The sequence below is a fragment of the Terrapene carolina genome, unplaced genomic scaffold (genome assembly GCF_002925995.2).
Source record: "Terrapene carolina triunguis isolate 2854851 unplaced genomic scaffold, T_m_triunguis-2.0 Scaffold62, whole genome shotgun sequence".
NCBI lineage: Eukaryota > Metazoa > Chordata > Testudines > Emydidae > Terrapene > Terrapene triunguis.
In genome coordinates this window covers 18,258,251-18,402,429 of record NW_020664413.1, presented here as the reverse complement: position 1 = coordinate 18,402,429, position 144,179 = coordinate 18,258,251, and the positions used below count along the sequence as shown (strand labels likewise).

The 144,179-nt window shown below is 41.4% G+C and overlaps 1 protein-coding gene across 1 annotated transcript; it reads right to left on the bottom strand.

Moving 5' to 3' along the window:
- Positions 1-27,718: 27,718 nt before the first annotated feature.
- SPOPL (speckle type BTB/POZ protein like) lies at positions 27,719-92,707 on the bottom strand. Its single transcript, XM_026647441.2, has 11 exons — positions 92,543-92,707; positions 59,034-59,170; positions 58,723-58,844; positions 58,300-58,451; positions 50,218-50,345; positions 40,210-40,387; positions 40,053-40,108; positions 37,127-37,249; positions 32,869-33,011; positions 32,714-32,767; positions 27,719-31,272 (listed from the first exon to the last, which is right to left on the bottom strand). Exons 2-11 carry the CDS (start codon positions 59,109-59,111, stop codon positions 31,128-31,130), a joined length of 1,179 nt encoding a protein of 392 aa, XP_026503226.1. The 5' UTR covers positions 59,112-59,170; positions 92,543-92,707; the 3' UTR covers positions 27,719-31,127.
- Positions 92,708-144,179: the final 51,472 nt, after the last annotated feature.

The window sequence follows — 144,179 nt, the reverse complement described above, 5'->3', positions numbered from 1 at the left end:
AAGCATATGCGTAACTGGCCATTACTTTTCTCCACAATGACTAGGGAGCTTACAAAAAATTGAGGCGCCAACAGAATGGGTATCACTTGCATTGCTTCTATCCTTGCAAGCTCAGCCTTGAGTTTATCATGGAGTGCAAATGGTACCTTCCTACATGGATGGATAGCTGGAGGGACCTGCTTGTTTATCTAGATTGTATGTTCACCCTGCAAGCAACCCAACCCTTGAAACAGGTCATGATACTCCTGAAAGAGTGCCTCATAGCCAGGTTCAATATGATCTTGAAGTGAGAGCACTCATTCTACCAGATCAAGTTTCTCACATGCAGCCAAGCCTAAAATTGGTGTCCCCTCTTTTGGCACTACAATGAGCAGGAGCCAGTATATGGTGTTTTTATGGTTGATGCTAGGAATGCACCTCCCCTTCCCTAGTATATTTGTTCCAGAATAACCAGTTACTTTTATTTTTTGTGGGACCCAAATTTTACTCTCTCTCAATCTTGTTCAGACAGAATATTAACCTGAGCTCCTGTGTCCCATTTCAGGGGAATAATTGTTCCATTCACTGTGATAGGCAGTGTCCAGTCCCTCTCAACAGGCTTGCTAGATCCCAGTAAATCTATGAAAAACTCCTAACCTGATTGTCTTTAACTTAATACATCTGACTTGTCTGCATTTGGGATCTGCAGCATTTTGCAAAGTGATTATTTCCCTCACATTTATGACAGTTTCCCAAAGAAAATACACTGTTTGAGGCAATGCTGTGATCCACACCTTCCACGTGACTGACTGTACCCAGTCTTCCCCCTAGCAGTGGTTTTCATAGCGAGTAGTTTCACTCTTTGATTTGACCTATTCTGGCTATATCCTTTTGTACTAAGTACATGGATAAACCCACCTGGTGAATTCAGCTCTTTGGCTTGTGCTTTCACGCATTCTGCTGCCCTGCATATTTGGAGAGCTTTTTCTAAAGTTAAGTCTCCTTCGCGGAGCAGTCTCTCTCTTAACACATTGTCTTTAAAGCCACAAATGATTCTCTCTCTGACCACAGACTCTGTCATCTCACCTAAGTCACAGGTTTTAATGAATTTCCTTAATTCTGTGACATATTGCTCTATGGTGTTATCAGTTTTTTGCATGCATGTAAAAAATTTGTCTCTCTCAAAGGTTTCATTCCTTTTTGGCATGCAATGTTCAACTGTAGGCAGTATTTTACTTAACTTCATGCCTTCACCTTCTTCAAATTTAAAGTTGTTAATGCTTCCTCCCCACCAACGTGCAAAAAGACTGATTTCATTTTATCAATTTTCTCCTCTGCCCCTATGGCTGCTCAATATGATTAAAATCTCTGTCTAAATTTTTTCCAGTTCTCTGCAACTTTGCCTGACAATTGCAGACTGGGTGGAGGTTGCAACACATCCATTTTTGGCTTTTTTCTCCTTCTTAAGCTAGTCAAGCTATTACTGTGCTCACCAAATACATGCAAAAGCCTCTGTGCCTGGTGCTCCATATGCTTTTCCGGTAACTCCCTTTGTCTCTGCTTTCAGATGTTAATTTCAAAATGACTGCAGTTTGCTTCTCATTCAACACTTCTGATACCATGTAACGATCTTGGGGTTCATTAGATAAGCCAGTGAATGAGAAAGGAATAAAACTTTAATAAAAAAACAAACTGGAGAGCGTTTCTGGTGAACTGCTGCACACAGCCATGCTGTGTTCCCAACCCCAGCCTGCATCTCCAAATTCCCACACTCACAACACAGTCCCTTATGAGGGAGCATCTCCAAATCTGTCATAAATATATCTCTACAGTCTCATGGAAAAATGGATTTAATTTTTATTTTCTTTTATTTCTGAGTTTGAGCAAAATCATTTCATCCATTTTTGAGTACTGAGAGTGTCTCTTTGCCTCCACACTTTCTCTCTCTCGCTCTTTTTTTTTTTAAAGGAACTTAATTTTGAACAGCTTTACACCTGAAACAGTTGGGAGTAGAAAGCTGAAATTTGATATGTGCCTCATCTAGGAGAGGGCCTACATTCCTACAAAGCTGGCTTTGATTTGAATAACTTGGGACCATCTGGAAAATTGTCTGTACGGTCCATTTTAAGCCAATACAACTTGTGCTCCTAAATCCCATAGCACAGGTTGGTTTCTTTTAAGCGGTATTTGAAAAATATGCAATTAAGGAAGGCCAGACTGTGCATGCATGCTCTGCTAGTGTTGTGGTCTAGTGAGGAGTGTACTGAAGACACAAATTTGTTAGAAAAGGTAAATAGAAACGGATGAAAAATATTGCAAGATGCTACACTTGTGTATTTAAGATTATAGGACAAAATGCATATTATATTGTATTTGTCATCAGATGTTTGGCTGTGCGTGTGTTCTCTCCGCATGCTGTACTGACTCAGGCCAGATAGCCCATACAGCAGGCTCCGATCGAACTGCCCAAGAAATCCACAGATTCAGTTTTCAGTGAAGGAACTTGGTCAGGTTTATTGCCAACGAAGCACGGTGCAAATGCCCCAGTTCAATGGTTACAGGTACACTAACATGTATGCCCGTGACAATGGACCAGCTCAGTGAATGGCGGGACTTTCCATTCTCATTGCCTCCGAGATACATCTTTATACACAGACACAAACAAATTATGTATTACCCCGACATATCAGGGTGCCACCCATTACCTTGTACATATTGGTTTGATCCAAACATCTCTATCCATCATGCTGTCATCCTGACCTTATCTTTAGGATGGGTCAGTGTGTTCCTGTTACGTTTGGGGAATGTGCTGGTATCAAGGTTTTCTGGTACCACCTTTCTAGAATGTGTTTGCGTATATATTCTTATGCCTAGCACTACTTAGGAATATGCGTTTCTGCAATATCAGCCCTGTTCTTGCCGGAATCTGTGAGCAGGGCCTGCCTCTTGCTCACAATTTAACTTTACTTTATATAAGCAAGTTTTGACCATTACTTTAGCCCAGGCCTCAGGCCTCATATCAGGTCTCTAATACAAGGCCTTATGTTTCAGGCCCTTATCTTACTACAGTATTATTTGATAAATACGATTGTGTAATTAGTCTTAATGCATACACACTTAACTGTGGCATTCCTGACTTGAGTGTTTAACTCCTGCAACCATTCCCTGAATACAAGATTTTTAAAATTTTATTTTAATGAACACAGTATCAATTCAGTGTTAGACACATGAAAGTTTTAGGATTTCATTTTAAACTACTCTTTCTTTTTGACATTATGTATTCAGTAAACTATGGGAATAGAATCCTCTTCCCCTTGAAATTCTTTTAAAATGTAAATATCAGAGTGTGAGGATGCCAACATCATCTCACACATGATACACAATTTGGTAAAAGAGTCTATTGTAAACCACAAGATGCTCAGATTAGCCAAATTATCCTGTTCTTCACTCCTGAAAAATCTAGATTGCTGCTAACTTCAAGGGCTTGCTATTGACTGTCCTATAGGGTGATAGCTCTAGCCTCAAAGAAAGTTCTTTTCATCTGGTTTTAAGATTAAGGGGGCAGGGGGAAGTGGCCTCGAAAGTGAAGAAATTGGATATTGCAGGAATCCTGTTTCAACCATAGCTTTTGGGACATGCAGAAAGTAAAAGTGCCATCAGATTAAAATGGAGCGCTAGGCAGTCTAGATTGATAAAGTCAGCAAAGCTGGTTGATGCTGTCAGGAAATTCAGGGAGTCCTCTCTGCTGGAGGAAGAGAATGGGGAGAAAAGATATTTGGTACCTAATGCTGTAAAGCACCTTTAAAAGCATACAGCCCATTATTAAAATACAAGTACTGAATCATCTTGCCAAAAGTAGATTAATTGGAGCATCCAGTTTAGGAAAGAACTCAGAGCTTATTTCACATCCACTTTTATTCCCACTTGCATTAAGTTCCTTATGCTGCACCATCTCATTTGAATTTTTTGAATTGGTTTTATATAGTATCATTTACTGATGTACTATCTTTAATTACATAACACATATACACTCTCCAACTGCATTGTTAATGAAAGTGTTTTTAATTAAATGGCTCTCTATAATATTCAGTCATTAATTCCACATGCTCAGGATGTTCAGATTCTATTCTTATGGTCTGGGAAAAGTTTTTTACTTTAGGTGAGGGATAATTCTGAAGTGATAGTTTTAAAATTGAAGTTGAAAATCATTATGAGTATTGAAATTACCCTCTCAGCAGCTGGCACTGCAGTTCCTTTCTATCATGCATTATTAATTCTTCAGCTCAAATACTTCTGCTCTTCCATGTGTAATAGGGTGGCTTGTCCCTTACAGGCTAGGAGGCCTGGGGCCAGCCAACCCTGGTTACTAAAGAGGCACACCTGAGCAGGAATCACCTGATTCCCCTTAGAACAGCAGGAAGAAGCCAGGCTGCTGGCCTTCCAACCAAAGAGAGAGATTGTTTTCAGGGAGAACAGAATATAGATATTGCTGGGAGTAAGTAGGCTCCAGCATAAAAACCTGGAAGTTGGGGAGTGAGACAAGCAGGGAAGTCCTGGAAGTGACCTGATAAGGAGGTAAATGGATGGGCTTGAGAACTGTATTTTGAATGTTTTGTTAATTTAATGATGCATGTCTATTCCACAGCAAATACCGTGATCATGTTCGTAATCTTTTAAGAAAATGAATGCTTGGACAATCCATGTGCGATGACATCCCTGATTGTATCATTGGCAGGGACTGAATCAAGGACCTCTGGATATAATAGCATGAACAGGGCAGGGGAAACTGGTATGTGGAATAGTGTGACAGGATGGGACTCACCTCTGTGGCACCTCCTGCTGGCTGTCCTGGGGATTAGCTCTGTTCGCCAGTGTGCCCTCTTCTGGTGGTGCCTCGCCACGGTCACTTCTGCTCCTGGACCCATGTCGCTCCAAGGACCATGACATCCTCTTCAGGACATAGCCGTCCAGCTGCGTCACACTTCGTTCTCCCCCCTTCTGGGGGAAAGGCAGTCCTCTGTCCAGCCACTTCCTCTGTCACGAGTGGGGGAGGGGGAGACCCAAGCCTACCCACTACTCTGGATCCTGGCCCAGGGACCCTGTAGATGGCAGCCACGTGCTGTGTCCCCTCCAACCCCTCAGTCTACTTCCCTGGGCCCCTTCCCCGCAGCCCCAGCTCCTTCTTCACCCTTGTCTCGGGGCCTTAGCATGCCAGTAGTCAGCTGGGAGCTCACGATCCTGCCCAGCACTGCTCTGTCCAAGGTGCTAGCTTTCTTCCGCCTCCAAGGCAGCCAGGCCTCCCTCCTCAAGCTCCAGGGAGCCACTGAAGCTGCTCTGTTCTGCAGCCCTTCTTATATGGGCCAGCCTGGCCCTGATTGGCTGCCTCCTGTGCAGCCTCCCAGGGGCTCTATTAACCCCTTATGGGCCAGTGTGGGGCAGATGCCCCATCACAAATAGCAATGGCAGTCTGGTTCTGCTGTGTAATTATGAAAGTCCCTTTATAATATTACCACAGTATGTCAATTTTTTGGCTGTGAGAAACAGGCTGAGCAAACACTGAGATAAGAAAACAATATTGTTTAATAAATTCAGCCATCTGAAAAAGATACTGTTCAGAAAGATCAGAGGCCTCAAATGCTTTTAATACGGATTTCATCAGAGAAAAGAAATAACTCTTGTTTTTCATACAACAAACCTAATTACAATATATGCCCATACTCCAAGCATTTAATGTCTACATAAAACATTGCACCATAATGAAAATAATTGAAAGTATGACTTTCATCACTATTTAATTAGCATTTGGTGCTAGCTCATTATTTCGGTACAATTAATTTGACATCTTGCTGTATATCCTGCACAGATTTCATTCCAGAGGGCTGTTTTATTGGTCGGACATAAGTAAAACCAGACATATGCACCTTCCCTGAGGCTTCTGGAGGATACACTATGAAATATGGATAATATGATTGACATTTTAATCTACTCCAGAATATTGAAAGCATTATATATTGAAGACTAACATAAGCGGGTATATTTGTTTAATACATTTTTGAAATAAAGGAAATATTTTTACTAAAAACATTCTCGGAGAAGAAATTGCACCATTATCCCTGATTTTACACTGACGGTACCGGTGGGTTTATACATACTGTTATAACTCAGTGAAGTACAAGCAGCAAAGATTTGGTAGTCATCCCAAATATTAAATTTAAATATTCCTTTTCAACTAGCAGTTTTAAGATGACTGCCAAAAAACCTGATGACTCCTCCATGCCAGAAAGTAATGGAGAAAGGCATTTTTGAAAGTTATCACAGGACAATAAAACATCACTAATTCAAAGTAATGATTGGGAGACTCTGTGAGATAGTGAACAAGTGAATGGCAATGATAATCCATCGCAAAATGTATTTTCCTCATTTTGTCAGTTGTAGTTTAGTTTTAATGATTATAGTATTTTATTACTATTGGTGCTTTCTACATATATAGAAAACCATTCCTTACTCAGAAGAGTTTGCATTCTGATGGTAAACATGGCATTACAACAGCAAGGAAGAGACGGAAATGTAGTTAGTGAGGAGTTATGTCAGTTTGATGAAAGAAACTTGGAAAATGCATCCTTCAAGTTTTCACATGCTAAGTAAAGAGGGGCACATTCGGTAGTAGGTGGATGATTTCTCAGGAAAATCCAGAGGGCTGCACATAATTAGAGCCCTACCAAATTCACATCCATGAAAAATGCGTCATGGACCATGAAATCTGATCTTGTGTGCTTTTCCCCCTATACTGTACAGATTTCACAGGGGAGACCAGCATTTCTCAAATTGTGGGTCCTGACCCAGAGGGATTTGCAGGGGGATCACAAGGTTATTTTAGGGGGGAGGTCATTGTAGTGCCACCCTTACTTCTGTGCTGAGCAGCTGGAGAGCGGCGGCTGTTGGCCGGGCGCCCAACTCTGAAGGCAGCACAATGCCAGCAGCAGTGCAGAAGTAAGGGTGGCAATACCATACCATGCCATCATTACTTCTGCGCTGCTCCTGGCAGCAGCAGCTCTGCCTTCAGAGCTGGGCTCCCGGCCAACAACCGCTGCTCTCTGGTCGCCCAGCTTTGAAGGCCGCGTTGCCAGCAGTAACAGCAAAGAAATAAGGGTAGCAGTACCGCAACTTCCCCTACAATAACCTTGTGACCACTCCCCCACAACTCTTTTTTTGGGTCATGAACCCTACAATTACAACACTGTGAAATTTCAGATTCAAATATCTGAAATCATGAAATTTATGATTTTTAAAATCCTATGACCGTGAAATTGACCAAAATGGATACGAATTTGGTAGGGCCCTACACATAATGTTCTGAAGTCAGTAGCTACAAATCTACTTTCTGAGATAATACTGAGGTAGTACCCCAGCAATATAAAGGACATTACCAGTGGAAGTGTTGCCTTTTAGATTGGAGATAAAACTGAGGTCCTGAACGTTTGCAGTAATTAGAGATTCCACGGCACTTTTCTCAGCACTATGAATGTATTATTCCCAGCAAAGAAAATACCTACTTGGGTAATTACATTTTGTTCAAAATCCATCAGCTCCTCATCATACAGTTTAAAGCAGATATATTATTCTTCAGTCCGTATCCTAAATTGTTGTGTAGCACAGCCTTGTGCTGTTAAGCTGCTATAAGCCCATTGGGGCACAGACCATCCTTTTGATCTGTGTTTATACGGTGCCTACCACAATGGGTCCTGGTCCGTGACTGGTGCCCCTACGTGCTACTGTAATACAAATAAACAATAAATGTTCCACTCAACTGGCGCCTGCATTTCATTGGTGGGGATGTACACTGAAGGCACACCAAGTACTATAGCTTGCAATGAGTTTTTTAAATTATCCACCATTAAACCTAAGAGTATCTCAACAGGCCCTTTCCTTCCATCACACCTTTGTTGATGTTGTCTGGGTTAGTCCATGTATTGCACGCTCTCTTTTAAAGTTCGTGCAGCAGTGCTGCTTTTTTAAATGGTTAAATAAAACTTGAGTTTAAAAATATACCCTCACAGGGTAATTTCATGCTCTATTTAAAATATACAAGTGTTCAGTGGAGTGTTCTATTTACAGCCCCCACAAAAACACCACAAATAAATTTGATTATAGCAAGCATGAAGTCAGGTAGCGGTAGCACAGTTGTCAGCACTGCAATTCCCAGTTGCAACATATGCAGAGTAATGGCACAGGATATCCATAATTCTATTTACATTCCTCTTACTGGTAGTTCTTGTCAAGTTCTGAACCAGGGGGTCCAATACTGGGTAGTGAAATATTGCTGCCTCCTCTGCAGTCTTACTAGCAAACACTTTTTTTTGCAGGGAATGGGTGTGGCAAGTGTTGTGCTAAATATAATATTCTGAATTCATGAAGGTGGCATTCAATGGCAGGCATTCCTCTTCAGAAAACACCTCCATCTTGCCTTGTATCTTCCAAAAATGTCTGACCACCATTCTACAGCTAAAATACCAAGTATTAAAAAATTTCAACGTTCTGTATTAAATACTTTTCACCTTTCTTCTGTAGATGTGAAAGCACTTCGCAAGCACTAATAAGGGCCCAACACGACTCTGAAGTACACTACTGCTTGTGCTACAGCAGTGGCCAAAGGTCCCCCCCGGTCCATCAGCATTAGGATCCCTTTGTGCTAGGAGTCAGATGAGCACATGAAAAGACACTGTCCTTATCACTGAAAGGTCATCCTATAAAAGAGTAGGAGCAACATAGGGAGGGTGTGGAGGGAAGAAGTACAAATTAACTATATACAGTTTTATATACAAGTAAACATAAAACATATGTATTTTTCAATATACACATATGCCACAGTTTTCAAGTGACCAGTGATTTTGGGTACTCAACCCGGGAAACCCTGAAGTGACCTGATTATCAGAAATTGCTGGGCAACTGCCATCTGAAAGCACTCCTAAAAGCAGTCTCAAACGGAGTATCCAAAAAATGGAGGCACCTAACATCACTAGACATTTTTTAAAGATTTGTCCATACACTTTGGTAAACATTAGTAGAGTCAATAATTCTTATGTGACTTAGGTGTTATGAATGGCACTCCAACAGATGTAACCTGGAGGTTTAAGATCTGTTTTTTCTTTACTTTGTACATATTCACTTTTTCATAAAAGAAATCCCCTCTGCCTGACTGATTCTTGGAAATTTCCTCACTTCTAAAGATACTTTGAATCATGTATTATTGCAATATTTAAGGAATGAAAATCTCTTCTGTTTCTTTAATTATGTTAAGTGAAGTCCAATAGCTATATGGATGGAATCTATAGCTTTCAAAAGTGACAGAAAATTTATAAGGTTTAAATTAAATTCATGTATCGCAGTACATCTAAAGAAAAAACTAAATGTATTGTGCTAGCTCTCCTTAAAATAGCATCTCTTGTTTTTCATTGATTGAAATAAGCATCTTACTTAAAGGCCTATGGCCACTGTCATTTTTAACATTACAGACTCCTGTGTATATTTTTTCAAATCCCATTCCAGGGATCCAAAGGGCTGGATTTACATTACAACAAAATAGTATTCCTGTGTCAGAACCAAAGAGAAATTGCTCTTCCTAACCAGAACTCACCACTAAATACATTCTTCTGATCCTCCTAAGGCTCCAATCCAAACCCAGAGAAGATAAACACCTATACACATATTCTCTCATATCACATTTATGTGCGCAATTACTATTCAGTTGTCCCATTCAGTGATTTAAATTTGCCAAGGCACAATGGAAGCTGTTTGTACAATGTGCTAAAGAAAATGACAAACTTGGGACTATGTTGTCGGTGTCTACTCTCTACCCTTTGGCTTTTTTTGCCCTCAGAAGAAATATATACACAGCCACATGCAAATTAACATCAGAATTAAAACAGCCCAAGGACAGAGTAGGCCTGTTACTCAATGAGGGGGGAAAGACAATAACAGAAAATGTGGAAATGGCAGAGGTGCTTAATAACTTCTTTGTTTCGGTTTTCACCAAAATGGTTGGTGGCGATTGGATGTCTAAAGTAGTGAATGTCAGTGAAAATGAGGTAGGATCAGAGTCTAAAATAGGGAAAGAACAAGTAAAAAATTATTCAGACAAGTTAGATATCTTCAAATCACCAGGGCCTGATGAAATGCATTCTAGAATACTCAAGGAACTGACTCATGAGATCTCTGAGCCATTAGCTATTACCTTTGAAAAGTCATGGAAGACGGGAGACATTCTAGAAGACTGGAAAAGGGAAAATATAGTGCCCATCTATAAAAAGGGAAATAAGGACAATCCAGAGAATTACAGACCAGTCAGCTTAACATCTGTACCCGGAAAGATAATGGAGCAAATAATGAAGCAATCAATTTGAAAACATCTAGAAGATAATAAGGTGATAAGTAACAGTCAGCATTGATTTGTCAAGAACAAATCGTGTCAAACTAACCGGATAGCTTTCTTTGACAGGGTAACAAGCCTTGTGGATGGAGGGAAGCTGTAGATGTGGTATATCTTGACTTTAGTAAGGCTTTTGATACCGTCTCGCATGACCTCATAAACAAACTAGGGAAATACAACCTAGATGGAGCTACCATAAGGTGGATGCATAACTGGTTGGAAAATCGTTCCCAGAGAGTAGTTATCAGCGGTTCACAGTCATACTGGAAGGGCATAACGAGTGGGGTCCTGCAGGGATTGGTTCTGTTCAATATCTTCATCAATGATTTAGATAATGGCATTCAGAGTACACTTATAAAGTTTGTGGATGATATTAAGCTGGGAGGGGTTGCAAGTGCTTTGGAGGATAGGATTAAAATTTAAAATGATCTGGACAAACTGGAGAAATGGTCTGAAGTATATAGGATGAAATTCAATAAGGATAAATGGAAAGTACTCCACTTAGGAAGGAACAATCAGTTGCACACATACAAAATGGGAAATGACTGCCTAGGAAGGAGTACTGTGGAAAGGGATCTGGGGTCATAGTGGATCACAAGCTAAATATGAGTCAACAGTGTAACACTATTTCAAAAAAAGCAAACATCATTCTGTGATGTATTAGCAGGAGTATTGTAAGCATGACACGAGAAGTAATTCTTCTACTCTACTCCGCGCTGATTAGGCCTCAACTGGAGTATTGCGTCCAGTTCTGGGCGCCACATTTCAGGAAAGATGTGGACGAATTGGAGAAAGTCCAGAGAAGAGCAACAAAAATGATTAAAGGTCTAGAAAACATGACCTGTGGGGGAAGATTGAAAACACTGGGTTTGTTTAGTCTGGAGAAGAGAAGACTGAGAGGGGACATGATAACAGTTTTCAAGTACATAAAAAGTTGTTACAAGGAGGAGGGAGAAAAATTACTGTTCTTAACCTCTGAGGATAGGACAAGAAGCAATGGGCTTAAATTGCAGCAACTGCGGTTTAGGTTGGACATTGGGAAAAGCTTCCTAACTCTCAGAGTGGTTAAGCACTGGAATAAATTTCCTAGGGAGGTTGTGGAATCTCCATCATTGAGGATTTTAAGAGCAGATTGGACAAACACCTGTCAAGGATGATCTAGATAATTCTTAGTCCTGCCTTGAGTGCAGGGGACTGGACTAGATGACCTTTCAAAGTCCTTTCCAGTTCTATGATTCTGTCTCTCAACTCTATTACACAGCCATAGGAATATCTATTTATTCAATTCTTGCTTTGCATACGGCATAATTCAGAGACATTAACTCAATATCGGCACACAAGCCAACAGTAGGCTCAACTAGAACTTTAATGATTTTTTACACAAATAATCTTTTCCTCCTGGTGCACACCAGAATGGTTTATCTTACAGCTTTTTTAAATTGTAAGCCAGTGTTTTACTATTGGTGAAAGGTGCCAATATGACAGTTCTGGAGACTGAAGTCCATTCTTCTACTCAATAGGCACAGCACAAAAGCTGCAGAAATACAAATTTCCCCCTTATCTTATTAGAGTGTCAGTTAAGCCCCCTATCCCCCTGAAGAGTGAAAAGTTGATTCAGTCTCCGTGACCATTCATAGTTTGGCTTGTAAGATGCCAACAAGGATGCTAACCAGTGCCAATTGTGATGATTCTTCTGTGGCAGGTATACTGTATATGACTAGATAATCGATGTATTTCACATAGACCAATGCCCTGACTTCAAATGGCATTGAATGTTAAGTTAATGAGCTGCCGCAGATCTGAACAAGTTATTTTTATTCTTTAATGAGTCAATTGAGAGAGAAAAATCAGTTGTAATCAGGAAAAGTTTGCTTTTCTCTCTGTTAAATTCCACTAAAAAAGAATTATATTTTAAAAATAAACTTCAGTGCACTAAGATTTACCTCTTTATACACTTTTATGAAGCAGCACCAGGAGGAAGAGATTAGTGAGAACTTTGCAAACAAGTAAAGGGGGAAGGTCACCGTTTTGCTGATAGCACCAACTTATATCCTAAAAGGACTCAGAATGCAGAGATAATTATTTTTCCTCTAATTTACACAATACAGGCAACTGGCTTGGACTCACACTTGGTCTTCTCCCCAGTGGGCTGTCTTAAACAGCTGATTGATACACCAGTTTTCACAGCACTACCTTTAAAATTCTTAAGAAGCATTCCATGACATTTAAGCTAGCTCCAATTCCTAAATGGAACAGTCATAAGGATGCATCAATATTACCTCTTCATTTCTTTCCTAAACACCCAAAATATAACCTAACGGTCAGTGCAAAATGGACAGTGGTCTAGAACTGTAATATTAAGCTTCGTATTTCATGGATAACTTAGCTGGAGGCTCTGCTTTTATTTCTCACAGTAACTCGGCCATTCAGGACTACAAAGAATGTATTTACCCCAACCACATTTTAAATGGCTTTTAACCAGGGCCGGCTCCAGACACCAGGCACCCAAGCTGGTGCTTGGGGCGGCACCTGGAGGGGGGCGGCGGCGCAGCGCTCCGGCCCCCGGGGAGAGCGGGGCCACAGCAGGGCTCGCCGCCCTCCCCCCGGCACTCTGGCCGCCCTCCCCCCCGGCGCCCTGGCCGCCGGGGGGGAGAGCCGAGTCCCCGCCGGGGCTCGCTGCCCTCCCCCCAGGGCTCCGGCCGCCCCCCCCGGGGCGGCAAAAAAGCCAGAGCCGGCCCTGCTTTTAACACCAAAAGTTTCCGAAGTATAGGCTACAAAATCTGAGAGAAGGATGGATTAGCAGAGGGAATCCTAGAAAGAACAAGTTGTTCAATATCAGGACTGTGGTTTCTAAAAATGCAAGTCACTCAAAGGGAGAGCTACAATAATGGAAGATGAGTAAATATTACCAAAGATTTTCTTTGAGTTCCCTCAGGCTGTGATTTTCAAAGTACCGTAAGGAATTAGGCACTTTGTTTCTATTGTCTTTCCATGGAATATGGACAGGTAACTCCTTTAGTCTACTTTGAAAATCCCAACAGCACATTCTTAAGTACATTTGATTTATTCACCTTCACACCCTCTTTTCTCTCCCCAAACATCCATATGAATAAATATTCCCGCAGCATAGTCTTCGGTATTTAAAAATGCACAAAGCATTCATGGAAGTAGTTGTACACTCACCCATTCAGAGCACTGAAACTATAGCATGTGACTTAATTGACCAACCAAATGGCCAACAGAACTGTAATGCGAACCACTTGCAGAGATAAATTAGCTGAAAAATTAACAAAAATTGAAAATTAATGAATAAATTGAAATCTGCTGGTAGAAATTCCAGGAGCAGAGGCGCTAAAGTTGGATACATGATTCTTTCACAAGTCTTTGTGATTTTTGCAAATTTCCTGAGCTCTCATAATGGTGGTCACAGACTCTCAACCTCCTGCCCATTCCCACATCACCTTTCAGCAGTAGAGCCTCTTCCAGTCCACTCACCTCCTCCACTGCAGCTAAAAGATCAGTCATCTCTACTTCAGTCTGGGGGCCAGATCCTTGGCTATGCAGAGGTGCACACACCAAGGGATGGGAGTTAGATGCAAAGGAGATAAATATTTTACCTAGGTACTTATGTGATCCTCATTACCATAGTATCAAAGTGCCTCACGATCTTTAGTGTATATCTCCTCATAACACCCCCTGAGGTAGGGGATTACTATTATCCCCATTTTACAGATGGGAACTGAGACACAGTGACTTGCCCAAAGTCACGCAGGAAGTCTGTGGTGGAGCAGGAAATTGAACCCAGGTGTCAGCAACTGGGACATGGGGGTCTGACGAAGATGTTGGAGATGGGGTCAGGAACCAGCAGTCCTAAGGGTCAAAGCCAGAGTCAGGAATTGAGAAAGGGAGCATGCCCAGAAGCAGGAACAAGGCTGAGCACAAGTCAGACACAGGAGTGATCACAGGGGCAGGCATAAGCATTGAGCAGCCAGGGACCTGCTGCTGGGCTTAAAAGCACCCCTGCTGACTTCCTTCAGCCACACAGGTGGGTTACCGATCAGGTGGTTCTGCTGTAGCTCATCTGTATTCATTAGTCTGTCTGGAGACTGAGCTAGTTAGTCCCATGATAACCAACAGGCCTTCATTCCTTACACCAGGTCTCCCAAGTCCCAGGGCAACATCCAATCCACTGGACCATTCTTCCTCTCACATCAAGCTCACTTTTGCACTACCCAGATGCTGGGCCAGCTACAGGCAGAACCTACTCTTCAGGTACAAGAACAGCCTGTTTCACCAGCCCCGAACAAACCCAGGTGACTGACAGGGAATACTGGAGCTGCAGTTATGCTCCCTATGCAGGCAGCAGGAAAGGTGAAGCAAAGGAGCCCATCTCTGTGCCACTGGAGAAGCGCCTCTGCACTGCAGTGATCCTCCCAAGACTACCTATGACAGCTTTACAGCCAGACCCTGTTGATGGTGTGGCACAACCCCTAAGAATCTGGGCCAATGTCATCAAGTTTAGATATTCTACACTCTGACTTCCCTGCCCTATTTTTACTAGGATTACTGGTCTTTTTGCACCCTTTTCCTCCTGGGTTGTGCCAGAGATTCTTTATTGCTATATATAGATTCCGTAAGCAATAAGGATTCCCTTTACAACTTCCTGACATTCTGTAGTTTCCCAGCTTATTGTTGACTTCTGAAAAAGTGATAAAAATAAGAACGATCCATTTGCTGCACTGATATATGGCATCTTGTTAGCCATGTTTTTGTCCTGTGTTCATGTCAGAGCACTGTAAATATTAGCTAAGACCACCTGGTAGGTTTTTGGCTTTCCCATCGTTTAACTTCCTAGTGAGATGGGATCTCCAGCCAGCAACTCCCGGTGTCTGGGCACTGTGAAAGAGTACAAACATTTCTGGGGAAAATACAGTTACCTACCTTTCGTAACTGTTGTTCTTTGAGATGTGTTGCTCATGTCCATTCCAATTCGGTGCGTGTGTGCTGCGTGCACAGTAGCTGGAAGATTTCTCCCCCAGCAGTACCTGTTGGGTCGGCTCAGGCGCCCCCTGGAGTTGCGCCTCCATGGCGCCATATATAGGGCCCCGCCAACCCCCCGCCACTTCCGTTCCTTCTTGCTGGCATTGCTCTGACAGAGGGGTAAGGAGGTGGGTCTTGGAATGGACATGAGCAAGACATCTCGAAGAACAACAGTTACGAAAGGCAGGTAACCGTTTTTTCTTCTTTGAGTGCTTGCTCATGTCGATTCCAATTAGGTGACTCCCAAGCAGGAACTCTGAGGCGGGGTCAGAGCTCATGGGTTCGCTAATTGGAGCTCCGCTCTGCCGAAGGTTGCGTTGTCTCTAGCCTGCTGGGTAATGGCGTAAGGTGAGGTAAAAGTGTGGATTGAGGACCACGTCGCAGCCCAGCAAATTTCCTGGGTCAGAACTTGGGCCAAGAAAGCCACTGAAGATGCCTGCGCCAGCATGGAGTGCCCTGTCAGCGCAGGAGCAGGTATTTTCGCCAGATCGTAGTGTGTCTGGACATGCTCTCAGCTCCCTGATGTTGATGTGAAGTGAGAACTCTGCTTGGGACCAGAGGCCCTGAGTCCTGTACTCCCCCAGATGCGCTCCCCATCCCATCACTGATGTGTCCCTTGACTGACCCCTTGTCGGGGCAGGAGTCAATGGTGCCGGGCTAAGTGGTGCCGCACTTACATGGCCCAACGCTTATGAGTCCTTCCGTTCCAGTCTCAGTGTGAGTGAGTGCCCTCTGTCTGGCTTCTTCTTGTGGGGCACTGGGAGTGGTGCTGCACACTGCCATGCATGGAGCACCTGTGCAGGGAGCTCTGTCGGTACTGAGTGTCTGAATCTGAGTCCTTTCTCAGTGCCTAAGTTTCTTGTGTCGATGCTGAAGCACTGCACACCAATGTTGAAGTGCTAGGCGTCGGTTCAGCCAATCTTGGCTCTGAGTGGGGATGGAGGGCAGCCTCTATCAGAAGGATCTTCAACCGTTGGGTCTCTTTGTTTTTGAATCCTGGGACAGAAACCCCTACAGATCTTGCAATGGTCCTTCTGATGCAATTCCCCCAGGCACTTCAAGCAGGAAGTGTGAGGGTCGTTCCTGGGCATAGGCTTATTACAAGCTGTGCAGGGCTTAAACCCCAGGGACCGAGGCATGCCCCGGGACTGGGGTGGGAGGAGGGAAACAGGGGATACCCCCAGAACAATTCCCTACTGGAATTCTAACTATATAATGACTTAACTAACAACAACTAACTAATTTAAGTATTTACAGAAAAACAGTCTGAAGACTACTAGGGAGAAGGCTTGCTGCGGCAAGAGAAACAAGCGTTCCGGCTAACCATCATAGGTGGTAAGAAGGAACTGAAGTGGCGGCAGATTGGCAGGGCCCTAGATATGGCGCTATTAAGGCACAACTCCAGGGGGCACCTGAGCTGACAGGTACTGCTAGGGGAAAATCCTTCCGGCTACTGTGCATGCAGCACGCACACACCTAATTGGAATCGACATGAGCAAGCACTCGAAAAAGATGTACATATTTAGTATTCCACCCCGCTCACCCTGATCTTTCACAACTGCTGCCTGAAGCCCTCTTTTGTCACCCTTAGCTGAATCCTGCTATTCCCTCCTGCCCCCCATCCCCAAGGCAACAACATTCTGGTACTGAGGTGGTCTGGAAAAGACTGACAGACTTGCCAAGTCGAGAGCTGAATCAGAGTGAATGTCACTTCCTCAGACTTTGGTGTGACGTTTCCATGTTTAATTGAATTGCATTGCCTTTTTTGCAAACTTTCATCTTGTGTTGTTCATTATCTCCTCTTGGCATTTTTCCTGCATTATTGGAATGAAGTATCTCCCTGAAACATTGAATCTGTTTCAGTGGACCATTCTGCCAAGTATTAAGTTTTGTTTTTAAAAGTTGAATTTCCTGTCTATTACTCAGTCCCAGCTTTAATGTTGCCTTCCTGTTCTTTTTTGCTACAGGCTTTAACAGATTGTGGTTTTTTGAGTTCAGTTCAGCTGCAAGTAGACGTGTGTCCATATCAGAAAAGGCTCTCTTGCTGGCCATAGCAGTAGAGATGACAAGGTTGAGTAGACACACTAAACCAAACTACATCACTAGATCTAGTGGGAATTTCTTAACTATTTTTTAATAGGAAAATTCAGATTTGTCAAAAGGAAAACTTTTTTGTAGGAAGTTACCAGTTTCAACAAAAACTTTTGCTAAGAAAGGTTTCCCAGGTCCAAGATAGACTGGTCCAAACCATATGGAGAGAGTGCTATCCCACCTGGTTATTCTAGGGGGCATGTAAGACCCAAGCGCTGCCTCATTCAGACCAGGGACTTGAACTTGGATCTTCCATATCCAGGGTAAGAGTCCTAAACACGATAGAATTGGCTATTCTGGGGTGGCGGGGGGTGTCTCAACATCTCCTGTTGGACCCACTGCACTTAAATATTCACTGGAGCAGGGACACGAACCAAGATCCCCCATATCCCAGGTGAGTGCCCTAACCACCGGGCTGTTGGGAATTCTGGGATCTGTCTGGCTCTGATTTTTCACAAAAAATTTCATACGGTCTTGGTTTTGTCCTGATGCAGGACAGGAAAATCATTTCCGCCCAGCTGTACTACTCACCCCTAAAAGGTGGCCCTTCAGAGTCACAGTTGAGGCACGCTGTCAGAGCCAACATAAAGAAGCTTGCACTCATATGGACTTTGTATCTTATGTGGACAGTTTTCTTCCGAATCTTGAACAAACAGTATTTTTTACACTAAATTTGGCCTCCCTTTGTGGGTGCACTAAACGGCCAAGTTGGTAGAGAGAGCCCTTCCCCTCCGCCCAAACAAAGCAAAGGGCAGTACATAAGAGACAATAGACGCTTTACAGACCAAAAAAACCCAAACACACAAATGGGTCCATGTCCTGGGCTATGCGCAATCTATTTCCTAGGGAAAAATAGGTTAAACTCATTCTAATCAAATGACTAGATTCCTGTTCATTTGAAAATATACTGCTGCAGTGCATTTAAAGTGTTTTGATCTCCCAAGAAAATACTTGGCTTGTCCTCACAACAAATCTGCATTTTTCAGAAATACTGGAGCCTGAATATGCAAATGATAAGAATGTATTAATTATCATTAGTCATTCCTTCACAAAGACTAGAAGTAATTGGAGAAATAATTTGAGAAAATTGAAGTACGTGACAGAACGCATTAAGATTCATCAAGTTTCAATTCTCTTGTTCTTTCAGCTTGTCAAAAGATGTCTGCTACTCCAGCATTACTGGGTTAAACATTTCATTCCCTCTCCTCCCCCCCACAAAACTGGTGTACCATTTAGCTCTCCTTATAATTTGCTTTGAAATTAACTAGATCTGGCATGGTACATTTTCTATTTAATGGGCAATATTACAAACAAGATTAACAGAAAGGCTTGTAAAGCATTGTTTTTAAGAAACTTAATTAGGTGTGATTCTCACTATTAGAGAGCTTAGAGGGACAAGGTGAGTGATATCTTTATTGGTGAGTGAGACAAGCTTTCAAGCTCTCTCTCACCAACAGAAGTTGGTCCAATAAAAGATATTGCCTCACCCACTTTGCCTCTCTAATATCCTGGGACCGATGCTGCTACAAACACTGCATATTAGTTATCAAGTTTGCTAGATGAAGTATCCTGTATTGTCACAATTGACTTGGAAGGTGCCATCATATAAATATGCCAGATATACAATTGGAATGAATTTACCCATAAGGTCCAAAACAAAGCATTTATGTTGCTCTATATCTACACACCCTGCACCAATTCACCTTAAATAGAGAAGTCTGTGAATATGCAACACCTTCCAAATATCATTTACTCAAACATCTAAGGAGAATTTGGATAACATCACGTCAATATTTAAAATTACAGTAAAAAAAAATTAGTTTAGAAGCCTATCCCTGAATATAATTAAAACAGTTCTGATAACTTCTCAATATAGGACTTCAAAATCAGCACCACCAATTAAAGCTGCCCCTTAGGTCAGCAAATATTACACACCACCACCTAAATGGAACCCAAGGACATAATCCTTGAAGCAGCTCATTTGGCAATTTAAACTATTCCAAGTATCATTAATGGTCTTTTAGAGCTGTGGTCTCAGCCTTTTGCCTGAATTGGCAGGGGCTGTAATCTGCAAAGGCAGCATACTTATTTCCTGGTATGGGATCCGACTGTCTTATTAAATAATGATTAAGGATTGGTGACTGATCTGATGGGAGTCTCATCCATTAGTCCTCCTATAGTGTAAGGGTAGAGGTGATGTTATGAAAGTTTTTCTATAGTAGAGAACTTGCAGGAGGGGAGAGTAGAATTTTTAGATCTAGTCTATACTATCCCTTCACAGCAGTTCAGACCAGTAATACTTGTTCATGTTGAGGCTAGAATTTAATTTTGTACTTTCATTCCAATTCTCTTAGTTACACATGCTTGTACCACCCAAAGCTCTCCCCACACTTTTCTGGCATTTGTATCTTCTCCCTATCCTCCCATGATAGCTTAACCAAGCTCTACACACATTTATGTACAGATCACTGGCTGCAGCCAAGAAACACACAACTCAAGAGCAGTTATGGCAGCCAGGCACCGCTGAAGTGTAGACACACCCTGGTCATGTTCCCTCTTTCTCCCAGCTGTGGACCCTTATGCCAGTTGTAGGCAAAGGAATAAGAGGAGCCACAACTCCAGGCATATGCCACTGGAAGAGGCCCCCTACACTTGGGTGATCCTGGTTGGCTATCCTGGTTTTATGGACCACTATGTGCCAGCATAATGCATAGCAGGCCAAAGGCAGGAGAGAATTGAGCCTCAGTATTTTCCATCTTTCCTCACAGGTTATTTCCTTCAGGCTTTTATTTTGTGTCTGAAGACATACAGACAACATAGCAGCATGAGATTAGCAACATTTACTGTGCATCTTACTTTCTACAATGCATTGCATGGTGTGTCTAGAAACATCACTCGGGTCTTAATTTGGTAGGGGTAGGGTGTAGTGGCACAATGCTGCTACAGACTAGTTCTTGTTGCCTGCTGTGGGCGGGCACTTAAACTGCATGCTTCAGTAGCAGGTAATTTGTTTTTGAATTTCAAGGCCCGATAAATATAACTGAACTCGGTTGGAAAATTATGTGCACCTAATACATACAAATTAACCTTAAACCTTTCAGAGTTACCATTTTAAAAGTCAAAATGATTTACTAGGGAAAAAGGTCAAAATATCCTGGCTCCCAATAACTTTTATTTGTCAAGGCAGTTTGGCATCTTAAACATACCAGTCTTTGCAAATACTTCTAAAATGTGCTTTTAGCTGTTAATAGTAATCAGTTAGCTACAGTGAGTGATACGGTATGGCAAAACATTTAGCAATGAAGTTACAGAATATTCATATATGTAAATACACACAAGGAAAGAACTTCAAGTTCCAGGCCACAGGGTGCTGCACTGGGACACGGGGTGCTACTCCGGGACACGGGGTGCTACTCCCAGCTCTGCCACTGACTTACTATGTGACCTTGGGAAAGCTTTTAGATAGATCAGGATAAAAGATTTTACATGGAAACTTGCACGGTATCTGCCTATCCTATCGCGGTCTAGACAGAACTATCAACTATGTTTTTGTAAGCCTAAAAATTATTCAACAATTGAAATTTAAAAATAACTGAACAATGATGTCATGGCAGAGAGCAAAATAACCGATAATTTTAAACTCATCTTACACTATAGTTACTCTTTGAAGAATGACTAAAAATTGTATAGGCCCATATTCTCCAGAGTTACATACACCTCTACCCCGATATAATGCTGTCCTTGGGAGCCAAAAAATCTCACCGCGTTATAGGTGAAATCGAACTTGCTTTGATCTGCCGGAGTGCGCAGCCCCACCTCCCCGGAGCACTGCTTTACCGTGTTATATCCGAATTTATGTTATATTGGGTCACGTTATATCGGGGTAGAGGTGTATTTGCTTAACTTTATGAACTGTGAGTAGTCATTAACTTCCCTGGGACTGCTCTCGGTGCATAAAGTTAAGCATGTGCATATATCAAGGAGTAGCCGTGTTAGTCTGTATCCACAAAAAACAACAAGGAGTCCGGTGGCACCCTAAAGACTAACAGATTTATTTGGGCATAAGCTTTCGTACTGACTCAAAACCAAAAAGCCTTTCTACTATTTCTATAAAGTCATGCCAAACAGAAATTCTGCAGTCTTGTTTTTCCCTCCCAGGAGTTCCAAATTGCAAAGTAGCTTGTCTGTCATTTATAATATTGAAACAATGAAAAATTCAGTGGCACATTGTGCACTGGGTTGTCAACCCTCCAGGATTGTCCTGGAGTCTCCAGGAATTAAAGATTAATTATGTCATGTGAGGAAACCTCCAGAGTATGTCCAACCAAAACTGGCAGGCCTAATTGTACATAACTGAAAACATGGCTTCACATAAAACTGTCAATGTAAAATATTGGATTGAAATAACTTGTTTGCCTGTAGTTGCAATGCCATCTCCTCTTTTCCAGAACACTCATGAATATTGTCAGCAGAATCTGTCTTTTGTGGTAGCAGTAGAAAAGGAAGTCCCTTGCATCACAGAGCTGAAGTGCTTTATTCCATTTCTGTGCTTGTATTTCTTCCAGCTTTCTCTAACAGAAGAATGAATCTTCAAAATAGATGATGCAACAATAAAATAAGCTACTCAAGGTAGACAGTGGAAAACTACGAGAGAGCCTACAGCAAGATAAGCAGTCTAAGAAATCTGGTACAATTTGAGCAATCATAATTTTAAATGCAAAGTCATTTCTGTATGATGCACATAGTCAGTTTTATCTTTAATACAATCTGTTAAAAATAAACTCATCCAGTAATATTTGTATTGGAATTTAATTGTCCAATAACCTTGTGACATGCACTGCAAACAACTCCATCATTTGTAATGGAAGTTCAGACTGACAGAAAACCTCATTATAGTGACCATAATACAATAGCATTCAACATCCCTGTGGTGGGAAGAACATCTCAACAGCCCAACACTGTGGCATTTAATTTCAAAAGGGGGAACTATGCAAAAATGAGGGGGTTAGTTAAACAGAAGTTAAAAGGTACAGTGACTAAAGTGAAATCCCTGCAAGCTGCATGGGCGCTTTTTAAAGACACCATAATAGAGGCCCAACTTCAATGTATACCCCAAATTAAGAAACACAGTAAAAGAACTAAAAAACAGCCACTGTGGCTTAACCACCATGTAAAAGAAGCAGTGAGAGATAAAAAGACTTCTTTTAAAAAGTGGAAGTCAAATCCTAGTGAGGCAAATAGAAAGGAGCATAAACGCTGCCAAATTAAGTGCAAGAATGTAATAAGAAAAGCCAAAGAGGAGTTTGAAGAATGGCTAGCCAAAAACTCCAAAGGTAATAAAATGTTTTTTAAGTACATCAGAAGCAGGAAGCCTGCTAAACAACCAGTGGGGCCCCTTGATGATCGAGATACAAAAGGAGCGCTTAAAGACGATAAAGTCATTGCGGAGAAACTAAATGAATTCTTTGCTTCAGTCTTCACAGCTGAGGATGTTAGGGAGATTCCCAAACCTGAGCTGGCTTTTGTAGGTGACAAATCTGAGGAACTGTCACGGATTGAAGTGTCACGAGAGGAGGTTTTGGAATTAATTGATAAACTTAACATTAACAAGTCACCGGGACCAGATGGCATTCACCCAAGAGTTCTGAAAGAACTCAAATGTGAAGTTGAGGAACTGTTAACTAAGGCCTGGTCTACACTAACCCCCCAAGTCGAAGTAAGGTACGCAACTTCAGCTACGTGAATAACGTAGCTGAAGTCGACATACCTTACTTCGAACTTACCGCGGTTCAGACGCGGTCCACACGCGGCAGGCAGGCTCCCCCGTCGACTCCGCGGTACTCCTCTCGTTGAGCTGGAGTACCGCAGTCGACGGCGAGCACTTCCTGGTTCGATTTATCGCGTCCAGACCAGACGCGATAAATCGAACCAGGAAGTTCGATTTCCAGCCGCCGAACTAGCGGCTAAGTATAGACCAGCCCTAAGGTTTGTAACCTGTCCTTTAAATCGGCTTCTGTACCCAATGACTGGAAGTTAGCTAATGTAACGCCAATATTTAAAAAGGGCTCTAGAGGTGATCCTGGCAATTACAGACTGGAAAGTCTAACGTCTGTACCGGGCAAATTAGTCGAAACAATAGTTAAGAATAAAATTGTCCGACACATAGAAAAACAAACTGTTGAGCAATAGTCAACGTGGTTTCTGTAAAGGGAAATCGTGTCTTACTAATCTATTAGAATTCTTTGAAGGGTCAACAAACATGTGGACAAGGGGGATCCAGTGGACATAGTGTACTTAGATTTCCAGAAACCTTTGACAAGGTCCCTCACCAAAGGCTCTTACGTAAATAAAGCTGCCATGGGATAAAAGGGAAGGTCCTTTCATGGATTGAGAACTGGTTAAAAGACAGGGAACAAAGGGTAGGAATTAATGGTAAATTCTCAGAATGGAGAGGGGTAACTAGTGGTGTTCCCCAAGGGTCAATCCTCGGACCGATCCTATTCAACTTATTCATAAATGATCTGGAGAAAGGGGTAAACAGTGAGGTGGCAAAGTTTGCAGATGATACTAAACTGCTAAAGATAGTTAAGTCCAAAGCAGACTGTGAAGAACTTCAAAAAGATCTCACAAAACTAAGTGATTGGGCAACAAAATGGCAAATGAAATTTAATGTGGATAAATGTAAAGTAATGCACATTGGAAAAAATAACCCCAACTATACATACAATATGATGGGGGCTAATTTAGCTACAACAAGTCAGGAAAAAGATCTTGGAGTCATCGTGGATAGTTCTCTGAAAATGTCCACGCAGTGTGCAGAGGCGGTCAATCATTAAAAAGGGGATAGAGAATATAAGACTGAGAAAATATTATTGCCCTTATATAAATCGATGGTACGCCCTCATCTCGAATACTGCGTAGATGTGGTTTCATCTCAAAAAAGATATACTGGCACTAGAAAAGGTTCAGAAAAGGGCAACTAAAATGATTAAGGGTTTGGAACAGGTCCCATATCAGGAGAGATTAAAGAGGCTAGGACTCTTCAGCTTGGAAAAGAGGAGACTAAGGGGGGATATGATAGAGGTATATAAAATCGTGAGTGATGTGGAGAAAGTGGATAAGGAAAAGTTATTTACTTATTCCCATAATACAAGAACTAGGGGTCATCAAATGAAATTAATAGGCAGCAGGTTTAAAACAAATAAAAGGAAGTTCTTCTTCACGCAGCGCACAGTCAACTTGTGGAACTCCTTACCTGAGGAGGTTGTGAAGGCTAGGACTATAACAGAGTTTAAAAGAGAACTGGATAAATTCATGGTGGTTAAGTCCATTAATGGCTATTAGCCAGGACGGGTAAGGAATGGTGTCCCTAGCCTCTGTCTGTCAGAGGGTGGAGATGGATGGCAGGAGAGAGATCACTTGATCATTGCCTGTTAGGTTCACTCCCTCTGGGGCACCTGGCACTGGCCACTGTCGGTAGACAGGATACTGGGCTAGATGGACCTTTGGTCTGACCCGGTACGGCCTTTATGTTCTTATGTTCTCAAAATTAAATGTTTTCAATAAAGAGCATAACTGAGTGCATTGTATACTTGGTTTAAAATAAAGGCTACAAGAAGTTACATTACGATCTAAAAACAAATCAACATTTTAGATAGTTAAATTAAGCTTTTAAAACCAGTGTATGTTATCTTGACTATTAAATAACTACAAGAGCAAGTAAAATTCAAGGGAGTAGCACCAAGATATACATTGTATGAACTGGCACTTCCCTCATCTAACCAATTGTCTAGACTGTTGCACGCTTGGCATTCTGTGTAGTAGGGAAAATGCCTTTTATTTCCATGACTTATCCGACCAGCACCATCAAGATTTGCTACTCAATTTTCTCTCTTAAAATATAAAGTTGAAATATACATGTTGAAACAAGTAAACTATCCTCCAAAAGTTGCTGAAGACAATAAATGTTGCTAATGAGACTTGAGCTGAGATAAGATCCTGTTATATTTTTACTGTAGAATATTTATGATCTAAAGTATTCGGTGAGGAAAAGCTTTCGTACATGCCCATCAGTTTCCCAATATGAAAACAGGAAGCAACTCACTAGACTTTAGCACAGGAAGAAAACAATTTTGTCTCAATGCTAAATTTAAATCTAGTAAGCCGCACAAAGCAAGGAATTATTGTGAGATGACAAAGTAAATGCCTCATCTCCACAGAAGGAAAGATGACTTATAAGGTGCTCCTTGATAAAAATACAGTATGTCTCAAGCAGGCAGAGTTGGAGGACTTAACCAGAAGAAAGAGTTTTCTTTAACATCAACTAAAATGTAGTGCCTAGTTAAAGAATTATTTTGTAATGACCGCAATATAAGCTAAATTTCATAGTAGGTTTGTTTTCTGTGCTAGATCAATAAGGGTTGCTTTAAACTTAACTGGGTGGGGACATAGTTATTAACTGTTGGCATGGACCTCAGAAAGAAGTAAGTTAATTGAGTTCACTAGGCTGACTATGAAGTGAGGTAACTGCTTAAGATCCTAGCCATAGGCAAAGGGAGTGAAAAGGGCCGTCGGTGCTGACCAGTGTCAGGAAAACAGTTGAAGTTTAAGTTGCCTGGGCATTGCTGCGCAGGTATTCCCTTTTCTTACAGTCAAGATTATCTTGTGGTCCCTATTAATTGATGTAGTAACTTACCTTGATAGTGTCCATTTCTGAAAATCTTTCTTAAAGTTTTAGGTTTTCCTCCAAATCCAATGTGATTTATTTTCTTTAAATCAGCAATGCAAACAGTTCTATGCATTTTTGCAAATATTTTAAAAAAAATCAGGATACAAAATATCTACAATACATTAAATAAGTGAGCTATCAATACAGGTCAAAGCCAAACATTTTCTTGAAACAAATGTTTATAATGTCACCAGCACATCTATACCTCATATACCTATGTCCACTCATTTTCTTGGGCTTTCAGTGAGTCTTGTATGATCCTTTTAAGGTCTTGGTTCTGTGGGAATGTGGTGGAAATGGAAGACACACAAGGATATTTTATATTGCCTTCACTACCCCCTCATTTTTATACCAAAGGATTTTAGCTTGGATACCTCCCCCAGTGATCACCACTTTGGTGGTATTGCATGGGGAGAAGTTGGTCTCTCAGGTATGCAGGTCTCAAAATATTTAGAGTTTTATAGGTCAAAACATTTAAACGTCAGCCGGAGGACTAACCAAAAGCCAGTGAAGATTGTGGAACAAGGTTGCGATATGCTCTCTACTGGAAGAGCCACCACTTATGGGGGCAACAACATTCTACACCATTTTAAATTTCTGAATTGTCTTATGTATATTTGTGTATTAATATACTCTTCTCTCAAGAGAAGAGGCATAGGTAACTACAGTGAGTTCAAATCCAAAAGAAAATACAAGTTGCACAGAAGAAGTCTGTATAAGTAACAACTTTATTGTAACTTGATGTGCTGAAATGCAAAAAATATTTTCAGCAACAAGATACAAAAAGTATTTCACCATTAACATCATGATAAAAATGCTGGATGGTTTGATGCAAGTGTTCACATATCTGAATTCTCTTAATCATTTCCACCTCAAAACAGGTCTACATCATTTCATTTCTAAAATAGGACGCATTTATTTTAAGCCTTCTTTTTGAAGCCTCAAAACCCAGGATTAGCTAGGTTACAGAGAGTGATGAAGCCTACCAATGCAAACTCTTAAAAAAATGAATTCCCTTTCCAAACTAAGTCCATTTATTGCAAACAAAAGCCAAGTTGTGAGACTAATTAAGATAGAATATAAACTACACACCTACCATGAGATCAATGCCAGTTAAGAAAAAAGTTAATAGTCAATTTTAGTGTCAATTAAAATTAAGAATATTTAATTCGGGTAAAGTGTAGATTTTAACGTTAGTTCTGATAGCTATTAGTTCTAGCTCAGTTTGCACTCTGGTATCTTCTATAACAACAGTCTTGTTCTATGAGGGTAAGCAGTACATAGGCCTTACGCTGTCTCTACACATAGTGGTGAGTTTCACTCTAAATATTATTTAAATCACTATGAGAATCAAATACTTGAAGTGTAAGACCCAAATCACCCCAGATAACTTAAACCTTCCTTTGTGTTTGCAATTTCCACATTTAAGAAATCACAGAACAAAAAAATCAGACTGTAATCATACAACCAGTATTATTTTTTTGCAGGAGACCATTATCTAATACACAAGTCTGTAAACCTTGCTAAAAGTTATAGTATTTATTATCCAGACAGTAATCTGAATTTAAGAACCAAATAAGAACCAAGCAAAACATGGTGGAGTTCAAATCAGTATTCCATAACTTGTATCTACCTCAACTCTAATTATTTTTGTACCAAACAGCATTCTCCTTAAGAACTTGTAAAATACCTTTTTTAAAGATTTAATATCCTATTAATCTTGTATTCATTGCAAAGGTATCCTAGAAAAGGCACTCTGTGTTCATACTTCAGAATGCAGTAAATGGACTATAAAACAAGGATTTTTTTTAAACTTCATCCATTCAAAACACCTCCCCAGAAAAAGTCCAAATGGAAAAATGATGTAATCAGCTCTACCATCATTCCAACAGTGAACTGAGTGCTTATTTTTAGAAAGTCGTTTAAAAAAAAAAAAAAAGACTACCACACAAAATCGCAGATATACACACACACACACAAAACATGCAGGGTTCTCCCTAGAAAAGTTTGAAAGTGGTAGCTATTGTCTATTTAAGAGAGTAGTGTTAGAAAGCCAAAACAAGATACCATCACACTTTGTGCTCCAAATCCTTTAAACGTACTAAATACATTTTCAGGATTTCTGTACGTTGGCCCAAAAAACGGTACTTTTATACTAGAGTTTTACATCTGTTGGACTTAAAACTGGTCACTGTGTTTTTAAAAGACACACTCTTGAGATGTGGGGAATAAAAACAAGGGGCTGAATCTAAAGGAGAAAGTTGTTCTTACCAGCTATTTATTTGGGTCCAGTGAGAACACTGCATGTGGTTCAACCAAGAATGAGGTGAATAATTAGTGCACACTTAAGAATACAGCAATTGTTTTACCTTTTTCTTAAGAGCTGACAAAACTTAAAATTATACATAAATTAAACCAAATATAAGCAGATCAATTGTCATGATTTTCCATTACTGTAATGTATGGTGTGCTCTGCCTTACTGGAAAAATGGACATTTCCACAAATGTAGATATTCTTACAGCACAGTGTTTGACATTTTTTGGTACAAAGTGTGCTATTATGCTTTTAAAAAAATCTTCAGAACAAAATCCTTAAGCTTCGCATTAGATAGCTGTATGTTGTAATTTAGAACAAGCTGAACTGGACAATCATAATTACAGTATTAAATATTCAAGTCACTTTGTATATTAGAGCTGCAAGTTTCAACAGCAAGCTTGTTCATGATGAGTACGAATATATTAGTTCTAAATTTGTGATACACACTGCAACAAAAATGTCACTATTTTGGAGGGAACAAGGATCCTTATAAACCCTATCATGAAGAATGCTTACAAAATCTTAATTTAGGTAAATATTTAAAGAAAAATTGATAAATGATAAATTGCTCCATAAATAGAGTCCGTAAGATGCCCCCTGTACCGTTCAGACACTTGTCTAAGAATGCTTCTGATTTTATATTTAAGCCACATAAAGATTTAGTTCAAACACAGTGTGTGCAAGCATTTGGAGGTTTGTTTTTTTAAAAACTGGACTGGGCACTTATTTCTGGTTGGTCTATGCTAAAGGTTTACTTGGTAACAAAATATAAAAGCATATATACTTTACCCTCCTAAAACGTATTAGGATTAATTCAGAGAAATCTTAAAGAAATTAGGAAGGAGATATCTTTTCAGAAGGTAAATCTTAAATTTCATTTTTCATGTAAGTCTACAGGCAAACTGAAGTCTTTATCTTAATAATATGTTTATAAATTACAGTGGGATCTCCTCCCATTTCCCACTGTTAAATGCAATCTTGCCAAACAACAAATATAGCATATTATTACCCTTACAGTAAATTCAATGTTATAACTCAGGAAACATTTAGAATGTGCACTACTGCAGCTTTCCCCCCCCAGTTGTAAACAAAGCTATCAAACACTGAAAATGTTGGTATTAAAGCTAAGGTTCATATAATAAAGAACTGGCCCATGATAAGCAGTTTACAAATGTTTCATCCTTTTCACATTATGCAGAATTTCAATACCATCCACAATGCTAGTACAATAACTGAAATGCTAGAAAAAGCAAGTCTATGCTTGCAAATACTATCTGACATTTCAGGGACCTATTCTTCCTACTATCTGTTACTTCCACTGGTGTGAATGGAAATTGTGCACACATGTTGAGTGGAGAACAGACCCTCTTTCCAAAGTTTTGTTTTGTCATTCACATGCCTTTCTCAAAAATGTGAAAATATTCAACAACATAGAACATGAGAGTTTACAATATTCACGTTCAATTAAGTCTTCAAAGACATGCTTTTCTTGTTCATAATAACAAAACTAAATCCCATGTGGCTGTGGGCATCTTAAAATGTATTTAAAAAGTTACGCCACAATTACCTGTACCTCATTAATTCATCAAAAGCAAAATATATATGTACCACACAACATACAAAAGTTACGCATTAAAAGTGCATATTCAGAATCCATTTGGCCCATTTCTTAAATTTACATTTGGTCATTCTATGCATCCTTTACTTTTCTATGTAACCATACATGTGGGATATAAATAATTTTTTTTCAAATACAATACTATTCTCTCTTCACAGAAAAATCTTTACCTCTCACCCTATTCTCCATTAAATGTAAACTAGCGATGGACCATAAAGAAACACAGGCAAAAGGTTTATTATGTGTTTCTTTTTAAACGCTTATTGGACAGCTTTGACATACACACAATAGGCATTACAAACTATATTGAAAATACATTTTTGGGCCAAACCATTGCATATTTGCCCCCACAATGAAAAATAAATTATGTTCAAAGCAGTATATTGCCATTAACAGCCTGTTGGCATCCTCTGTAAGTAAACTGGTTCTCCCTATGCATTGTACTTGGACTGGGGGCACGTTATGTGCCTTCAGTTCAAGTGCTTTTAATGAGAGTCTAGTTGAAACCTTCCAGTTAGCACAGAACCAAACTATAATCTTCATTTTTTTTTTAAATAATGGAAGATCCCTTTCAAAGGTTAATCTTCAGTTATCAACTTTACTGCATTATGGAGCTAGTGCAATCCTGCATAGCCTAGTCAAAAAGACAAGGCACGATAAAAAAAAAATAAATCAAGATACATTAGACTATATGGACTAGAGAGTCATTGAAGATAATTTAAGGCCTTTCAGTGAATTAGAGAGTAATCAGTCTAATTTAAAGCTGAGGATTAAACCATAAATTATCCAACTGAAAAGCAAACAATAGGCTTTTTCAGCTTCTGTTCTGTGGACAAGGATAACAAAAATTCTTGTTATGGTTTGTGAAAACACCTCTGGACATGGAGGAGTAGAGTCATTTCAGTTTCTCTAAAGTTCATGGAAGATTTCATGACTGCTTTAGCCGTTTGCGTGGAATGCCAAACTGTGGACACTGTGCAGATGCTAACGCTCGAAAGGCCTCTGCCACTAAGTGAGGATGAGAGTGGATCATGGACTTCCAGCCTGCTGTTTCCATTATGTCTGTTGCTTGGCTGAAAACAAAAGGTTTAAGAATAATCTCAGTTAAAATGTATTATGTCCATATAATGCTGAATCCTATAAAAGCGGAATCAGGAAAATACTTAGAATGATTTGACATGTGGAATACTGTAATTGACTATAGTTGTATGTTATTGGTAACCAACACTGTATTCGCTTATACTTCAGTGAAATTACAGATTAACTGGAAGAAATATCTTTAGCATTGTTCTGCAATTGGAATTTTTCCCAGAATGAAATGATCTATGCCATGCCTTCAGCCAAGACTATACACCAATTGTGTGGTAATATTTAAGAAGAGTATCATATTCTGTATGCCAGTTATAATTCTTCACTACTGAGCTCACTGACACTGTGGCAGTACACGCTGCATCCTGAGGGACATATGGATATAAAAACCTTTTGTTGCAGGCAAGTAAAGGAAAGGTACCCTTAGAAACTGTTCAGAAGGTCCAGCTCCCCTGTGCACGCTTTGGGAGAAGGCAAGAATTGACAGGCCAGGTCAACTCCCTCCTCAAGACCCACTTCAGTTACAATACTTACAGGAAAGCAGGCAACCATAGAGAGCTAGGTTGTACAGCAGCAGAGGATAGCTGATTTTTATATCTTTGTTTTTAAAGTTACCTTTCTAAATGATTTGGAACAGTCAAACTATGTACCAGCTAACCTAGTTAACTGTGTGATCTTATCGATCTAGGTTCTTATACGGATGCCCAGCACTGGAAATATGTTTGTCACCTTATTTCTCCCTCCCCCTCCTGCTTATCTCACATATTTGTTGCCTCTTCTTTCATATTAGAATGAGAACTCTTTATGTCTGCCTGTGTATTTGCAGAGTGCCTAATACAAGAGAGTCCTGATCCTGGCTGGGGCCTTTGTACACTGTCATAATACAAAATAGCAGCCCCCCTCCCCCCTCCTAGGGCCTCTTACTTTGCTGCAGCCTCCATGGGCACAAAGAGAAACTTGGCAGGCCTATATATAAAGGGAGGAAAAGATGCGTTTGCACAGTTTGCTGCTGCTCTCTCATTGCTCCCCACAGCAGCAAACTGAACCGAAGTGAGTGAGTAAAAGCTAATGTTGGCTGCTGTTGTCATCTTCTGGCAGAGGACAGACTAGCCTCACCTCTTTTCCTTTGTGGAAGGGAAAGTAAAGTGGGGGAAGAACTGTGGGGAAGTATCTCCCAGAAAGCAAGGCTGCTATTGCAGCAGCTTTACTTCACTTGCAATCAGCAATTATCTCAATCATGTGAGAATGAATGTGGCATTGATGTTTACAAAGGACGCCCTCCACTGCTGAACAGACTATAGCGGGTTCGTCTTTACTCCCCTGGCAGTCAAAGCAGAGTCTGGCTCTCTTGTACTAGTGGGTAATTTGGGATGTACTCCTGTGTAGGAAAAGGTAACTTTAAACTCTGTGAATCATTTTACTTACTTGCTATTCCAGTTTTTCCCATCTTTACACCCAAGTTGTCTAAGAACACTGCACCTATGACAGGGGAAGTTATACAAAAACATTTAGAAGGAAGGGATATTTAAGTACAGATATTTAAGGCATTATTTCATGTGTAATAAAGGAACATTACTTGCCTGTTAATAAAATCTATTGCTTGTGCTTTCAACTGTTCTGCGCTGTGCAAATCTGCGAGGATAAGAATGTCAGCAACGTTTTCTACTGAGAGGTTACTACAGAGTGCCTCCTCACACATGACCTTCAGCCGTTCCAGTGCATACTAATGAAAGAAAAAACTATACTAATCATTCTTCACACTTATTCTTTCTGCTGTAATCTGTAAAGTATAACAAATCTAAAAAACAATTTGCCCCAATCCTGTGAAGTGCTTAGCACCATTCCTGATGATTGACTAGTGTCCCTCACAGGAGAAAGAACAGGAGTTCTTGTGGCACCTTAGAGGCGAACAAATTTATTTGAGCATAAGCTTTCGTGGGCTACAGCCCACTTCATCGGATGCATAGGCTGGAACAGACAGTAGGAAGTTATTTACACATACAGAGAACATGAAAAGGTGGAAGTACCCATACCAACTGTAAGAGGCTAATTAATTAAGAGAAGCTATTATCAGCAGGGGAGAAAAACTTTTGAAGTGATAATCAAGATGGCCCATTTCGGACAGTTGACACAAAGGTGTGAGGATACTTTAACATGGGGAAATAGATTAAATTAGTGTAATGACCGAGCCATTCCCAGTCTCTGTTCAAACCTAAGTTAATGGTATCTAGTTTGCATATTAATTCAAGTTCAGCAGCTTCTCGTTGGAGTCTGTTTTTGAAGCTTTTCTGTTGCAAAATTGCCACCTTAACGTCTGTCACTGAGTGATTAGAGAGGTTGAAGTGTTCTCCTACTGGTTTTTGAATGTTATGATTCCTTATGTCAGATTTGTGTCCGTTTATTCTTTTGCGTAGAGACTGTCCGGTTTGGCCAATGTACATGGCAGAGGGGCATTGCTGGCACATGATGGTATATATCACATCGGTAGATGTGCAGGTGAACGAGCTCCTGATGGCGTGGCTGATGTGATTAGGTCCTATGCTGGTGTCACTTGAAGAGATATGTGGACAGAGTTGGCAGCGGGGTTTGTTGCAAGGATAGGTTTCTGGGTTAGTGTTTTTGTTGTATGGTGTGTGGTTGCTAGTGAGTATTTGCTTCAGGTTGGGGGGCGGTCTGTAAGCGAGGACAGGTCTGTCTCCCAAGATCTGTGAGAGTGAGGGATCATCTTTCAGGATAGGTTGTAGATCTTTGATGATGCGCTGGAGAGGTTTTAGTTGGGGCTGAAAGCGACGGCTAGCGGCGTTCTGTTATTTTCTTTGTTGGACCTGTCCTGTAGTGGCTGACTTCTGGGTACTCTTCTGGCTCTGTCAATCTGTTTTTTCACTTCAGCAGGTGGGTACTGTAGTTTTAAGAATGCTTGATAGAGATCTTGTAGGTGTTTGTCTCTGTCTGAGGGATTGGAACAAATGCGGTTGTATCTTAGCGCTTGGCTGTAGGCAATGGATCGTGTACATTGGCCAAACCGGACAGTCTCTACGCAAAAGAATAAATGGACACAAATCTGACATCAGGAATCATAACATTCAAAAACCAGTAGGAGAACACTTCAACCTCTCTAATCACTCACTGACATACGTTAAGGTGGCAATTTTGCAACAGAAACGCTTCAAAAACATTCTTTTTGCTGATACAGACTAACACGGCTGCTACTCTGAAACCTCACAGGAGAATTATTAACTGCTAACTTAAAATTCATTTACTCCATCCTTCCCACTGTACTAACATGAAGAAAAGCTGAAGAGAAGCCATAAATATTATTATTATTATTTAAATATTAAGATTATAGGAACTGGAATATCAGATCAGACCACTGGCTCAATAATCCAGTAAAATATTTGACAGTGTCCAGTCCCAGAAATTTCAGATTAAAGTGCAAGAAACCTCAGAGGAAAATTATGTAAAATTCCACTGGAGGGGAAGGTTCTTCCTAATCCCTGCCAGTGATTTGCTTATTCCCTAGAGAGAACATCCATAATTGCATTATTAGACATATACATCTTTTAAACTCCTCCTAACCTCTTACCTCAATGGTATACTGTGGCAATGAGTTCCAAAGATATACATGAGTCCAAAAAAAGCCCTGGTCAGTTATAAATTTGTTGTATTTCATTAAATGTTCAATAATTCTTGTACAAAGTAAAGGGCGAATAAGGAGTACCTAATTTCCCTATCGAAAGCTTTCTTTTTTGTATACCTTTATAATAACCCCAACCATTTCTTTCAGGGAGAAATTGTTATAGGTACTATGCAAATAAAGTATCATAATCTGCCCTTAACTTGAGTCGCATAATACAGAATTTTTTCCATGCCTCACATCATTTAGTTTTCCCATTTCTGTACCTCTCACATATCTGCTATATTCTTGAGATAGGGTGACCAGAACTGAACCCAGCAATCTAGGTAAAGGTATGCTATTGATATGTAAAGGAATCATTTTGTGTATTCTCTTTGGTATTGTATACATCTTAACAGTTTAATTTTTGACCACTGCTGCACACTGAGCAGGTGTTCATTAAGCTGTACATAACACCGCCCAGATCTTTTTTCTGTATAGTTACTTACTTTAGAATCCATCATTTGTATAAGTAATTCCAAAGTCTCCATGACAAATTTAGAAACAATCGCTGCACAAAATATTGACGCTGCCACATGTATTTGTTACTTTTTATTTGCATTTTATTTATATTAATATTTATCTGCACAAGACAAAGGAAAACTCCACTGCTTTATTTCTTAGCCAAATCTTTCTATTCTCAGACCACATTATTTTTATTTTAGATGTATTGTTGTACTGTTCTCTAGGGTGCTTCTATTTGGATTATATAAATAAAAGCCAGTTATGATAAAGCCATCCCTAGCAGACAAGATAGAAGTTTAATAGAGTTGCTTTTGTAACATTGCAGAACTATTTTTTCAGACTATTATTTTTCATTCATGAGAAAGGCAGAGCAAGCAGCCTTTGGCAGTTTCTAGTTATTACATTCTCTGTATTTAGCAATCATGCCTTCGATAAAAGTCTTCATTCATACAGAAACACGACTTTTCCAGTTCTCTCCACTCTTGAGTGCCTTTAACATCTGTCTCAAACTCAATGAGATCTTGAAGATGAGGCACTGTCAGAGAGAGGTATGAGAAGAGACCTAAACTACTACATCATCAAAGCCTGGATAGCACTAATCCAATAGTTCAGAAGGAATTTAAGAATTAAGTTTTTGACAAATTTAGCCAAGTCAGTGCTGTATGTATGTTAAAGAAGGTCCTAGGGTTAATCATGGGAGCCACAAACCTTACTTCAGTACTAGGAAAATTACTTCAAGATATAATTTCAGGTTAGTATAATATAATAAACAAACCAGTACAGCTTCCATATAAGAAAAAAATCTGCTTCTCTAACCTAGTAGGAGTCTTTATGCAAAGTCAACCAAACAGTTGGTGAAGGACCTGGTAACAGAGCTACATTATTGGGTATGACAACAGATAAAATGTAAAGAAGTCTAAGGTAATGCACCTTGAAAGGAACAAAGCGAACAGTTCACATATGGCTGGCTTTTAAATTAGCTATACCCACTTAGAAGAAAACAACTAAGACTTCATAGTGGACAGCTAGATGACATTTCAGCTCAATGTGCAACAGCAGTGGAAAGAGCAAAGAAGATATTACATTCGTACAGTATTTTTAAAAGATTTTGGAATAGTATGTTAAAATATGAAATGGTATGCCAACACCTTGAATACTGTGTTGTTGTTGAAGTCCCCCATTTCAAGAAGGGCAGAACAGAAGAAGGAACATTTCAGAGGAACAGTGAAAATAAAGGCTTAAAGGGTAAATATTTAAAGGCAAGAATTAAGTACAAGGACAGATTAGAATTATTTAGGGTAATAAGACAGAAAGATGACAAAGTTAAGGAAGTAGTAATGGTTTAGAGAAGGCGGTCATTAAAGCCCTGTTATTTATCCTGGCTCATAATACAAAGATCAAGGACACACTTTTGTCAATACTGATTTTCTAAGGATATTTAATGCTCCCCCAATTTCTTGGGAAAAATCTTGGTAGTACATACTCCTAGCAGCTATGGAAGGTTTTATATATTTCTAATCTTCCCACCATTCAAAAATCTGTCTCCCTCCAAGCCAATCTATTTCTTATATCTGTTGGTGCATCTGTTTATTTTTCTTAGACATCAATTGTGGTAGTATTTAAACAACTCAAAATATACATGTTTAGAACAGGGATTTCTAAAATAACAATTCTGAGGACTTTAAGAGCTAATTACTTACTTTGTCTGCAGCTGCCAACAAGTTGTCAGCCATTTTGTCAAGGTTTGGTGCTTTCCCTGTGTAAATGAATCTCATCATTTCTTTAAAAACCTCAGGGTCTACATCATTTATTTCTACACGATTCTGTTGAATAAAAACAAAAAAAGGAAAACCATAACATCTATAAATTTTGGAGTAAAAATTTAAGATCACCTGGTTTGCGTATTACAAGTTTTTATTTCATATCCATCATATAGAACCTTACAAGGTTATGTTGGCACTTCTAGATTCAACTATAGACCTATAGTCAAGCTCCTCTTTTGCCAGCAGCTTTATCAGTTAGTCAGACGGACATCATAGAACCTTTTAGATGTGGCTGGATTTGTATGGAATCTGCAGTGCAAAAGTATATACAGAGAATCCTAAATATGGTCTATGGAGTTTTTAAAAATACATCCTGGCCTGGATTTAAATCCATCAACATTCCTTTGAACAGCAGAGATTACAAGTATTGGAGAGAGCAAAAAGTTGGCCAGCAGCAAAGAGGAGAGTGAGCCTTAATTTGTTCCGTTTAATAGGGCCAATTTGTTCTGAAAGTGATTTTTAAAGGAGGCCTGGCAAAGATTGTATTTGTACCTCACCTGAATCCCACAGTTTAGGGCCTTCCATTAAGAAACGCCTGGCCCTGGTCTTTGCAAGTTAGAACCTGAATTTCATCAGCATCCCTAAATACAGCTGTTGCAGTAGCATAGGGTATTGAGACACAGGCTGTAAAAAGACAAGGACCAGGATCTTGAAATGGATACAGAAGTGGAAAGGCCATTATGCATTTTGAAGCAGCTGTAGTTTTTAGTACAGGGTCCTCCTCACATGTGGGATTCACTTACAAGAGGAAACATCATTGTACCCTGCAGGACTCCAGGTGAGAACCTTCAGTGAAAGTGAGAACTGCCCATTAAAAATCCTTTGGGATCTAACCAAGAGCAAAGCATGAATCCACATTAATGAAATTCCACCTACTGCTGCTGCACCATGCAAGCTCTTAGCAGCACACTGTTAAGAACAGAGTTAATATATACACATATATGTTTGAGCTGTGCATAGCCCTATAATCACAGACTCATGTTCACCAAGGCTCAATGGGACAAAATTCTTTTGCAAGCCACCCTAATATTGCCACAGAATGCAACTCGTATCTTCATAAAATGCACTTCATATTCCATTTCTCACTCCCCAAACACACCTAATGATCGTTTAGTTGAAAATCCTCATGAACATTAAAATTAGTCAGTGATATTCAACTATGGTTTTATTTTTATTTTTTTGCTAGGTTCTGCAGGTGATCCAGATCCAGGGGCTTTCACTTTGTTATCCAGGTGGCCTGCCTCAAAATCTTACTTCCCATGTATGCTAAGGAAGAAGGAAGCTTGCAACCAACTACACCAGCTCGGTTTCTGAACTCCACAGGCTTGAGCTGCTGTGGTGTTCGCCAGACAGTCCAGCTGCCCAGCCTACATTTATGGTTCCCTATGCTCCTTGGCTGCAAGCTGGAGTCTATCTTGCTGCTGCCTAGCTACATGGAACAGGCTAGAGAGCATGCCTTGTAATCCAACTAACACCCTCCCATGGTGAAAACTGGAGAGCTGCAGGAAGTCCCAACAGAGAGACAGAAAAAAAGCCTTTCAGGCACCTGAATGCAGCAAAATGTGGAATTCCATGTCATCTTGGAAAGATACAAAATTTTGGGCCATGAAATCATTGAGTTCATAGGTCACTAATTGTGATGAAGGGTAGTCTGCAAACCCAGGAAGAAAATACTGCATCGTTTTATGCTTTGTTCATATTTTCAATGTTATAAAGGCTAGAAAGAGAACCAAGGGCTGAAATCCATGGCAAGTTCTATAGCTGCAGAACTATGGAATACACAGGGTCAGGTCTAGAACAATTCAGATGAGTGTCATCTCCAGATCTAATAGGGACTAGAAGGGCTCCAAGATGATGTTACAGCTAAGGTACAACTGGAATAGTTTAGCCATTATCTACATGATCACCGTGCCCAAGGAGGAGAGATTAAGAGATTTTGGGATAACTAGCATGTGATTGTTTCTTGAGAATGTATGTCCTTCCTAGATTTTCAAAATTTGTTAGGTTGCCCTCTCTCTCTTAAGGAGGTGATGACATTCACGCAGTAGCCCCAACCACTGAGAGCTAGCTTTCACTAACCAAGAGGAGAACGGGTCCAGTTTGCATGAAGTGGCACTGATTTACCTCAATGCTTTTAGAACCGGTGCTTGCAAAGCTAGTCCAAACCCAGTCAGAGCAAGCAGTACAGTTACCTATTCTGCACTAGCTCCCCAATTCTATGGTACTGGAGAAATTGCTAGAATTTGAAGTATTCTTTTCCACTATATAGGTAGATGGCTCCTCACTACAGGAGATATAAGGAGCACGAAGCAGTCTGGACTGATTAAACTACTATCCCTGTAGACCAGTTGTATGCGTGAAGTGTTTGTGGAATCTGTGGTTGAAGAGAAGGATCTCAGTCTCTCTCAAGGCTTCACTGCGAAGTTAATTTGAGTTACAACTCTAACTCTAACTCTAGTCATGTACACATAAAATCCCTTAACTTATGAGCCAGCCAACTCTAGAACCAGGGGATATGCCCCAAAAGTCTTAGGGTCACACAAAGATGAGTGCAGCACCAGCATGGACAGAGCCACTCAAGTGTAATTTCGTAATGTGGCTCAAGATAGCTTGAGTTACTGACATAGGGTGGTGTCAATTCAATGATACCTTGAGATATTAATCTGATTGACATAACTTTTCCATGTTAAGCACTCACTTTTATCTTTATCAATCCATGAAGTACAATTGAGTTTTCTATAAGTTTTTCCTTTTCTTTGGAATCAGAACGAGAGTAGCACCTTAAACTTTCAGTCACGCTTACCTTTTTGCTTTCCTCCATTTCATGTTCAAACATTGCATTAAAAACTGGTGAACGAGCTGTAGCAAAAGAATTAAGCATTAAATACAGTTAAATAGCCGGATTTTAACATTTTTATTTAATAAAACAAAAATGTTACAATACAAAAGTAAAAAAGTACCTGCAAGGACAGACTTATGAGCTTTGAATTCTTGTCCTCCTACATAAAAACTGCAATCTGTAAATCTTGTGGTTTCCCAGAGATTCCCTAAATCTTCTGCTAGTCGACATTCAGGTACCTTCAAAGTGTTTGTATTAGACTGTCCTGATATATTTACTGAGTCTTGGACCACGCTTACCTAACAGAAAATCACAGTAAGACAGAAACTCCTTCATAACCAAATCATTAAATTATAGCACCTACACTAGAACTTGAGTAATTCTTAGACAAAGCAAAAATATGTTTGGTGCTTCTGTCTCTCACCCACAACCCTAAACCAGTCAAAATGCAATGGTGGGAAAGACTACATTTCAGAGTGTCTAGGTTTTATGAAACAATACTAGAGCCAAAGAAACAACCCTTTTAAGAAGTGTAAGAGAAATAAGCTTTTTCTTTTCAATGATACAAACATTGGTTCATTTAGCATAGTTATCTGACCAAGACAAAAATCAAGAGCATGATGCTACAAACAGCATGATAAAAAGGCCAGAGATTAAATCAAAGGCAGGCACTATGCTTGGGAGAGAAATGGAATCTCTAATTAAAAATTATTGCTATTTCAGAAACAAATCAACAAAATATAAGATGCTTCACACACCTGAGAAACAGAACACATTCGTAAACCAACAACACTTAAAGGCTCTCCCTTTAGTGAATCCAAACTGATTATGTGAGCAGGGAAAAAGCAGAGTTTCATAAAAGTGATCGTGGGTAGTTCTTATCAGTAAATTACCCCAATTAGTCAAAATGAACTTATACAACTTTATTTAAAATGGTAGACTGATAAAGCAAATGAACTAGGTACCAGTAAAATAAAGCCCCTTCATTATTCACTTTGCCTTTGCCCCGCTGGGGCACAAATTAAATGTGGACACTTTCCTCTTAAAGAGTTTAAAAGTGGTTCTTCTAGAAAAAAATGAGTCTATAATGTAGCATCGAAGCACCATGTAAACTCAAATGTTTGTGTCTAAGATATGAAATTTGGTTTTCAATTAAATTAAACCAAGAAGATTGTGAAAGATGTGCATTTGAAGTGGTTCTTGACTTTTCTCCCTGTATTTTGCTGGTTTTTGTCGTCTTTGGGAAGGAATGGGAAGATGGTAGTGGAGTTCTTCTGATGTGTTTTCAGGGTATGTCTACACTGCAACTAAAAACCTGCGGCTGGCCCATGTCAGCTGACTCAGGCTCGCAGGGATCAAGCTATAGGGGCTGTTTAATTCCAGAGCAGACACTTGGGGTCGGCCTGCAGCCCAGGCTCTAAGGACCCTGTGAGGTGGGAGAGTCCTAGAACACAGGCTGCGGCCCAAGCCCCAACGTCTACACCACAATGAAACAGTCCCTTAGCCCAAGCCTGAGCCAGCGGGCATGAACCAGCCACAAGTTTTTAACTGAAGTGTAGACATACCTTGAGTCTGCTCACAGACTGAACACCATCTTTTTGCTCTATGGTGATGGGGAACAAATGAGAAACAGCTCAGCAGGGGGTCTGATCTGGTGACAAATGCCTGGAAATTAAGCTCCCTAAAAGAGAGTAGAGAGTGAGCCAAAGCAGTGCTGAGAAACACTGGACTGGTGCCAGTCCCTGAGATCTCCTTGACACAGTTTAAGAAGGCAGCACGCTGGTCCCTGGTATCAAAAAGGTTGAGAAACATTGAGCTAAAGGATCTTGATCAGTGATTCTCCAAACTACCAAACTAAGCTATAGAAATTTAGAAGTGGAATAGATAAGGTGAGAGCACTCAACTGACTGCTCTGTTTGGATCTCTAGAGCCATAGAATATGGTTCAAAGGCAGATGGATGTGGCCAAGCCCCATGGACATGTCTGAGTTGAACAATCTAAACTTCATCTGAGCAGTCCAAATGTCAGATAAGGAAAGGAAGGATGGTCCAGTGGTTAAAACACTAATGTAGAACTTGGGTTCAATTCCCTACTTCGTCACAGATTTCATGTGTGACTTTGGGCAATTCCCCGAGGCCTGGGTCTATATTACAAAAATGCTGCCAGTTTAGTTGTCAGGCTACAGTGCGGGGGGGGGCACACCTCACACACCCTAACTGATAGGGTTATTCTGGCCACCCTCACTGTAGATGCAACTATACTAGCAGAAGTGTGTTTCTGTTGGCATAGCTAATGTCATTCAGGAAGGTGATGTGGCTATGCTAGCAGAACTCTTTCTGCTGGCTTACACTGTATCTACACAAGGGGGTTCTGTCCATACAGGCATGCCAGCCATGGCGCTGTAGGTATTCAAGACCTAAGCATGTCCTTCTGCTTCATTTCCCCCTCTGTAAAATGGGGTACAATAGTACTTTCCTATCTCACAGGGATGTTGAGATGATAAAAACATTAAAGATGGTGATACTCTGATATTAGGATAAGAAAGGCCATACAAGTACCTAGGTGATATAGATCACGATCCAGAAAAAGTCTATGATGTTAGCTTAAGTTAACAGGATATTATATAATTTTTTCATCTACACGATTTTAACATGTTAGGCTACACATTTTATTACAGTAAGGGATAATGAATTAGCTACTTAAATATTACATACTGACTCCAAAAGCTAAATTTCATAATCTCTGCTATAGCCATAATGATTAGTATCAGTTTTTGGATGCCTGTTACACAGGCATTTTTTCTATGGCTGTTTTAAAACAACCCTGAACTATGTTTCTTTCCCCACCCCCATATAAATCCCTATTATCACGAGTTTATGACTCAACCATTAAAAACTTCTCAGGGCAGAAATTTTCCACACACACATTTTCCTAGTGAAAACACAGCACATGGAGCTTTAGTAGTACTGAAAAGACCACCAATGGCAACATGCAACAAAGTGGAGGGCCATAGCTAATCTGCACATAAATGGTGCAATCTGGTAACAGTCCACATAATCCCAAGCAGTCTTTCATCCATTTCCTAGCCTTTCTCCCTTTCACCGACAATCACACCATCCCCACTACGCGACTCATTTCTTATGTGAGGTTTATCTTGGTCTTCTCCCACTCTTCCATCCTCCAGTCCCCTTTTCCTTAGTCCCTTCTTTATGAGTCTATAAGAATGGAGAAAGTTTAAGGCCAGAAGGTATCATCATGATCATCTAGTCTGACCTCCTGCACATTGAGGCCACAGAACTCACCCACCCATTCCTGTCACAGACCCATAACCTCTGACTGAATTACTGAAATCCTCAAATCATGATTTAAAAAGACTTCAAGTTACAGAGATTCAACCATTTTACACTACAGTAGAACCTCAGAGTTTTGAACATGTAGGGAATGGAGGCTGTTCATAACTCTGAAATGTTCATAACTCTGAACAAAACGTTATGGTTGTTCTTTCAAAAGTTTCCAACTGAACACCTACTTAATAGAAGCTTTGAAACTATTATGCAGAAGAAATATCTTAATTTAAATGAAACAAGCACAGAAACAGTTTCCTTATCTTGTCAAATCTTTTTTTATTAAACTTCCCCCCCCCCCTTTTTTTTTTTTTTAAAGTGGTTTACTTTTAAACACAGTACTATACTGCATTTGCGTGTGTGTGTGTGTGTGTGTGTGTTGGGGGGGCGGGGAGCAGCTCTGTTGCTGTCTGATTGCGTACTTCCAGTTCCAAATGAGGTGTGTGGTTGACCGGTCAGTTCGGTAACTGGTGTTTGTAATGCTGAGGTTCTACTGTAGTTTAAACCTGCAAGTGATCCATTTCCTATGCTACAGAGCAGTGTTTCTCAAACTTTTTGTGCTGGCGACCCCCTTTGGACTCAAAAAATTGTGCCACCTCCATCCCACACTAACACTTGAAAAAATTGCAACCCCCTACCCTAAATATCATTAAGTAAATTATGAATAATACTCAGGACTGGCATGAGAGGGTGGCAAGCAGGTCAACTGCCCAGGCCAAAGCAGGCCCTCCGAAGCTAAGTTACATGCCTCAGCCCCGGGCTGCAGGGCTTGGGCTTGGGCCCCGGCTCAGGCTTTGACTTGAGCCTCACCGTCTGGGGCTGAAGCATGTGACTTAGTTTCAAGGGGCCCCCTGTGGTGTGGATCCCTGCTTGCCACCCCCTAATGCCAGCCCTGCACTTGTGACCCCTTAAACCCATCCTGTGACCCCCCCCAGGTTGAGAAACAATGCTGTAGAGGAAGGCAAAAATAACCCTAGGATCTCTGCCAATCTTGTAACATGGGAGACCAGAATTACACACATATTCCAGATGAGGTGTTACCAGTGCCTTGTATAATGGTACTAACACTTCTCTCTCTCTACTGGAAGTACCTCGGCGGATGCATCCTAAGATTGCATTAGGATTTTTCACGGCTGCATCGCATTGGTGGCTCAGTTATCCTGTAATCAACCAATATACCTAGGTATTTCTCCTTTCTGCCGCTTCCAACTGATAAATCCCCAGTTTATAGTAAAAATTCTTGTTGTTAGTGTCTAAGTGCATGACTTTGCACTATTCAATCTCATCCCATTTCTATCACTCCACTTTTCAAGGTCATCCAGATCTTCCTGTATGATATTCCGGTCCTCCTCCATTTTGGCAATACCTCCCAACTTTATTATTAGCAACCATAAATTTATATGAATTAAACTTTTTTTTTTTTTTTTTAAATGCCACTGAAGGTAGAATTTCCTATTTAAATTTTACAAAACTGGCATAGGCAAAAAACAAAATACTGAAAATATCCTGAACAGAATATTTTCTATTTCTGGTAGAATATCCTGTAATATTGAAAATTAAGGCCATAATCCTGTAAACGCTTCAAAAGGTACATAAAATTACTCACAGGAATAATCCCATTGACTTCAGTGGGCCTACGCTGGTTTACAATTAAGAATACACAAATATTTGCATTTTTATTGAACTCAATGATAAAATCTGTGTCATTTCAAAACAAAGTTGCTCCAGTGTTAACAATGAAAAGTTATTTAGACTTTCAATATGTAAACAAAGTCACTATGACCTTTTTTAGATGTACAAGCCAGGATTTTATTTATTTAGTTGTTTTAAGATTCTCTCTCTCCTAAACCTGTATTTAGGCACCCCAGACTAAGATTTTCAAAAGCACCTACATGACTCACTGGCACAAGTCCCACTGTCTTCAAACTACAATCCTGATAGAGGAGTGTGGCCCAATGAAGCAATTCAGTTTCTTGACTTGCGAGAGTCAATGTGTCAGAGGATGGTGTTGGTTGCACATATAGCACAGGCTATTTGTTTTGTTTGAGTTTTTGCTGTTCTCACAGTAGGATGTTAATGGGGCCCTGGACTTGCCTCTTTCACAAGAGAGTCACAATTAAAATTCTAAACTTCTCAGGAGAAAGGAAATCTATACAAAATAAAAAATTCTATAAATAATAAAGAAATAAATACATCTACATTAGTACTTTAAGAGTATAAAATGGGAAAAAAGTAAAGAACTAGCAACATGTAAATAAAAAAGGTTAAACTTAAAAAATAAATTGAAATTGAAAATTGATTAAAAATCATGCTCTTCATCCATCCTGCTACTTGTCAGTGGTGACTCAGCTTGTTAAGCAGCTGAGCATAACTCCGCTTGGTTGTTTGGCACTCCAGTCTTTGCTGTCACTGAAATCATAACCATATCACCATATCCTGCTGGTCACAGGAACACTAGGCAGCATATTACAAAAGACAGTCCTGTGTGCAGCACTCTAAATTAAATCTGAGGCAGACTGAGTAATTCCCCTTCAGCCTGCATGGAAGGAAGAAGTGTGTGACGTTCTCCCTCCCTGACTTGGAGTTCTGGAACCCTGTGCAGTGATTCCCCCTGAAAACCAGGGCTAGGTGTATCTACTCATTTTTTTTCCAAACTGTGCATACAGTAGATTCACTTACAGTAACTCCTCACTTAAAGTCATCCCGGTTAACGTTGTTTCGTTGCTGATCAATTAGGGAACATGCTCATTTAAAGGTGTGCAATGCTCCCTTGTAACATCGTTTGGCAGCTGCCTGCTTTGTCCACTGCTTGCAGGATTCTCTGGAAGAACAGCCCCTCCTCATGGGGATTAGAACCAGGGGGGCTGGCAGTCCCCTCCCCCCCCAATCAGCTCCCCTAAATTCCCTGTAAGGTATATGGCTCAGCAACTGCCCAGCAGCAGTTCAGCTGTCCCTCCCCCACTGCCGTGCTGCTCCTGCCCTGCCCTCTGCCTTGGAGCTGCTGCCAGGAGCTTCCTGCTTGCTGGGATAGGGGTGGAGGTAAGAGAGGTGCTGATGTCAGGATGTCCCCCTGCTCCTGCCCCCCCGCTCCGTAACCCCTCTCCACAAAGCAGAGGAGGGGGACAAGGCTCAGGGACAGAAAGGAATGAGCTTGCTGGAAGCTGTTGCTTCCTGTCTGAACTGGCTAATCTGCTTAAAAGGGCAACATACTTGAAGTGCGGTCAGCGTACTTAAAGGGGCAATGCATGTCTCTCTCTCTCTCACTCATGCATTCTCCCCCCCCCGCCCCCAGCACTTTGGAAAGTCAGCACCTGTGCAGTCGTGCATGTGCTGTCAGGAGGAGGGAGTGGTGTGCTCTAGCTGGATAGCATTGGCTCATCTTCATGTTCAGTTTTTGCAGGGAAATGTTTGCAGCTACTGCCCTGCATCTATTGTGTTTCCTCCCTCCTGCTTCAGTCCATGCTGCCTTGTAGAGTGTGAGGCTACATTAACAACAGCATATTAACCCTTGAGAGCTCAGCTGAGTGCTAGTTCATCATTTAGCAGCAAGGCATTTCCTGGGAAATATTCCACCCTCTGACTCCACCACTCAACCAAGCTTCACAATCATTCATTGCTGTGTACAATATTTAAAACTGTTTAAAATTGTTTAAAACTTATACTGCATATGTATATAATGTCTTTTGTCTGGCAAAAAAAATTTCCCCGGAACCTAACCCCCACTATTTATATTAATTCTTATGGGGAAACTGGATTCGCTTAACATCGTTTTGCATAAAGTCGCATTTTTCAGGAACACAACTACAACGTTAAGTGACAAAGAGTCCTGTGGCATCTTATAGACTAACAGACGTATTGGAGCATAAGCTTTCGTGGGTGAATACCAACTTTGTCGGATGCATGGGTATTCACCCACGAAAGCTTATGCTCCAATACGTCTGTTAGTCTATAAGGTACCACAGGACTCTGTCACTTTTTACAGATCCAGACTAACATGGCTACCCCTCTGATACTTAACGTTAAGTGAGGAGTTACTGTATTAGTAACCTCTTTGTTGCCAGCAAAAAAGTTGTCATTATCCAGGAGTTTGTTAATAAGAAGCAGACAGGTTTGTGGGGTCCAGGGAAGGAAGTGCTGGGAACATGTCTTCTCTGGCTGCAGATGTGTAAAGGGAAATCATGCTTCACCAAAGCCATGTTGACACTTCCCCAACGTATTATGTTTATCTAGGTGTCTGATAATTCTGTTCTTTACTATAGTTCCAACCAATTTGCCAGATACTGAAGTTATGTTTACTGTCCTGTAATTGCCAGGATCGCCTCTAGAGCCTTTTAAAAAAAAAAAAAAAAAAAAAAAATTACATTAGCTATCATCCAGTAATTTGGTACAGAGGCTGATTTAAGCGATAGGTTACATACCACACTTAGCAGTTCTGAAGTTTCATACTTGAGCTCCTTCAGAACTCTTGTGGGAATACCTTGTGACTTAATAACTGTTTAATTTATCAATTTGTTCCAAAATCCATTCTATTGACATCTCAAACTGGGACAGTTCCTCAGATTTGTCACCTCTCCCTGTGCGGTGGGAGGGGAGGTTGTGGGAGGCAGCAACAGGGGAGCATGAGGGCCCATTGAGCTATGCAATATTCTTGTCCCTATGAGCTTGAGTGGAGGCTGTGGGGAGGGCAACAGTGGGGAGAGAAACCATGCAGCTCTGCAGGCCCCAAAACACCCTTGTCTTCCTGAGGAAAGCCTAAGGACCTGCACTGCAGCCTCCCTCCCCAATGCTGCTCTGCCCACAGCCTCCCCACCCAGCCACAGCACCAAGACTCCAGCAGGGGATGCGGGCTACCCAGCCCCTTACTTCCCGTATGGTCACCAGGCAGGTGTGCGGGGCTGCAGCCAGGGAAGGAAGCACTGGGATGTGCCAAGCACTTCTTTCCTTGACTGCAGCCCTGCTAATCTACCTGCGGCCAGGGGCTTCCTTCCCAAAAAAGGAACCGTCTCCAGGCCTGTGTATAAGTGATGTAAAAACAGGGATTCAGAATTAAAGTTGAAAAAAAATTGTCATTTGTAGGTGGGTTCCTTTGTCATAGTGCCTCAAAACAGTATAAAGTCTTTCACATAGCAGCCTAAAATAGTTGAATAGTGGAATAAGTGCAGTTTAAGCAGGATTTCAACCTTAATTACATAGCCTTTGCTTGAGTGTTAAGCCAGAAGTTATTTTAACAAATTTATTGTAAACTACTAAATATGATGCTTCTTTCTGCCTTTAGAGGCAGAATATCTCTAACACTTAATATTAGCCAATGATATTTTGAAAATACGGAGAATTTTAATAGGGAAGAAATATTTGTTTTGAGATTAAATAATATGTTTGAATTTATTGTTAGGAATACCTATTTCTTAATAGAACTCTTAATAGAACAGATAAGTCTCCTATGTTCAAAATTATATATGTATTTTATCTTTAAAATTATGTAGTGCAAGTCATTTTCAAATATAAACGCTATCAGATAAAGCTAGTTCAGTGTAAATTATTTGATACTGGGCAGGTTTTAAAAAGAGCTCATGAGGATCCTTGCATAACCATCAAGTATTTGCTACATTTGCTTTTATCAACCAAATAATTGTATTCAGAATAAATTCATCATGCAACTAATTTAACTTGTCTGTCTAAGTGAAAATAAGATGCACTATATTTGCACCATCTAGTCTCAGGGGCCACATTTCAATTATTCTTCCTACACAGCATAATGACATATAATTAAGTTGTAATCTTGCCAAGACAATTTTACACATTTCCTGTAAATACGCAGATCAAAGCAAACTTATTAGCAGTTAAAGCATCTATCATCCCCCTAAGCCACTAATCAGTCCATGGCAGCAGTGATAACCTACCAATGTATATATAATACCAGATGCACTAAGATCACAACCGTTTTCTCTGGGTTCCATTTTTAAAAAGTCATAAGCTGTCTTGCTGGATTTTAGTAAGACCATTTAGGTTACTGGCATAATTTATTATGATTTACATTTTATTTCCTCATATGTTTCTCCATAAGGCTAAAATTAACTCCATGATATGCACTAAGTATACAGGTATTTATTCTGTTCTGCTTTAAGTAACCTGCACATTTGTTCACACTGTAATGTTATAAAGGTAATAAGTTATGCAACTAACCTTCAGGCTAAAATCCAAAATATAAGTCAGAGCAGTATACCTACAGTAGTTCGATTTTAAGAATTTAAATATATCAGTTTTTAAATTCCCTCTCATGAGCAGAAGCTGCTGTAGGAACCTTGCCACTGGGTGAAAAATTAAGACAGCTATTCATTAAAGAACTGATGTCCATTCTACTTGAGAAACTTGCTAAAATATACTAGTTACCAATGTAGTACTGTTTCCTCTTGACGTTTAGCTTGTTTTGTAATAACAATCTAGGATCCAAATACATTCCTGAGCTAGTGGAGAAGAGTCTGATCGTTCTTCTAAATAGATTGAGTTTCCATCTATGGGATGCATCAACCACTTTTTGTATAAGACGCTCTACAGCTCATTCCCTAGTCACTCAGAGAAGTCCAATAGGTTCACTGTAATAAGATCACACCCGTTTTGGTATTTAGTACATATATATCAAAGAAGAATACTCAACACACCATATTCACATTTATGGTTTTAAACTTGCTGATTTACCATATCTACAAGAAAGTGCATAATTTTATTAAATAGCTTTTAAAAATCTAAGCAAAAAGATTCTATCTTAATTAATTAAAAACCCATACCTCACAAAATAATGTAAGCTTGTCATCTGGTAACAAACCATTAGCTTCATCAAGTAAAAAATCTCTTCGGATAAATTTTTTAAAACCCCAATCCTTGCCTTGCACAAATCGATATGCTCTTTGGCTTTCTGGTAAAAGAAAAGAAACAGAACAGGTATGCTCAAGCAAAACAATTTGTTAAACAGAAAGATAAGGGGTAACTGAGCTTAAAAAAAAAAAAATCAATACTGAGAAAGCTTAAGAGTTAAATTGATTTAACTAAAGTCAGTTTAACGTAGTTCATGTATTGTGTCATTTGTTGGAAAATCCTAAACAATATTTACTTTGTTTTTAAAACTTGTCCAGAATAATTTTCGCTATATTGTTGCCTAGAATAATCTTATTTGTACTAAATCAAGGACTATTCATTTAGATATTTCCTCTCTAGCTACTAGCTAACTTGTGTAGTCACCCAAGCTGGTTGGGAAAAAAATTTCAATCAGACAACTCTGATTATTCAAAAGCAAAATTGTTTGTGAGAAAGGGTTGGTTTTGATGAATTTTTTTAAAAAGTTTTGAAATTGTCAATTTGTTTTGACAAAAACAAAAAAGTCCTGTTTTTCAGGTCAAAATGACCTTTCATTTAGATATTTTAAAATTATTTTATGATAAAATATAAAACAATAAAAGCAGTTGTTTGATTTTGAGGTCTCAACTGATAATTTGAATTTTTTAGATTTTGGTTCATGAATTTTCAAGATTTCAACTCTCTCCCTTTTGGGTCAGGAAAATTTTTCAAAATCTTGAAAACAGTAATGCAAGCTTTAATCTTAATTATAAATCTATTGATGTCAAAGATTGCACAGGTGTAAATGAGTTAATGAAGGCACAATATGGTGTGCAGAACTTTTATTACTGGGAATAATGAACAAGAGAACTTTGTTTGTCTCTCCATAACTATATTGAGTTTATAGGACTGGCAGTTTGAAAAGCAATCTTTTACTTGAAAAATGATCATATGATCTGAAGTCAGACACAAACATGGAAACCTCTACCCCTACACCACCAAATGCCACTTTTCACTTTACCCTGGTATTAGTTATCATTCTGAACACGCTGAAGATCAGTGTACATGCAAGCCAATGTTATTCACTTTGGTAAACATTATGGCCAAAAAGGCTTACCTGGATCTTATTTAGGTATCAGACATCCTAAATGTTTTAGTAATCAAACCTTTGGTATGTAAAATTACATATCAAAACACCCTAAGTTATTTAGATTGCAAAGCCAGGCACTTGAAAGTGAGGAAATGCCATAAATAAGGCTCCATGGACAACCTGAATTCTCCCCTCTTGGGCATTATTATACAGTTTTTAATTCCATGATCACATACTATTCCACCCCACAAGACCCTGTCCCATTCAGTGCATAAGGCAGTTTTTCAATATTTCTTTCCTCATTGCCCAATGCCTTGTTTACTGCAACAATATTGAAATCCTGCACTGAATACAAAGTTATTCATTTCTTCATGGTCTTTTCTAGTGTCCTCATCACTGTAGCATCTGAAAGTCTCTCAAACATTTATTCATCTTCACATTTTCTCTAGAATCCCCATTTCAGATATGGGGAAACAGACAAACCAAGTGACTTGCCAGAGGCTATAGAGTGAATCAGCAATAGAACAAGGACTAGAATTCACGATTTCTTGAACCCCAACAACATGCTCATGCAACCTCTCCTCTGGACTCTTTCCAATTTGTCCACATTTTTCCTAGAAGTATGGCACCCAGAATTGGCCTCAGCAGTGCTGCGTGGAGCATAACAATTACCTTCTACGTCTTACATACAACACTCCTCTTAATACAACACAGAATTATACTCGCCTTTTTTGCAACTGCATCACATTGACGACTTATTCAATATGTGATTCACTATAACCCCAGACCTTTTTTAGCACTACTACTTCTTAGCTAGTGATTCCCCATTTTGTAGCTGTGCACTGGAAATTTTTCCTTCCTATGCATAATACTTTACACTTCAATTTCAACTTGTTGATATCTGACCAATTCTTCAAGTTTCAAGGTAGTTTTGAACTCTAAACCTGTCCTCCAAAGTGTGTGCAACCTCCCTCAGCCTGGTGTTCTCCACCAATTTTATAAGCATATTCTCTATCTCATTATCTAATACATTAAGGAAAATATGGACTAGTACCAAACCCAGGACAGACCCCTGTGGGACCCCACTAGATATGTCCTCTCAGTTTAATAGCAAACCATCGATAACTACTTCAAGTACTGTCTTTCAATCTGTTTCACAACCACCTTAGAGTAATTTAATTGTGATTACATTTCCCCAGTTTGCTTATGAAGTTAATATGGGCTGTGTCAAAAGCCTTATTGAAATCAAGATACAGCACGTCTATACTTTCCACCCCCCACCCCACTCCCCTTCCACTAGGCCAGTAACCCTGTCAAAAAAAGAAAACAAAAAGAAAAAAATTAGGTTGGTTTGGAATTGTCAAGAACAAATCATGCCAAGTTGGCTAATATTTATCATTCTATTATCCTCTAGATGCTTTCAAATTGATTGTTCAATAATTTGTTCCTGTATCTTTCCAGGTATCAAAGTTAGGCTGACTGGGTCTATAATTCTTTGGTTCCTCTTTGTTTCCTTTTTTAAAGATAGGCAAACATATAGTACCTTTCTTCTATCCTCTTGGACTTCTCCCGTCCTCCAGGAGAACTCAAATATAACTGCTAACATTACCAAGATTACTTAAGTTTTTCTAAGTACCCTATGGTGAATCCTGTCAATTTGAATCCATCTAACTTATCTAAATATTCTTTAATCTGTTACGTCCCTATTTTGGCTTGCGCTCCTTGTTGTTAATATTAATTGTGTTAAAGTACCTGATCACAATTTACCAGTTTAGTGAAGACTGAAGCAAAATAGGCATTAAATACCTCAGCCTTTTTGATGTCGCTCATTGTTAGCTCTCCTTGCACACTAAGAAGAGAACCTATGCTTTTCTTCATCTTTCTTTTGCTCCTAATATATTTATAGAACCTCCTCTTAGTGCCTTTTACGTCCCTTGCTAGGTGTAACTCATTTTGTGCCTTCGCCTTTCTGATTTTCTACCTACTTGCTTGTGCTATTCTTTTCTACTCATCCATAGCAATTTGTCCAGGTTTCCTATTTATATAGAATTCCTTTCTGATTTTCAGGTAAATAAAGAGCTCCTGGTGGAACCATATTAGCATCTTCCTATTGAAAGGAAAGACAGGAAGAATAGGGATAGTTTCCCATTGCACCTTAATGTTGTCTTCTTGAGACACTGCTCCCTTTTATCCCTAGATTTCCTTCCCCTGGGACTTTACTCACTACTACTCTGATTTTTTATTTTTAAACATTGTCCTTATTCTGATGTTCTCCTGTCTACCTTTTCTCAGAATCATGAAATCTATTAGTTCATGATCACTTTCACCCAAATTGCCGTCACCCTTCAGATTTGCAACCAATTCCACCCTGTTAGTCAGAATCAAGGATAATATGGTTGTCTTCCAGATACCTGCTACCACCTTCTTGAAACAGGAAGTTGTCCCAATACAATCTAAGAATTTACAGGACATTTTATGTTTTGCTGTATTACTTTCCCAACACATGTCTAAGTAGTTCAAGTCCCCCATTACTACCAGGTCTTGTGCTTTGGCACTTTCTGTTATTTATTCTAGAAATGCCTCATCCACCTCCTCCTCTTGTTCCCCCCGCCCTTTTATTCTGGTCATGCTGATTTGCCAACACTAATAGTCTGGTCATTATGATGTAGAAGGCTTGACATACAGAATAATCAAAACTGGCAATTTATTTGGTTACATTTTGTCATATGCAGGTCCTCAGCCAGTTTCAGAATATCAAGATTTGTTTTAAAAACAACTTGCCTCTCAACTCAAAATCCAACCCAATAGTACTGAAAAATGTTAATTTTTACCTTCTTTGGATAAAAAGAAACAGCTTTGAGATGCCTGGGAATTCTGAAAAATACTTCAAGAATTACCTCCTACGGAAACTTTTATAGTTTGTATGTGGAGAAGCCTTCTCAGAACTGTGCCGACATGAAATCGTTAGTGAATTTTTTTCAAAATAAATCCATCTATAACAAAGGAGTGCCCAATTCCTACTTCAGCTATCTTCATTTGACAGCTCAGTAACTTTTATAATATGGTAAGGTAAAAAACTGTAGCACTGTCAGTCAAAATAATTTAATGAATACAAATAAGCTCAAATATAAAGTTATAGGAATATCTAATTTCTTTCTTCTGCAGTTAATTTTATTTTTGTGGCAACACTGGATGGGAAAAAATTGAAAACTACAATAGATTTGATTGCATGATATAATGGACTGGGAAACTATGGTATGACTCTATAAAATCTAGTCAAGCAGCCACTACCATAGAGTACAGAAGCAGAGACAAATTCAACTGGTATAATGTTAATCTGGGCCTCAAGAGGCAAGAGAATAGTGGAAGATCGCCTGCAGACCTTTTGATTTGCCAGGCAGCAAGATGTTGTCCTCCTTCTTAGCCATTTAATAATATATTGTTAAACAGAGCAGATAAAAGTAGTTTAAAATATATTTAATTGTAAATTATATTTTTAAAAGAAACCTCTTTAAATTAAATTTGAAATTATGAGAACCTATGTTAGCCCTAAGCTTATTGTCATGATTTAAATTAAATACAAAAATAATATGAAGCAATACAAGTTTGTAGTCAAGTTTTAAAGAAAATCAAACCATGGAACTGGTGGAAGGCAGTGACTAAGCACCTGGAACCAGAGTAAAAACTAGCCTTTGACAGCAGTAGCCTCTACTGTAGGTGCACAGAGAATATTTTCTTCATTTCAGCTTATTCAAGTAGTTCAGTTCAATGATTAGTACATGCAAGGTTGAGGAACTGATTGAGAGTTGAAAGTCAAAAAAGCTTGTTTTCCTCTTCCAATCTATGAATAAAAAACTAGGTCTGAGGAAGAGATCTACTAGTTCTAGACAGAACAATCAGATCACATTTGTCCCTTCTGGCCTTACAGTCTATGAGTTCAATTCAGTAACTACAGAAAATACTCCCTTTGTTTAATAAATTAGTTAGTTTTAAATGCAAAATGTATTTTAATAAACCTTTTTCTTGTCTATCCAGCACATTTAAAAATAGTTTTATTTAACTAAAAGATTTTAAAATGCTGTTTTTGTGCATTTCAATGAATTTTCATCCAAAGAGAGCTTGCACCATTCACCATTTAACATAAATAAAAAAATGTAAATATCAAGAATCTAAATGAGTGTATGTTAGCTATAAAATCGCCTCAATAAGTTGGTATAAATAGCATATCCTCCTGGATAGCAAAAAGTACCAAGTTTAGTGTAATGGCTATATTTAGTTGTAAGTCAACCATGTTTTAATGGATATCAACCAATGAAACTCACCCTCTGTTTAGGGAAATACAAAAAAGTATAGATGAAAAACAAGATTAAAGTCATTTAAATCAAGGTTTCCTGCTCGCAGATTTAAACAATTTAAATCAATGATGTTATATTGCTTTGATTAGAGTCAATCCTCTCAACTTTAAGGCACCTTGGGGCATGTTTTTGATTCTTCTTGACCAACATCTCAAAACTCATAACATTGTAAAACTTCAATCACAAAATAACTTCCAGAAAGAGGAAAACAAAACAAAGGGTGTTCAAATTAAATATCTCTAGAATCAGCCTAGCAATAACCTACAACTTCATAAGTTAAAATTAGAAAGCTATCTACATAAAATCAGCAACCAAAATTAAACTGAAAACACAGCAGTTTGTTAGGGGGTTTACAATACCGGAGAAGTAAGGTATCAGAGGGGTAGCTGTGTTAGTCTGGATCAGTAAAAAGCAACAAAGTCCTGTGGCACCTCTCCTCCCTTGGTTTTCACACCTCAACTGCTAGAAGAGGGCCTCATCCTCCCTGATTGAACTGACCTTGTTATCTCCAGACTGATTCTGGCCTGCATATTTATACCTGCCTCTGGAAATTTCCACCACATGCGTCTGACTAAGTGGGTATTCACCCACGAAAGCTTATGCTCCAATACGTCTGTTAGTCTATAAGGTGCCACAGGACTCTTTGTTGCTTTTTAACTAAGTAAAGCAACATGAAAATAGTTACTACACTAGAATTTAAAAAATTAAAGGATCAGTTCTTTATCCATTCCACACACAATTCCCTTCATGTCAAGGAGAATTGTGGACAGGGCTCTGCATCTTTAGTCAACATAAAGGGGGGAGGGATAGCTCAGTGGTTTGAGCATTAGCCTGCTAAACCCAGGGTTGTAAGTTCAATCCTTGAGGGGGGCCATTTAGGGATCGGGGCAAAAATCTGTTTGGGGATTGGTCCTACTTTGAACAGGGGGTTGGACTAGATGACCTCCTGAGGTCCCTTCCAACCCTGATAGTCTATGATAATGGATGCCTAGAGCTTGGATAAATACAACACAAAAGGATGGCTAAGTCTAAATAAAAATAAAGCAGCTCCAGATTCAGGAGCCAATAGGAACCTAAATAAAATAATTAGAAAGGCAATGAAAACAAGATTCAAGAGTACAGGTATTCGACCATAGGGCCCAAAAGTGTGTCAGCTGTGGACTCTAAACTTAAGAGTTGCCACTACAAAAACTGCAAGGGGTGGGAAGTTTGCTTATTTCTGATTTTCAAACTAGAGTAAAAAACCCAAAACACTGGTTTCAGCATTTCTTGCTTGTCAGTGTTTAAAATAAAAAGTGAGTGAAAAGTAATAGCTCTCTCACAACACATGATCCCTCTTCACTTCTTATTTGAAATGGATATATCTTTTAGACATCATAAACTACACCTTTAATTAATTGCATGAATGGATAGGGAGATTGTATTAAACTAAATAAAGAATGTTATCCTGTCAACACATACAGGAGTAAACTAGAAGGCTTAAAGGGATGGAATATGTTGTTTCCGCCTATGGTAGACAGGAGAGGAAGAACTAGCTCTGGCAGGCATATAATTTGCATATAATGTTACCCCAAGGCACATCTGTACAGGGTTCTATGTTGTATTATTTGGGGCCTGTGTTCTGTTTTTGGAAATTATTTAAGTAATGCACACAGGTGTAGTTATGTAAGGGGAGAAATTACAGGAGGTATAGCCTGGGGAGTCTGGGTCATCCTGAGATAGAAAACAATAAAGACCCAAAAATTCAAGTAAGCCCAGTGGTTCTGGTGTGCTCTGAATTTCCCATCCAGAGATCTGCTAACCTGTGCAGACATCATTTTGAGTGTCTGAACATTTAAACAGTTAACTAACTGCATTGCTGCACAGTCTCATCATATTTGGTGTTTTTCTTAAGCACTCCAGCTCCTTGAATCATGTAGTTACTGGAGAATCTGAACTTTCATGTAAAAAAAAGTTTCTAGACCTCATCCTGTGAGAGAAAAATTTGAAAACATGAAACCAAAGGCTCAAAAGCAAGAAGGCATATATACAAAGAACCCCATTTTTTTTTTCTTTTTTAATCTCATGATCTTTTGGGGACCTGGCTCATGATTTCTGAAAGCTTGGGACTGACTATACTGCAACTGGGAAGAAGTAGACCAAAGTTTAGAGTTTTCTACACGCGTGTAAAGAGATGCCAATAAAAAGTATTTCAACATAATTAATATGGAAATCAATCAGCAAGTGTCAGCGTATGATCAACAATAAGTAAATAAATCCTCTATAAAAAGAAACAAAATTAGGGTAACATAAAACAGAACCCACTACAAGAGCCAGAAAACAGAATAAAGATTGAATCTGAAATGACTGTGGTTAGCAATCTATTATAATTTACGAGATTAGCTCAATGTTCATAGAGGTACAAAATATGAAATAAGATTTTTTTTTTATATTGAATGAAGATCATATGAGGATCTTAAACATTAGATACTTTAAAGTTTGCCTCAGTGTTAAATTCTCTATTTTAAAAGTAAAAGTAAGTTCATTTCAGAGTTTAATTTCATGGGGATTTCCTTAAAACCCTGCATTACACCATTTGTAATTCCACTTACCCATTGCTTTTGTTTCTTCTCTTTTAGCATTCAGAAGAGAAAATTTGAATTTTGCTCTGACTTCACTTTTTGGACAACTGACTAAAAGCAAATATAATGACAGGTAGTCTTTGCTTTCATCATCTAAACCCTTTGGGTTTACTCTCAGGCACCTGAAACAAATGTAAAGGACTAAATTTTAAATTGGACAGAACAAATTTAGAAACATTTTGATAATACATCATGATGATGTACACCAACAAGTTAATGTTGCCCTTGTATTTCCCTCCCCCTTTATGATTGCTGTAACCATGACTTATCTGAAAAACACTAGATACTCAGTATTATAAGCCTTTCAGAAACTTCTCTTGATTATGTTACTTAACTTTTCAACCCCTTAAGTTAAAGATACCACAAGCAATTGACAAAAATAAGAGATCTTACCACTTCATTTTGTCATTTGGCCCTGATGAAAATGTAGAACTCTTTAAAACTTCACCCATTTCTTCTCGGCAAAAACTGAAGTTATTAATGGTCCACATGTAGGAAAATTTTACTACTTTAACCTGAACAAAAGATGTAGAAAATTACTTCAATTTGATACTTCAGTTTTTAACTCACTTGTCATATAGGTAACTGCAACCAATGAGAACTAGTTGAATTGTCAGCACTGTTCAAATTGTTATAAGAAAAACATTTGTCTAGACTGATCTTGTGAAAAGAAAAACCCAATCACTGAAGTTTGTATAAGTTACCTGTGTGTAACACCAGCTTTCGGCCACAGGTCCACTGGACATCTCTCCAGGTGGTGGAGGGGTGGGGACTCTCGACATTGCCACCTTTATTGCAGATTTACAGTATCAAGGCAGCAGTCCACACTTCAGCAATTTTCCTACAAAAAAATAAGATTACTATATTTAATAAAATGGAGTGACCAAATAATAGTTTAATGGGGGAGGGGGGGGAGGAGGAAGGAAGAGAATAAGCCTATTACTACATTTTGGTACCCCGGCTATTGTTTTAACTGCGTAATTTTGAAATTCCATTAAGGTAAATTAATGAAAATATCAAAAGCAACATCTAGCAGAGAAGGCAATAGTTTGTGTCTAAATTTACACTAGCTAGGTCCCATACACTCATTGAGAAGCACATTTTACCCAAAGATCTGCAAGCTGGATCCCAATGTGATATTTAGTTTTAGAACAGTACAGACAACCTATATATCGCACATCAAAAATAATTGTGCTATTCGAACATTACCATCACCATTACCACCTTGACCCCCCTAGTCATATTATAAGCCTGGTGGACTGGGTCTTTTTGTTTGTAAAGCGCCTTGCATGTTGTATGCAATACATTAATAATGATAAAGTGAATTGAAAATGCCTGTGGGGCCACAAATTGTGGCTGAAAGGGATGCTGGTCATCTGGGGCCACAAGAGAGTCAAATGGTACAGGGATCCTTAGAAGAAAAAGTATGCTATTTTAAAGAGTAGTATTTTCTTCATACTTCTATTAAGTAGAATTAAGGACAAGGCATAAACTCAATTTTTTCTAAACCAAGTAGCCATATTACTGGCAATAAGCCATGAGTACATCTGTATGCAACTGCCACAATTATTATGTAGTTGGGAGCTCATTTAAGTGCCTCCAAGGCATAGCCTAAAATGTTCTTGCTGTAATTTACTCTTACATCTCAGTATCATGCTTTCTCCAACATACTAGAAGTAGAGACAATCTGGAGTTTTGTAAAGCATGTTCCTACAATAAAATATTTTAGAAAATTTTTCTCAGTATGTGAAGCCTCTTTTAACCAAGTCCCTAACTATCACTGAAACTAGAACGTGACCACCATACTACAGGTGTGATAACCACAGGCAGTTTTGTTTCTCTAAATACCAAAATTATTTAACTAAATACCACAAACATTTAATATATAAGAAAGACTTCACATTTTCTGATAAAAGGGACTTAAATAAGTTTACCATATTTTCCCCAGTATTTTAGGAATCATGATAAATATGGATTTTTGCCTAACTTCAAGTATATCTTATCAATTTTGTCCCAAAATCAATTTTTTAAAATTGTTTCAGTATGGTTTATATATAAAGCAACATGGCTAACTCTTAACAGAAAAAGCATACATATTTGTATTAAAATGGTAATGACAGACTACAATCCAAATTAATTTCTGAAATCTTATTTTACTCCCGTTTGAGTCTAACAAGTAACTAAACACACCTATATTGACAATTATTGCACTGAATAAGGAGAAAGCACAGTCTTGAAGATGGTACTGAAACAGGAAAAAAATGCATGAAGTTTTCTATAAGTGAAAAAACCAACACCAACATAGTTCTGCCTGCTTCCCTACTAAGTTTTAGTATTGTCAATCCTTTCAACCAAATTAAAAACACAAATTTGATTAGTTGTGCCATTTGGTTAAAAATACCAAAAGAGTTCCCCTCCCCGCTTCTTCCTCCCCCCCCCCCCCCCCCCGGGTCTGTTCCCTTCTCTTTCTTCTTCCTACAGCTGTCTTCCTACAACTAAGCTTGAATGTTCTCCCCCAAGCCACAAAGATACTGGGCTTACTGTATCTACTCACTGATTTCTCAAAGAAGTTACTGGTCTGGAATTCAGAATGAAGTCTGCAGAAACGGAACCCCCTCTCTACTACATGGGAGCCACAAAAGCCAGAGAGCTCTGCATTTCTCCAGCAAGACCCAGCCTGGGATATCACAGAGAACCCCAGCAGGTCTGTTACAGAGATGGATTAGGGGGAGGGAGCTGGGCCAAAAGGCCCCTTATCACATTCTATGGTGGTGGCAGTTATCCATGCTGTATCTACTGTCTTACATTGGCAGCCTGAGGGGAGGCAGCGACTGACCAGTCAAGAGCAGGGCTGCTGTTGGAGGCTCTATGGACTTATTATAAGCATGATCCTCCCATAGGCACACTGGCAGCACTCCCTTCATGGTGATGAGAAGGAGCTGCTTGCCTCTGGAGCCAGTTTTCCCCAATCCTGCCCAAGAGCAAAGAATTGGGTGACCAAACTCAGACTAGGCTGTGAGGGGGAACTATGTGCTGTCCATAGAGCAGGCTGAGCTCCAGGATAGAGAGATTTATTTTTGCCTCTGGCCTTTTCCAGCCTAGCTTGTTCCCTGAAGGGGCACCAGCTGCTGGAAATGCCTGAAAAGGGGAAGCAGTGCTGAGGAGACAATCTTCCTTAAACACAAATGCTATCGTTGGGCACAGCTAGGAATTAGATGACAAATGTTGTCCCAAATTGTTAGAAATTTGAACAAAGTTTGGAATTTCCTCTCAAAAATTCTGCAGCAGCAAGGTCTGGCTAGATCACCACGGTAGGCAGGTAAGCCTGGAGGGAATTCAGGGAACAGGACATTCCCTTCCCACCAGCGGCAGATACATTTGTCTCTGTCCTCAAGCTGAAATCAAACTGATGCACCCATTGTAACAGATCTGTGGACCTTTGAACGACGAAGATATTTCCTTCTTCTCAGCCTCAGCAATTTTCCTTAGTTGTGCTCACTGCCAAATTCTGGTCAAATAGTTATTCTGCTTCTAGTAGCCAGAAATTTTTCCTTCCCCACACAGGACAAGTGGTGGTAGAATCTTCATCCCTTTCACATTCCCCTAAAACCCCTGGCCTTGGTTTAATTTTCTTGGCCAGCAGTGCCATCAATAGAAGCCCCCCATTTCATCCCACCCCCCATAATCCTTTGCAGCAGTGACAATGCAGCTTCCCTATGAAATCCTCTATAGGAAACTGGAGCCCCAGTATAATGGGGGGGGGGGGGGGGGAGAATATCGTCCACAAACACTCCTGGAATTTAAGATTCCAGGAAACATGCTACCACCAAGAGAGGAAAGTCAGAAAGTGCATCACATCCATATTCTTTGATCCAAAGTAACTAGCTTCCTCCCTGCATCAGTCTTGGCTCAACAGTTTTTACCTCAAAAGCAGCAAAAAGTAAATGCTGCCATGCTTTCCTGCAGCAGCATAATCTTCACCTCTCTATCACAAAGCCAGACTTTCAGTTAGCTTTTTCCAAATCAATGTGTTAATGAGATTTTTTAAAGTTGTACATGCAGCATACAATCTCAATTTTATTGCAGTACATTTTTACTTGGGTATTAATTTGCTGCTGATTGTAGTTCAGCTATCAGAGGATCATCTATGTCTGTCACTCATTTTAGATATTTTTTAACTCTCAAAACAAGTCTAGTTAGCATTTATAAGAGTCTAAAACCTAAAGTATCAGATGTTAAGTACCTTAAAATGAGCCACAGCACACTTTATGAAATCTTTATGGAAAAGAGTTTTATTATACATCGTTCTAAATGGGATTACATGCTAGACCTTCTAAAGTTGTATTGCAATAATATAACATTTTAAATTAGATGTATGGATACCTATTTAAATAATTGTCCTCCAATAATTTATCCTTTAACTATTCAGATCATACTCCACTCCTAAGCACAGAATAAAGCTTACTGAATACCTATGATTTGAAGTTTACTTACATTTTCCTCTCCAAAAGTTAAGCAGTGAAGAATGATTTAGGAAGCCTGTTGAGGACCAGTGTTTCAACTTACCCACACCTGTTATCCTGTAAGATCTGTTCCAACAGACACTCAGTGCAAAATAACGTACACAGTCAATGAAAACTTGCTCTATTCTAACAGATTTTGAAGCAGTTCGTATCTGACCATTCCATCTTAAAGAAAAATACTTCAGTTAAAGAAAATACACTTATACTCATAGCACCATTTTGCAACATAGATTGCTAATGCTCACTTCTCTATCTCTGATAGCCTTTTCCCCACCTAAGTTTCTTTAGTGGCCTGCAAACTTCCGTGTTCTCCCATTCCACCACCATACAATTAAAACTGTACTACTGGAAATTCTTACGTCTTCTGTAGTAAATGAATGAACAGACCGTGGAACACATATCTGTGTTATCGGTTATAAAGAGGGAGAAGAGATAGCTCAGTGGTTTGAGCATTGGCCTGTTAAACCCAGGGTTGCGAGTTCAATCCTTGAGGGGGCCATTTAGGGATCTGGGGCAAAAATTGATCTGGGGATTGGCCCTGCTTTGAGCAGGGGGGTTGGACTAGATGACCTCCTGAGGTCCCTTCCAACCCTGATATTCTATGATTCTTAAGAGCTTCTGGTCTGAAACCACTGGGGTATCTCTCTCACCTATCAATTCAACTAATATTTTAATTGCTTTTGGCTATTAATATTGACCTTAAGTATACTTTCATACTTTAGCTGTAGGAATAGTACAGTGAGAATAAATCTCCTTTTTTTAATCTAGAAAAACCAATACAGAAAAGATTAGATAAATATTTAGCCAAAGGAAACAATGCCATTTTTCCAGACACTTAGAAAGAGTGTGGATTTAAATCAAAGCTATTGAAATCACCAATTTTAATTATGATTAAAAGTAGCAAGCAGGAAAGCATGATTTTAATCTTTGATTTTAATTGAGTTTTGCATTTGTATTTTTTAGTTATTTTCCTAAAGAAAGGTATATTCTCATTGGTTGGTAAGCATTAAAATATCCGATTTGCACATATACTGCCTTAACACTAAATTTGATGCTTCTTCTTGCTACCCAGGAGGATATACTATATGAATACACATTTCTTTAAGCAATTATATAGCTTAACTATTTACTAGATGGCAATTTTTTTTTTTTACTTCTGATTAGTGTCAAGCTCTGTTTGGATGGAAATTCAAATACAATTAAAAATGCACAATTCTTTTTATTAAATAAATGTGCTAGATACGGAAGAAGAAAAGTTTATCAAAACATGTTTTGCATTTAAAATGAAATAATTTATTAAACAAAGGAAGTTTATAATTAGTTAATTGAACTGATTGTTTCTGATCATTATTCCCTCAAGATTTTGGAACAAGTACACCTCATCCTCTTGCACCTAGTTTTTATTCAGATTGGAAGACGAAAACAAACTTTCCTGCTTTTTCAGCTACTAGTTGGTTTCTTAATTTTGAATGAAATGAAGTAATAAACAGAAATGAAGAAAATATTCTCTTCTGTACATGCAGAAGAAGCTAATGCAATCAAAATCTGGTTTAGCAGTTCAAAGAACTCCACTTTCAGGTGCTTAAGCTCCAGACTTCTACCAGTTCAGTGGTTTGACTTTCTTTGAAACTTGGCAGTAAACATGTACTGCTTAATATTTTTTTTAATGTAATTTAAATGTCTAATAGATAATACATTACGGCCTTAACATAGGTCAGCTTTTTCAAATTTAATTTTAAGTAGTTTTTTTTTTTTAAATGAATCTGGTTTTAGTTTAAATCAAAAATATTCAACTTAAGCAAAAAAATAATTTTTTTATTTAAAAAACTGATTTTTATCCATGCTGATTTGAATACATAGACAACCATCAACTAATAACCAGAGTGATTCTTCTTTACTTTAGCCTGGAAGCCTACCGAAATACAATAGCAGCAGTAACTTGGTGAGAGAAATTACCTAAAATAATACTGTAACATGTAATATTGTCTTTAGTCAACTGATCCTCCAAGATAAGAGTCTTTAGATCTTACTGCAACTGGTAGTAATGTTACTAAGAAAATATTAAGGAAAAGACTAATAAAATGAAAGTATTGGCAACAGATCTAACTGTGTATTTTACAATGTGTTTCAGTTGTCATAATATTTTTCTGGATTTAGATGCACTGAACATGCTTCAACTATCATCCTAAAGAAGTTGACAAGCAAGGTAATCTTTTGTAGTTTAGAGCTACCCAAATTTTGTCTTTGACGGAAATTTTAAAAATGCAGACTACTTCTCAAAGGTCAGCTAGTGTATATGAATCAACTCCAGTAATTCCTGCTTTCATTTATTAAATATCTAAATTTAGAAAGCAGATATAAAGCAGATAAAGACTCCAGTGTGCATGTTTACGTGGATGAACATTTGATTTGTTAATTTGAAGTCAATACAATCCCCTCCCAAACAATAAAGTGAGTTTGCAAGCTGATTCAAATTAACATGGTCTAGCTCCAGTGATACCATTCCAACCCCCATAACCAAAGCAGTTCCGTTGGATTTTAATTTATTAAGGTTTCCTGTGATTGGAATCAATATAATACTTTGTCATTTACAATGTGGGAGAAGGAAAGATTAAGTTTTCAAATACCTGATCATTTAAAATCTCATTGGCTCCCAATCCTAGGTTAAAGCACAGTGCAAAAACCCAACTCAGGATGAAGGATGTATCAGTATCAAACCAGCGCATAGCAAACCCAGAATATGGGGCATGCAAAACTGTCATAAGAACATAAGACCCGTACCGGGTCAGACCAAAGGTCCATCTAGCCCAGTATCCTGTCTACCGACAGTGGCCAATGCCAGGTGCCCCAGAGGGAGTGTACCAACAGGCAATGATCAAGTGATCTCTCTCTGTCTTAAATGTCCTCTTTCCCTTAAGCACAGCAGCATGCATTCAGGAGCAGTGTACCAGCTGTCAATAGATATAGGTCTCTTACACTAGGGCAATATACCTATGTCTGGTTAAGATAGGTTTAGCGTCACTTTACCAGTGTAATCTTCTTCCTTTCCAAATCCTACAGATACTTAAAAAAAAAATCCTCCGTCATGAGAAGTCTTATTTACAAAGTTGTTCTGTCAAAATATTAGTCTTGTAAACGGACCATTTTGTTCTTTAAAATAATTAATAAAATTTTATTGGAAAGAAAATCTTAATTTGAGGACAAGATAGTCAAAAAGCTAATTTAAAGGACCAATCTGTTACCCTTATCTGGACTTCTGTCTGTCTGTAAATAACTACACCTCATGATACAAATAATATAATCATTACGTCTAATTACAAAGATTAAGTACACTTTTGTTCCAAATGTCAAACTGCATTCCCTGTATACCAAACTATGCTAGACTAATTTCCCTGCTGGAAGATGTACAGCATTTACTCAATATGTATTTGCAAAGTAACGGCTCTGCAATTTGCCAATCTGTTCATTTGTTCCTTAGAAGAGGATGTTGAAAGTAACAGGTGATTCTAAAAAGCGCATACAAAATAGTATTTACCTAATATTTACTAATTCTTATCACACCAACTACTCTGGCACTGGTATCTAAGCACCTAATATATGCTAATTCAATTACTGTACTTCAACTACTAAACGTTTTTTGTTAGATATGTTACTTTTACATGCAGTTAGAAATATTCTGTGGCCAAGTATATCTTTAAATTAGATGTTTATACCTTAGAAATATTAGAAATATAAAGACTTGCTTTCTTTATTTTTTGGAGGACTTGTTGGATAACTTGTATGAGGAGCAAGAGTGTCAACTTCTTAAAAGGAGATTCTCTCAAGTGCTTTAAAACAGATGCTGACAAGGACAATTTTCTAGTCTCTGTTTCTATATCACTCGAGTCCCACTCTCTCTCTTACCTACCTTTGCCTCCTTTCCATCACTGTAGTTTCTTTTTTGGCAGATTTAGAGCTACATACTCCGTACCACACTGAACACCCAGATGTGTCCAATGACCCAGATCCTGATCAGAGCACCCACTGAAGCAGCAAGAAATTGACAAGATGGTTCACTTTCACTTCTGCTCTAAAATCAAAGCAGCACAGCATGAGTTTTGTTAAATTTCTATGCACTTTAACTGTAAAACTGCTTTAGTCAAGACTCAGGTTATCCAGCAAAAATGTACAACAGCCTGATCCTCAATTTGTTGGTCTGACAGGCAATATGACTCTTCATCTAAGTCACCTATCCTAACTGCCTCTTGTCCCAGAAATAGCATTTTTTCAAGTCCGACTACACCAAGGGTAGTACAAGTAGGGGAAAGCAAGAAAGTTCACATCAAGTTTTTGTATCTTTGGAAAACTGCCATTTCTGGACATTTAGTTAATCAAAAGGGTTACCAGAAACTGAGTGGGGCATATTCATCTAAAGATTCTTCCCACTGGAATCAGAAATACATATAGGAGTTTTAAAACCACTCCACAATTACATTTACCCTCCCTTTCAAACCAACAGTTAACAGTCATCATTTTAGTGACACTGGATGTGTATTATACCCATTAATACAAGAAGCTTTAAGCATGTGAGTTTACAGTAATAACTCTAATATTCCATTTCTAATCCAGTATATTTCTAGCCTTAATATGAAGTTAGATTATAAACAACAGAACTGTTAATAGAGATGTAGTTCATTACAACTGGCTGATCATAAGTTTCCCATTTTATAAAATGTCATCTTCTCCATCTCTCTCTTTGATGCTACTAATAAAACAAACATGAACTTACATTTTGGGAGGGTTTAAACTCACAATAACTCAGTTTTATGATCCATAATATGCATTGGAGAATGAGGTCATCTATCCACTGAAGTCAATGACAATGAAAGGTGGGGAGGAGCCAGATAAAAATTCTCAGCTCTAAATAAATTATACTATAGCTATACTGAGGGATTGCCAGAGGACAGGGAAACATTACCATTTTCCTCCAACCATGTATGTATTTCACGTAAAGACTGGAAACCCAATATCCTAGTTATCTTAACCCATCTTATCAGTTCTTATTTTCCAATCATCATTTGTGCTCTCCTCTGAATTTTCTCTAATTTTTGAGGTGCTCAAAACTAGATGCTGTACTTAGTGAATTTCCCTCAGTCGCTGCAAAAAGTACAGTAGTATCCTTTCTTGGTTCACATATATTCCTATTAGCAAAACTCAGAATTATCCTTGCATCGATTATTTCATAACACAATGGATACAAATTTGATTAAAAATCAGTTTCATTTAAATTCAATATAGAAAAATACATCAATTTAAAATTAAATTTGAAATTGACAGCCTATGTTAAGGTCTAAACTTATTATAATCATTTAAATGAAATACAAAAAATATGAAACAGTACATGTTTGCTGCCAATTTTTAAAGAAAATCATTGAACAGGTGGAAGTCAGTGGCTATGCACTGGGAACCAGAGTTTGCTGAAGTGCTAAACCAGCTTCTGACTGCAGTAGTGTCTTCTGCAAGTGCAAATAATAATAATAATAATAATCTTCAGTTCAGTTTATTCAACTAGTTCAGTTCAATGGCTAGTTCATTCACAATTAAGAAACCAACTGGAGTTGAAAAAGCAGAAAAGTTTGTTTTCCTCTTCCAAACTATAAATAAAACTAGGTGTGAACTGTGAGAGGATGAGGTCTACCAGTTCTAAAATCCTCAAGGAATGATGATCAGAAACAACTAATTCAATATGCTAATTAGGTACTTCATTTGTTTAATAAGTACTTAGTTTTAAATGCAGAACATGTTCTGATAAACTTTTCTTCTATGTATCCAGCACATTGAAGAGTACTATTTAATAAAACTAAAATACTGTTTTTGTGGATTTTGAATTATATTTCCATCCAAACAGAGCCTGACACAAATCACAAGAAATTAATCTAGTAAATAAAATTCATCATTCACCATTTTCTAACATAATAAAGAAAATAATTTAAATAAATGTAATTAAAGCTACATAATTGTTTAAATAAATGTGTATAGATATAATGTACCTTTCTGGTTAACCAAAAGGAGCTTCAAATTTAGTGTAAAAGGCTATATGTAGTTGCAAATTAATGTATTTTAATGGTTACCAACCAAATCAAACCAACCAAATCAGCTTAAATAAAACAACTAAAAAATACAAATGCAAAACAGTTAAAATCAGTTACTTAAATCAACTTAAATTCCTGCTTGCGGACTTAAATCATAATTAAAAATCAGTGATTTAAAATTGTTTTGATTTAAATGAATCTACCCTGCATAATATTATAGGAAACTGCTGAAAATACCGATTAGGTCATCTAGCCCATTTTCCCCAGGAGACATTAGTCCATTTCCGTGGGGATCAAAAGCAAGATTGTTTCTTACAGTATATTTCTTTTGCATTACCCAGTCTTGTTTTTTGTGACCCAAGTGACAGGTTTTCCACCTCTATTCCTCTTGGAAGAGTATCCCATTCTAATAGTTTATTGCCATTAGGATTCTTCCTGGCATACAACCAAAATGTTCCTTCCCCTGCTTAGTTTCCCCACATTACTCTCCTCCTTACACAAATTTTTAACATGTGAAACTACATTAAATGAACAAAATCTCTTTTCAAACAATGACATTTTGTGTATAAAAAAAACCAAGTCTGAACAAGCTGAAAGTTTTTTACAATTGTTACATGGATGCAGAAACTATTTCTTTAGCAAACTTACAAAAAGAGTAACCTTAATGTGTAGGTTTGGGAAGGGCACTGGATTGTCCTCTCTGGAGACAGTAGTCCTATTTTGCCACAGAAAAGATACAACAGGCAGTGCTAGCATAATCTTCATCATGCTTTCCTACCAATGTTTCGCAACTCAGAGTTCACATGAAATGGTACCATCTAACCTCATTGGCCAATAGTTTGTGCCAGCCTAGGAAAATTCTACTAACTTGGTTAATGTATTTTTCCTCCCCTCAATATCAAACAACACGGCAAACAGTGAGCAAATAAATTTGTGCACTTAGGCCGGTACATTTTCACAACAATTTTGCAAGGCTGATTTAACCTATAGTTGAATCTATGCCAAATCTATAATTAGCTTCTCTGCCAAGACAGCCAACAAGAGTACCTCTCAGTGCCAAATGTGACTTTCCCTCATACCCTAGGAAATTGAGAGAAACCCCTCAGAGGTAACATCCTGGTTCCAGAAATCAGGTTTTACAAACACAAAGTAGCAGATCATGATGGAACAGCATTCATTGCCAGCACCACCCGTCAAGTTTGGGATGTCAAGTGGAGAGCTAAACCCTGGATCACTCACCCTGTCCCCAATAATGGACCTATTTGCATCCAGGATCCAGCAAAGGTACTGCAAACTTATATCAGAAGAAGAGATTAATAGGCTGTAGATACTATCATGCACTGTTTCCCATTGCCAAAAGCATGACTATCTTCTCCTGTTCATAATGTTCTTGATAACAGGGTGTTTTGTTTTGTTTTGTTTTGTTTTAAGCTAAGAAATAGAGAGGGAGAGAGTCAGAAGTGAGCCTGGTGGCCTTATGTTGCCCAAGGAGGTTCTAGTTTTTGTATCCATTTCAGAAGGCACCCACCACTCAGTTATGCCTCAACAGGAAATATCTGTTCCCAAGGTCTAAATTATACAACCAAGCCCAGAATAATTAAACTAGCTACAAAATATTTAAGAGGCATCAATTAAAATAGTTATTCATAAGGCTGTAAGAAAATCGTGGGCCCTAAGTTTGTTGCAGAAAACTTAACACACCGCAACTCTTTATAGTTGCTGCAAATCTGAGTGGCTTTGAGACCCTATGTGCCAGGTAGCAACACTGCTCATTCAAATTTGGCCTGACCACCCCTCTGTCATTGCAGCCTGTTGCACGGGGACACAATGCTACTCAAATATGGCCCAGCTACACCTCCTGTCATGCTTGTCTTTGGGAGCCAAGCAGGTTACATAGCGTCTCTCCTGTCCCGCTGCTCTGTTTTGGAAAGCAGGCTGCATGCCTTGAGTCACAACTGTAACAAACTGTGGCCGCAACTTTTGAACCAAAGATCACAACTAACAATCTTAGTTATTCAGATGTGTTTATATTGCACTGTCAGCCTTTGTAAGGATAAGGCCTTTTCCTGTAGACATATTGTAGGGCCTAAGGCCTTTGTCTGCAGCCATATTAGGAGAGCAGCAGCCATTAGCCAAGAGGCAGAAAGTCACATCCTCACATTCCATCTAAATTATATAAAAACAATGTAATATCAGGCTGTTAAGAAGGCGATCCTGTCCTAATACTACCCACCATCACCAGATAAAGAAACAGATCTTAAGATGGTTAAAGAAAACTTTGTTTGATGGCATTCTGTCTGGCAAGCAATCACTTATCAACAAGTTGTGGTTGTGAAATCCCTACTTCTTTACTGTTTTGTCTTTACGGTCTCCATTTCTCTATTATCTGTATGGTTTCTGTTTAATTAATTTATACCTAGCAAAATTAATTAATGCGATGGGGTATGATTGGTTAAAGAATTGTTTTACAATATGTTAGAATTGGTTAGAGAATTGTTTACTAATATTTTAGTTAAATGACTGGTTAAGGTATAGCTAAGCAGGACTCAAGTTTCACTATATAAACTGTCCAAGCAGGAGACCAGCAGAAGGAACAGAAGAATAAGAAGAAGGAAAGACCTGGAAGAAGAAGAACTCACCTCTAAGACACAGCCTAAGATCAGAGCTGCTAAGAATCCTCTGCACGACCGTGAATCCAGCATCCAGACGAGACTGACCTTGCCTGGCTAACAGGAAAGTCCGCCTGCATGATCGGGATTGGTGAGCATAGAATTGTATGCTTAGTTTGTGTATTTTGCTTTGTAATTGTTAATAAATAGAGGATAGGGATATTACTGTGTAAGGCTCTTTCACTGGTAAAAGGTCCTGCAAACCCACAAAGACTACGCCCTGAGCCCTAGAAATTGGGTAAGGATGGGTACATAAATTAACAGGGTTACACCTTGAGCCCATGCAAGGGTAAAGGTGGGTGCCCCTAGAGTGTGCGAGCAACAGAGAATTTTGTGCAGGTAACACCTTGAGAAAATATCCCACAAACTGGGCATCTCCAGAGGCCTGGTGTATAGTGCCTAAGGCCTGGTCTACACCTAAAAATTAGATCAACCTAGCTCCATCGCTCATGGCTGTGAAAAATTTCATGCCCTGTGTGCCATAATTAGGTCAACCGATACCCCACTGTAGATGCAGCTTGGTTGATGGAAGAATTCTTCCGTCAGCCTAACTACTGACTCTCAGAGAGGTAGATTAGCTACATCAACAGAAAAGCCCCTTCCCTCAACAGCACTGTAGCTATGCCACTGTAGTGTAGACAAACCTTTAGTCCCTAGCATGGATAGATTTGGTGAAGGTAAGGCAACTTTTTTTCCCCCACCCAGAGGGGTGGGGAGATAAAAGTTCTTACAGTAAAGTCTCAATATTGGCCCCAAACCCAACACTCTAAAATTCAAGCAATGGACATTTCCAGCTCACTAGACAGCAAGTAGGCGCAGGATTGTCCTTTTACCTAGACATAAGATTTCTTATAGCTGCCTACCTTTTCATTCATTGCGAAGAACTCCCTCTGAGGGCCTAGTTCTTGAACTAAACACCTTGACTAAGCATCCTGTTGATCCTTCGGTCAGAAGTGCCCTTAGGACTTTTCTATCTTTTACAGCTACTTGTGATTCAGCAGTACCAATGTGATCCCTTTGTAGAAAGATCTTTTGGTATCTTTGTTTTCTTCACATGTATTAGTGATGACCTGTGGCTCTGATGCTCATGTGCATGGTTTGACAGTGAGCATGTGAGAGAGTGAGCATGTGAGCGTGTTGTGCTGGGAGTTTAAGAGAATTTCTGTGGCAAAGGAGGGGTGTGCGCGCTGCGGTGAGGGGCTACATGCAATTGGATTTCCTATGTGTGCTGCCTATGTTGTGTGGGTAGTTTTGAAGAATGGCAGCAGTTGGGCCAAGTAATTCACCGTCTAGTCTCCCTCATACAATCAATGAAACTGTTGTAGGCAAATTAGCTGTACAGTAAGGATGGTGACTGATTAAGTTACCTCTGATATCTCAATGAAATAGATACATGTCTTACTATTGCAGGGGTGTAATTCATAAAGTCAAAATGGCTGAGAACTTAAAATTGGACAGTAACTGACCACAAATCCCAGTGATAATTGAATCTGGTGATATTCTGAACAAAAAGAAACCATGTTTGTAGCTGTTTCCATCACTTCACACTGACTCAGACATTCTAGGCTTCAGAGTCACGCAGTCCTGGAACATTAATAAACAGATTAGAATTGTTTTCGTATTCCATATTTAGAAAAAGGGTTTGACCTTGTTCTAACAGGACTCATTTCCTTTTTTAAAATATTATAAAATATATGTAGTTCAGATGTATAGCAGTTGTTCAAGGGAAGAGACAATGAAACAGCGTAAAGCATAATTTACAAGCATATCTTACAAAAGCAAAATTAATCCCATTCACTAGGGGTGGTATTTTGCAAGTGGCCATATTGACATGTTTCAGTGTAGAACCAAACACTATTAACCAAACAGATATTAGTTACTCTATCACAGTGCAAACTGAAAACTCTGTGGTTTATCAATAATGTGCAACTTTGCCTCCGCTCCTTTCTTCTCTGGTGCAGTATGAGGCGAGAGACAGAGAGAGGTAGGGAACATTCCACAGCCTCATTATATTAGTAGATCATAAAGTTCACAGAGTTATCTTGTTAGTGATTACTCCTGCAATAATCTGTACAAAATGTAATAAAATCATATTTATGTAGCCCCCGTATCTGAAATGTTTACAAATTTATATACAAACATGAGTAGAAGGGGGAAGGACTACATTATGACATCTGCAAGATCACTGAGTTGAAGTGCAGCAGATGTTTAACAGCACAACACAACAACAAATTATGTCTTATCTGACCCAAGTATAGGACAAACCGCTGAATGCCAATCTAGTCTCTAACACAGACTTGTTCTGTGGTCTTGGGAACCATACCTCTGTCTCATTTTCCCTATCTGGAAGAGGGATCATAACTCACAGGTTTTGGTGTTGAGGCTTAAGTGCTTTGAAGATGAAATGTGCTTTATAACTGTTTGGCCAAGAAATTAACCTTATTTGAGCTAAAACTGCCGTAGGTAAGCAGTGTAACTTGTTTTGACATTATCCTTTGGTGGTGCTGGCAGTGAATGCTGTTCTACCATGCTCTGCTGCTTTGTATAAAAACATGATTTCTGGAACCAGGATATAACCTGTGGGGTTTGTCTCAGCTTTCTAGTGTATAAGAGTCAATCACCACATTTGGCACTGAGAGGTACTTTTGTTGGCTGTCTCGGCAGAGAAGTTAATTATGAACTGGACACAGATTCAACTATAGGTTAAATCAACTTTGCAAAATTGTCATGAAAATCTACCAGCTTACATGCACAAATTTATTTGCCCACTGTTTGCCACGTTGGGTGGGGTGGAGTGGTGAATTATCCAAGCAAGTAGAATGTTCCTAGGCTGGGAACTATTGTGGTCACTCGGGAAAAGAAAAGATTAAGATACCCAGAGCCAGGTTGAGGATCTGGTACCTCCTTTTGTTGAAGAAACACTGCCAAAGTATTGTAAGCCATCAGCCATCTTGGCTGATCAGGACTAGTGTTATGGCTCTTAGGTTATAACTGATTGTTCTCAGCTTGATCCAAATAATACGTTGTTGAGGTCTGTTCTTCCGTTAATCCTGGATGAAGCTGTTCCTTGAATGAGCTTCCCTCTCTTGAACCCTGCATGGATTCTCCCCACCAACCCCTTCCAGTTCTAACATAGGGTGATTGTGGTCCCATTACCAAGGGCTGACAGGAATGATAGGTCCTATAGGCTCAAGAAATTAGGAAACTTCGGAGAGGACCCATGTGAAACCTCACTCAGCATTGTTCTGATCTAAGACATCAGAGCCCCGATCAACATGGCTGGAGAAGGAACATCATTCTGCCTTGTGGCCACTAGTTTCTGAATCCTGTCCTCCGACAGATATCAATCCCTACAGAAGTTTTTCTATGACAACTCCCATAAATAACAGATTGCATAGAATCATTTGGCTCTTGGTTGTATTGACAAATCCGAATTATTGCAGAATAGCATCTGGGTTATGTGACTGCTGCTTTGTAGACCTTTTCGAGGAAGACTGCTCCAATAAGCAAGACATTTTACAATGGGTATACGTGACCCCTTCTCTGCTCATAGAAAGAACCCTTAGAGAAGCAGGTAGGTTAAAAAGTAAAGTAGCATACTGTACACTGTCCATTTTATTTGTAGCTGAGATACCACCTATTGGGGTTCATATAATGATGTACAGGTAATTGATCTGAAGAACACCTGACAAAAAAAGAAAAAAATATATACCCCTTTTAAAATTCCTACAATGGTAGAATTTAGATTCTCCATCCTGATTTGTGGCTTCTGGATTAATCTTTCCAAAAACTTCAGGTTGAGCGCTCCTCTGTTTTTGGAACACTTAGGTACTTGGAAGCAGATGGACTAGAGTACTAAGCCTTCTTGTTTGCTGGAAAATAAGTTTCCCCACTTGGAAGATGATATATTTCAGTCTTCATACTCTGTTTTTTTCAATTGGTTAGCAGAAAAAGGGGATGCCAGTCTTCATGTTGGCTTTGAATTTAAGTGTATGTGCAAGTGAGTCTGGATATTTCTGCTAAGATCCATTTTTCCAATGTAGTACTGATCTGACACTTTGAGATTCCCTGCTACTTGACCCCTATTTGAGGAGCACCACATCAGAGAGTCATCCTGTAGTCATGCTTGCCTGATATAGAGGGCTTTCCGGAAACATCTCCTTTCTTCCTTATGCCAAGTGGTTTATTTGGTATGTGTGCCAAGACCTATAGTAGGGTCTATATTTCCTTTTGCACTCCAAGGTATCCTTTGATTTTTTTTATTTGCTTAATTTAAAAGTGGTTTTTATGACAGTGCTATCTACAGACTCACAAGAGAGCCTACCTGACAGGATATTTAGAGGTACCTAGTATCTGATTGCCTATGGATTGGCTTTCCATGGCCTTAGGCAGGTGGAGTTGGTGTTGTCGCACAGAATTAAGTATTACACACTACTCATACTGTAAATCTCAGGCATGTTGGGGTTGGAGCATCTCCCACAACAGCCAGTTATGAAAATCTTGCTTTAAAAAAAATGTCTGCTAGTCCAGAGGATCTTTTGATTTTGAATGGCACTAAGTGGACACTAACGAGTCTGACCATGCGCGCATGGCGCTAGCACCGGACATACAGGCAGCATGTCTACTAAAGGCTGCTGATGTAGCTTCATTTTCTTTTTCTTTATTGTTATTATTTTAAATGAGACTTTTGGGAGTATCAATCAGGACAAGTTTACTTGTGGGTGGACTAACTCCTTTTCAAGGGCTCCTCTGGAGGAATACAGAGTCTGCAAAGTAGTCCTGAGAATGGTTTCAAAACAACCTGCCTAAAAAAGTAAAATAAAATAAAAATAGTTTCTAAGGTTCCTCCTCCTCCATAAGCTCTGGCTCCAAGTCCAAAAGAACTGTCTTTGCTCCCAGGAAGATGAATATGAAAAACATTCTTTGTGCTCCCTGGGCCCTTTCTTGTCCCTCTTAGAGCCTGTACACTGGAAGAATTTATATTATGTTACTTTTGTTTTACCGGGGGGGGGGGGGGGGGGGGGGGGGGAAAGGAGATTAAGCCTTAGAAATCTTCCTCTGTGGAGGAGTGGCCCCTGTGGTCAGAATCTGTAGTGTCCTTCCTTGATGCCTTTGATTTTCTTTCCCAAGTTCTCAGATTTATTTAGGGGAGGGAGGGGCGCACGCAGAGAGAAATTAACCTCTCAGGATTCCAACACTGAGGGCTGGTCTACACTGGGGGGGGGGGGGGGGGGAGAAAGGGGGGAGTCGATCTAAGATACGCAGCTTCAGCTATGCTATTTGCATAGCTGAAGTGAAAGTATCTTAGTTCGACTTACCTGGCCATCCTCACGGTGGCAAGTCGACCGCCGTGGCTCCCCCGTCGACTCCGCTTACTCCTCCTGCCGAGGTGGAGTACGGGCGTCGATTTGGGGATTGATTACTACCCGCCGATCCGGCGGATAGTGTAGACGTGGCCTAAGTGTATCTTTTCTTTATAGGGTTTTCACCCCTTCTTTGTAGTATAGGGGGAGAATGGCCTCTATGCCCTGAGATAAAGGAATTGAAAGGGGAAACCGCATCTGTCGCTGTGCTGTAGAAGTATGTGTGACACGTGAAAGGTTCACTCTTCAGAGGACTCCCTAAGTGGCCTTGAATTTTACATATGTTCCCTAACCTCCTGCTCAAGGGAAGGGCAGGAACACAAAACAGCCCTTTTGTTTCATATTACACCTCTACCCCGATATAACGCGACCCGATATAACACAAATTCTGATATAACGTGGTAAAGCAGCACTCCAGGGAGGGGGGGGAGGGACCTGCACGCTCCAGCGGATCAAAGCAAGTTCGATATAACGCGGTAAGATTTTTTGGCTCCCAAGGCCAGTGTTATATCAGGGTAGAGGTGTATCTCTCAATGAGCAAGACAGAGTTACATAAGAGTGGCATGAAAAATGGGGCCCCTTACTCCCTACTTGTTCTTCCACGTGTGGGCTGCTCTCCGTCTCATCCCTCCAAGGCTGGCTGTTTGGAGGAGAGTGAGAAAGCAGTGGTGGTATGGTCAATGGATGGTTTGAGGCTCTGGTTAGCACAGCAGGAGTAGCATAGCTGATCCACAGCAAGTTGGATCCAGTTAGCCCAGACATTTTTTGCTCTGTTCTGCCAGCTTCTTTATTTCTCTGGTTGTCTGAGAGATTCCTTACCAAAGAAGCCCTCACAGATAGACCGCACTAGAATCTGCTACAGTCAGCTACCTCAGTATCAGAAGAGGGGTTTCCAGCAAGCTTGCTATAGATCCACTGAGGCTAAACAACAGTCCAGTGATGCTTATAATCAAATAAGTCAAACACTAAAAATAAAGAGGATCCCTTTTTGGTTGTTTTGTCCTATTTTCTAATTGCTCTGAGCAGGAGGTCTTGTAAAGCCTCCCTGCAACTGTTGGAGGCAGAATGATCTGGTCGGGTCTTCACAGGAGTGACTACTGCTTTGATTGATAGGTCTGATTCTGCCTCCAAGGTTTTGCATGCTGGGGTAAGATCCATCATAATGAATCTGCAAGCTTTCCCTACAAAGAAGAATGTCAATAGCATAGACAAAGACACACAGCATGGATCACTCCTAGAATGTCTCACGGAACACCTCCCCGCCCACTGTGGATCATGTACTATCCCTGTGGCAACTACACCAAATTGCTTTAATAAAAAAAATACAGGGAAGTGTTTAATGTAATTTAGTAGTTGGAAACCAAGAGGAGAGCCAACATCATGTGACCATCCTGCTCTCTGCAGACCACAGTTTAAAAACTGCTGTATTACAGCGTATTATTCTAAATGCTTATAGATAAATCCAAACTACAGTTATCGGGTATCTGATAAAAGTATATTTGATGATGCAGCTATTTGAAATAACTGTTCCCTCACAAAATTCAGTTAACTGCAGTGAGTGCCTCATTATTTTGGGAGGCTGTTTCTTGCTGCAATTTTTGCTATGATATGCTTCAATTTATTATTAATCTTTAGAGAGGTTCTTTGAATATTAACCTGATGCTGAATAAATAAGGATTGTATATGATGTATGTTAACATTTTATTGCAACTGTGCTTTAATAAAAAGATTTTTTTAAAAAACAATGCCCAAAATGTAATGTAGTACCCAAACTGAGGACAAGCCAATACTGAGCAAGAATACAAGTTATCTTGCTTAAGTCACATGATAATCCTATTAACATAACCCAACATAACATTTGGCTCTTTGTAAAGCTATACTGCTAACTCATCAACTTTACTCACACTCTTCTGTAGTGTTACTAATGTAGTTTTCCTCCCACCTATTATATGCATGTAGTTCTTGCAGAGAGAACTCATCTCAATTAGTTACAGCCCCCAGGAGCAAGGGGTGTCTTTAGTAAGAATGCAGTGTAATTGTCCATGAAATTAGTAGCCATTTAGAGTGTCCAATGCTTTGACTGATTCTTCAAATGTCTTTATTGACTTTTTTTTTTAAATTTCAGCCATTTCTCCAATGTATTATTCAAAGTGGTTTTAAATTCTAACCTCCATAGCATTTGCAGTCTCTCCCAGCTATGAATCATACATACGTTTGATTACGATAAATACAGCCCCTTGCCACTATTACTACTTTCTTTTAAAAAATCAGTGAAAAAAAGTTTTGTTAAATGTATGCATTCAGACAGACAGGAGAACCAGCTCTGAGATATTCTGCAGGAAGATGAAGGATATACAAGTTCTATAAACTGAATTCTGTCCATTCTACTTCAGTTATAACTATTATATGCCAAATTCGTCACAGCCCTAGTTGGGCTTTTCTTGCTGGCAGCCCACCAGACGAAAGGAATTCCAGCCTCTGCTTTCATGGGTGTTTTAAGACTTCAAAGTCTGCACAGAGTCCAGGCTCAGGCACTGTCTCAGTTCTAGAGTCCTAGATGCACTGTCAGAGTGAGACCCTTCATCTAATACTCCCGCCTGAGAACTGTTACCACATGGCCCACACACCTAGCCCATGGAACCAGTATGGACTCCTCAGATTCCACTCATAACTTAAATATTCCTTTTCTTAGAATTCCATCCAAATGTGAGTGTTCTGATTTATCTCTTCAAAGGGAACATGGTAGGTTCCAAACACAACACACACAGAGTTTGCACAGGACTCAAATACACCATTGACCTTTAATAATGACCTTCCTTCCTTAGAGGTTTTTAAGGTCAGGCTTAAAAACCCTGACTGGGATGATTTAGTTGGGAATTGGTCCTGCTTTGAGCAGGGGGTTGGACTAGATGACCTCCTGAGGTCCCTTCCAACCCTGATATTCTATGATTCTAGGAGAATGACAGAGATCTATACAAGAAAAAAAAACCCAAACTTTACATACATTTCTCCTCTCTAGCTCATCCTTCCCTTAGAAGTGCTTGGGGGACCATGTGCTCAAATAGACAAACTGTGTCTCCCCTTCACCGTCGACTCACTCGGCTCCTGCAGTTTCCTCATCTTAAGACGGTGAAAAAAATGGCCAAAGAGAAAATAAACAGAGTAGCCTCTTTATAACCTTCTAGTCAGTCTCTTCTGTCAGGTGACTCCCTGGTCAGCCAGAACAGGTAACCCCCAGGTCATTTCATTGCTAGGTGACCTCTCCCCAGATAACAGTTCCTCTGTGAAGGGAAGGGGTCAGCCTTTTTTCTAGAGTGCTTCCTTTTTGAACAGGACACCATCAAAGTTTAACAATCCTCTACTGTTACACCTTTGCCAGTACCCCGGTTGGAATTTCAGTCCAACATGGAGGTAAAAGGACAACAGTAAAGACAACAGGCTGTATGCACCTTCAAAGTGGAGTTTGCAACTTCGTCAAGATACATGCAGAGTTCATAATCTAACAGAGTCCTTAAATTGTACAGACAGATTCAACCAAATCATTGTCATAGTAAATTTGCAATTTTATTTTGTAGAGATACATGCTTTTCTACAGTGAAAAATAATAAATGATCGCTTTAGGTTACAATTAATCGTCAAACAAGCCAACTCCAGATTTTTTCACAACAATTTATTTGTTTAAAAAAAAAAAAAAAAACCAATGTTCCCTTTTTAAAAATCTTTAAAGCAATACAAAAATGGAATGTAAACTTAAATATAACTTTTGAACAGGGTGGATAAAAATTGAGGTTTTTTTTAAAAATAAATAAAAATCAGATTTTTTTAAAAAATTTAAATCAGTTTAAGTTTAAATTAAATACAGACTGTTTTTTTTAAAAAAAACTTATTGAAAATTAAATTTGAAATCGACTAATCCAAAAAATTAAGTAATACATATTTGATGTCAAGTTTTAAAGGAAGTCAAACCACTGAGCTGCTGGCAGGCAGTGGCTAAGTCTGGAACCAGAGGTTGTTGAAGTGCTAAATCTGTTTTAGATTCCATTAGCCTTTTCTGCAGGTACAGAGAATATTTTCTTCGTTTCAGTTTACTCAACTATTTCAGTTCAATGACTAGTCCATTCAAAGTTAAGAAACTAAATCATTAAGCCGCAACCACACTGGAACACAGCCTTTAAACTTTTCGGGACAGAAACAGTCTTTTTATTATATGTTTGCACAGTGCCTAGCACAACGGGGTCCTCGGCTTTATCTCAATACAAAAGGAACAACTGGTGTACTGTCAACGTCAAATGAGCAATCTGTCTGGTCTGACAGCTGTCCATGTACAGAGTGACAATTTCTCTGCCTTGCCTGGCTCTTCAGTCCCCCTCATTATCCCAGAAATGTTCCCTAGCCATGATTCCCCTCCTCCCATGCCCCAACTAAATCTTCAGCTAACGGTGGTTCACCAGCTGAAACCCTAACTCTGGAAAGAAGACATACGTGAGAGGGCATGACCAAGAGGTAAACAGTGCAGTCTCAGCCAGAGCTCCTCTGCAGAAAAGCAGAGAGGGAAGGGGATATGGTGGCAGTAGTTCAGAGAGATGTTCCATAGCCTGTAAACAATGGGTACATCTACACTGGAAAAAACAAATGTGGCAATGAGTCTCAGAGCCTGGGTCAACTGATGCAGGCTTGTGCTACAGAGCTACAAATAGTAGTGTAGACATTCCTGCTCAGGCTGGAGCCTGGGCTGTGAAACCCAGAGAGGAGGGTGGATCTCAGAGCTCAGGCTCCAGCACCAGCACGAACACCTACACTGCTATTTTTCACCCCATAGCGTGAGCCTGAATCAGTTGACCCAGGCTTGGAGACTCGCTGTTGCAGTGGATTTTTTTGTTTTGTTTTTCTTTTTTTGCAGTGTAGAATTTGCCAACTGAGGTAGCAATCTGATCTGTCAGAATTGACAGAGCCCCGGTTGTGTCAGCATGTTGCATAGTCAATTGAGCTGAGAGTTTACCTCAGTAAAAACGTTGGGTTAAGTTGTATACCAGATGACAACCCACACCTCACATTGGTGTAGGGCAACCCAAGGATGGATGCAAGGGCAAGTGTTACACCAATTGATGGTGGAAACACTCAGTTGTTGATACTTCAGTATATATGATGCTATCAACTGAAGCACAATTAATCGAGTGCTCTAGTCTAGACAAAGAGCAGAAACCCAAAACTCTTGGCTTGGTTTTAACAAAACATATTTAGCTCATTGTCAGTGTCAGTTAAAAAGGATGCTTTTTAAAAATTTAACATGTTCTAACCCTTCACGAGCTCACAATTTACATTCCCTAGAACTATCCACTCCCCACTTCAATCCCATTAGAAGTCCAACACCAAAATCAGGGAAGAACACACTGATTACCCTCAATGTATCGGAGGCAATACTTCTGTCGAGGTAACCGGAATTCAGTCTGTGTAGAATACACTTGAAATCAACACAGCCTTGCCTCACCCTCTGGAAAAACAGCACAGGAAGGGAAGAAGGATTGATAAATTAAAATAAAGGTCAAATTATCAAACCGCGTATGTTACTTTAGTCACTCCTGCAACAAAGTATTTTTACAGAAATGCAGAATGGTAGCTGTTCATTTTGACAGGAAAGTATAAGGCCTGGTCCACACTAACCCCCCACTTCGAACTAAGATACGCAACTTCAGCTACGTGAATAACGTAGCTGAAGTCGAAGTACCTTAGTTCGAACTTACCGGGGGTCCAGACGCGGCAGGCAGGTTCCCCCGTCGACTCCGCGTACTCCTCTCGTGGAGCAGGAGTACCGGCGTCGACGGCGAGCACTTCTGGGATCGATCCGGGATCGATTTATCGCGTCTACACAAGACGTGATAAATTGATCCCAGAAGATCGATTGCTTACCGCCGGACCCGGAGGTAAGTATAGACGTACCCTAAGAGGTAAGTCACTTTTTGAGAGAAATAAGCCAGTACTAGTGACGTAGATAAGTAACTTGATTCACTAAGCTCGTAGATTCAGTCTTTCTAGATCCTGTAGTAGCAATGAGTTTCTGAATCAGCAAAGAGAAATGCATTACACTCCCTACTAAGTTTCCTAAGCGACACATGCCCACACAAATCCAAAGAACACTGGCAGTCAGTTAAGAGATCACATAACAATTTACATACATTATATCTTGTACATTTTTAAAAGACCTCTTTCTTTGACAAATTAAAATTTTCACTAGGTCACTGAAACTAGGGTCCTTTGCTCTGTCAAATGTTCTCAAAAATAGGCAAACCAAGTTAAAATTTTTAATAAGTTTGCTCCCAAACTGAGCATAAACCTGTAAAACTGCAGCTAAAAAAATTGTGAATGTTACAAACAAATGAAAATGACCCCTAAAAATAATACCTTCCATTGTTGTTTGCACTGTTATTGTAGCCGTGTCAGTCCCTGGATATTCGAGACACAAGGTGGGTGAGGTAATATCTTTTATTGGACCAGCTTCTGTTGGTGACATAGACAAGCTTTCAAGCTTACACAGAGCCTGAAGAGCTTGAAAAGCTGGTCTCTCTCACCAACAAAAGTGAGTCCAAAAAAAGATGTTACCTAACCCACCTTGTCCCTAAAACTGCATTATATAGGCACAGCTACACACTCTGCTTATACACACATGCACGCACGCACAGTACTAGAAAAATCTACTAAGCTACAGTGAGTAGTCATCTTCTCAGGATGAACAACAATTTCTACCGAATCCAGGCTTTCATTTAAAAAAATGTCTAGCCTTTATGGTGCAAACATTACCTTCCAAACATGCATCAATGCAAATTAAAGCAGTGATGTCTGCCCCAATGTGTACACAAATAGTTGTGGCAGTGTGGTGTCACTGCCTCTGCTGAAGGGGACAGCCACTGCACAGGAAGTAAGGTGCCTTACATGGATTGTTGTGAAAAAGTATTCTGGGAAACCCAGACAACCTAGCAATGGGATATGTGGGGTAGGACGGGGGAAAGGAGGCGAGAGAGGTTCCTGTCACACCAACATGCAGAGGATTCTCCTGGAGTAGCAGTGAAAGGTTCTGACAAAAAACTTGCCACAGAATCATTCATTGGGTGGGATTGTTTTTATTGCAGCAGTGCTTAAGGAGGACTCAAAGAAGACACTTTGATATGCCTCTTATAAAGATATGGGGAAGAAAAATAGCAAACAAGCAGGACAATGGTCATACAGTGAAGCTGCCAAAGAAAAGGACCTCAGTCAGTGCAAAAACTGGAGAGGCATTCAACTGCTGTCCATCCCAATTAAAATATTTACATGCATCATTCTAGACAGAACGAAGAAAGCTGTAGATTCAAGGGTATGACAACAACAGGCAGGGCTGAACAGGAGAAATCATGCATAGCTCAAATAGTAACCCAACATATCAAATATCAGTCACACTCTATGAATTTAATAGATTTCCAAAAAGCCTTTGTTTGACACAGTGGATAGACATGTCTTATGGAAGTTACTATGCCACTATGGAATTCCTCCAGAAATGACTCTGATCATTCAGAGTTTCTATGAAAAATATGACACATCAAGTAATACATAACAGCAAATTGACTAAGCCATTAGAGGTAACCACCAGAGTCAGACAAAGATGTCTTATGTCATCTAAGTCAAGACCTTCATCACAGAGAAGCCAGAAGACCTCATCTTAGCAGATGACATCAGTTTGATGTCCCATACCCACAGAGATAGGCAAGATAAAATAAATGATCTCCAGCCTTATGCACAACTAATAGGGCTGAATCAACACCAAGAAAATAAAAACCATGAGAATCAACACAATAAAAATCACCAACAGCACTTCCTGGAATTGACATAGATGAGGTCTGTTATATTAATTCTGATAGAGTATGGGCCTAAAGAGTCAAAAGTGTTAGCATGACCCTGAAACTGTACAGTTTTAACCAGGGTTCAGGGTTTGGTATATAGAGACATCAATCTACTTAGAACCATGGAAACCATACCATTAATTTTTTTAAACTTTTATTAAAGATACAGAAAAAGGAAAACAGTTAAAGCATTTGAAATGAAAAATATTAAATAAGGTTTTCATTTTCTCTTTAGCTGGAGAGAGTTTTTAGAAAGAAAACCCTGTGGTCTGACAGTCTCTTAGATGGTACTAAAGATGGTAATAACTGTCCTTTTCTTTTCCCCAAAAAGAAGTTAGCTGAGATGGGCTGAAGCTGACATTTTTGCTGCTGCTGTTCAAGTCTGATTCTGTTTCATAGAAGGCAAAACAAGACAAACAAACAACAGGGGAAAGAAAAAAACAGCAGAGCTAGAAAATGCAGCTTCTGTCTCCTAGTGTTGACTCTCACTTGCAACCTTGTTGATCGAAAAAACACAAGCACAGCACATAGTCTTATCAGCCACTCCCAAGGCAGGCAAACTCGCACCAGTATCTGGCTGTTTAGGGCATTGCTTTTAGCTGTCTCTTTGGTCACAGGCTTATATATATAGTGTTGTATAATATAGTCTTGGCCAATTGAGCCAGATTCTTATTAAAAAGAAGGCAAAAAAAGAAGGATAGGAAAAAAGAAATATGGTGGGGAAGGAAAAGAACACACACTGGGCAGGGAGGTTTGTGACAAAGTATCACATCCTGGGATTTAGCCAGAGTCAGAGGAGAAGTCATTGAGGTCCCTCTCTCTGACCCAGATTGGTCAGTACATCTTTCAGAATTAGAACAAAGGCAGCCCAAGGCCCAGGAGGATGGGGTGGCAGCCACGATGGCGAAGCTTGCACCTTCCCTTTCTCTTGTTTTTCAGTCATCCAGAATTCACATCTGTGCCCAAAAATTCCCCCCTTAAGGATCTCAAAAGGGAGTGATGGGTGGAACATCCTTAATTATTTCAGCCACCAATTAGGCCTAATTTCCAACATACCAATTTTGGTTCATGGATTTCCAGTCCCCACTTTTCTTGTTTACCAGCCATTATCTTAACACAGTCCTTGAATTATATCAGTAGGCCTTTTCACTTGTACTAATTCAGTCTGTCTCCTCCCTTTTTTACCTTTTCCTTTCAACATTTATCATAGGTTATTAGAACACAAGAACAGCCATACTGGGTCAGACCAAAGGTCCATCTAGCCCAGTATCCTGTCTTCCAACAGTGGCCAATGCCATGTGCCCCAGAGGGAATGAACAGAACAGGTAATCATCAAGTGATCCATCCCCTGTTGCCCATTCCCAGCTTCTGGCAAACAGAGGCTAGGGACACCATCCCTGTCCAGTTTATGAACTTTCACTTTTCACAGCTGAGCTCACAATTAGGGTAAATTTGTAGGGTCAATTATCACAACAGGTCTGACATCACGTCTTGGCAGCGCTGTAAACAAAACATGAGGAACAGAAAGATATTAGAGCTAGAATTTTCCAAAAGCCAAAATGGAGAAACAGAAATCTTGTCCTCCAAACTGAAGTTGAATATTTAATACTATTGTAAAATCTGTTTTACTACAGGACACTGAAACTTGGAGGTTCATCAAGATGCTACAATCTAAACTCCCAATTTTTATAAACAGCTGCCTTACACAATCCTTAATATCAGACAGTGAGGGGGAAAAAAATCATAAATGAAGAGCTTTAAAAGATAATGAACAAACTGATAAGACAGAAAATTATGGAACAAAAATTGAGATAGCTAAGACACACATGGAGGAACGAACCAAACAATACAAGAAGACAGGCGCTGGACTAGAATTCCCAGGGCAAGAGGCAACAAGACAGACCAAGTACAACTTGGAAAAGCATAAAAGAAGTAGAATTGAACATCATTAAAATTACACACGGAGAAGCTAGGACTGTATCAAGAGATCATGAAAAGCAGTAGTGCAGACCCTAAGTTCCAAGTGGAATAAACAGGCATAAGTCAGTAAGTCAAGCACTTACTTAGAAGCCCCAGCCATGCACTAGGATTCCACTGTGCTAGATGCTGTACAAACAGAACAGAGACAGTTCATGCCTCAAAGACCGTACAGTCCAAGATGCAGAACATCCTTAAAATGGGGTGTTAGACACCTGATAGCCTGGCAGTCCCCCTTCTCCTCAGCCTAATGCTCAGTTTTGGGTAGAATGGGGTCTGGTGTAGGAGAGAATCTTTAGCCCCACCAACCCTCCACACTCACTAGTGCCACACCAGCAGAAGACACTTAATTTGAATGTAATCTGAATAAATCAATTTGGGGAGAGGGGGTAAATCCATCATTAATTTATTGTTGACATGACTTATCAGTAATTAATAGCGTGTGTGGAAGGGCCACATAATTGATTGGTGTGGGGGAGGCTGGGCAGGAATAACAGGATGCAGAGTTCAGCCAGTGGAAAGCCAGGGTCTAGAGCCCTGCAGCAACACGGGATCCGGGGGGTCTGGCCAGATCCATTCCCATAATCGCAGGAGGAGGTAAAATGTACTTTGTTGTGGATGGTACTGGGTGGGCAAAAAACAAAAACCCACCAGACTGCAGTAATTTGCAGGAAAACACTAAATCTCTCATCAGTTTGTCAAATTGCTTTACATTGCTGAAATTCTAAGTTTTTTTTTTAAATAAAGGTTTCAATACTTAAATTTAATCAAGGGGTAGAAAGAGATGTGATATCTATTATAAACAGGAGTTAATATTTTTACATGGTTTAAGCAAGATTTGTTTTATTCTTTTACTAGTAAAAATTGTGTCTGAATTCCTTTTATATATTAACCGACTTTTTTTTTTTTTTGTAGCATGAGGGGTTTGCGGAATCTAAGGTTTTTGTAGGTGGGAGTGGGATAAACTTGCAAGAAACAATGCGGTAGTGGGTGGGAGTGGATATTGCGGGACGGAAGAAGGGTTTAAAAAAGTAGGCTGTCTCTACAATGGCACTTTCATTGTTAAAACTTTTGTCACTCGAGTGTGTGTGTGTGTGTGTGTGTGTGTGTGTGTGTGTGTGTGAGAGAGAGAGAGAACACACCCCTGAATGACAAAAGTTTTAACGATGAAAAGCCCTAGTGTGGACAGTGTTTCATCAGCAGGAGCTGTGCTCCCGGTGACGAAGCTACTGCCCCTCGTTGGAAGTGGTTTTATTTTGTCACCAGGAGAGCTCCCAGCGATAAAGAGCAGCTTCACTGTGCACCTTACAACGGCGCAGCTACAGCGGCACAGCTGCGCTGCTGTAAAGTGCGCAGTGTAGTCATAGTCCCGCATAGGCCTCTACCAGGGTCTTCTGGCCCATGTGGTGAGGGAGGGACTCAAGCAGCAGGAGAGGGCATGGCTCTGGGCTCCATATGTTTTGACTGGCGATTAGACTTAATCCTTGCCTTACTGGGTGTTGGGTAAAATTCCCAAGTAATTTATATACATATGAATTAATGTGTTTGTGTCTTTTTCATTTATATTTAGCTGCATATATAAAATTTTAAATAAGTTAAGAAAATACCCAGAAAGCAAAGAAGGATGGATTAATAAAAAAAAGACATTGATTCTTAAAAATACTCTGCAAATCAGGATATTTTACAAAAGCAATACTTAGTCTGACATTGCTTGTAATCAGTTACCTTAGTTTAACATCTAATGCCCTCATTTAGAATTCCTTATTCTGGCAGAAAATCTTAACTGTATTGAAGTTTTGCGTAAGGATTTCCTTTTTCAAAAAAAAACATGAATGCGTCTCAATAGCATGATCCAGTCAGAGAATGCTACTAGAGGAAAAGCCATCCCAAATCTACTTGTCACCAGTACAGTGGAAAAAACAGAGAATGGGAAAATGATGAGGAATCTTGGTACTTGTAACTTCTATTATTGTATAGGGCCTATCACCGTAGCATCTGAGCACCATAGAACTCACTATGGTAAGAAACAGTTTCAGAGTACAAAGTTCTGCAAGGATGCAGGATGTAAAAAGAAAAGCGAAGTACAGTACAAAAAGGCTGAGGTTTAAAAAAAGCTTGTAGCTCAAACAGGAGACAAAAACAAACAAGCAAGAGTCAGTAGAAAGAGAAATCATCAACTTAAACATTACTCAAAACTGAATCTGAACACCTATTATTACAACAAAACATTTGAAAAAATATTTTTTCAAATGTTTACTTTGTGCATTTGACAGTAACTGTTTAACTATTTTCCCTGCATAAGTTAGTCAGTTTCTTTTATTTGCAGCTCAAAAAGTTCAGATACTCATAAAACCACAAAAACTGGCAAAGGGATTTACTAACTGAAATTACTTTTATTGAATTTTCTGAAAATAACTAGCCATCAAGTTAGTATCCCTCTAAGAATTGTAATCAGTATGTACTGACTGTTAAAGACAGACAAGCTTTTCCTATTTTTAATTATCAGAAGATTTTTGCCATTGTTTCATTTTCTTTTCTTTTCTGTTTGTATATCCATATAAATTTATGGATAGCTACCGACAGCTTTAATTTACCATGGTCTTCTAAGGCCTCATGGATAATCATGCATAAGGCCCTACTTGAATTGCGGGATGATTGTCAAAAAATTGCGGGATGATTGTCAAAAAATTGCGGGTGAGTTGCAGACAAGCGATGGAAAATTGTGGAAAAGTAATAATAAACCTTATTATTTGCGGTAATAAAGTCCATTATTACCTTTCTGCAATTTTCCACTGTCAGCCGCCCGGGGCTGAGAGCGGGGGCTCCCACTGTTGGCAGCCCAGGGCTGAGAGAGGGGTGCCCGGGGGCTCCCACTGTCAAAATTGCAGTGGAAGCCTAATATTGCAGAATCTGCAATATCGCAAGTTAAATAAGGCCTTGATAAGTAACTAAAATTTCAACAAGTTACATTCTTTGACAACAATAAATTGTTAGTTGTTGACATTAAAATCTGGTAGAAGCCTGTTTAATATTTTCAGTGTGGCACAAAGACTCAAGCAGAATATTTCTGGATATTTTAAAAATATGTCAACTTGAGATCTAGTCAGTTTCAAAGGACTGAGTTCGAAGTAGTTTCAGATACTATACTTGCTCCTGCAGTGTTTTGTGGTTTTACAAATATTAAAATGTTTCTCTTTTCCCTATGGCTGTCTGAAAGATCCACACAAAGGGGGAAATGACTATGCAGCAGAAACAGTGAAACTGGCACACAAACACGCTGTTAAATGCAAAGAACAAACCAAGAATTAGGGGGAAAAATGCATTTCCCTACTCTCAGGTATAGGACTCTTAGGAGTTAGCCGTAAGAACATTAAGTAAAGTTCAGACATGTGTGTGATTTCTAAATTTCCTGTGCCCCCTTAACATCCTCACCATGTTTTATTCCTTCAGAACAGTTAAGTAAAACTGCAAAATTATGAAACTAGGAACAAATCAATCTCAGAATAGCCTTTAGAAACTAATGGTTTTATCTGAAAACTTTAACTAAAAAAGCCCCATGTTATCCCACGTGATTCCTCAACTTCAATTCCAGAACCAGAAGAATTCCTTTGTACTGTTCAAATCACATGAAACACTGACAGCATAATTTATTCTGCAGAACTGTTATAAAGAGTAGGAAAGAACCCAGCTTGAATCTCAGATACCACATTGACTTTGCATGGCTGACAGCTAGAAACTCCATCTTTTGATTCATGTAAACACATTTAATTTGAAAGCCTCTGACCCTCAAACATCGGACAAATGATTTTTTTTTAAAAATTAACCCTTAGATATGTATGGATGAATGACACCATATCAGAGCTAGGCATTAATAGGAATACAAATCTAAATACTTTTACAGAGCAGAACTTCACTTAAAATAAACTAAGCTATCATGTTCACAATATCTTCAAAGTTAATAGAGTTCATTACAATACAAACAATACACTTCATTCGTAAGTTATACTTTTGAAAAAGTTAGTATTTTTGTTCATGTTAATTTAGTTTATCCATATTCTTTCCCTTAGTTAAAGGGCAAATAGTATTTTAGTATCACCTGTCTTAAAATGCCTTGCCTACAATACAGAACCACCACATCGAGACACTGAAGTTGAACAGTAAAATTTGAGGTATAAGCTGGATTTCAGTGGATCACATAACTATGTGAGACAGCTTTCCTGTTCACGCTCCAAATTGTAGCAATTTTAACCAGGTAAGAGACAACTGTGTTATGACCAAGTCCCCAACAGGTTATATTCATTAACAGCCCAAACTGTAGTGGATGAATCAAGGGTGATATTGAAAATACTGTTCATTGCCATCATTTAGAATGACGTTCTGCAAGTTACACAACCCAAAACAAGGCAACAACAAAAACAATGTCTGTTGTTGTTCTGAGGAGGAAGATGTGGAATTTTCTTAGAAGGCTACACTACAACATTGTGTCAGAAAATAAGTAGGAAAAGTCCAGGCAACAAGCACAGGATAAACAAACAACAATGAAATGAAAGTGACTATCCAAAATCTTATGTCTCCCTCAGCCAATGCCTAAACTAATTAGTTCATACTAGAGTGTGTCTCTCTCTAGATGTTATATAGATGTATACACAGAGGAAATAAATCACAAACGGACCTTTCTACCTCTCGAAGGTTAATGATCAGGTTGAGACACGTTGTTCTTGGGGTAAGGAAGGATGCAGACCAGTGCTTTCTACAGTCACCGTTCATTAAAAAAATTTCCCAAAATTAACTCATCTCTGTTAGAATAGCACTCATTCACAGAGTAGCTGCTGCAGCACTCAGACGCACAAGTATCAAGAGCTCAGCAAAAGGAACCAAGCAACCTTCCTGCCCTGTTTCCAAGCTACTACCCCAATGGGAATAGAAGCTCCACATTTGAAACAAAAAGTCCATAGTCATCATTGCCTATTCAAACCCCTAGATAAGAGGGGAAGGGGTTGAATACCTGATAGTTTTCAAGCAGAAAGAAATGTCAGAGGTGTCTGAGGGAAAACCAGAAGACCCTCTCCCCCCTGCTTTCCTTAGGGATGTGTAAGGGATGAAAAAGTGGGGGATGGGGTACACTGACGCTTCTCTATGATTCTGCCCTGCTCCGCATCACCCCCCCAGATAAACTGAACGCCACACGCCTTCCTTGCACAATCCCCCCATCTTGGGGAGCAGCTGCCAGGGGAAGGGGGGTGGAGGGCCTGCCTCCTACCTGTTCAGAGTCCCAGCCAGTGTGCAGGACTGGGGGCAAGGCCTCACTCCCCTGCCTGGGATTCAGTGTTGGGATGGGGGGCGGGGGAAGGAGGGCACAGGCCCTGCACCCTACCCCCTGTGATCCAGTGTGCCAGGCCTCGCTACTCGATGGCTACCGGGGTGTGTTGGGAGAGAAGGGCCGAGATCGCGGCCCCTGCGCTGGGGCCTGGGGGCGGGACGGGGACAGTCAGAGCTCGCTGCCGCAGGAGTGCTGTCCGGGAGAGGGGGCGATGCGTAGACCTGCCCCCCCGGGAGTCCCGGGCACGCCCAGGGGCGCGGAGAGCCACTGTCCCAGGGATCGGGGCCTCCCTACTGCCTGCGGGGGCCGTGTCCCCCGGCGGTCCTAGGGCGACAGAGCCCGGGCTGCTAGCAAAGGCCAGGGGCGGAGACCCCCGAAGCGGGTGCAGACCGAGGAGCCCTGGGGGCTCGGGAACTTACCGGAGCGCGGCGCTGGCTAGGCGGCTCGGCGGCGGGTCTCATGCTGGCGGGCGGTCACTGGTGCCCGGTGGGAGGCGGGAGCGGCGAGGCAGGGCGGTCGCGGAGCCACATTTCCGCCCCTTCACAACCTTCCTCGCTCCGAGCGCCGTGGACGAAGCCGAGACCTCCCGCCCCAACCCACCCCTACCCGAGACCTCCCGGCTCCCGTACAGCCCCAGCCGCCTCACTTCCGGGCAGGGAGGGGTCACGCTGCGTGCAGGGATGATCTCACATCCGGGTTCTCGCGGGGATGGGTGCTGCCACGTGCTGCGCAGGCGAGGTCTCTCCTCCCCACGCGCGCTCCAGTAACGCTGAGTCCGCCCCGCGCCCGCAGGCTCTCAGCCAGGTGCGACGGGCGGGGGCTTTGTCACGAGCCTGGGGGTCGCGTTGCCCCTCGGGTTGGGGCGGCCTCTGCCCGGTTTCCTTGGCAACGCTGCCTAGGAAACCAAGTCAGAGCGGGGCGTGCCCTGCCAGCCAGACTGCAGGAGATAGGCGCTGGAGAGGGGCCCGCACAACCCGCCTGATGGCCCTTGGCGATTCTCCAGCCTCTGAGCTTTGACACCCTCAAACATACCCCTCAAGTTAGGGCCCTGACCCCCTATGGCTGAGGCCATGTCCAGACAGCCCCGGCACCCTGCTCCGCTAACATCCTGAGTGGTGGCAGCGCTGCAGCAAGGCGCGTTGTGTCTCAGGGGCACGTACCACTCCGCTTCCAGCTCAGGCCCACCAGTGTCAGCTCGCTGAGGGGCCGTCCAACAGCCACTCAAGGGGAACTACTTTTAATTCCCCCTAAGCTTCAGTCCATGCAGGAGCTGACCTGTAAGTTGAAGGTTCCTTAGCAAGACCTGGAGGCATCCAGACCTCTCAAAAGGGTCATTTTTACACACCATGGTTAGCAAATACTAGAATTAAGGTTACCCCTGTGACCTTAGCTCTGCCCCCTGGTGCAGACAGCCTTGAGTAATGAGATCATTCTGTTCTTTTCCTGCATGCGTAACTGGAGGATTTGAATGCAAGATCTTCAGCTCCACAGCACAGGCCTCTGGCTGTTAGCCTTAGGCTGATACCTGACCCAGCTCCTAAAGGAGAATACTGTCATATTAGAGACGTGTTGTAATCCCAGCTCTGCCTGTAGTAAACCAGGCATAGCCCAGGCTTTAATTTGATCAATTTATTACACAGTAAAGGCTGCATACCTAGTCTACAATAGATCTTTAAAACACATTAGCTAATATCACACCTTTAAATCCTAGTCAAGTTAAGGTCTATGATGGTGAGTAATAGGACTTGTGAGCTACACCAAAATATTAACAGCAGACAATAGAAGAGATGACACTACAATCCAGAGTCTCCTGGCTGCTAACACAGTGCACCTTCCCCCAAACTACAGGGGGAAGTTCTGTGTCCCCACCCCATATGCATGATATTTTACTTGATATATGGGAAAATGTAACAAGATGGCCAAAAATGTCATGTGAGATTTAGGGTCTCTTATTGGTTTTAATGGGATCTTTAGCCACCATCCCATTTGTCTTCTCCAACTCCAGTTCATATTTCCCAGTTTCTCATCTATGACATCTCATCCGCCCATTATGTCACTGGCACATCATCTTATTACATCATTGACATGGCATGTGTGGAAGTCCTTTCTGTAGGCAAAAACATAGTTATTACATTGAAATGAAATATTGTTAGGATGTGTCAGGATGATACCAACCCACATCAATATTATTTGCATTACAGTAGCACTTAGAGGCCCTAGTCAAGATTACTGCCCCTTTATGACATTGTACAGAACACATAATAGGAGACAATCCCTGCCTCAAAGAGTTTACGGTCTAATTACATGAAACAGACAAATAGTGGGTGGAGAAACACAGATATTCAAACACATGCAAGTACCCCCAGAATTCACTCACAGCTCAGCCATCCATACAGCTGTGCTCTGTCATCCTCCTGCCCACGCTCTCTCTCTACTGTCTCCCGGCCCTTTAGCACTCCTAGTGCTATTAGCTGTTGGGAGGCACGGGCAGAGAATCTGTTGCAGGACACTCCTGCAATATTTTGCATCCTCTTCCACCTACAGGCTCTAAGCTAGGGCAGGAAAAGAGAAAATGGGTTTTTTTGAGGGAACATTGGAGATAAGCAGTAGGGCAACATGTTTTGAGGGTCAGGGAAGATACTAATTCTGCAGAAAGAGGAGATAGAGGTTGGGAAGCATTGCCAGAAAACGAGATTTGTGGGGAGGTTGTCTTGTGACTCCCATCCAGAGGCGTAGCGAGCGCCCTCCGTACCCTCCGACCGGAGGGGGCCCCGCAAGGAAGGGGGCCCCTAAAAGTGGCAAAATAAATACCGCATTCCAGTTTCTGCATTGTAAGGGGCCCCGCCCGGACATATGTTCGGAAGGGGTCACATTCTTTGTTGCTATGGCCCTGCTCCCATCCCACCCCTCTTGTGTTTTGGGGCTATAGTTCCATGTGGTTATTTAGGAAAATGCTAGGGAGGATGCTTAGCATGATAGGCTCCACCGGGAGACTCCCTGGGGATGGAGCATGCTCTGTGCAGTTGGAATATTCAGTTTTTAGCAGCATAGTGCAGACTACAAATGGCAATATTTGGCCTCTTAAAGTTATAACTCAGCCAAGTCAGAACAAATTCACAGAAATAGGCAAAGGCACTCCTTGATCGCAGTGTTATCACTCTGCCAAATTTCAAATTGTTGCTGCAAACCATGGAGGTATTTCCAAAACAAAAACAAACAAACAAGCCACAAAAACAAACAGTGAGGAAATTTTTCATAATGAAAAGTGGCAGGCAGTCTAAATACAGGGGGGTCAATACCACTCCTCCTAGATAAAATTAAAAGTAAGACTGCAAATCAGAACTATCAGAAGAAGAACAACCTCTTGATTCTTTAGGAAAAGAATCTCCTGTTGGAAGTCACCTGGGACAGAATAAATTCCTGATTTTGGTGGGGAAGTCTCGAAAATTCTCTAGTGAACAGGAGAGAAGGTCTGTTGTTGGTCTTATAGACTCACTTCAACTTTCTCCTGTAGTTAAAGAGTGAGAAAGCCACATTTCCATTTTAAGTTTATTGTGATATCTATAACCTTCCAGTCCTAAAGAAAATGGAAATCAAGAGCTGATATTTTTAAAGGTGAAAAAAAAAAAAAAACCACCCAAACACCGTCCCTACATAAGCAGGAAAAAAAAAACCCCAACACTTTTTGTATCAGAGCACACTTAGGCAGACTTCATACACCAGAAAGGAACAGTAAAAAGAGTGAAAGCTTTATTTAGTTTGCAGTTAAAAGACTTGACACTGGAGCCCAAGTAAGCAGAGCACATACTCATATACTCTGCAAATTCAAACTTCATATTCATCACACTACAAGTGACAAGAGATACTGGCTATAGCTATGAACAGTTTAAAGTCTGAGTCACATTCAGCCAAGAAAGCAAAACTACCACAACAAAGCCTGAATCTTTTGTTGTGGGCACACAAGCTTCACCATTTACATGTTTAGAATTATGTTTAGACCTTCATCTTATGAACGGCTTAGTGGCATCACAAATAGCATTGATGACATCTCAGTATTAGGTCATTAAACAAAGATCATATTGCCAGCTTTCATGTTGTACTCCAAAGTCATGTTTAGGGGAGACCAAAAATCCCCACATACATCTCACCCCAGAGAAAAGGATATGTATTTCAGCAGTAGGTTATTTTGGACATTGTGACTTCTGTCATGTTGCCCCTTGAAATGGTTGTCTTTTTAGCCCTAAGCAATATCCATAAGTGTGGTTGTAGCAAAGTTGCTGTTCCAGCACACCCCAAGAGGCTGGATGTAACCTTGCATCATCTGTGCCTCAGTTTCCCTGCTGTTCTTCAGCCTATTCTAGCCATAGGCATGGTCTGACCCTCTGGTCAAATCACCTTCAAGAGTCTGACCCATTCTGTGGCCACAGAGTCCTTTAATAAGCCCAACAAAAATAGAAGGCCATTAAATCTTCAGCCCTTGTTGGGGTCAGCTGGCCAGCCCTCTCCCTCACAAGAGGATCCTCATCTCTAATGCAGTGTTCTCACATCTCTGTAGTCCTCAGCTCTCACTTTCCTGACCACCCACTCTCCCTTTCAGGCAAGCCAGAGGTGCACCCCAATATCATCACCTCTATCCTGTGGCTCCTGTGCTTCACTCCACCCAGTGTCTTGGGCTGGCCTATTTCTCCACCTTGCCAGGAAATCAGGAAGGCCATCACCCTTCAGTGGCTTTGATCTTTCCTCAGCCTTCAGGGTCATCTGAGGAGTAGACCTCTGCTTTTCTACCCTTCCAGCCAGCCCCTTCGCAGGCAGGCAGGCAGCAGACACTCATTACATCCTCTCCTCTATGTCTCCTTCTCTACTGACCTCTCTCCTCTGTTAAATCCATCCTCCACCTCACCACCCCCTCCCCAGGTGCAATCAGCGAGGTGACTAGCACTTTCAAGCTCCCTTAACCCTTTCAATACTTGTGTGAAGTGGAAACACCCCCACACAGCACTTATTTCAGGAGGAATCCTTTCTACCTTCTCATCAATAAGCCCCTCATTCACCTTATCTTGAACTGCTATACCATGTCTTGGCTAACTTTGGGCCCAGTCCTGAGAGAGACAGCATCTCACAGGACTGGGCTCAAATTGTAAATTCTTTGGATTAGAAAAAAATTACTTTGTAAAATACAGTTTAAGTGTAAAACACTATACCCATGATTTTTAATAAACCATATAAATACTTAAAGCAAACTATTTCCCTTTAACAGGTGTCTAAATTGTGCCTGCCAAATATAGCAGCAGATAACTGTATGTGCATTAGTTTGTGCAAATGTGCATTTACACATGCAATTATCCCTTTTGCATGAGGTACTTACACATGCAGTTACCTGTTTGTGTCCAATTCTGCATATTTTGCATAAAAAATAGGCCCCTATTTTTTTTTTGAAGTTTTGCCCTTCTGTGCTTCTGTTGAATTCAGCACCTTCACCTCAATCTGATCTGTACTTCCGGTGTGAAATTTTTGCAGTAGCTGTGGCTTGGGTTGCAAGTATTCTGAGCTCAGGGGAAAAGAGCATTTAAATAGCATTCTATTCAGCTTACAGATGCGTAATATAAGTTTATTAATGAACAGAAACAAATTTGTATAACCTGGGTACAATAAAAAGTGCTATAGGACTATCTATGATGTTTAGTGCAATGGTTTCTGAGCTCTAAAGTGCAGATATGGTATTGCTACAGAAGTTTGCCCTTATAAACAAATTTTGGAAGTTTAGAGAATATCTGAATCCCTACTCATTTTCAACTCTAATAATGATATACAATATTTTATACTGTATACAAAACAATCTGTAATAATATCTTGCATCACTATCGAAAAGGACACCAATAAAGTTGCTGAATCCAAGTATACAAATATTAAATGATTGTATGGTGTTGGCTAATGCAGTTATGTTTGGTATATAAAGTTGTGAGGAAGTGTTCTATATTAAGACAATGCCGATTTCTGTTAAAGTTCCTGAGTGTTTTGATTTAGGTATCTGACAGAAGAATATGTTGTCACAGACTACAAATTAATTACTATTTTAAAAAGACATAGGGTACATTTTCAAAAACACTGAAATGATTTAGGATCTTAAGTTACCTAAGTACTTTTGAAAGTTTTATCTATAAGTAGTTTATTTTGAGCCGAAGTTTTAAGAATGAAATTCAGCCCGTGTGGAAGGCCAGCACAAGTCCTATGCACTAATTAATCCCACATAAAATCAAAAAACAAATTCACATCCACGGAGAGGGTCTAATCCTAAAGAAATGTCTTCAGGATTCAAAATATCTATTTTTAAGTAAATACATTAATGTGTTGTTGAAATTAGTTGTTAAATAGGGCTAACATTTCAAGGAGTCAATAAACTTGAAAATTCATGTGGAAAATCTTAGAATGCTGCTATGAAGTCATAAACAATGGAAATATCTCCCTAGCGTTTGATGCCAATCATAGACTGTTACTGCCACTAGTCCAGATTTAATATCTTTCTTACAGCTCAATGTTGTCGTAAGTTCTATATTTCTCATTAATAAGAGGTCTCCCACTGCTGATGTTTTCTTGTAATTTTTGTCCTCTTGGTGACAAGCATTTTAAATCTCGTGACATATTGTGATTCATAACTCTGGTAGTTTCCTTTAATTCTGGAGTTTGATAGCTCAGAATGTGAACATTCAGATTCCTAGAGCAACAGCATTAATTCAAATAGCTCAGAGGAATAATGTAATATAAGTAGAATGCATCATTCAATACTGTATATGCCATCTAGATAGAAAGTTTAAAACTAGTGGTCAGGAGAAATGTATTAAAACAGACACTGCCTCTTGAGTCAGACTCTGCTCACAGATATAAAGTATAATGATCTGATAGCTCCTGTTTGCCCCATGAATCATTCTATAATACTGTAATTGGATGAATGCTATATTTGATATTTTAGATATTTTATCTTCAGCTGCTACACCAAATTTACATAACATAAATGCTAATTGGTGAGGAAAATTAAACAGTAAACTCTCATTCATGCTATGTTCAGATAAGGTAAAAAAACATTTTTATCAAAGGTGAAATTAATTTTCTGAAGTAATCTATTGACACTATTGATCTTTTTTTGGACAAAAGGAAGCCATGACTCTAGTAGTTGCACTGTATTGTATCTTCTCATATGCAGATTTCTCCCGTTATTTATTTTAGTGCTAGAATTACTAAGATTTCCATATTTAAGTCCATAAAAAGATAAATCATTTTTCTTGTTTTAACTGATTTCTGTCTTGATATTCTTGCAACATTTTCCACTAAATACTAGGAATTTAGGGTCTGAACTTCTCTCTTGCCAGTTTTGCACCTGAGTTACTCCACTGATTTCAAGAGAGTTAGACCTGATTTACATCTGAAGGAGAGAAAATCAGGCCTGCGGATTCTACAATGGTCACATCTTAAAAAAACGAGGTTGACTATAAAACAATAATGGTTACACATTATTTTGTTCAAATAAATTACTTATAAATAATAGTTCAGTAGCATAACCTGGTTATGGGTGCCAGATTGATATATTTGTCCATGAAATGGTACTGAATTCTGATGAGTTAATTCATGGTCTATACTCAGCTATTTATAACTTCAGATAAACTAGAGAAACAATGCCAAGATATGATTTGAGGTATGCATTGAAGAAATATATTGTAGCCCTTTTGAACAAGAGGGTATTGCTAAATGAATTTTCGTACCATTTAAGCAAAGATTAATAGTTTGAACCAGTGTACACTAGACCTATCCAGTTACAATCAAAGGATGAGTTTCAATGATTCTGCTCAGTATGTGTATTAAAAATATTTCAGTTCAAAATGATTTTATAGGCCACTCTAGCCTCTTCCCCCTACATTATCAAAGTGGTATACTGTGATTTAGTCACTCTGCTGCTAGTGATGTTAATAGGAGTCATACAGCTAAATCGCCACACTTTGCTTTGAAAACATACAAGACATCTTAATGCTGTGGCTGAGCCTTCTCAACAACATGACAGTCTTACAAAGAAGAATAAGTACTAGCCTTCATCATGTTTACAGTTTAAAAGAATCATCCTAATAGGAAACTGGGTTCAGAGATATCATTGAGGGCTGAATTAAATCTAAATAACTCACAGATATTCAGATTTAAGTATGAAAATCCTTCGTAACTCACTACATTAAGCCTAGATATTCCAGCATATGTGGTGCTGTATGCAAGATCACACACTATTTTGGGGGGCTAGAGTATGATTGTACCTATTATATTTGGTAAGGCGAACTTAAAGAATGATTCACATCTGCGTTGTTGTTTGATTACTTATAGAGTTCAGATCTCACAGGTAACTAGGAGGAGAATGTAAATTAAAGAGGAGTGTGGCTCTACCTGTAGTACAATGAGTAGACCTGGAGAAAGAGGATTGGAATGGAAGTTTCAGAAGAGACCTAGTTTGGTGTTACATCAGAGGCACAGGACTGTAGGTGGGGACGCAGCTGCTCTCGCTCTCTCTTTGACTGTAGAGCCTTAGCACAAAACACCTGCCATTCAACATACTTAATAGAGATCGCTTCCCTGTAATTCACCCTGCTGTATTACTTAGTACTAAGGAAACATCCCCTGGTTCCTTACCCCAGCTTGGGGGAGCCCTGCTATCACAGTACTCCCCTCCTCCTTGGCTAGTGAGATGAAGACCCAATAGGCAAGGGAACCTGAAGTGGGAGCAGCTGGAGGATCTGATGCCTTGCTGAGGAGTTTCTGGGGCTCCAAGCCTTTCCAGCTAGTAGGTGGAGCAGCAACTGCTGGGAGAAGTGAGGTCCCAATCAGGAGTCCTGCATCCCTTTCTTTCTTTAACGGACAATCTCTCCCCCTGCTGGTTCTGCCTTCCCTCCGGGATGGAAAAGGAAGAGAGAAATCCCTTGATGCGTCCCCTTCTTCTCTAGGACAAGAGTGGAAGACAGACTGCACAGATACACATACACACCCCTCTGGGTCCCATTGGGGATGTGGAGACAGATGAATGATACAGAACAGAATGTGATGGAGTTGGAATTTTATGTAATATTTTGTATGACTACTGTAGTGCCTCAGTTTCCCCCATATGCTACATTGTTTACTAGGTGCAGGGAAGAGGGCTGTTTACTCTTCACAGAGGCCCAGAGAGGCAGGCGTGACTGACGCCTAGCTGTCTTAGGTTTGAGGCCCAGGTCCATGAAGACAATGGAAAAGCCAAACACGGGGACATTTGCTACCTAGCAACTAATGACCAGGATGGCCCTTCCCCTCTGCAGGAAGCCAGCTGTGTTTGACCAGCTGGACAACAAAGGACTGAGGAGGGGCCAGATGGGACTGTCCCAGGAACTGCAGCAAAGAGGACACATAGGGAGACAGAGCCAACGCAAAGGGTGGACACCACTTGGCTGTGGCTCTGTGTAACCAGAATAGCCCAGGCTGTAGCTTTCTTTTCTCTGTGCTGACTAAGGAATTTCTACTCCAGACATTGAATAAATGCTTCTGTTTTTACAGCGCTGGCTGAGAGTCACTGCAGATACTGAAGGTGGGGGTGCTTTGCTCCCTTGGGTGTACAGGTATCGCTCAGGTGTCCAAGTCAGGTGGACTTGCTGAAGGGAGCTCATGGTGTGACGCAGAGGTGCTGAAGTCTCCGAAGTTTGGTTCAAGGCAGTGAAGCCAAGTGGCTTACCCTAGTGAAAGAGTGAGACCCGAAGGGACTGTTCCAGAGCTCTTCCAGCACACTGGACCTGCAGATCCATGACACAGAATTTGTATAAAATCTACTGAAATTTCTTAATCTTCTAACATGCAGAAAATCCCATCAGATAATTCAAAACTTTCTGGGAAAGGACCCCTTGGATTTTTTAAAGAGACATACATGTTCTCTAACTTAGTCACTTGTAAGTGGTAGTATTTATGGAGTGGGAAATGTGCCCCTATGTAACTAGACACAGGACACACATATACACACATACACTTTTGCTTGCTTGACATTGAGTCTGCTTGGGAACACAAACTCTTTTTGGATATAATTATTCTCTTCTCTCTCTAAGGGTATGTCTACACAAGGATAAAAAACCCGTGGCTGGCCTGGCTCAGCTGATTCGGGCTCACGGGGTTCGGGCTCTAGGACTGAAAAATTGCTGTGTAGATGTTCGGGCTCAGGCTTTAGCTCGAGCTCTGGGACTCTTAAGGGTGGCAGGTTCTAGAGCTCAGGCTTGGGCTGCCCAGCAATTTTTAGCCTCACAGCCCAAGTACCACGATCCCAAGTCAGCTGACCCAGGCCAGCCACGACCATGCCGAGGGCCTTTTATCCCTGTGTAGATGTCCCCTAGGTGCTCAGATACCATGGTAATGGGCCCAGATTAAAAACCCAGATAAAATAGTCCCCATTTTCTTCCATTTGCTCTGCCTCTGTTTACCACAAGATGCAATGCCACATCACTGAGACCTGTGAAAACAAAACTGGCACACTCCCCCTCCTCCTTTAACCACTGATTAGCCAATTTCCTATTGGTGGGAATGTGGTTTACCAATTCCCTTTTATAGGTGCAGCACTTACAACTGAACATAAACTCTTAATATCACTGTTAAACAAAGCTGCATATTTACATCGCTTAAAGTCTACAATATGTTTGGGGGTTTTAATTAAAAAAAGAACCTCATGTTTAGGTGAGTTGTTTATGCCTCGAAAAGGTGTACAGGGCAGATACCCTGCTATTTTTTTCTGCTTACACGATGACTAAAGATGGCCATACATATCTTTGTGAACATTTGTTTTAAAAAAAATGTTCTCTGGCAGAGACCTTCAGCTTAGAGTGAGTTTTTATGATCAGTTATAAAAATCTGAAACTAGGCATTTATATTAAAAAGACTGTCAGCCCCTTCACTCTGTCAGCGATAGCAGGTGCCATCACAGTTTACTGTCTCCAGGGAGAATCCTTCTCTTTGTTGCTTCTATGATTACATTGCCTGACCCAAGAATTTCATTTCAGCTATATGATCAGTTCGATATGTATCCCACACTCCACAAGGGCCAACTTACGAGGAGGGATTTTTAAATGAATTTTATAAAATAACTTTTAAAAATTAAAACATATGTTAATTTGCAGAGACAATGGTGGGTCCCATATGGTTTACAGTAGTTTCTTACTGCTTGTGATAATCTTTTGTTGTGTAATGAATAACGGACTCAGATAAAGTTGTTGAGTAAATATATGTTTGATAAAGAATTATTTTTCTTTCTCTCAAAGAGACCCTGAGAAGTAGTTTCGACTTAAAATTAGGTTTTATAATATTTTACTATAAATAATAAATAGTATTAGAATTTAATGTCAAGAAGAACAGTTTTTGTTTGACTTTAAATCTTTCCCTGAAGTATTTGAAACCCAAACATTGATACATGGGGCTAGCCAGGATGTCAAGCTGACTAGTGTATTTTTGTTATATAAGCCTAATGAAGTATAAAAAGTAAACAACAGCCAGCAAAAATAGCAAAGAGGAAATGACGGCCCTGATCCTGCAATTGGATCCACACTGGTAAATGCTTGCTCTCATAGGGAGCCCCAGCTAAGAGCTCCATGCAGATACAAAGGTCCATCCACACAGATTCAATTGCAGATCTGAGGCCCTAGACCTGCACAGACTATTCTCATTGTGCAAAGCACCATAAAGTGGCATCATAATGAACAGTAAAAGCAACACATGGGAATCATTGGCCAGTCTTCACATGGGCTTGAGAAGTACACCATATCACATTCAGTCCAGTCAGACACTTTGTTGAACCTTGCCCAATCCCTTGCAAAACTTGTTTCAGCAATCTTCCCCTGCTCATCTCACCCACATGTCCTGCAAACTCAAGGTTTGTACTTCTGATCGTCTTGATGATATGAAGTATCACTCCATGGTTATGCTGTAAATTCAAGTGACTATCTCTTCACTAGTCATGTGTGACATATAGCTAACACCCCGCAATCACCTGTAGTATTTCAATGCAACAGCAGAAAGCTTCTTACTCTCCTGTTTCTTTAGCATCCATGGCTTGCATTTGTATAGCAAGATGTTGAAGACAAGAGACTGCAGCAATTTCATTTTACACTTCATAGCAATACCCTTGCTTCTCCAAATGTGGCTGAGCATCACTAGAGCAACAGTTGCAAGTCCAATTCTCTGTCAGATCTCTAAGCAAAGATTTAGGCCTTGATTATACAAATACTGAAGCATATGCTTAACTTTATGGCAATGACAATGAAACTACTAACATGTCTAATGCCATGGTAAGCATGTGTTTAAGTCTTTGCCTGATCGAGAGCTAACATATTACATTCTTTCAGTTTCAATACTCTATGCTGGTATTATTAACACAGATAAAGAAGTTAGTTAAAAGAAAATCGACATTGATCCTGATAGTGTCCTTTTAGAGCAAGTGGAGTTTGGATAAAATTCCTTTAATCACTCCTGTTTTTCTCCCCCTTAAAATTAAGATGCTTATGCTATTGTGTAAAGAACAGAATTGTCATTTGGTCCTGAAAGCAGTCTTGAAAACAAAGTGTGTTATCTCAAAGTCATTGACAGCCATAAATGAAACTTTTAAAAGATGCATTCAAACTGTACAGTGAAAGAGTAGGCTTGTAATCCAAAACATCTGTTTGGTATAACAAGGTCTAAGATATTAGAAGACAATAACAGCAGGTTGAAAATAAAGAGATGGAAAGGAAGCAATAGTCACAGACACATAGTGTAGCTTGAGGCAATCCAAGGTTCTTTGAGTCATGTCTCGCTAATGATAATTTTAAGGACACTACTGAATATGATCAGTGTGTTTTGAGAGGCAAGGCATAGATCAGCAATGATACCTGGCAGAAAAGAAACTGAGATGAATTGGCACAAGAGAAAGCTTTAGGCCTGGTCTACACTAGGACTTTAATTCGGATTTAGCTGCCTTAATCCGAATTAACCCTTCACCTGTCCACACTACAGAGCCAGTTAATTCGAATTAAAGGGCCCTTTAAATCGATTTCTGTACTCCACCTCGACGAACGGAGTAGAGCCTAAATCGATTTTGTTAATTCGAATTAGGGTTAGTGTGGACGCACACAACCGAATTACTGTGTTTAAGTTAATGGGGTAGTGTGGCCGCACACCACCGAATTAATGTGGTTTAAAACCGAATTAAGGTGCTTAGTGTGGCCGCACACAATCGAATTTATACAACCTGTTTCCCAAATTCGAATTATCTAAATTCGGATTAATCCTGTAGTGTAGACATACCCTTAGTTCAGTTAATCAAAGTGTCTGTTTAAAATACTTTTGATTTGTGGCTTTGGTATCTGGCTGTTGTAGACATCTGCTTCTATTTTTCAGCCAATAGTCTATGAAAGAATAAATAATTTGGTAGTGTCTGGAGTGATAGTCAAGATCACTGGTTTTAACACTTTGATCAGCCTCTCTTTGTTGGCCAACTGGGCTTTATCAACCATTAGGGACATTAATTTCTCTGACTTGTTTTTTTCAATATGGTTTCTCTGCAACTGCTCTCAAGGAGTTAGGGGCAGGTGGTCAGAGTGTATCAACAGAAAAATCACATCAACTAGCCTGTAGTTTACAGGGACTGTTATTTCCCAATTTGCCTGTCTGCCATTCTGGCAACGTAATCTATGGTTGTAAATTTTGATGGGTATGGTGAGTCCCATAAAAAATGTGGACCCAGCCCCTAGTTCTCACTTCTCGCCTAAGGAAGGTGCATTTTTGATGAGTATGCATAGACTTTAAGACCAGAAGGGGCCATGTGATCATCTAGTCTGACCTGCATAAAACAATCCATAGAATTTCACAGTGTAATAATACTTAACTCTTATATAGCACTTTTTACTACTAGATTTCAAAGTGCTTCACAATCTTTAGTGAGTATCTCCACTACACCCTTGTGAGGTAGGGAACTATTATCCCCATTTTACAGAGGAGGAACAGAGAGACTAAGTGATTTGCTTAGAATCACACAGGAAGTCTGTGGCAGAGCAGACAAGAAGTAAACCTAAGTCTACCAAGTGCTAGGCTAGTGCCCTAGCCACTGAACCAGTAATATCTGCATCAACATGACTAACTTCTGGTTGAGCTAGCGCGCATCTTTTAGAAGGTACTCCACTCTTGGCATAGAGCTTCAAGTGATGGAAAAGCCTCTGATGAATGACCAACTCCCAGAATTTCCTGCAAAGATGTGCCTTCCTGAAGACCTGTCTTCATCTTTGTGATAATCTCAGCACTGATGCTCAGAGAACAGAGTAAATCCCTGGCTGTGTTTGGGAAGGTGAAACATTCACTGAAACTGAAGACCAAAGGCCGAGAGGCTTCATTCAGGCTACACTTCCCTATTGCACAAGTGCACACACATTATACATCTTCACTAGGAATGTTCTCAGGGTTGTGCATGTGATCAGGTGAAAAAGACAGGTCCTTTTTACAGATTTCATTCCTTGACTGGAAAAAATAAGCCCCCACCTCTGAGTTGGGGAACAGAAGGGTCAACACAATCCAATTTCACTTTTTATACCCTATTATAGCCAGCTGCTTCTTTTCTGCCATTAGATTCTATAGCCTCGCCCAACTGAGGTCCTAATCTCTCCATTTGACAACCCAGAAAACATGTTTGATTCCCTTCCTTCAGTCCAGGGAAGGAGTTTAACCCTTGACTTTCAAACCCTGAAAGAGGTTGTGGAAGTTCCAACACACTGTCCATTAAACATCATCAATAGAATGCCTTTAGGAGGATAAATTGCCACTTCTGAACCAGTCCAGGCTGACCAAACTTCTAACAAGCAGGTTTTCTCCAAAGCCATCTTAAAATAACCATCATTTCCAATGTCAGTTTACATTAACCAGTCCCTTCATTAACCATGTGGTCTCCGACCTAGGCAAGAGGAAGAATTACCAAATAGATTTTAAACCCTAGTTAGCTATCCCAGTCATGTTTCTGGAGCAACATTTCTCCCTTTAGACATCCTCCTGTCATCTGAGGAGCAAGCCTTCATAGGAACTATGATTATGTCCAAAGAGTAAGGGAGGTGTTAATGTGCTGCCAGAAGGACATCAGCTGGAAACAGCGGAATATAGGCCTTATCTCAGAAGTATATGCACCACTCCTCAGGCCCTTTCACCTCAAGTTAAAGGTTTGGCTATTTTCTCTTCAAATGCAGGGATCACACAATATCAAATTGAAAGCAATTAGTGTGTGATGTTCTCTCAGCAGGGGCAGATGTTTCTACCTGTGAAAAGACTATGGTTCAAGGGCACTGCATTTTGTTGATTTATTTAAAAAGACAATTCTATCAAATATCTACTTGAAATAACAAGTATTACTAATCACAGTACTTTGCATTTAAATAGCGCCTTTCACCAGAGGATCTCAGAGTGTTTTACAACCATTGAGACATATGCTATTCTCTGTGTGGGAAAGTTTAGCAAAATACGCTGGAATGCAGCCATCCCACAGTAGCAAATGCTGGAGAAAAAGGGCACACAATGAGAGCTAAGGTTTGTGCACCTATTTTTGTACAGATGAGGGACTTTCTAGAAGATTTGACCTCATGCCATTAGAATACACACAGGCCCTAAAAGGTTGCCTGGTGCAGCAAGGGACGGATCTGGAAGGATCAATTTGAGCCAGTGTAGCTCATACAGCAGCATTTGTAGTTACAGTGATACTGCAACTGTGTAGTGTGACATGCTGGTTAACACCACGCTTAGCACTAGGCTTTGACTTCCTTGCTAAAAAAACCTTGTATTTTTTTACTTTGGCAAAACTAATGCATGTGAGCTACCCCAAGTGACAAAACAGTGAAGAAAAGGCACTTTAGTCTTACTGTGAGGTAAATTTGGTGAGATCAGTTCTGTATCCTTGCCACAAGGTAAACACCAGACCCGTAGCGCTGACCTCACCAAGTTTGCCTCATGATAAGATTAAAATGCCTCCTATTCACTGTGTTTTTTGATCTTGGGGTAGCTCATGTGTATTAATCATCCCAAGGTAAAAAAAATACATCTTTTTAGCAGTGAAGATAAGGGCTTACTCAGAAAAAGTGCAATCATAAGAGTTGTGCATGTTGTGTGCCACTGCAAACTTTTGTGACTAGATGCATGATGTATTAGAGGCAAGCTAGGAGAGGGAATAGTGCTGGCAGTGCAATAATGTTGCAGTGTAGAGAAGGCTTAAGCTGGCAGTGAAGGAGAGCAGCAACTGTGCAGCATTTACTCTTCTTTACCTTACACACTGTGGAAAGTCGTTCATGGGGGTGGGGCTTTCCCACTCTGAGTGGGCAGGACAGGAGTTGGAGAGGGAGCCAGAGAGCAGCTGCTGGACATGGCATGCTCTTTTTGGGTGTTGGATAATTTCCACACAGAATTTAATCCAGGATTTAATGTTGGTTCAGCCAGCAGTAGCTCCCTCAAGCGGTTACACTCCAAAGAGGAATTCTGCAGCAGCTACTGGAAGACACCACATAAGAAAAGAGTCTAGGCAGTTGCGTGGAAGCACTTGGCTTCTATGGTGATGATTCTGACTCCTGAACGTATCCTGAGATCCACAGATCACAGGACACCTGCAAATTTAGAGGGCAGAACCCCTTGCCACAGGGCTAGGGTGCAAATCCTATCACCCAGATCGGAGAACTGGAGGAAACTCACAGTTTCCAAGACCCTCCACAGGGATAGCTTGTGACCCATTGTTTCAGTGATTACTGAAAGAAAATTCTCTTTAAATCACTGCAAACCGCGTCCATGTGTCACAGTTTTACAAACCAGTGTGTTTCTGCTCACACAACATGTCACAAATGACACAATTATAAAAATAGTCCCAATGCCATTAAAACTGACAGGATATAAAATTTTCTCTGTTCTATAACTTGGATATAAACTGAAAGCTAAGAAGACAGCACACATTTCTGCACTTGAAAAATATCCACCAGAATCTTCTTTCAGGGACAGCTTGAAAAGACAAATTGTACTGGAGTCTCTCAATATGTCATAGTAGAGAACAGCTTCTAGGATGTTGAGAGAAGCTTTTGAATGAATCATATATCATTTTATCTTAGAATTTAGAAATCCTGCTAGTTCAGGGTTTCCCCCCCCCTCACAGTATCAGAAACACATCACACAACCATGACCCAGTACATATTACCAAACTAACCATCCAAACAAACAAAGATGGAGTACCTCAGTTGTGCATTTATGTATATTCCCATCTCAAACATCTCCTACTTCTCTCTCCAAAACTGAAACATCCAGGGCTTAAATTCTCAGAGATTATTTCCCAGAACGCCCTCACCCTCCCCCCCATTTGGGACTTGGAGCTTCAGCCCTGTGGGAGGTGCCAGGGCTCGTGGCTTCCGCCCCACGGGGGGCCCTGGGCTCAGGACTTTCAGCCCTGTGAGAGGGGCTGAGGCTACAGCGGGTTTGAAAATATTTACTGGAGCTCTGCTCTGGATGGCTCCAGCTGAATTTAAGCCCTGGAAACATCCCTATGGAATGGAGTGTAGAAATGTCCATGCTCCAGACTGAATTGCAGCTGACCCAACCAGAATTTCTCTTAGGACTCTAGGGGTATGTCTACACTACGGGATTAATCCGAATTTACAGAATTCGAATTTTGGAAACAGATTGTATAAAGTCGAATGTATGCGGCCACACTAAGCACATTAATTCGGCGGTGTGCGTCCATGTACTGGGGCTAGCGTCGATTTCCGGAGCGTTGCACTGTGGGTAGTTATCCCATAACTATCCCATAGTTCCCGCAGTCTCCCCCACCCATTGGAATTCTGGGTTGAGATCCCAGTGCCTGATGGGGCAAAAAACATTGTCGCAGGTGGGTCTGGGTACAGCCTCACCCCTCTCTCCATGAAAGCAACGGCAGACAACCATTTCGCGCCTTTTTTCCTGGGTGAACACTGCAGACGCCATACCACGGCAAGCATGGAGCCGCTCAGCTCAAGACAGCAGTCATGAACATTGTAAACACCTCGCGCATTCTCATGCAGTTTATGCTGAACCAGGACCAGAAAAACGAGGCGAGGAGGAGGCGGCGACGGCAGCGCAGCGACAAGAGTGATGAGGACATGGACATGGACATGGACACAGAATTCTCTCAAACTGCGGGCCCCGGTGCTTTGGAGATCATGTTGTTAATGGGGCAGGTTCTATCAGTGGAACGCCGATTCTTGGCCCGGGAAACAAGCACAGACTGGTGGGACCGAATAGTGTTGCAGGTGTGGGACGATTCCCAGTGGCTGCGAAACTTTCGCATGCGTAAGGGCACTTTCATGGAACTTTGTGACTTGCTGTCCCCTGCCCTGAAGCACCAGAATACCAAGATGAGAGCAGCCCTCACAGTTGAGAAGTGAGTGGCGATAGCCCTGTGGAAGCTTGCAATGCCAGACAGCTACCGGTCAGTTGGGAATCAATTTGGAGTGGGCAAATCTACTGTGGGGACTGCTGTGATGCAAGTAGCCAAAGCAATCACTGAGCTGCTGCTACGAAAGGTAGTGACTCTGGGAAATGTGCAGGTCATAGTGGATGGCTTTGCTGCAATGGGATTCCCTAACTGTGGTGGGGCGATAGATGGAACCCATATCGCTATCTTGGCACCGGAGCACCAGGGTACCCAGTACATAAACCGCAAGGGGTACTTTTCAATGGTGCTGCAAGCACTGGTGGATCACAAGGGACGTTTCACCAACATCAACGTGGGCTGGCCGGGAAGGGTTCATGATGCTCGCGTCTTCAGGAACATTACTCTGTTTAAACGGCTGCAGCAAGGGACTTACTTCCCGGACCAGAAAATAACCGTTGGGGATGTTGAAATGCCAATAGTTATCCTTGGGGACCCAGCCTACCCCTTAATGCCATGGCTCATGAAGCCATACACAGGCAGCCTGGGCAGGAGTCAGGAGCTGTTCAACTACAGGCTGAGCAAGTGCAGAATGGTGGTAGAATGTGCATTTGGACGTTTAAAAGGTTGCTGGCGATCGTTACTGACTCGGTCAGACCTCAGCCAAAGCAATATCCCCATTGTTATTGCTGCTTGCTGTGTGCTCCACAATCTCTGTGAAAGTAAGGGGGAGACCTTTATGGCAGGGTGGGAGGCTGAAGCAAATCGCCTGGCTGCTGATTACGCGCAGCCAGACCCCAGGGCGATTAGAAGAGCACACCAGGAAGTGCTGCGCATCAGAGAAGCTTTGAAAACCAGTTTCATGACTGGCCAGGCTACAGTGTGAAATTTCTGTTTGTTTCTCCTTGATGAAAACCCGCCCCCTTTATTGACTCATTCTCTGTAAGGAACCCACCCTCCCCCTTTGATCACAGCTTGCTTTCAAAGGAAATAAAGTCACTATCGTTTAAAAATCATTTATTCTTTATTAATTTATTATAAAAAGAGGGAGAGAACCCGGGTGGGGTTTGGGAGGAGGATCGGCGGGAAGGAAAAGGCCACTAAAAAAAGGTTAAAAAAATGACAGCCTTTTGCTTGGGCTGTCCACTGGGGTGGAATGGTAGGGTGCATGGAGCCTCCCCCCCCCCCCGCGTCCTTACACGTCTGGGTGAGGAGGCTATGGAACATGGTGAGGGGGGAGGGGGGTTATACAGGGGCTGTAGCGCCAGTCTGTGATCCTGCTGCCATTCCTGAAGCTCCACCAGATGCCGGAGCATGTCTGTTTGCTCACGCAGCAGCCCCAGCGTTGCATCCTGCCTCCTCTGATCTTCCTGCCGCCACCTCTCATCTCGAGCGTCTTTCCTCTCCTCACATTGGTCCCTCCTGTCCTCATGTTCATTGGCATCTTTCCTATGCTTTGAAACCGTGTCCTTCCACTCATTCAGATGAGCTCTTTCACTGCGGGTGGATTCCATGATTTCCGCGAACATCTCGTCTCGCGTCCTCTTTTTCCGACGCCTTATCTGAGATAGCCTTTGGGACGGAGGAGGGAGGCTTGAAAAATTTGCAGCTGCTGGAGGGAGGGAAAAAAGGAGAGAATTTTTTAAAAAGATACATTTTACAGAACAATGCTTATACTCTTTCACGGTGAACAACACTATTCACATTACATAGCACATGTGATTTCTGTGCAAGGTCGCATTTTGCCTCTTAATATTGAGTGCCTGTGGCTTTGCTGCTAGAGATCACAGACGCAGGTTCGGGCAACAGAATTCGGCTTGCATGCGGCCATGATAAGCCATTGTCTTTTGGCTTCTGCGCCCTCCTTTCCCACATACCAAGCAAAGCCCGTTGAGTGCTGCGGTTTTCCGGTTAACCTTCAGCAGCAGAAAACAAACTAACCCCCCCCGCCCATCCAATTCTCTGGATGATCGCTTTATCCCTCCCCCCACCGCGTGGCTGGTATCAGATGCAAATGCGAAAAGCCCCCGGCCCATTCCCCCCCCCCCCCCCCGCGCTTGGCTAACTGCAGGGAAGGATTTCTTTTCAGCCACAGGCAAACAGCCCAGTAGGAACTGCCACCTCTGTCCCCTTAATTAAATTCCCGTATTTCAACCAGGTTACCATGAGCGATATCACTCTCCTGAGGATTACACAGCGAGATAAAGAACGGATGTTGCTTGAATGCCAGCAAACAGCGGGACCATACGCTGCCAGGCTTTGTCATGCAATGATACCAGATTACTTGCTACTAGCATGGCGTGGACCATGGAGGACGGAATAAGGCTGCACTGCCCAGAAACCTTGTGGAAAGGCTTTTGGAGTACCTCCAGGAGAGCTTCATGGAGATGTCCCTGGAGGATTTCCGCTCCATCCCCAGACACGTTAACAGACTTTTCCAGTAGCTGTATTGGCTGCGAATGCATCCCAAGTCCTCAGGGCAAAGTAATCATTAAAAAATGCTTGCTTTTAAAACAAGTTTTATATTTTAAAAGGTAAACTTACCTGAGGTCCCTTCCATGGGGTCATGGTCTTGGATACTGGCTTGGGAGGGTACTTCAGTCAGGCTGAGAAAAAGATTCTGGCTGTCGGGGAGAATGGAGTGCTGTGTGCTCTCCGCAAGCTCGTCCTCCTCCTCCTCCTCCTCTTCCCCATCCGCAGAATCCTCAGGTGTAGCTGATGAGATTACCCCCGCCTCGGAATCCACGGTCAGGGGTGGGGTAGTGGTGGTGACCCCCCCTAGAATTGCATGCAGCTCGGCATAGAAGCGGCATGTCCGCGGCTCTGACCCGGAGCGACCGTTTGCCTCCTTTGTTTTTTGATAGGCTTGTCTGAGCTCCTTGACTTTCACGCAGCACTGCTCTGAGTCCCTATTGTGGCCTCTCTCCATCATGCCCTTGGAGATTTTTTCAAAAGTTTTGGCATTTCGTCTTTTCGAACGAAGTTCTGCCAGCACTGAATCCTCTCCCCATATAGCGATCAGATCCAGTACCTCCCGTACGGTCCATGCTGGTGCTCTTTTTCGATTATCGGCCTGCATGGTTACCTGTGCTGATGAGCTCTCTGTGGTCACCTGTGCTCTCCACACTGGGCAAACAGGAAATAAAATTCAAATGTTCGCGGGGCTTTTCCTGTCTACCTGGCCAGTGCATCCGAGTTCAGATTGCTGTCCAGAGCGGTCACAATGGTGCACTGTGGGATAGCTCCCAGAGGTCAATACCATCGAATTGCGGCTACACTAACCCTAATTCAAAATGGCAATATCGATTTCGGCGCTACTCCGCTCGTCGGGCAGGAGTACAGAAATCGATTTTAAGAGCCCTTTATTTAGAAAGAAATGGCTTCGTTGTGTGGACGGATGCAGGGTTAATTCGATTTAATGCTGCTAAATTCGAATTAAACTCATAGTGTAGACCAGGCCTAGGGGGCATATGCTGCAGTAGTAGAGCCGCAGGTGCAGCATACATTAAAGTGGCTGCTGCAGAGGGAGGGGTAACATGACCCCACCACCATAGAAGAACATGATAGGCAGACACTAGGAGTCTGAACAGAGAGGCAGGGCTATTCTGCTGACTCGTGCAAGCCCAATGGATCTCATTTGCTCCAACATGGATGGCGGGTATAAAAGGCCAGGGGAGACTAAACCTCCTCAAACAGGATGTAGCGCATCTCCCTTTGGAGGCATGCCGCTGGCCTGCTGCCTTTGGAGTGCTGCTGCCAAAAAGGTGCCCGGGCCGTGGCCCTGCCCAAGCTCCGCCCCAAGGCCCCCCTCCTGCATCTTGCTCTTCCCCCATGGCCCTGCCTATGCTGCTTTTCTTCCCGCTCCCGGTCTGCTTCTTCCCCCGAGGCCCCTCCCGTCTGCCATTCAGGGGCCAGTGCCAGTTAAGCTGGGTGGCTGAGCAATACCAACTGCAATGGCCAGGACAGGAGGATCCCCTGCCACTTCCACCTGGTGCAGAGCCCTTCAGAGCATTCTGGTAAGCAGCAGGCAGCAATTAGGGGTGCCTGAGGGCTGTGAATCCTCCCCAGTTTTTGTACTTGCTCAAAGTTCTATGAGGGATGGGGGGGACTTCTGGGGGGAGGGGGCAAAAAGTGGCGGGCAGGGGGCCCTTCGGGGGGAGCGGGTGAAGAGGCGTGAACACTGGGTAGGGAGGCTTCAGGGGAGGGGCGAAGAGGTGCAAGCGGAGAGTGGGGGCGCTTGAGGGAAGGTGAAGAAGAGTGAGCAGCAGGCGGGGGGCCCGCCTGGGAGGGAGGGGGCAAAGTAGGGTTGCCAACTTTCTAATTCCACAAAACTGAAAACCCTAGCCCTACCCATTCCCCCTTCCCCGCCCCTTCCCTGAGGCCCCGCCCCCGCTCACTACATTCCCCCTTGGTGGCTCGCTCTCCCCCACCCTCACTCACTTTCACTGGGCTGGGGCAGGGGGTTGGGGTGAGGGAAGGGGTGAGGGCTCCAGCTGGGGGTGCGGGCTCTAGGCTGGGGCCAGGGATGAGGGATTTGGGGTGCTGGAGGGGGATACAGGTTTTGGGGGGGTTCAGTGCGGTGGCAGGGGGATGGAGCTCGGGGTTGGGGCATGGCTTTCCTCAGGCGGCTCCTGGTCAGCGGTGCTACAGGGCTAAGGCAGGCTCCCTGCCTGTCCTGGCACCGCACTGCGACCCAAAAGCGGCCAGCAGGTCCGACTCCTATATGGGGGGGCGAGGAGGCTCCTCATGCTGCTCTCGCCTGCAGGCACCACCCCCCCAGCTCCCATTGGCCAATTCCTGTCCAGTGGGAGTGCGGAGCAGGTTCTCGGGGCAGGGGCAGTGCAAAGAGCCCCGTGGCCCCCCCCGCCTAGGAGCCGGACCTGCTGGCCGCTTCCGGGGCGCAGTGCGGTGCCAGGACAGATAGGGACTAGCCTGCCTTAGCCCCACAGCACCAGTGACCGCACTTTTAACGACCGGTGGCTCCCCCATACTTCTAGGGAGCATGAGTTCAGTTATATAAGTCAACTAGTCTATGAAAAGAGAGACTTTGTGTAAATTGGTCATTGGCCAAAGGGATGCCTACAGCCAACGGGAGGCAAAGGGTTTGTTTTGGGTTCTGTGAGGCTGGCCATATAAAGAGGCATTGACCTCTTTTAAAAGGGCAGAGTAGGAAAGAGGAAGGCATGGACCACAGTGAGACAGGAAGAAGGGGGTTGCTAGATAAATTGATTGGGACAGAAGGGGCCCAGGTTGAAATGGGAATGACCAAGAGGTGAAACAGGCTGCTGTGGAGGCCCAGCCCAGACCCTGGAGAAAAAGTGTAGAGATGCAATGGAGGAAGAGGACAGGCTGTGGCTCATGGCCAGGGACCTAAGACATGAAAGGGGTGACCTGAGAGCCCAGCTGTGAGAGGTAAGGAGTAGCTGATTTAGAGAATACCTGCCCACCCCTGGGTTGCAGTCTTGAGGGGGAAGGTGTGTGATGGGGTGGACTCCTCACACTAGCCCTGCAAGAGCTGAATTAGGCCAGGTGGGCCCAATCAGCTAATTAGGCTGCAAAAAGGGGTGATTTAGGGTGGAGGCAGCTGATTAAGGACAGGCTCATCTGTGCAGGAACAGGCAGGACCTGTATAAATCCAAGTAGCTGGGTGAGTGGAGGCAGTTGGAGGCTGGTAAACCCAGAGAGGAGGAAAGCCAGATATGTAGGAAGAAGCCCAGGAAAACAGCAGCAAGAGATAGGACTGTACAGGGACTGTGGCTGTTTGTTATAGGGTCTTTGGGCTGGAACCATAGGCACCAACTCTGTGGATGCTCTGGGGCTGGAGCACCCACAGGGAAAAATGGTGGGTGCTGAACACCAGCAGCCCCCCATCAGCACCTCCTTCCTGCTGGTAGCCCTGCCGATCAGTGCCTCCCCTCCCTCCCAGTGCCTCCCGCCAGCTGCCATCAGCTGTTTTGTGGGGGGGTGTAGGAGGCTGAGGGGAAGAGTGAGGATGTGGCATGCTTGGGGGCAGGGCCGACTCCAGGCACCAGCTTGGCAAGCAGGTGCTTGGGGCGGCCACTCTGGAGCGGGGTAGCAGGTCCAGCTATTCGGCGGCAATTCGGCGGATGGTCCCTCACTCCCGCTCGGAGCGAAGGACCTTCCGCCGAATTGCCGCCGCAGAGCGCGATCGTGGCTTTTTTTTTTTTTTTTTTGCTTCTTGGGGTGGCCAAAACCCTGGAGCTGGCCCTGCTTGGGGGAGGGGGTGGAACTGGGAGGGGAGAGGGGGTGGAGTGGGGGCGGGAAGGGGTGGGGTGGGTCCTTGAGGGAAGGGATGGAGTGGGGTCTGGGGAAGAGCCAGGGGTCTAGCACCCCCCGGCACTTTGGAAAGTTGGTGCCAGTGGCTGGAACCTGGTGTAGAGGGAAGACCTGGGTTCCCCTACCAGCCACTGGGGAGTGGCAAAGGATGTTGGAGGTGCCAGCCAGCAAGTCTGGAAAGACTGAATTTTCCTGAAGGGGAGGACTGTAGTGACCTGGCTGGAGGGCCAAGCCATGGAGAGGAAGCTGCAGACCCGGGAGTGAGCAGGGCAGCAGAGCAAGACAAGATGGGAGAAAAAAACACCGGAGGGAGAGCACAAGCTGGCAGAACTAATCCCCAGGACAGCTGGCAGGAGTTGCCGCTCATGGTGAGTGGAACCCGTGACAGGGGGAAACAGAGGGAAGTGTGATAGTTTGCCATATTAGCCATGTGCTTGGAAACCTTGAAGGGTGATATCACGGAATTACCCTAGAAAGTAGGAATTCTAGCTTCATAGGTATTTTCTCTGGTCATTGGCCTTTTATTTGAGAGTTTGGTATTCTGCTCCTGTACATTAGGTGGTAGCAGGAATGGCAGGTTTGTATAATTTTTAGTGGTGCCCAGAACAGGTCCAAGTCTCTCTCTCCCCCCCCCCCGCCACCTGCCTTGTAAGCCAATTTATATATATTTTTAAAATAATGTAAAAATGTGAGGGCTCTGGGGTGAGGCTGGTGATGAGGGGTTTGGTGTGTGGGAGGGGCTCAGGCAGAGGGTTGGGGTGCAGGGGTGAGGGCTGTGGGTGGGGCTGGAGATGAGGGGTTTGGGGTGCAGGAGGGGCTCAGGGCTAGGGCAGAGGATTAGGGTGCGGGGGGGTGAGGGCTCTGGCTGGGAGTGCGGGCTCGGGGTGGGGCAGGGCCGGGGATGAGGAGTTTGGGGTGCAGGCTGGCTGCCCCGGGGCTGGGGCCAGAGAGGAGGACCCCCCCAGCCCTCTCACCACCGGCAGCAGCGAGCAATGGGGGAGGGGCTCCCCTCATCCCCCAGCAGCAACTCACCTTGCACCACTGTCACTGCGCGTGCTCCTAGGGCCCCTCTCAGGTCCAGGAAGACCCCTCACTTCCCCTGCGTTGGGTGCCGGGGGAGGGGGGCTGCCATCACATGTGCGCCTCCTCCCCTACTGCTGCCCCTCACTGTGCTGGTGAACACTGCAAAAAGGAGAACAGCGAGTCTCATGTTACACAAGCACACCATACTATTTGAGGGAAAGAAGGAATGATCCATAGGATGTCCAAATCATCCATGTGCTGCTAAAGACACTGGAGTCAGTCTATGGTGATACAAGACACTGTGAGTGTTCAATTTTAGATAAGGACCATAGGTCACATCTCTACCTCCTGCAGTAGGATCCAGTGAGGTGAAATTTCCACAAGGGTCTCCTCACCATTTTTTCTGGACTATTCCCTCTAGTGTTAGGGCTGTCAGAAAAATAAAATAACGGTAGATGATTTCTCAGGTAAATAGAATTATTTTGGTTTTTCGAGTGGTTTATAAGGTGGCAGGGTTGTTTTGTTCCATTGTTGATGCTCCTGTATTCTCACTATACAAAGCTGCTGAATGTGCTACAGTAAACAGAATTTTTGATTACATCACTGCAGGAGTGCTTCTTGTCATTGTACCTGCGGACATTCAGTCAGGGAAAAGGCACTGTCGGCAGAAACGGTCTTTAAAAAAAAAAATCCCACCAGAGGTTCTATTTTGTTCCTGGATGTTCATATGCTCGTGGGAAGTGTTTTCACAGACTGACTCTGAAGAATGAATCTTGGTTTTTGAAGTGTTTGGGAAATATTGAAAGACAAAAATCTTCCCTCGCTTAAACACAGCTACATCTGCAAACATCCTTTTCAGAACATCCAGAAGATTTAGTTCCTCTACTTCACAAACCATTGTTTCTGTCATGTATGTCTTTCCGTAACTTCTCTAAATGTGAGCAAGTTTTCCATTCAGAGGTCAGTTGCAGCAAAAATACAGGAGGCTTTGTACTAGATTTAAAAAAAAATGCAACTTCATGACCGCTAAATGTTGGACCATAAAAAAGGAAACAAACAATTTCTATTTTTGTATCCTGAATGTTTAGTTTTGTTTTTTATTTATTTGGGCCTATGTCAGTAGCAATTTCTATCATCCAATTTCCGTTCAGTGGCCTATGAGAAATATGTTGGAAATTTCTGACCAGCTCCTATTGGACAGGTGCCCACAGCACAAAAAACTTCACTTTGAGATCCTGATTATTAGTCTCAGCAGAGAGGCCAAGAAGTGAAAAGGAATGAAAACTGATCTGGCCTTATAGCCATCGTGCCATTGAACACAGTGGAGCACTAGCAATTTACACCAGCTGAGGATCTGGTCTCGAGAGAGCTGTGGGTCCTTCCAGGTAAAAGCACTATGGGGAGATACTTGTTCTGGAACTGGGGATATGTTGCACTTGTTCTGATATTCTAGCTTCTTTATGTGCACTAAATCCACTGATATTTTTTCTTAAATGTTATTTATTCACTTAGATGACAAAATCAAAAAATACCAGCAACTTAAAGGTTAATGGAACCACTGATACCACCTTAATTAGAGCAGTGTAAATGCATCTCTATAATTACTGGTAATGCTTATCTTTGTTTCTCATACTACATTCAACCAATGAGGTAGGGCTTCCAGCATGAGAGGAAAAGTGGGCATCTGGATCTGTTTGAATGAGTGACGTCTAACAGAGTTATCACACTAATGCAGAAATGAGTCATTTCAGAGCACACGCTAAATCAATCTTCAGGCAACCCACCTGGGAAAACTAGATGCCAGAATGCCAATAACAAGCACACCAGGAAAAATGTATTTTGTGAAGGTGGGGACGGTGAGAGAGACAAGCTTTCGAGCTAACAGAAGTTGGCCCAATAAAAGATATTACCTCACCCACCTTGTCTCTCTAATATCCTGGGACCAACACAGCTACAACACTGCATAAAAAAGAAGAAGGATGAAATTCTAAACTGCATTCTGACCCCCTAAATTATAGGTAGGACACTCATCTGAGATGTTTGTGATGTAAGGAGATGTCCTCAGAATGTCCACTATGTTACCTTTTTTGGATAGGAAGCCTAATTCAGTTAATACCTGCGTTGGGCACTTGCCACAATGAGATGCCAGCATAAGCGTGTCTGCATAGGCTATCTAGGAGTTTGGCCAATCCAATACTGAGATTATCCAGGAACAAATCAGGACCTGTATTAGTGAGGCACTCTCCATCCTCTTGATAAAGCTTGACTGCATTCATGACTCCAGCCATGTTGATACCTTCTGGTTCAGTGGTGGGCAACCTGCAGCTCACGGGCTGCATGCGGCCCACCACTGTTCTGGTTGGACTTTCCCCCTGGCCCCATCCACCTTTTGTGGGTGAACTGCAGTCCACCAAATCCTGCAGGCCATCATCTCCAACCAAATTATCCCCATACCAGGAAACAAATCTGCCAGCAGTCCAATATTCCTTTAAGCCTTCTGAATCATCTTGAGCCTAGAGCATGTTCCCAGGTTGTTCTCTCCACGGTGAATAATGACAAAATCACATCCTACCCAAGACCAGGCTGTGAACCTCTAACTGAATTACATGCTCTCTTCTATGCCCCATGCACTAGGCTGTGCCCACAAATCCATATTCTCAGCCTAGAGTGTGCGCCGTTACGCCCTATATGACAGACATGGGGAAGGAAGCAGATATGGTTAAAAGCTATGGTACTTATGGCCCATCACCTGTGTTGGCCTCCCATCAGGCAACTGCATGTAGGACATAGAGGCCCTGGATTGCCAGTGTTCTATAGCCTGGAGCTCTCATGCACACAGACCCAACTGGGTAGTGACTCTTGCAGCTCCTATTTGGGAGTGGGAGCCATACTCTCTGGGTGGCAAGCTCCAACATGACAGTCCCTTCCTAAACACTCCCACAAACTAGAATTTGGTTAGGAAGGAACAGTTGCCATGCTTGAACAGGGGACCCCCACTGGGTGGCCATTGAGCCACATATGCCCACAGTGCCCGAACAGGTCACAGGTTCCCGTCACCACAGTGGAGTGGAGCAATAGCCTTGCCAACCCCCAATTTGATCAGTTCTTGACCTGTGGACTGTGAGTCAGATGGAGTCTGCTTCATGTTCTATAGTTTGATAGCCCATCTGGAAGTGTCCCCAGGCTGAAGGGACCAGCTCACTGACCTGGAAGGCGCTGAAGAAAGCCAACAGAAAAGCTGCCTTGAAGAGTACAGCCTAATCCCCCACCCCCACATGGCAGATCTGAGGAAGAACCTTAACTAATTTCCTAAGGACGTGCAAGGTCATCAGCATTCTGGCATCACTCAGTGTCCTGGCAGCCTGGGCCCAATACTCCAGCATCCTGCAGACCATGAATCCCTGACAGGGATCTGAAAGACCCACAGACCTGCAGTAAAAGGCATCCTGGCTAACTGGTTAGCTATTGTCAGAGGTGCGAGCCCCTGCCTAAGTAGTGAGATCACAAACCAACAAATTTGGGGTATAGGCTAGGCCATGGATAGACCCACAACCCCCTGGAATATACAAGAACTCCTCAAACACCATCATGTAAGCCAAAAAGGAGTGTGGTTTAAGTGGTCTCTTGGCCATGGATACTGCTTCTAGCAATCAAGATTCCATGGGGCTGCTGATATCTTTTCAGGCACCTCCGCAGACTCCGGTGCTCAGAATTTGTCAACCTGCAAACAAGAAGCACCATAGGCAATGCCATTGTTATGCCCAGGTACATGCTTGTGAAATGAATATTAGAGAGACAAGGCGGGTCAGGTAATATCTTTTACTGGACCAGTGGAGAATGAAAGGCCTCACCAACCTCATTACCCTGGCAGATTTAGCGGACTGAGAGTCCACTATATGGACAACCTCTTGATTGTGGCATCAAAACCTGACCATCTTGTCCCTGAACTCCCCATCCCAGAAGATGACTACCACCAGAATGAGGATGTTCCTCAAAATTGCAGCTTCCAGCCACTCCCAGGCACTCCAGTGCCTCTGAAATACAAGTCAAAAGCTCTCACAGCTGTTGCATCTGAGTGGACCTGCAGGTCAACCTCAAACATGTAAACAACCCTCCAGATGGACATGCCTTTACAGTGAATGAGGAAATGGTGCCAGGTCTTCCTTCATCTCCAGAGTGACCCTTATCAAATGGTGTGGGGCCTGTGCCCCAATTGTCACAGTAGCAAACTGCATGCAGAAGGCATGCCTGGGTGCTATGACTTTGCACAGAAAATTCAAATGGCCCAATAGAGATTGGAGATCCCTCAAACAAACCTCTTTGGTCCTGTTGCTACTGACAACCATATGGTTTTGTGCTGTGAGCTTGTCCCCAGGAAGGGGGGACTGCCCTGGACTGTATCGAGCTCAATGCTAAAGTATGTCATGTGGTAGCAGGGCTTTCAGTTTTTTTTCATTAACTAAGAGCACACCCAATTCTCCCATCCGCTCCTGAAAAACCCAAAGCAGCCCTCATACTCGCCCGACCTGGCCCTCCACACAAACAAGAAATTGTCCAGATAATGCATTACCTGTGGGTACTCTGGGTGCCTCCTGACCACCCAGTCCAGCATTGTACTGAATTTTTCCAAGGCTGCCCACAAAATAGCACAGCCTTTGGGCATTTGTCCACATAAAACTGACAATCGGGGGGGAAAAAAGCCCAAGAGGTCAAAGTCTGCTAGATAGCCTTCTGCCTCCTGGTCTAACTTCATGTTGGTCTTTGAAAGCAAAATAGCAGGCCCGCATGAGTTGATCATGTGCACCACTGTGTTGAATGATGCGTAGCACACGGTGCACTGCTTGGGGTTAATTGCATTGTTTACTGATCCCCCTTTAGGGTATGAGAGATGGTGAATGAGGTGACAGTCACCAGATACTTTCTTTAAAAAAAGGGGAAATATGGAGATTAGATAATGATATTTGTCGGAAAAGACCTGCATGCCTGCCCAAACTAGCCTCCTTTTTGGATCTTGTCCCTGGCTGGGCCCCCTATGCCTTTAACAGAACTGAGATTATTTGCCATGATATGCACCCTCTCCCCTTCATAGGGGATCCTAAAATCCTGAACAAAACAATCCCACAAGTATATCGCTTTCTCCTTCTTGGGACTATCCCTTAAAAGGGGGGCTAAAACACCCAAGTTAATTGGATATGTTGCCTTTTTCAGCCATGTTGGCCCAAGCCCCACTCTGCATGGGCTTGGGCTGCTGCCCACATCCCCTGGGGAAGATGCACTTAACACGCCAGCAATCTGAAGATGTGTGCCCACCTCCACAATGCCCACATTCCTGCCAAAACCTACCCGATGCACAAATTTTTTCCCCTGTCTCATTGTATTCCCAGCACAGAAGCCTGGGCTGGTCAGGCTTCAGTGCCTTAAGCTAAGACCTGTCCCCTTTCTCATGCCCTGACTTTATCAGTATATGTCCACTATTGGTGTAGGGTCCCGTTAAAGGGAGCCCTTGAGCCATGCTCTCTTGTCATAGTTCCTGGTCAATTTTATCCCAATGCAAAGAGGCGTTCAGGGTGGCTCTCATTCTAACATGCTCATCATGCAAAAGCCCTGAAGTGCCTGAGAATGAATTATATGCCCTACGTATAATAAGCAAATATTTCAGCACAGGTCCATACATTGCCATAACTGCACCATCACCCACATGTAGGCTGCAATTCCTCTTTATGTTGGGGTGCCTCATCCTATCTTTTTCTTTCCTTTTGGCCTCATCCCTCTCCTCCATTACAGGTTCCCAGAACAGCAGGGAAAATATGTCCATATACTCAATCCGCCATATCTTCTCACGTGTTGATTTGAGAAGATGCGCCACCAATGGATCAGAAGTGGCTGCATATGAGACCATATTCAGACCAACATTAATAGACCCTCTGGGTTGCTGCAACAAAGGCAGGGAGTGGGGATCCTGAGGCTTTAGGTCCAGGAACAAGGAAACCATAGGCTGTGGGGCAGCTGGCTTATTCTATGATCCTCCATTCATATTCCGTCATATACTCCCCCAGAGGCCTGACCCTGAAGCCATCCGGAACCCCACCCATTCCTCACACCAGAACTGCCAGTCTGAGACCATGCAGCCACACTGGGGGAATATGCTGAACCCCAAACACCTGGACCACTGGATCTTTCCCCTGCACTCCCATTGGACCCTGACTGTTTGTGAACTAATCCTGCTGCAGGGGCCAGGCTGTCTCCTGTTGCGCTTGACCCTTGTTTTCCAGTGCTCCAAACTGATCTGAAATGGATTGCATCATCTTCTCAAGTTGCCCGATCTCTGGCTGCTTAGGACACGGTTCCCTTCCTGGCCTCTTGCTCTTTTCTCTCTCCTTCCTGATCTTTCCAGTTGTTCCCTGGTCTGGGATAGGCAACAAAAGGCCCCCTGTATTAAGCAGCTGTAATGGGTCAGTTAGCCCATCCCACTGCCCACCTGGTCTTGTAGCATCACAGGGTATGGCTGCCTTTCATACTTACTTAGCCCTGGCACACCATTGTGCCGCCCACAGTCCCAGCCCTGCAGCCTGCCAGCCATGTGCCCAGCACAGTTGAGCAGGTTTGGGTTGTTGCCAGACAGCTGCCTATGATCCATGCCGAACAGAGCTGCTCCGTATGCTCTGGTCCTCCTGACTACTAGGCAAACTGGCAAACAGAAAGTGACCCTGAATGCAGGGTTCCTGTTATGGTTCCAAATCCTGTGAGATCTCCGGCCACAGAAGTCTTATGGGAGCTGGAAATCTTGCAGGGACTTGGCCCGTGCTGTCCTTTAATGCCCTCTCACAACATGGGAGCCACCCAACTTACCCATCATGAGGCTGGGTGCCCTTTTGACTCCACACAGAAGTTTGCTTTACCAAAAGAATGTCACTCCCTCCCACCCCCCAGCATGAAGCGGTTCAGGAGGCCTTAGTGTAAACCAAACGATGAGATTAAGACTAGTACATTGTATTGCGTATGGCGGTTTTTCAGGGAGCTGAGATATGAAAGGGCCTAGTGGAGGAACTCTAAAGTCTCATGTGTGCAATGGAGCCAGGCTCTTTAGTAGTCAAGTCTGCAGGACTTCACGGGGGATTTTATAAGTGCGTTGGGAGAGTGGTGACAGCCAGATGCACTCACTGTGGAGTGAGTGCCATAAGCTATATAGCTGTAGTTGATATTGTGGTCACTAATACTTGTGTTGTGATTGAAAATAGTTACTACTTGAACCAAATTCAACGCATACTCCGATCCCATCTGCATTACGGAAATGTGCATATATACAAAGCCCTTATGTAAATACACTGCATTGTCATAAAGTGGGATTTGCACACCAGTTTTGCTTTAGCCAGCAATGTACAGAAAAGCATGTTTTTACACCAGTATATTTTTCTTAATATAGACAGGACTTAAATTTATCCCAGTGCAAATTTCCTTAATGTAGACAGAGCATGAAATGAGAATAGTCTCTCCTCTACTGTGCTGTAGAAGTAGCTGTTTCAAGAAGCAATGTCTCAAGATGTTGAGACATTGCTTCCCTAAACCTTGTGCCAACATGATATAGGACCAGGTCATATGTGAGTTGTAGAAGTTTCCCATTATTGTTGCTTTATTAGATTTAGTTCCCTCCTTGATCTCGTTCAACATTACACACTCAATATATATGTTTTTCCTGATTCAGAGGCAAAATAACTTTGTTTATATGTATTTGATAGGCTGACATTCAAAATATGTGTTGTTACTTTAGTTACTTTAATATTTGTATTTAAAAATGTGTTTGCACCTTAGGTGATAAAAACAAAAATATTTTTGAAACTTCTATGAAACATTTTTATTAGAAAAAATCAAATACCAAACCCTCATTTAATTAAAATAATATTTTTATTCCTGCACTTTCTAGTATGAAAAAGCAATAAACAGATGTCAAGAGGAAGTGTTGCAGTGAAGCTTAGGTGTCTGATCAATCTCAAAAGCTCTCTTACTACAAATGAAGAATAAGGGGAAAGCAGCCTAGCAGCTTGCGGAAACTGACAGTGACGGATTAGCCACTGGGCCAATGGGGCCCGCGCCTCTGGAAAAATGGGTGCCGTCCCGACCTGCTCCACCCACCCGGCAGTCCTGCCAGGGAGCAGAGGAAGCCCCCGTGTCCCCACCCTACTCCCCGACAGGAGGGCCAGGCAGGCAGAGGAAGCCCCCGTGCCCTGATCACTTTTCCCCGGCAGGAGCGCCGGTGGGAGGGCGGAGGGGCCTGCAGGTCAGGTGGAAGGGGTGAGGCGGGGCGGGGCCCCCACTTGATCTGGCCCAGGGCCCCACAAACCCCTAATCTGCCTCTGGAAACTGAGTACCACAGTTCATGGCCTCCACATAGATAGCCGTGTATATGAGTTTTTCTGACTTCAGTGGGAGTTGCAGTCACACACCTCAGGGCAAAATTTTGCCCTTAATATTTGTATGGACATAGATTCAATAATGTTGACAAATAACTTACTTTAAACACATTAAACATATATTTAACATTTTATTTACATATATATCCTACCTATATACATACACACTCACACACACACACTATTATTTATAAATCTTAAAAAGGTTTTAGATCTTAAGAAGCAAATCATTTTTAGCATAAACAATTAGTTAATCATATAGTCGTGTATACAAGGACATTATTTCCTGAAAATAATCCCACATTCTATTTATCTGTGAGGTTAACTCACTTACTCCTGTGCTTTATACCATTCTGTGACATTCAGACCTTGTGTGGATTTCCTTTACTGCAATATGAGTTTTCTAGCTACTTGTTCTTAGCAAACATTGTTTCTCTATCCTACAGATATGAGTAGATCTCATAATACACAGATTCTTAGGGCCTGTCTACACTTAAAATACTACAGCATTGCTGCTGTAGTGCTTCAACGTAGACACTACCTACACCGATAGGATGGGTTCTCCCGTTGATGTAGGTAATCCACTTCCCAGGTGGTGCTATCTAGCATTATCTACATGGGGACTTGGTTCAGCTTAACAGCACTGCTCAGCGGTGTGACTGAAGTAGTTAAACCAACCTCATTTTCTAGGGTAGACCAGACCTCAGACCAAATATTCCAAGTCACGTGCAGTAGATTTGCATTGCCTTTCCTTCAGTTCCAACACTTGCCATTTCTCATTCTTCCTGTAAAATGCAGCATGAGCAGCAGCCATACTTCTGAGATTCATACTGTCGTCATGCCTGTGGAGAGACATAGTCCTGTAAACAGGTTTGTATTGAGATAATTTTCATGGGTGGCACAACGTGCAGTTCCAGGGCCTGGTTCTGCAAGCATGCATATGAGTATCTTTACTCACATGTGCAGTCCCATTGGCTTCATTGTGACTACTCACAGGCGTGTTTGCAGGATTTGGGCCCATAAGTGCTATGGCTCATCCATCTGAAAGGCTACTTGTTTTAATTTTGGAAGATGCTGTTGCTGTTTGTCCAGTGCCAGCTACACTGTTAATCACATAATATTATAGCCTTAAAGAGCCAATCCTCCTCCGCCAACCCATGGCATAGTTTCTTCCTTTTGGGCTTTTCTTTGAGGGAGGTGGGGGCTGGGGGGGGGAGAGTAGAAGAGGCGAAGATGGGAAGGGACAAGATTTTTGATAAATTATGGCACATTATTTACATTTTCTGACACTGGGCAACATTTGTCTTGAGTTCTTTTGTACAATTATACATTCAAATCCCAATCCTGCAAATACTCACTCATGTGACATGAGCTTTCTTGACTGATGTGAGAAGTCATTATTATTCATTATTTCCATTAAGGTAGGGCCTACAATGTGCTAGGCACTGTCAGCCCATGTATAGTTAGACTCAGTCTTTTAACCCAAAGATGTTAGAATCTATTGGCCCAACCCTGCAAGCATTTGGTGCTTAATCCTAAGAGGTGCAAGTTAGGACAAGTGGGAGTTTAGGGCCCTAAGTAACTCTTAAGGAGTACTTAGCACTTCACAGGAGCAAGCCCTTAAGCTCTTGAATGGGATTAGTCCCATGAGTAAAGTTAACTATATGCTTGAGTGTTTGCAGATTTGGTCTCTAAGAATCATAAGACTGGAAGGGACCTCGAGAGGTCATCTAGTGCAGTCCCCTGCACTCATGGCAGGACTAAGTATTATAGGCAGGCAACATAAGAATGGTGAGGGGAAGAGGAATAAGCCATACAAAGGCTTTAAAAAGAACTGATATTTTTTAATATGAAGTACTTGCCAGTTGCCCCTCTGTTGAGTCATTATTAGTTGGCTCATAGCTTGCAAGCGTCATGGTAAATGTGGAGCGGTGGTTGTAGGGATCAGTTCAGGGAGGGCATTCCATATATAAAGGGTGGAGTGGAAGAAGTGGCAAATGGAAGTGGTTGAGGTTGATATCATTGGAGGAGTGCTAGATAATGTGATAAGAGACAAGAGCAGATAATAGTTAGAACTCCCATTACAAAGGGAGGAAGCATGTTAGGCCAGGAGGAAGATAAATAGGCCTAAGACATTTTAGGAAATTTTAAATCTTTTCCTTGCCACTTTAGCAAATGAAAGTGAATTATGTTTGGCTGTGAATGGGTAGTTATGATTTTAAAATAGCTGGGTTCTTTCCTGACATTCACCTAGTTCCGTTTTTATTCTGAAATGCAAGCAGAATCTCATTATGTGAGATATACCCATGAAAAGACAATTCTTCCAGAGACTATATTATTATGGCAGCAAAAATTGCTCTCTTGTATTATTTCAATGATCAGGATAATTTATATGGATTCTTAGAACGCTCAACTAAGCTGGTCAATAGTGTTTTTAATGAATTTACAAAATTATAACATGGCTGTGCTAAATCAAACACAATATTAATGGATGCAGTTGCAACATATGCAATAGTACTGTGCTCCTGAATCATCTAAAATGTTTGATTTTTACAGGTCCAGATCTTAAGCATATGTTAAATAGTGATAGGTGGTTAGGATAAAAGAAGAACTGATCTGAACCTTCATCAGAAACAGAACTAATCTGAATCAACCCAGTTAAAAACAAAACAAACTACAAACATTTGAGAACCTAATTGAATTTTATTATTTCCCATTCTCGTGTGCTTCTGCCCTTCCTGATTCTGACCTGGAGCCAGGTCATTCTTTCTCCCAGTATTTGTAGACCAAGTGAAACCAGGAAGCATATGAAATCTCAAAAGAAAATAGGCTCTGGCTAGATTTGTACCCCTGTTTTTTAGATGGAAGAAGTTCTGGCAGTTCAGCTATTGTCTGGATTAGAATATGAGAGTGTTTATCTTGACCAAATTTATGTCTTCAGAATCCAGTAAATCTTTCATACCTTCAATTCACTATAATGACTTTAAATGGATATGAATAACAACAAAAACTGGATCAAGTTAACACGGGGGAGGAGGGTCATTATTTATAAGCTACCTCCATCCACTTCATTCAAGGAATTGTGCAGGAAGCACTGCTCCAGCAGCAGGGGGACAACACAGAAGCAGGGCCAGCTCCAGGCACCAGCGCAGGAAGCAGGTGCTTGGAGCGGCCAATGGAAAAGGGCGGCACGTCCGGGTCTTCGGCGGCAATTCGGCGGCGAGTCCCTCAGTCCCCCTCAGAGGGAAGGACCGGACGCCGAAGAATGAAGCGGCACGGTAGAGCCGCCGCCGAAGTGCCGCCGATCGCGGCTTTATCTTTTTTATTTTTTTTTTTTTCTTCGCCACTTGGGGCGGCAAAAAAGCTGGAGCCGGCCCTGCACAGAGGGCACCCCAATGCAGACACCTACTTGCCTTTAATAGAGAAATGGACTGGAACAGGCACCTCTGGAACTAGGCCTTCTGAAGTGTGACTTCTGCATCACAGTTTGGAGGTGGTGGAGAGACCCACCCCACTTGCATCATAGCTACAAGAGCCTACTTTAGAGTCCATCCTCTAGCACATCCCTGGGAGTCGTGGTCATTCAGAGCTCTGCAGGATCAGGCCCGTGATAATTTGGTTAGACTGAAATTCATTTGAAGCCATTTAGCTTTATTTCAGGCTGTTTACAGGCAATACATTGATGTTTTATACCTATCATGAAAGGTCTCATTTAAATTATTTGTGGTGTGGAAAAACAAACAAGCCATACACATAATTGAGTTGACTGAAGTGAAGATCTTGGAAGTGAATTTGATACGTATTTAGTGCAAATATCGAAAAGTTGACAAGGAGAAATTAAATATTTCACAGACACAAACTCTCAACTAATATGGATATCTTAATGGCATTTAAAACAATGAAACATTTTTGTAGAGTGAAAATGCATGAATTGAATCACCATACAACTTTAAGATCAATAAACATTCGTTTTTGTTCCACCTGCACGTCTGCATAATTTACTTTCTTTTAACTTCTCAATTCTTAAAGGTCCATTCTGCAAGATGATTTTAATAGTTTTTAGCTAATAAATGGATATGTAATTTATATGCACAATCTTGTCAGCCTAACGCCTTGTCAGAATAGCAATAAGGTAATAGGATTGCTGTTGCAGTTAAATATGAGTGATTTTTTTTTTAATTTGGTAGTCTTCTCAGTGGGTACTGCATAAAAACACTTAAACAGAGCTAGATAATCATTAGAAGAGTCTAAACTAGCTTTCAGAGTCAGACTACTAATAACAAAGAAGGAAAAAGAGGTAGTGTACATAATCTCCAGAATGCCTCTTTTAATATGACTGTAATTAACATAGCAAGTGCTTTGCAGAAGAGAAATTTCAAGATTAGATGTTAGGGTTTGTCTGAAACTAGTAACACTTGACAGTAACCCAAGGCCTATCCTCATACATTTTGTTTATAGAAGCATTTGGTACACTTTGTAAAGACCCACTTATCCATCCCAGAGAGACCAACTGGAACCTAGTCTATCTGGGTCCTTCTTGGACCTATCGCCACAGTACGTGAGCACCCACTATGTGCCAGCCGACACTTCTGGCTTCCGTTCCTCCCTGACTGCAAGCTGGACTCCAGCTTTAGCTCTGCAGCCATCCTGCTCTTGTGGCTCAATGGAACAATGTAGTGAGCATATATGCTGTACTCCAATGAACTCTACCTTGTTAGGAAAGCTGGAGAACAAGGAGCAGCTGCAGGAAGGTCCCAGCAGGTTATGAAGAAAAAAAAATGCTGGGCACCTATTACAGCAAAATGTCAAATGGAAAACAGGAATGCTGAATTGCATAGTTCTGTAGCCACAGAATCTCCAAGTGCATGTGGTGCTGATTGAGATGAATGGGAGCAGTTCACACCACTCAGAGCCATTGTTTCAGCTCTTTGTAGGCTTAGACAGTGGGCATCACTGCATCAGTTTACACTAGATTACTGTTTTCTTCATAACCATAAGGCCTAGAGGCTTATTTATTTTAACAAGTGAAAGCTGTTTATAGAAGCAGTTGGTACACTTTGTAAGGGAGAATTCTGAAGCAGGGGTGATTTCCATGGCAAATTCTGCAACTGTGTAATAGGTGGAACCTTGCAGTTAACAGCCAACCCAGAACAGGTGCTCAAGCTGGCTCAACATGCATGGAAATTAATTACACCACTGCACAGGCCTGCTCAAACTCTCGGTGTTCCCTAACACTGCTAACCTGAGCATAAAATGAATAGGGGGGAAGTTTGGTGACCAGCACCCTTCTTTTATTAGCAGTAGAGTTCCTCAGCTCAGAATATTCCAGTTAATGTACTGGTGGTAAGAAATAGAGCATGTAAATGGCATACTGTGTAACGGCTATATCTGTCTGCCCCTCTCTCCCTCAATTCAATATCCATTCAGTGCCCCTTTAATCAATGAGTCTTGTACTGAACTTGCCCTGCTTTACAGAATGAATGTGCAGCCATTTATCTAGAAACTTAGCAAACTGGTAGGCAGCCCCTCATCTGGGTTTATTGACTGATGTATAACACACTATGTGCCGTTGATCAAGAGCATTTCCCATTGGTTTAAAGACAACCCATGGCTTTTTATAATCCTCTTACTTCCATCTGTTCACCTGGGTATCTGGACCTTCATTCTCTACAGGACATAGGGAAAGGTTAGGAGTTATTACTATGAATAGAGGTTCTTCATAATCAACAAGCGATTGAGACATTTACTGCAGTACAGTAAACATATCATTCATTTCCCTAGAAAATAGGGCTATAAAATGCAAATACAATATTCATCAGGAGCTCACATCACAGCTCTATTGTCCCTACATTCCCTGGCATTGGTAATGTGAACAGAAACACTGTTTCTGTATCATGGTGTGTCTCAATCGCAGTTTGAAAGAGATTTCCTATAAACACAATAGATAGTAGTAGAAACAGCAAGTGCCCCCACTGTATTTGGAATATAGCATATTACTTCACTGCATGAGTGTTATGGTACGAGAAAAAGTGTAAAGAGTTATATCGTATTTCAGTAGGTGCCAGTTCTCATCCAGTCCCATACTGTCCACTCCACATACATGGTAGTTCTTCGTTTAGTCACATGAGAATGTGCTTAATCCTTCATTGTTTGGCAGAGTACTCTTGCAGTTTGTACGATTTCATTTCAGGAATTGTCCTAGTTCCTACGTGACCAATGCACAGTGCATTCCATTAAATCCAAACCCTTTAGTGTACTTAGTGAAGGGCAGATAAGCAGTTAGGAAGTGAGTGACTCTTTTGTATGGGTGTGTGGAGTCCACAAGTAATTGCAGCAGCCTGAAATACCTTAAACTCACAATCTGATCTCTCATGACTTGACTGCATTTCACTCAGCAAGGGGGAGGGATAGCTCAGTGGTTTGAGCGTTGGCCTGCTAAACCCAGGGTTGTAAGCTCAATCCTTGAGGAGGCCACTTAGGGATCTGGGGCAAAATCAGTACTTGGTCCTGCTAGTGAAGGCAGGGGACTGGACTTGATGACCTTTCAGGGTCCCTTCCAGTTCTATGAGATAGGTGTATTTCCATAGAGGAAAGCCCAAAAGGTTGCATTAGGTACACAACATGAGCAACCCCTGTATACCCTGGGCGCTCTTCTAATATCACTGCAGTAGAAAGGGGATGTCCTCATCAGACTGAACTGTTTACATTACACGTGAGGAGTCATATATTGCCACTATGATCAATTCTGTTAGCATTGCTTCACACTGTAAGCAACTTAAGTTATAAGAATCTTTATTTATATGCTTAAGTAGTATTTTCATGTGTTCAATGTACAACCAATATTTATTTTGCCATCATAACATACCACTAAGTAAGAAAAGAGTTTATTTAAGGAAATCAATTGTACACACTCGGATATGGCTATGCAACATCCCTTAATTGTAGAGACAAGTGTGTGGTTAATTTCCCCATGCAACAAATATACTATAACCTCCAAAAGGAGGTTTTCACCTGAATTGAAACTACTGATCATGTGCAGTTTTTCTTTAGCCATCTTTCATTCCATTCTTGGGTTTTGATTTGATAACAGTCGGTTACAACTGTCACAAGGTATTTAACCTTTCTGAAATTCACTGAAAATAGACTTGGGAGAAGACGTTTACTGTTTCTACTACTATCCATTGTGTTTATAGGAAATCTCTTTCAAACTCAATGAGTTTCCCAGGCTTACAAACTCTGTGCAAGATTAATTTAAGGCATTTGAGGTTTAAAAATTAAATCTGGAAAAAATCAGGTCAGCAGGAAATATAAATAAAATGATTAGATCAGTTGCTAACACTATGGTAGATGACAGAGGGCTCTATGCTAACTATAGATTTGAGGGGTCAGATGCTTTATTATAGCAAGGAGGGATACAATCCTATGAAAATTGGAGCAAGATGTCAGTACACATACAGTTGCCCTCTAATAGAATGGTTGGCTATATAATGGAAATGTTTGGTCACTTTCTTTTTGATAGGACTGCTGGAAATATTGGTCCCCTGCCCAGGAGTGTTGCTTATAGCCCCTTTATTCCTTTGTCCAACTATAATCAGTTGTCGTCCCTTTATACTAAAGTAATTGTACCAGAATGGGGTAAATTTTCCAAACAAACTAGTATGTGTTTTGCTATTAGTTTATTTTAAAAACCAGCTGGCAATGAAAGGTTAGCATGGATGGCCATGTCCCATTTGGGAAAGTCAGTTTTATTTGCAAATGATGGTATGAAGCCATGGGAATAATGTTAAGAGGGAGTGTCTGGTTTTGATTTGACTGTATATAAACTGCACAACTCGGTCAAAGTCTACATCACCATCTGTACCAGTAGCAGCATCTTCTGGGTGAAATGTCTCTGTGTTGTTGTTATCTTTTTAGAGGTCAGTTGCTTGGCTACTGTCAACATTCCCAGCTGCAATGAAAGTGAGTTTTGAATAAAGGAGGACAACTTACGTACTATAAGAACAGGTATAATTAAGACAGGCCATGATTTCTATTTTAAAAACCCATATGCAAGTGCTTTATCCAGTACTGCTAAACTGTATTGTTGCCTGGCTTTCAGTTCATGAGAAGTAAATAGAATTAATCTTTTTAGGTTTTGGTGACTTCAGAGCTAGTAAGTACTTTGGGGCAAGGACTGTGTCTTGATATGTGTTTGTATAGTGCCAAGTGCAACGTGACCATGCACCCGGCTGGGAATCTGGACATTCCCTAAATGTAACAGTAAAAGACAATAATAAAGCATTTCTATCTAGGGCATTACTAATGAATTCATCACCAGAGGATTTTTCCCCCCTTGGTTCTTAGATATTGCACTTCCCTATAAAAAACATAGATAGAAATGTGGATGCCAGTATGTAGGAGCCCCAAGTTGTATAGAGGAGGAGCTGTACCTAAAAAAGCAGAAACAGCAAAATGAGGACTTTTCATATTCTCTCTCTCACACCTTATTCTCTGGAGCATTAGACTTGCATCAATATGATTTGACATTTTAGAAGTTGGCACCAATAAGAAAAGAGGTTTCTGTGTTATCTCAGATCGAGCACTAGGCTTAATAATAGGATTTTCTAGCATTTTAAATTGTAATGCAATCATTAAACTAAGTACAACGAAATCCAGCCACATAGCTCACAGCAGAAGTAGCACGAGTTCTTGTCTGTCACCTTTCTGTGTAAGCTCAAAAGCTTGTCTCTTTAACCAACAGATATTAGTCCTATAAAAGATATTAGTCCCCACCACCACCAGCTTTCAGTATATTTAGCATCTTCTCTACTGGTCCAGTCCTACTTCCAAAGATTTCAAAAACTCCTATTACTTTATATAGGAACAGGAATGGATGTAAGACCTACATCAAAGGTAAGTGTTTGATTTTGCTTTGTTTTGTGGTTAAAGATATTAAGCTCCAATAACGTGTTTAGCTCTGTAATAGAGGCAGAAAAAAAGAAAGATTGTACACTACTTAGGACGGGGACTAACAATAGACAAACAAAAGTGCACTGAGAGCATAGGGAAAAGTTCTCCTCTAGAGAGGTTTTCTTTTTAATAATGGGTGGGGGCCTGACAGTGTTTATATTAATATGGGGGCTTCATGGGAGAAGGGAGTTTAGAGGCAGGATTTGACATTTCATTTGCAGATTTCCTCCTGCCACTTGCAGAGGGATCGGCTCATTCTGCCATTGATGGCTGTGGTCATATGACCCCCTTCCTTTTGCTTTGTGGCATTTGGGCTACATTGTTGATCTGTACTCTGGATTTTGCATAGTGACTAATGTGGAGGAGTTTACTTACTGCCAAATGTGTAATTAGCACAGTACTTGAGGCACATCATTGTATCAGCAGAGGAAACTTCCTTGGTTACACTGATGTCAGATATCACTATATAAAAAAATAGTCTCCAAGGGAAATAATCTTCTTTAGTTTCTGATTTTTTGTAAGTCCTTCAAAGTAAAATTGATATATTTGGGCTCATCATTCCTCTTTCTTAGTTGTGTGGGATTAACAGATGCACTGCCATTTATTCCAGTACTTGTCTTCTTTTTTCTGTTTAAAATTAAAATATCTTTAAAAAAAGTAGTCAGATCTGTTATTAATTTGAAAACAGAAAATAATGCATGATTTTTTTCAGATACTATTATTTCAACTCAAAATGCTGACTACAGTGCAAAAAGGTAAATTACCCTGGCCCCGCTTCAGGAGAGCACCCCCATCCAGGAGATCACTTGGGCATGTGCTTATCTTTAAACATGTCATTCAGTCCCATGGAGTTCAATGAGACTGTAGCCCATGCTTTAAATTAAGTATGTGCCCAACTGATTTCTGGAGTAGAGATGGATTTAAATATGAGCTTACTGCTGTACTGAGTCAGGGCCACATAGTAGAAGCAACCATGTCTGAATAAAGGCCTGATCCAATTCCTATTAAACTCAATGGGAGCCATTACATGGTCTTAAATGAGACTTGGATCAGGTTTTAAGAGAGGTCAGGAGAATATTGCTATTTTCAGAACAAAGGAGTGGGTCATCAGCCACCTTCTCTCTCCCTAATTCTGCCACTGTCATCAAAGAGTAGTAGGTAGTTGCCCTGTCCTGATCTGTTGAGGTCAGGAGGCTGCCTGCTACTTCAATTTACAGATTAAATTAATCCCAGTAGTATTGAAGGCATAAAAAGGAGCCTCTGTTTGGAGTAACAATGACAATCCTTTTTTAATTTAATAGGACACATCCAACAACTTTTAAAAAGGTATTTGGTAATGTTCCTAAAGTGGTAACTATGGTTTTACATTTATTTCTTCTTAGATTGTAGTAACCCCCTTGCATAATTAGTGTTGCCATAGTTTGATCGTGATTAGTTTTTGGGAATATTAATCACACTTGATTTCTCACCAGTCCATTAGCTGATAAAGTAGGCATTAACTGTCGATAATGATCAATTTCTCAGAGATTGTTGCTCAGTGATACTCTGTCTTTTTAGTTTTACAGCTCCATATCTGTCTTAGAGAGTGAACTAATATTTGTATAACTATCAGGCTTGTTTAAATATGTCTTCATTTAGCAAACTACCCTTCAGTTCTAATGTTGGTGGGCATCATGATTTTATTTAACAGCACATTATATGGTAGTTGTTTTAATTTCCTTTAACAGCCTTTCTTTCAAAAAGGGGAAGTAGTTATTAAATAGCTGCTTTATTTCTCATATACCTTAATGTGTCTTCTGCTGAAAAAGCAAGTTCAGGAATCGCAGGAAACAGTCAGTCCTGGAGCGCTGTGTTGTAATTATTTAGTTCTGGAAGCAGATGATCAGATGTAATTACAGATAAATACAGTCAGATAAGGCATCCAAACTTTGAATGAGGCCCCATTGGCAACATACCAGAAACCCAAGAGAGGACATAATTTGCATGAAACGGAGTAGATTGGAGCCACACACATCTCTAATATGGTGGTCTAGTCTGCTAAGACAACAGATTCCAGCATGGTCAGGCATCCTCTAATCAGTATCACTTTGGAGCTCTGCAGGCTTGTCAGCTACAAGAACTGTACCCCATGTTCACTAAAGCTGAGGGCGGATATAGGCCAGGCTCTGTAGGCTGCATTTGTCTCGGGCTGCACCTTGACCAACATTGCAGACAGACTCCTCTCGTGCGTTCTAATGCGTGGGAGACCCTGGGCAAAAAATATTGAACTTAGCCAACAAATAAGTGCCATGCCAAAAATACTAACACAATATTCAGGGTCTGGGCCTAGTACAATGCATCAGCAACTCAAGCTCAGTCCTTCGTTCTCAGGCTGACAGGGGCTGCTATTGGACAAAATGTGTTCAGCTGCGGTGAGAAGAAAACGTCTTCTCTTACTTGATATCAGCTCCCTTTGGCTGACCCGTTTGCAGTGCTTTTGCTGTTCAGAACGAGCCACATCCATCCTCCCTTAGCTAGACTGCTCAGCCAACATGAGCTTTGCAAGTAATGAGAGGAGGAGTCAAGGGCTGGGGGAAAGGAGCAGGGTTATTCAGTTTTTATATGAGGGGTTTGGAGAAACAGTAGAGGAAACAGAAAAGTCATGTAAAGTCTTCTAGAAAACGTTTCCTTTATTTTAATGGAAGAAAATGCCTTATCGAAGACTCAGCCATGTTTGATAAAGAGCCCAGCTCTTCTTTTTTTGAAAGCCAGAGTAAATTCCCAGCTAACAGTTTCTATTGTTGTTAATTTACAGGTTAGCACAAAGTCATAATAAGATTATCTTTTCTTTTCTACAAACCCATATTTTATAAAGATACCGTCAAGTCATTTTGTATAATGTTCATTGTTTGTACTTTCTGTTTATAACACTCTCTTGGAAATGTCTGCCCAAACTCATGGCAAATGCAACATCGTCTTTCTTGGTGCACTAGCATCAGCATTGGGGAAGAGTGCTTGTTGGTTAATTTCTTCTGAATAGCCAGCAGAGGGAGCACAGAACTCTGATTTTCACAAAAATGTTTATTTAAAAAATTTTTTAAAATAATAGCTTATCAGATATTTTAAAATACATATAAACTAAGTCCCCATCCTGCAAATACTTAGGTACACTTTTAACAAAACATGTGAGTAGTTCTGTTGACTTAATGATTTTCATGAGAAAAGCTAAGCATGTTCACAACTGCAACAGGGCCTAGGTATTTAGAATCCAAAGAACTTTTAATATCAAATTACATCAGTTTTAAGGTAAGTCATGTAGACCTAAACTCCTCTTGCTTTTGCATTTCTCTATGACCTGATTCTGCAACACCTTACCTGTGAACAGTAATTATTTATGTGATTAGTCTCACTGAAGTCCAGGGAACTATTCTGACTAATGATAATTTGAATTTTGGGCTCCAACGCCCTGGGCCTGCAATGGAATCTTCGCAACGAAAAGGATAAAGCAAATCACTTACAGATCCCATTGCAGGATTGGGGCCTTTCTATGAGATGCCTTTTGGGATAGAGTTTGCATGAAATGTATTATGCAAAATAGAGCCCCAATCTTCTAGACACAGACTTCCCATTCACTTCAGTGGAAACTCTGCATGTAGGGAAGTATTTTCCTTGAGCAGAGAGCCAACTCAAGGCTGATGAACCATGTAAGTCCCATTTAAGCTCTAAAATAAGGCTTAAATTGTGTATCAGCCTTCCATTGACCTTCTGCGCAGGAGTGAATTTCAGCTGTAGCATCCTTGGAGGATCAGGCCCAAAAGCTGCACTGTGTTGAGTTCCATTGGAAATGTCAGGGTTCCTATAAAAGAAAGATACAATCTAAATAAGATCCATTTACTAGTAAATGGAATAAAGCAAATCACTTATAATTTGTTAGGGGATTAATCCTGTAATGCAGTGATACCCTGTGCATCCACAGTTGTCAGTGGGAGTTGAGTGCTCAGCACCTTGCAGGATCAATCCCTAAAAGACCATGTGTACTTTATTTAGCAGAACATGTTTACTTTTAAACCCTGTATTGTCTAGATGGAATCAGAATATGAAATCTTAATGGGTTTAGCCCATTAAGGCTCTGCATTTCTTTTTAGCAATGACCACACATATGAGATGTGTTCTCCAAATTAGAGGTGTTGGCAGACTTAATTACTCAGACAATTGTTTTTAGAAGATTTTAAAATAAAAAAATATATAAAATGCATTTCTAATATATTTTGTTGTATTGGAAAATACACTCTGACACACTACTGTAACAGTCTGTGTTGTTGTCAGTAACAAGGGTTGGGTTCAGTTAGCAAGAGAGGACCCTCTTAAAACCAACAAACACCACTGGCTCAAGGCCTACTCATAATTTCTGGGATCACTAAATACTTTTCCTGGGCACCCTCATAGGCAATATTACCCCACTTGCAAGCACCGAGTCTGTGTATGAAAAAAGGAACACAATAACAATATATTTACATGAATGATAACTAAAACATTTCCCCATGGTAACTGTCCTAGTATTCTGTTAACTCTGTTCCCCACCTAGCAAGCAAATATTACTTTACCCCCATAACTTCTCTCTTCCTCATCTGCTCAACCCCACTTGCACTTTGGTGTCAGTGGGTAGTCTAGGACCAGAATCCTGAGGTGCACAAAGGCAGGGCTGTCTCCAGCCCCTCGGGAAGCACTAGGTCAGGGGTTCTCAAACTCAGGGTCAGGACCCCTCAGGGTGTCATGAGGTTATTACATGGGGGGTTGCGAGCTGTCAGCCTCCACCCCATGCATTTATAATGGTGTTAAATATATAAAAAAGTGTTTTTAATTTATGGGGGTGGGGGGGGGTGTCCCACTCAGAGGCTTGCTATGTGAAAGGGGGCACCGGTACAAAAGTTTGACAACCATTGCATTAGATGTTCCTGTCCTGAAGGTCTACCAGCTAACCGACCAACAGTGATTTCAGCTTTATTTAGTGGCTGGAGAAGAAAAACCTCACCAGAGTTCATTCAGCTCTGCTGTTATCTTCTGCATTATCATCTCCCTACAGCATGAAATTTTCAGTGATAAGACACACCACTAGTATATAGAAACCTTGTCACAAAATAAGATCCCTTGTGCGCCTTCTTCAGTTCCACTACCCAACCAATTCTAAATTTGTGCTCCCTTATGGTGACTCCCAAAGTATTCTGGAGGAATTCTGGGTAGAAATCTTATGCAAATGTAGCCTTCTCTGTTAAGTAGCCATACTTCCCCTGTTAACTAATAGAAGAGGGAAGAGAGCTCCTTCCCCTGTGGAGCTGCTGACAATCTGGAGTTCTGGGTACATTCCTTATGCAGATGAAGCAATTTTATGGCTGTTCTTTCCCCTGTTTACCAACAGATGGGAGCAGAGAACTCTTTACCTTCTAGAGCTTCGGACCACAGGGCTTACGTTACTTTAAAATCAATACTTGTAAATAAGCCCTTTGGCTGTAACCTTGATTTGTTTTATATATATATAATTTTTCTCCTACAAATAAGAGCTATGTTGTAGATTGGGAACCTGTAAAAGCCTTTCTCTTTTAAGGGTTTCTATAGCACCCACCTCTATAGTATCTAAGGCTTTGTCTACACTACCTCGCTTTTAGCGACATGGCTGTGGCGACACAGCTGTGCCGCTAAAAAGTGTGCAGTGTAGCTGCTGTTTGTCAGCAGGAGAAAGCTCTCCTGCCGACAAAAAGCTCCCACCTGCCACGAGCGGCAGCGGCTTTGTCGGCCAGAGAGTGCTCCAGCCGACAATACGCTGTTCACGCCGGTGCTTTTTGTTGGTAAAATTTTTGCCGTTCAGGGGTGTGTTTTTTTTAACAACCCTGAATGACAAAAGTTTTGCCGAGGAGGTTCCAGCGTAGACAAAGCCTTAGTGCTCCTGTTCTTGTTTCTTTTCTCTTTTTGTTTTGACTTTTATCTATGTTTATCTGTCTTTGCTTGTCTATCTTTGAAATGGAGACATTGACCTGGTAATTGTGCAGTTTTGCAAGCAAGGTGAGAATGTTCTGACTGTAATATCATTAACGTTCCACCATTCAAAGAAGGGATTAAGAAAACAAGGGCTTGTCTACACTGGCAAGTTTTGTCACCAAAAACTGCCTTTTGGCGACAAAACAGCAAGAGTGTACACACTACAATGGGATTTTTGTCACAAAAAACAGCAAGTTTTGGCGACAAAAAACTTCCACCCCTCTGAGAGACTTTTGTCTTTTCCTAGGGTTACCATATTTTAATTTAAAAAAAGGAGGACACTCCACGGGGCCCCACCCCTTCCCCGCCCCTTCCAGGGAGGCATCAGGTAAGTTGGGGCTGGGGCTGGGGCGGTGGCGGGGCACGGCCCAGTCCGGGCCCCCCGGCTGAGCGGCTCCCTCCGGCGGCCGGCCGGCCCCGGCCAAGAGGCTCTGGCCCCGGCGTCTCCCGCCCGGCTCGGCTCGGGCCCTGGGGTGACGGCCCTGGTTCCGGCCGAGCGGCTCCGGCCCGCCCTGGCCCCGGCGGCTCCAGCCCAGCTCGGCTCAGGCCCCGGTTCCAGCTGAGCGGCTCCTGCCCGGCCCCAGCGGCTCCAGCCCGGACCCAAGCCCCACGACCCCTCCCTCCCTATTTTCCCGGACATGTCCGGCTTTTTGGGATTTCCTCCTGGACGGGGATTTGAGGCCCAAAAAGCCGGACATGTCCGGGAAAATCCGGACGTATGGTAACCCTATCTTTTCCCCTCCCTTTATTGTCGACAACGAGCTAGTGTAGACACTGCTTATTGTTTTGTTGACAGAACTGGCTTCTGCCAGTATCCCTGATTGCTCTGTTCAGTGTTTTGATTTCTGCTGCCCTGCAAAATGCACCCCTCGCCTTTCAGAGCTCCGGGAAGTATCTGTGTGCTGCTCCGTTTGGGGAACAAACAAAGAGCAAATCATTGGAATGCTCCTGTTCTGCCCGGCACTAGGAACACAGCAGCAGGCAGACTGCTGCTGCAGAGGGTGGGGGACAGACTGCTGTGCTGCTTTGCCATTTCTCAGCACTGAGAGCTCCCAGAGCTACTCATGATGCTGCTCTCCGCAGCTGAGGGGGCTGTGGGAGAACTTGGAGAGAATCTCAAGATGCACAGCGATCAGCTCTTCCTTCCCACAACACTGCACTGTGGGATACATACCTACAGTGCATTGCTCACCCTGTCGACGATGGTGTCCCCAGTGTGGACATGATCTGTCGACACAGGGAGCAAGTGTGAACACCCTTTCGCTATTTTTGTTTTGTCGATTTTTGGGCGTCGACATAAGTTTTGTCAACAAAATTTGGTAGTGTAGACAAGCCCTAAGTTGCTTTTTGTAACATGTAATTTTTTCTGCATTCACTAAAGGAAGTGGAAGTGTGAACATCTCATCTGATGACTGAGAAATTAAGACTAAATCCTGCACCCTTTAAAGTCAGTGGCAAAACAATAGCTGGCTACCATTACCGGGGCGGCTCTATGTATTTTGCCACCCCAAGCACAGCAGTCAGGCTTTCGGCGGCACGCCTGCGGGAGGTCCACTGGTCATGCGGATTCGGCGGCATGCCTGCAGGAGGTCCGCCGGTCCCACACCTTTGGCGTACCTGCTGCCGAATTCGCGGGACTGGCGGACCTCCCGCAGGCATGCCGCTGAAGGCAGTCTGACTGCCGCCCTCACGGCGACCGGCAGGCCGCCCCCCCATGGCTTGCCGCCTCAGGCACGCGCTTGGTGCGCTGGTGCCTGGAGCCGCCCCTGACCATTACCTTATGGGGCAGCTGGCTTCTGAAAATCCGGGTGGCTGAGTATGCAGTCAGCTTTTGCACCATGAGTACTGGCCAAACTTTCAATACTTTAACACCATCTGCCTTTCCTTCCTTCCTTCCTTCCTTATTTATGATTGCTCAAATTCCCTGCTGTGTACCCAAACCCAAATTTGAAAATCCACTTGATACTGCAGAATATGTATATTTTGCATATGTAAGTCTGCATATATAATACAGAGAGAGTGACAGAAAGAAAGATCTGTAAGATTTTAAACAATTGTCATTATTAATGTGAAAAAAATGAGGGTGCTTTCTTTACCTCATTAAGATACACTGCTATATAGAGTGAAGAAAATCAGTGTGTGAAAGTATGAAAAGCTAGAAGTACAACAAAGGAACGATCCCAGAGCCTCTAGCAGCAGCTGTGATATGACATGCAGAATGATGTACCAGTTGTCTGATCAATAGGTTTTACTTTTAGGACTATTATTTCTTGGCAGCCAACCTAATGTAATTACGTGTGTTTTTCTGCAACAAGCTAACACTTTGTGTGACTGAGGCAACAGATGCAGTACACTAAAGAGCTTATTTGCATAAATATCAAAGTATAGTTGTCAGAATTCCAAAAATCTATACTTTGTGTAGGGTTACACTTTAATTGTAGACATTATACTAGCTCTAAGCATCTTAACACACATTTATTAAAAATGACATGGCATTCAGTCATTTTGAACAGTCAGAGGAAATCTATCGTTCAGTATTTGGAAATGTAGCAATTTAGCCTAAAAATACCAATTACTGCTGGTATGAACTACACAATAAGGAAAGGTGTGGACATATCTATTTTAAGAAAGTCTCTCCTGTGTTGTTGCGCTATAGGAAATTTTCAGAAAGAAATCCAAAACCAGGCAAATCTTACCTTATTTCATGTTTTGCTAAATTCCTGAAACTCAGGCTGGCTTCGCTGTTGTTCCTCAACCAGGGGCTACATTTGGAGTAAACCTGGGAAAAGGTTCTTATGACTATGAGCTGTTAATGTTTCAGGTGGAAACCACATGCAACTAGGGATTTTTCCCTCTATCTCCGTGCGTACAGTGCTCAGCATAATGGGTCCCCAGTCCTGAAGGGGGCCTTTGGATGGTACGAAAATAGAAATCGTTATTATTACTAAT

Coding starts and splice junctions, on each gene's coding strand:
- SPOPL (XM_026647441.2), bottom strand. CDS start 59,111: ATGTCGAGAGTCCCCACCCCTCCACCACCTGGAGAGATGTCCAGTGGA. Junction 40,388..50,217: donor AGCTTACATTATTTTGTGAG/GTATGGGTTTTT, acceptor ATTTTCTGTTAG/GTAAGCGTGGTCCAAGACTC. Junction 37,250..40,052: donor AAATGGAGGAAAGCAAAAAG/GTAAGCGTGACT, acceptor TTTATTCAACAG/AATCGTGTAGAAATAAATGA.